At 41.8% G+C, this 144,179-nt stretch overlaps 1 protein-coding gene and 1 non-coding gene across 11 annotated transcripts; both read right to left on the reverse strand.

The window, feature by feature from the left end:
- Positions 1-28,109: 28,109 nt before the first annotated feature.
- On the reverse strand, positions 28,110-28,182 carry trnaa-ugc (transfer RNA alanine (anticodon UGC)). The gene has a single exon. It is a non-coding gene; the product is annotated as a tRNA-Ala (tRNA).
- A 2,299-nt stretch (positions 28,183-30,481) lies between these two features.
- On the reverse strand, positions 30,482-105,020 carry chl1b (cell adhesion molecule L1-like b). 10 transcript variants are annotated; one of them, XM_014166362.2, is made up of 31 exons: positions 104,676-105,020; positions 57,407-57,621; positions 56,820-56,837; positions 56,142-56,250; positions 55,659-55,849; positions 54,490-54,612; positions 54,168-54,338; positions 53,811-53,849; positions 53,514-53,625; positions 53,209-53,390; positions 52,687-52,818; positions 52,453-52,593; positions 51,387-51,498; positions 50,792-50,958; positions 49,844-50,009; positions 49,602-49,726; positions 48,756-48,857; positions 48,247-48,444; positions 47,996-48,066; positions 46,981-47,203; positions 46,086-46,201; positions 45,646-45,850; positions 45,376-45,498; positions 43,920-44,099; positions 41,009-41,038; positions 39,820-39,891; positions 37,564-37,677; positions 37,168-37,329; positions 36,601-36,732; positions 32,506-32,578; positions 30,482-31,431 (listed from the first exon to the last, which is right to left on the reverse strand). In XM_014166362.2, exons 2-31 carry the CDS (start codon positions 57,549-57,551, stop codon positions 31,224-31,226), a joined length of 3,942 nt encoding a protein of 1,313 aa, XP_014021837.1. In that variant the 5' UTR covers positions 57,552-57,621; positions 104,676-105,020; the 3' UTR covers positions 30,482-31,223. The 10 variants fall into 10 exon arrangements, with proteins under 10 accessions (XP_014021837.1, XP_014021838.1, XP_014021840.1 ...); XM_014166363.2 differs by lacking the exon at positions 104,676-105,020 and adding an exon at positions 63,724-64,007; XM_014166365.2 differs by lacking the exon at positions 53,811-53,849.
- Positions 105,021-144,179: the final 39,159 nt, after the last annotated feature.

The following is a 144,179-nucleotide window of genomic DNA, read 5'->3' on the forward strand; positions in this document are numbered from 1 at the left end:
AAATTGGTGAAGTGAAATTAAAAAACTAACTTGTCTAAAAAAAAACAAAAAAATAAAAAAACGGAAAAGTGTTGCGTGCATATGTATTCACCCCCTTTGCTATGAAGCCCCTAAATAAGATCTGGTGCAACCAATTACCTTCAGAAGTCACATAATTACTTAAATAAAGTCCATCTGTGTGCAATCTAAGTGTCACATGATCTGTCACATGATCTCAGTATATATACACCTGTTCTGAAAGGCCCCAGAATCTGCAACACCACTAAGCAAGGGGCACCACCAATCAAGCGACACCATGAAGACCAAAGAGTTCTCCAAACAGGTCAGGGACAAAGTTGTGGAGAAGTACAGATCAGGGTTCAGTTATTAAAACATATCAGAAACCTTAACATCCCACAGAGCACCATTAAATCCATTATTAAAAAATGGAAAGAATATGGCATCACAACAAGCCTGCCAAGAGTGGGCCACCCACCAAAATTCACGGACCAGGCAAGGAGGGCATTAATCAGCGAGGCAACAAAGAGACCAAAGATAACCCTGAAGGAGCTGCAAAGCTCTACAGCGGAGATTGGAGTATCTGTCCATAGGACCACTTTAAGCCGTAAACTCTACAGAGCTGGGCTTTATGGAAGAGTGGCAAGAAAAAAGCCATCGCTTCAAGAAAAAAATAAGCAAACACATTTGGTGTTCGCCAAAAGGCATGTTGAAGACTCCCCAAACATATGGAAGAAGGTATTCTGGTCAGATGAGACAAAAATGTTGCTTTTTGGCGTCAAGGAAAACGCTATGTTTGGCGCAAACCCAACACCTCTCATCACCCCGAGAATTTTTTTCCTCGGCAGGGACTGGGAAACTGGTCAGAATTGAACGAATGATGGATGGCACTAAATACAGGGAAATTCTTGAGGGAAACCTGTTTCAGTCTTCCAGAGATTTGAGACTGGGACTGAGGTTCACCTTCCAGCAGGACAATGACCCTAAGCATACTGCTAAAGCAGCTTTCGAGTGGTTTAAGGGAAAACATTTAAATGTCTTGTTATGGCCTAGTCAAAGCCCAGACCTCAATCCAATTGAGAATCTGTGCTATGACTTAAAGATTGCTGAACACCAGCGGAACCCATCCAACTTGAAAGAGCTTGAGCAGTTTTGCCTTGAAGAATGGGCAAAAATCCCAGTGGCTAGATGTGCCAAGCTTATAGAGACATACCCCAGCTGTAATTGCTGCAAAAGGTGGCTCAACAAAGTATTGACTTTGGGGGGATCAATAGTTATGCATGCTCACGTATTCAGTTTTCTTGTCTTATTTGTTTGTTTCACTCAAAAAATATTTTGCATCTTCAAGTGGTAGACATGTTGTGTAAATCAAATGATACAAACCCCCCCAAAAAATCTATTTTAATTCCAGTTTGTAAGGCAACAAATAGGAAAAATGCCAAGGGGGGTGAATACTTTCGCAAGCCACTGTACATATGAGACGAGTAATGCAAGTATGTAAACATTACTAAAGTTACATTATTAAAGTGGACAATGATTTCAAGTCTAAGCCATATATCAATGACTATTTTGGCCTATATCCCAGATCACTATATATTTTTTGTAAAATTATTTTGCATATAGTTTGTTTTTAAAGCAATTTTGAGATTGTACTTGTAATGAAAGTTCTATATAAAATGCATCTATTATTATTATTATATTGCATTTGCAAAGTCATCAACAGCTATTGTTTAAATTCAATCCAGGGTTCAGATAAAAATGAACAATATATATAGACCTAGGCTTTCAAGCTTTGGTTGATTTCCAATGTAATCTTCAAGTTAATAATTAATATGTAGGATTCACATCTCCATCTGAACAAAAAATGTAAGTGAAAGAATAGGACCAAATTGTCGTGGGTGTAGGTGGCAGGGAAGTCAGGCGCAGGAGAAACCAACTTGATGTAATTGGAGTAGTTTAATAAGATAAAAACAAACTCCAAAAATCGACGTACATAAAAATAACATGGGGAACATAACCCGTCGCACACCTATACAAAATACACGAAACACAATAACACCAAAGAATCTCCAACAAGAACATGAGGGGAAACAGAGGGTTAAATACACAGCATGTAATGGGATTGTAAAGGGATTGGAAACAGGTGTGTTGGAAGACCAGACAAAACCAATGGAAAATGGAAAAATAGATCAATGATGGCTAGAAGACCGGTGACGTCGACCGTCGAGCACCACCCGAACAAGGAGGGGCATCGACTTCGGCAGAAATCGTGACATGGAGACCTGAATCCAACATATAAATTATTCAAGTAACTGTCCAGTGCAAATCTAAAGTTAATATTCTGTTAACTCACATCGAAATTATGTTGTTGACTCGTCCTATACTTGTATTTGTGGCCAAAGCATAATTTGGAAGAAAAAAAAACACTTCAAAAACCCCAATTCAAACTTGCATCTCAAACAGACCATTTAAAAATGTCATGCCCTGATCTGTTTCACCTGTCCTTGTGATTGTCTCCACCCCCTCCAGGTGTTGCTTATTTTCCCCAGTGTATTTATCCCTGTGTTTCCTGTCTCTCTGTGCCAGTGGGAATGAAATGAAAAACGCCAAGGGGTCTGGCTTGTGCCCTCATAGAAAATGCTAGCTATTTCATCATAGAACATAATGTCATGTTGGCAGCAGTCTACAGCATTCTACTGGCATTAATATTTTTAATGACCGGTATATATGCCAATGCCATTCTGTTGTTGCGGTATGACCACACCACTCCAAAACAGAAAAGCATTTTTTTACATACTTTATTACAACTTTTGGGGGAAGGAAAGCTATTTCACTCATATAATTAATTATAGGTAGTATTTAATATACATCTGGAAACACTGGACAGTTACTTTCATTTGTAGACAAACTGGAATTAAGGCCAGAATAATTCAGACAAATTAAAGCCAGGCTAGTGATCTCCTTTAAATGTTGATATTTGATTGGATTGTAAACCAAACACAATTCAATATTACTTTTATAATACAATAAATAGCATAACGTTAAGGATATCTTACAAACTAATATAACAGTATTTATTCAACCTTAAAATGGCCACATTTTGAGGTTCCAGTATCTATAAATGTATTATGTAATCACAGAAAGCATGCATGTTCAAGATAGCGTGCAAAGGTCACAGGTTTGAAGATCTTCACAAATGCTGTAATAATCTGATACAAATCTCGAACAGCATTGATTACGTGTACTATGCACTTTTAATGTAATCTCAACTGCAATCCAGGACATTTGGTTGTGCTATTAGATGGAGCACAGCGATAACACATTATGTTGTTGTATAAATACAAAATATATAGCATTGTATTCCCATTTGAACTCTGTTGTGCTTTTGAATGGTTGAAAGCACAGTGATAGCACATTTAGACTAATAATCTGACTTTGTTTTTCCATTGACATTTGGTTGCGCTTCTAGATGGTTGAAAGCATAACAATAACACATTGGGATTTCCAAAAACTTCTGGCTGTCTTTTTGAGTGGGTGAATAACGGTTGAAATCAGTTGCTATCGGATTGTTTTTGGTGCAAATTCAAAAGTATTTTTTGTTGTTGTCAGAATTACCTGCCTATTTTTTCCCATTCCTTAAGAATCAACACAGATGCTATGGATTTATGAAATGACACTCCCACGTTATGAAAATGTTGGACAAAGATTGTTTGAAGGACAATTGACCATGAAAGTTAACATGTGAACCAAACCTAGGTCACCTTTTACCAAATATTGTTTATACAACTGTTACAAGAAAAAGTCTGGAAATGTGTGCTAGCAGTGACCTTTTTGTATGGAGTATAACACATGGATATGTTCTTTCCATTGCAGATGTAGTTTATCATTATATTTCAGTCTAAAGTAGGATTCTAATTAACCTCATTGCACACAACCTGCAGGCAATGATTATCTTGTGAAAACACTCTTCATTAACATGGCTTTATAAAAACAATGTTTTGTTTTAGTCCTTATCTTGAGGCAATGATGCAATTATCTTCACAATTACACGTTCTCCTTAGTGATAGTTTGTCTATTATTGTAGTTTGGCTCATTATTGTATTCAGTGTGCGTGAACACTCCACATAGCCTCCTTTGCTATAGCTCACCCCATCCAGGATGATAATTTCTGCTACACTATGGATAATTATACTAAACTATAATTTAAAGTTCATTAAGTATTATATTGTCCTTGCTTGGCATTGTGTTGTAGTGGTTGCAATGTCAGACTGGTGTAAACTGAATACTTACAAAAAAAAAAGTCTTGTTCTCTTTGTGACACATGAGGACCTAGCAGGCTGCAATGAGCTCCAGTAGGCCTACCTAACAGTACACCACCATGTCTTCCTTGCTGTATGCTTGCGACAGTTTCATCAGCTCATGAATAAGATGAATGATGTGGAAGTGAGTAGTACGTACATAGGAAGCCTTTCTGTTTGAGGCAGTGGCAGGCAGCGCCGGCGCTGTTGACTGTAATTTGCAAGCACTAGGCCCATAGCCATTTGTCACCGTTTCGATGCACCAACATCTACAAGCCAACCTGTCCTCTCATTCATCAAACCTAAAGCCGCTAACTTACTTTTTGCTAAAATTAGAAGAGAACAAGAATAGACATGTTGAGATGTCCCAATAACATAAATAGTGTTTCTTTGTCATTAAAATCATTAACAATGACCCACATTCCCACCATCTCTCCAAAGACAAAATGCATAATTTGCTTTCAGATGTATCGTTTATTAATATTGCCTCACTCAGCCTCAATTCTCAAATTTACCAAGCATATATTTGCAAAATCCCAAACAATTATACAAAAGAAATGCATGACACCAGTGATGACACATATTTTCTGTCTGGTTGGTGTGAGCTTCTGAACAATCAGCACAGCAATAGAGTATTCAATTGGCAGGTTGGAATAAGATGCCTGGCCTTGTTTGTAATTTGAGTAAATGTGACTGAATTCAGGAAGGTGAGCTTATGTAAAATTTTCAAGATTGGCTTTTTTTTCAGACTCAGAGCTTGGTATATGGCATATCAATGTGAAAGGGATGCTTCTTTGAAATTTGATAAACTTGTTATCGCACTTTGGAGACAAGTATGAGAAAAATGCACTTCAAAGATTTTCACACTTTCTAGACTAGAAAATTCTTCTTTGTTTATGGCCATTCAGCATCGTTCACACCCTCTGAAGCCTTAGCCCCACCCATCGCTTTAAGAACTGACATGTAAAGGCATGAGTCAACATGGCATTGTTCTCCAGAAAGTAGTCTCTACCTTCCAACTCCTCCATTAAATCAAATCAAATTTTATTGGTCACATACACATGGTTAGCAGATGTTAATGCGAGTGTAGTGATCATGAATCCTGCCTTGTTTCTGCCTTGTTTCTCCTTGGCTAAACTAGGCTCATAATTGAAATGTTTTATTCATATTTACGGATCCTATACAAGTTTGTAATTAAGGCATATGAAAGTTCACATGTTCCACAATACATTTCTGCACAAAATAGAAATAGAAAACTGCCATACTATGCATTACAAATTAGCGTCAAACAGCCATGATCCTGAATCGTTTCACAAATGCTGATAGTGTTGTGTTCCTGTCTCTTATTATGCAATGGGGTTCTTTGCAATCTGGCATCTTACATGAATGATTACTAATAGTGGGGCACTTTTTAAAGAGAAGCTTTCCATAAGTAAACACTTGAAGCCAATAAAAATAAATCGAGACAGGCCAGACAAAGGAGCAAATCCTACGATTGGTTGCCAGGTCAACATGATATCAGATATATTTTGTTGATGAAATAATGACCAGAAAGACCTATTGTGTAAACCCTGTTTTATTGTTGTTTTTGGTTTCCATCCATGCAGTAAAAAGCAGGTATTTGGGGTGTCTGGCTCTTAAAACCATACCCAAACAACGCCAGACATGACTCTGAGGAAAAGCAACCAACCACACCTATGGATTGTATCACGTTCTGTGGGCAGCAGAGACATTCACAATCATCAGATAATCTGAAAATAATTGTGCCAATCATCAACTAATTAATTAACTAATGCAAGTAATTTCATCATTCAAATTGTAATTTCTCACACCTGTAACTATCTTACAGAAAGTAAGAAGGCAGGAACCACCTGGAATGTGGTCAAGAAAACCACCCAGAACAGAGTTCGCTGTAGATGCACAGCTGAGGCCCTTTCCTCCACTAGGAGCTGAAAGGTATAAGTCAAGAAGACAGTCAAGTAGACCTAACTGTTTTAGGTAGAAAGTACTGTCTTAATCGGGGAAATTTTTTTATGAAATGTATGCATTCACTACTGTAAGTCGCTCTGGATAAGAGTGTCTGCTAAATGACTAAAAATGTATGTATAAAATGTAAATGTTAATCGTATTGAGCTTTATCAACTTAAGGGATGTTTTTAGGATGCCTAAAACACCCAATGCCTAAATATCCTTTTTATGTTTTGCATTTTTTGCCAGGGTAGATACCTGTCACTTCTGTTTAAACTTCACACTAATCACAGATTCAGGAAGTTAAAAACAGCACTAATCCAACATTAATCAATCACAACTCAGCAAACCATCAAAATAAAAACAAATATGCTCTCTTACATTAACCATTATGCTCATAAGTAGCTGCAGCAAATTGTTAATAAAATGAGATTATATTTTTTCCATGATGATCTGTGCCTTCAGAAGGTATTCACACTCTTTGAGCTTTCCCACATTTTATTGTGTTACAGCCTTGTTTGTAGATTTTTTTGTCACTGGCCTACACACAATACCGCACCATGTCAACGTGTATGTTTTATTATAATATATATTTTTTAACTAATTAATAAAACATAAAAACCTGAAATGTCTTGAGTCAATAAGTATTCAACCCCTTTGTTATGGAATGCCTAAATAAGTTCAGGAGTAAAAATGTGCTTAACAAGTCACATAATAACTTACATGGACTCACTCTGTGTGCAACAATAGTGATTAACATGATTTTTTTATGACTACCTCCTCTCTGTACCCCACACATACATTTACAGTGGCTTGCGAAAGTATTCACACCCCTTGGCATTTTCCTATTTTGTTGTCTTACAACCTGGAATTAAAATGGATTTTTTGGGGGGAGTTTGTATCGTTTGATTTACACAACATGCCTACCACTTGAAGATGCTAAATATTTTTTGGGGGGTGAAACAAACAAGAAGTAACACAAAAAAACTGAAAACTTGAGCGTGCATAGCTATTCACCCACCCAAAGTCAATACTTTGTAGAGCCACCTTTTGCAGCAATTACAGCTGTAAGTCTCTTGGGGTATGTCTCTATAAGCTTGGCACATCTAGCCACTGGGATTTTTGCCCATTCTTCAAGGCAAAACTGCTCCAGCTCCTTCAAGTTGGATGGGTTCCACTGGTGTGCAGCAATCTTTAAGTCATACCACAGATTCTCAATTGGATTGAGGTCTGGGCTTTGACTAGGCTATTACAAGACATTTAAATGTTTCCCCTTAAACCACTCAAGAGTTGCTTTAGCAGTATGCTTAGGGGCATTGTCCTGCTGGAAGGTGAACTTCCGTCCCAGTCTCAAATCTCTGGAAGACTGAAACAGGTTTCCCTCAAGAATTTCCCTGTATTTAGCGCCATCCATCATTCCTTCAATTCTGACCAGTTTCCCAGTCCCTGCTGAGGAAAAACATCCCCACAGCATGATGCTGCCACCACCATGCTTCACTGTGGGGATGCTATTCTCGGGGTGATGAGAGGTGTTAGGATTGCACCAGACGTAGTGTTTTCCTTGATGGCCAAAAAGCTAAATTTTAGTCTCATCTGACCAGAATACCTTCTTCCATATGTGTGGGGAGTCTCCCACATGCCTTTTGGCGAACACCAAATGTGTTCACTTATTTTTTCTGGCCACTCTCCCGTAAAGCCCAGCTCTGTGGAGTGTATGGCTTAAAGTGGTTAATGCCTTCCTTGCCTGGTCCGTGAGTTTTGGTGGGTGGCCCTCTCTTCACATGTTTGTTGTGGTGCCATAATCTTTCCATTTTTTAATAATGGATTTAATGGTGCATGGTGGGATATTCAATGTTTTGGATATTTTTTATAACCCAAACCCTGATCTGTACTTCTCCACAACTTTGTCCCTGACCTGTTTGGAGAACTCCTTGGTCTTCATGGTGCCGCTTGCTTGATTGGTGGTGCCCCTTGCTTAGTGGTGTTGCAGATTCTGGGGCCTTTCAGAACAGGTGTATATATACTGAGATCATGTGACAGATCATGTGACACTTAGATTGCACACAGATGGACTTTATTTAGGTAATTATGTAACTTCTGAAGGTAATCGGTTGCACCAGATCTTATTTAGGGGCTTCATAGCAAAGGGGGTGAATACATATGCACGCAACTCTTTTCCCGTTTTAATTTTTTTAAATTTTTTGAAATAAGTAATTTTTTTCATTTCACTTCACCGTTTTGGACTATTTTGTGTATGTCCATTACGTGATGTCCAAATAAAAATCAATTTATATTACAGGTTGAAATGCAACGAAATATGCAACGAAATATGAAAAACGCCAAGGGGGATGAATACTTTTGGAAGGCACTATAATTATCTGTAAGTTTGCCGGAGAGGAAAGATTCCACTCAGGGATTTCACTATGAGACTTTAAAACAGTTACAGAGTTTAACCTGTTGGGGCTCGGGGGCAGTATTGAGAAATTTAGAAAAAAATATGTGCCCATTTTTAACTGCCTCCTACACCAACTCAGAAGCTAGGATATGCATATTATTAACACATTCGGATAGAAAACACTCTGAATTTTCTAAAACAGTTTGAATGGTGTCTGTAAGTATAACAAAACTCATATTGCAGGCAAAAACCTGTGAAAAATAGATTAAAAAAAATGTGTCATTGTTTTATAGATACCATAGTGAGAAAGGATTCATTTCGCAACACCTACGGCTTCCACTAGATGTCAACGATCTTTATAAAGTTGTTTGAAGCGTCTATGATAAACAGAGAGCAAATTAGAATGCAAGGAAGTTGACATGTCATCACTTCATTTTTTTTGCGCCTGCGCATAAATCTGAGAAGCGTGAGTTTGTCATCATTGTTTATCTAGACATAGGATAGGTTGTGTGAAAATATTACTGATGTTTAACGTTAAAAATGGACCAAAAGATTAATGCTAAGCAACGTTTGACATGTTTGAACGAACGTAAATAGATTATTTACTAGTTTTTTTAGCTTTTCGGCGTGATTTTACACCCCCCCACCACGTTTTGTGGGAGCATAATGAACGCTAACTACTTGTTGTTATTTGGACATAAATTATGAACTTTGTCAAAAGAAACCACATTTGTTCCGGACCTGGGAAATCCTGGCAGTGCCTTCTGATGGAGATAATCAAAGGTAAGGGGATATTTACAATGTTATTATCGATATTAGATTATGCTAACTGTATAGCATAGCTTATTGTTCTTAGCATAGCACCCCGTTTATTGCAAAATGTGATTTCCCAGTAAAGTTATTTTGAGATCTGGCCATTCGGTAGCAATTACGAGATGATAATATATTATTCTTTGAATGACAATATTATAATTTACCAATGTTTTCGAATAGTAATTTTGTTATGTTCACCGGAAGCATTTCAGAGAAGAAAAAATCTGAATTTCACGCTACTGTAAAATGCTGTTTTTGGATATAAATATGAACTTGATGGAACAAAAAATGCATGTATTGTATAACATAATGTCCTAGGAGTGTCATCTGATGGAGATTGACAAAGGTTAGTGCATAATTCTAGCTGGTTTCTGCTTTTGGTGACGCCTGACCTTGAATTGAAAATGGATGTTTGTACTTTTGTGGCTATGTACTGTCCTAACATAATCTAACTTTATGCTTTTGCCGTAAAGCCTCTTTGAAAATCGAACAATGTGGTTAGATTAAGGAGATGTTTATCTTTTAAATTGTGTAAAATAGTTGATTGTTTGAGAAATTGAAATTATTAGATTTTTGATGTTTTGAATTTCCAGCCTTGTTAGCAATCCCGACTCGGGGTTCATTGCTAACCTGTAGCCCCAACAGGTTTTAATGGCTGTGATAGGAGAACACTGAGGATGGCTCAACAACATTGTACTTTAGTTACTCCACAATACTAACCTAAATGACAGAGTGAAAAGAAGGAAGCATGTACAGAATAAAAATATTCCAAAACATGCATCCTGTTTGCAACAAGGCACTAAAGTAATACTGCAAAACAATTGGCAAAGAAATACCACTCTCCATACCACTTTCCATAGTCAAATCAAATCAAATTGTATTTGTCACAAAATTTGAGTTGACAGACAGTGACACATGGACAGACAGTGACACATTCAGTATTGCCTTGCACACGCTTGCCTGCATCTAGCTGATCTAGGGAGTGCTCATTAGTTCAACGGTTGCAAACGAGAGCTTCTATTTGACAAATTCTGATATGTTTATACCTGTTTCATTCCATTTGCTTCCGTTTAAGAAATGTTTTTCAACAGAATTGGTGCAATGAATACACCCCTGATCACAGGTAAAAACAGTTAACTTTCATAGCAGCCACATTATATTCCTTCTCGCATCTACATGCTCTCCTCCTCTCACCTTTTCCCTTGGCTTTTGGACTTCAATGCACAGCACATCAGCTTTATGTGACCAGGTGAAAAAAACTTTCTAAGCCAAACTACATCATAACCTCTACACACAGCCTACATCGTTGTCACCATATTAGCTAAAGGAACGTCATAGTCAACATAGCTAATAGAACCAACATGTTAGTAAACCCGCTACAATCACGCAGTACAGTCAGTAAGCAGTTTAGCAGTTAAACCGGCAGGCCCCGTTGGCAAGAAATTTGTCAAACCAAAAGCTTACCTAGACTTGGAAAAGTTCCAGTGTTGTGTTGGATAGTCATAGCCAGCTAGCTAACATAGCATCCCTCTGTTTGAGCTTGGTGTTCGAATAGGCTAAACTAGCTAGCTGTATTTACCAGCTAAGTAAAGGAAAGTGAAGAAAAAAATTATGAAATATTTTTTGCTTCTACTTAATTATTTTATAAATGAATTTGTTCAAAACTGTTCACCTATTGTCTTTCTCTCTTTGAGTCAGCCACTCACCACACGTTATGCACTGCAGTGCTAGCTAGCTGTAGCTTACGCTTTCAGTATTAGATTCATTCTCAGATTTTTTGGGTGGACAACATGTCAGTTCATGCTGCAAGAGCTCTGATAGGTTGGAGGACGTCCTCCGGAAGTTGTCATAATTACTGTGGAAGTCTGTGGAAGGGGGTGAGAACCATGAGCTTCCTAGGTTTTGTATTGAAGTTTATGTACACATAGGAAGCTAGCTGTCCCCTGGCTACACCATGGTGCTACCCTACAGAGTGCTGTTGAGGCTACTGTAGACCATCATTGCAAAATTGTGTGTTTTAATAAATTATTTGGTGACGTGAATATATTTTGTATAGTTTTATCTAAAAAGGAAGACATTTTAAATGTTTCACTATTTTTATGAAATTCACTGAGGAGAATGGTTCCTCCCTTCCTCTTCTGAGGAGCCTCCACTGCCTCCATTGCTGTAAATTCACCATTTAGTCATAATGATTATTCAACTTGCCTATTATATGAATTACCTGCTAAAACAAAAAAACATCTGTGAGAAGGATCAAAGATGTGAAGTTGGAGCTACTGTAAAATATGAGAAGACAGAGAATCTCAAGACAAAATGATAATATTTGTTGGGGAAAGCAAATTGTCCAAAGGATATCAGTCAAAGAGATTGCCTCCAAGGTAACCAGACAGACAGCAGGCCTCTCAGTCAGAAGAGCACTCTTCCATGGTCATGTGTCTGGCTATACCTTAAATACTCAGGCACAACATAACCTGTCCTTTTCTATCTAAGGAAGAGAAAGGGTCTGTTTTAAAAAGAAAGACATTTCAAAGAATTGTATGACGGTTTGACTGTAAGAATGTAACAGACAGGACTACTCCAAATAGGCCTTGAAGCTAGCTCTACAATCTCAATGACTCAACGGGTGTTACAATCCCACTCACTTGCTAAAGGTCTTTTTATGGCACCAATATAATATAATGCTCAGTAGCCTTGGTTTCAGGTCTCAAGCCCTCTGTCACAATATTGGAACTGAAGTCCTCCATCGTCCAAAATGGTTTGAAAACCTCTCCAGTCATCAAATGCCTTTTTGGTACTAGATGCTGAAGGATCTCAACCTCATTCTCTGGTGACTGACTTTACTGCTGACTTTCGTATTGTGTTTCAAGACTTGGTGAAGTTCTAGCTCATTTTTATATTAAAATCATATGGAATTAAACGTGTTGTCATCAACTAAGCAATTTCAAATCCATGAACATTTCAATCTCTTTTGCTTCAACACATCTATTGTCTAGCTAATTCTGTGTGAATTACTGGCTGTTAGACATCAACTATAAAAAGGCAAAGGAACTTGGATTGGAGAAATGTTATATTAACTATTAATAATTTGTCTCAGATTTGTGACTTCTTAGTCACCTTTAACAAGAACGGCTGCAGTGAAGGAAGACAGAGAGAAACATCGTACGGTATGTTTAGAAGTGCGACATGTTTTTGATAACCACCTCGGAATTGTTTTCTCAATCTGCCTTATTGTCTGCACAAATACTACTCCTGTGCCTAATCTCCTGGAGCACTCAGTTGCTCAGTGGGTGTGAAGGGTGTGAGAATGGCAAGTTGCCACAACATGCTGCTTCTGGTTGTTTATAGACTTATTGGACCATTTCAGATGTTATAAGTCATGCAAATGTAAATGAATGTCAGGAAATTGTTGTGAGTTTCATTGCCGTTTTGAATCAAAAACATTTGTTAAAATAATACATGCTAAATATCATCAACAAAGAGAAATATACTGCAGTCTGCATATGCAAGCAAAACGTATACATATGCTAAGCTATTCACAAGCTGCCAATCAGTTTTCCTATTCTTGTCAATGTTTATATGTATGATTCATTGGAAACAATTACAATTTCAGAGTTATCATCTACAATCATCAAAATATGACTCAAATGAGCTGTGTAAAACAAAAACAAAAAAATACATTTTCATCATGGACATCAGATGTTAGATGTTTGAGAGGCATCACAATGAATAACACATGAGATGGCTTCTCACCTGTAGGCTGGATATCTGTATTCAGAAGACTGAGAGGCCATCTTGGGATTGAGTTCATGAGTTCCTACTCCAGTTTATACAGTATATCCCTGATATTCCATGTTGGGCATGTAGCAAGCAAATCAAAAAAGAGAAAGGAAGGCAATACTTTTCTGCTTACCATGGGCCAGGCTGGTCATTTAGTTTCAAGTTTCAAGTTTTATTGTCATGTGCACGAGTACAGTGAAATGCCTTTTTTGCAAGCACATTTCCCTACAATGCAGTGAATATGAATATCAATATGCGTAACACTTAATTTTAAGCGGTCCTTATCACAATGTAATTACCAAGGTGTAAAAATGAAGGCTTGTTACTATGCTTGAGACAAATGGGCAGGTTTCTACTAAATTAACCAACTCACTTCTTCTCAGCTGCATACAGTAACAACGGTCACACGGGTTGTGATCCCTTGTGGATGCGCTGGGTGTCTGAGAAATTATAGCCTACAGTATGCTCAATAGGCTCTAATTACTTACCCTTGAACGTGCACTGTTCAAACTATATCTCCATTCAGTGTTGTTGATACAGTAGCACTTCCCCCCAAAATAAGTGTACCACCCAAAATAAAGTGTACAGATCAGTACGTCAACTTCACTGACTGGGATCTAATATGGGTGGCATCCCAGATGAGGAAAAATACACTATTTCAGTACATGCAATGTTTGCCTAATTACAATGTAATTACTAGTTGTTACACAGGATTTTGCTCATTAAAATGAAGTGTATGTTGAGGGGTACTTATACAGTACATTACCCATATTGACAACCTGGCTCTGATTTTACAAGAAGGTACAGAAATGAAGTGAAACTTCCAGAAGCTTTAAAATGAGGGTGAGGTTGTCAGGATGGGTAATGTACTCTATAAGTACACATTAATTACAAGTAAGTACCCCTCAAGACACATTTCACTTTAACTAGCTGAATCCTGTCTAACAGATAGTAATTACATTGTACTTATTCAGAAATTACTTGTACTCTGTAGTGTACTAGCGTGTATATCTTCCCACTTGGATCCCACTTCCAGCAGCTTTAAAATGAGGGCCAGGTTGTCAGGATGGGTAGTGTACTGTATAAGTACACATTAATTACAAGTAAGTACCCCTCAAAACACACATAATTTAAATCCTGTGTAACACCTAGCAATTACATTTTGCTTAGGCAAACATAACATGTACAATGCTTTGAAATAATGTTTTTCCTCAGCTGGGATGACCAAATTAACCCAGATGGTACACTTTATTGCTGGCAATAACGTAGAGTTATTTTCAACAGCGCATATTCGTGGGTAAGTAATTAGAGCCTATTGGTATAATCTCTCGGACACCCAGCACTTCCACGAGGGGTCACAACCTTTGTGACAGTTGTTACTCAATTGGATGCAGCTGAGAAGAAACAAAACACAAAGTTTGTGAATTTAGTGGAAACTTACCCATTTGTAACAAGCATGGTAACACGCATGGTAACACCGCAATGTTGCTCTTACAGTGTAACTATTGGTTGTTACAGTTAACTACAATACTCGTTACAGTGTAATTACACATGTAATAAGAACCCCTTAAAATGCAGTGTCACTCAATATACTGTATAGTAGAAAGAAATTCAGTAAAGCAGAACAAAAACACATGAGAAATGGAAATAAGAATAACATGAGAAAGTAAGTAAGCGGTATAAAGTGTCAGTTCTAGGGTCAGTTCCAATACCATATTTACAATGTGCAGGGATACGGGAGTGATAAGGGTAGATATGTATAAGGGTAAGGTGACTATGCATCAGGAGTAGCAGCAGGTATTTGATGAAGATTGTAGGTGAATGTGTGTACGTGTGTTTAGAGTCAGTATGAATGTATGTGCGTCTATGTGTGTGTGTGCAAATTAAGTGTGTGAGTGTGTGTTGGAGTGTCAGTATGAGTTTGTGTGAGTGAGTGTGTAGAGTCCTGTGAGTGTGCATAGAGTCAGTGCAAAAAAATAAAATAAATAAAATAAAAGGGTCAATGCCTTATGACCGAGTAATGAAGAATAATGTTGTTGAGTATTGGCCAGACCAATAAAAAAGGGATTTTTCCTTTGAAAAATAGATTCAAATGGAGGACATTTGTACTGCAGGGTAGAAAAGCATTTCGCTATGGCAATCAAATGAGCCCTGCTGGCTCAGCAGACATGTGATGATAAAAAGATGCCTGATGCACATTTGATTGTGAAGTCCCGGCTATAAAGAGAGGATAAAGCGATTCTAAATCAACCATAAAATTGCAGATGGTGGTCCAGTATACGCCAGTAAATATGTTAAATGACTGTCATCATTACCTCCATTCCTTGCCTGACCTGTGGTATACATCATTACCTTATCAATGAGTTGTAACACCAACACTCTTGGATGAAAATATTTTATTTTCACAACAAAGGAGACCTTTAAAATCTTGTTTGATTTGCATTATTTTTCATTATGAACTATGGTTTAAGCACCAGATGGCTCTCTTTTCTTCACTAAGTTAAGTGATTTAGCGCACTTTGTTCAAGTGCCGCAGTGTGTGGAGAAAAAAATGACAATAACAAAACAAACAAATTCAGCTTTCATTTGATTTCTTTTTGAAACACTGACTATCCTGAGTGGATCTGTTTTTACTATTATATTTCTATGTCTGTGTCATACTGTATGAGTCATGGGCGATTTAGGCTATTGAATAGTGGTACATAATTATGCATAATGGTCGTCTACTTAAATCAGTTTTCAATGCCGTGTCAGAGAACAGAGAATGTTACACTCTGCCCAACCAAGCAAAATAGGTGTAACTGCACATTTGGTCAAAAATGGACAAATATCCTGCCTCCACTGTGTTGTGTTCTGGAGAAAATGGGGGGGGGGTCAAATTTGCAGTAACTGGAAATAGTTATGGTGAAAGCAAGGTAAAAAGCAGTAACTGCCATCATTCACATCAGTTACTGACTTTTTCCTTGGTTTCACCAATCTTTGGGCTGCAGTATCTACAGTTTACCTTAGCATTATTGATTGTTGCAGACTCGACAGCCTTGGTTTCTCAAATGATTGCCTCGCCTGGTTTACCAACTACTTCTCTGATAGAGTTCAGTGTGTCAAATCGGAGGGCCTGTTGTCCGGACCTCTGGCAGTCTCTATGGGTGTGCCACAGGGTTCAATTCTTGGGCCAACTCTCATCTCCGTATACATCAATGATGTTGCTCTTGCTGCTGGTGAATCTCTGATCCACCTCTACACAGACAACACCATTCTGTATACTTCTGGCCCCTCTTTGGACACTGTGTTAACTAACCTCCAGACGAGCTTCAATCCCAAACAACTCTCCTTCCGTGGCCTCCAACTGCTCTTAAACGCAGGTAAAACTAAATGCATGCTATTCAATCGATCACTGCCCGCACCTGCTCGCCCGTCCAGCATCACCACTCTGGACGGTTCTGACTTACGTGGACAACTACAAATACCTGGGTGTCTGGTTAGACTGTAAACTCTCCTTCCAGACTCACATTAAGCATCTCCGATCCAAAATTAAATCTAGAATCGGCTTCCTATATCGCAACAAAGCATCCTTCACTCATGCTGCCAAACACACCCTCGTAAAACTGACCATCCTACCGATCCTCGACTTCGGTGATGTCATCTATAAAAAAGCCTCCAACACTCTACTCAACAAACTGGATGCAGTCTATTACAGTGCCATCCGTTTTGTCACCAAAGCCCCATACACTACCCACCATTGCGACCTGTACGCTCTCGTTGGTTGGCCCTCGCTTCATACTCGTCGCCAAACCCACTGGCTACAGGTTATCTACAAGTCTCTGCTAGGTAAAGGCCCGCCTTATCTCAGCTCACTGGTCACCATAGCAGCACCCACTCGTAGCACGCGCTCCAGCAGGTATATCTCACTGGTCACCCCCCAAAGCCAATTCCTTCTTTGGTCGTCTTTCCTTCCAGTTCTCTGCTGCCAATGACTGGAATGAACTGCAAAAATCTCTGAAGCTGGAGACTCATATCTCCCTCAATAGCTTTAAGCACCAGCTGTCAGAGCAACTCACAGATCACTGCACCTGTACATAGCCCATCTGTAAACAGCCCATCTATCTACCTACCTCATCCCCATACTGTATTTATATATTTATCTAGCTCCTTTGCACCCCAGTATCTCTACTTGCACATTAATCTTCTGCACATCTACCATTGCAGTGTTTAATTGCTATATTGTAATTACTTCGCCACCATGGCCTATTTATTGCCTTAACTTACCTAATTTGCACCCACTGTATTTCGACTTTTTGTTTTCTTTTGTTCTACTGTATTTTTGACTGTATGTTTTGTTTATTCCATGTGTATCTCTGTGTTGTTGTATGTGTCGAATTGCTATGCTTTATCTTGGCCAGGTCGCAGTTGCAAATGAGAACTTGTTCTCAACTAGCCTACCTGGTTAAATAAAGGTGAAAAAAATGTTCTTTGCTGATACAAGTATCAAGCTACAGTTGAAGTCGGAAGTTTACATACACTTAGCTTGGAGACATTAAAACTCATTTTTCAACCACTTGGCAAGTCGGTTTGGACATCTACTTTGTGCATGACACAAGTAATTTTTCCAATAATTGTTTACATCATTTCACTGTATCACAATTACTTTTACCAAATATGGCTATAATCTGTATGCCACCCCTACCTTGTCACAACACAGCTGATTGACTCAAATGCATTAAGAAGGAAAGAAATTCCACAAAATATCTTTTAACAAGGCACACCTGTTTTTTAACAAGGCACACATGCATTCCAGGTGACTACCTCATAAAGCTGGTTGAGAGAATGCCAAGAATGTGCAAAGCTGTCATCAAGGCAAAGGGTGGCTACTTTGAAGAATCTAAAATATATTTAGATTTGTTTAACACTTTTTTGGTTACTACATGATTCCATATGTGTTATTTCATAGTTTTCATGTTTTCACTATTATTCTACAATGTAGAAAATAGTATAAAGAAAAACCCTTGAATGAGTAGGTGTGTCCAAACTTTTGACTCGTAGTGTACATGACTAAATATCATGTGGACTATTCCAAAATGCCTGAAGTCACTCCATGTAGTTGTAGGTAGTGAAAAGTGTTGGTATAACTAATACCCCACAGTGCAAAGTGTTGGTATAACTAATACCCCACAGTGCAAAGTGTTGGTATAACTAATACCCCACAGTGCAAAGTGTTGGTATAACTAATAGCCCACAGTCTAAAGTGTTGGTCTAACTAATACCCCACAGTGCAAAATGTTGGTATAACTAATACCCCACAGTGCAAAGTGTTGGTATAACTAATAGCCCACAGTCTAAAGTGTTGGTATAACTAATACCCCACAGTCTAAAGTGTTGGTATAACTAATACCCCACAGTCTAAAGTGTTGGTATAACTAATACCCCACAGTCTAAAGTCTTGGTATAACTAACAGCCCACAGTCTAAAGTGTCCGTATAACTAATAGCCCACAAGCCACTCAAAGTTATTCAAGTCTGACACAAAAAAAAGCAGGGGCGGATGTCAAGCAGAAAGATCCAAGACTCCAGCTCTGGGGTAGAATAACATAAACAGTAGGATCCAGGTCAATTATACAGACTAAACAACTGATAATCTGCTCTTAAAATCAGATAAGCCTCAGTAGCCAGCTCCCATGAAGAGAAGATCAATGTCATTGAGGGGGTGATTGTGGTAAATAACTTTTAACCAGTTAGGTGTATTTCAGTCTGGTTCTTCTGGTAGTTGAATGTACCAGGCCAGTGCAGAGCTGATCCCTACATCATGCTATAAAATCATGTTATATAGGCCTATCCGTTTTTCAGAGATTCGTGAAAGAATGGATCTGCAATAATCTTCACAGAAAAGCTGGTAATTTAAATGATTTAATGATACATTGTGCTAGATTCATGAAATGTTCATTTAATTGTCATGCACATGACCATGGTTATTGTCATAATTGTAATGAATACAACACTGCTTTGTTGACAAAAACTAATGGTTTTGACCGTCTCAAAAACAAATGACTTTGACCGTCTCAAAAACAAATGCTTTTGACCGTCTCAAAAACAAATGGTTTTGACCGTCTCAAAAACAAATGACTTTGACCGTCTCAAAAACAAATGGTTTTGACTGTCTCAAAAACAAATGACTTTGACCGTCTCAAAAACAAATGGTTTTGACCGTCTCAAAAACAAATGACTTTGACCGTCTCAAAAACAAGTGGCGTTGACCGTCTCAAAAACAAATGGTTTTGACCGTTTAGAACTTCAGGAAATGAATCTTTTCTTCTTGACTGTGCCATACTGCTCGTAAAATGATTGCTGCCCTTGTTGAGAAATTAAAAACCATATCCTCTTCTTGTAAAAATGAAAAACTGCTATCGGGTAAACTATCTTTACTTGAAAATTACATTAAAATCCCCCCTCCACCCTAAAATGTACGTACATTATTATGATTATGATCATTCTTTTTAATTCACGGTTAATGTCCATAATTGTTGATTACGCAATAATATGATTACTGTGCCAGCCCTCATTTTCATAGCAATTTACAGACTTTTTTTTTTTTTTTACCCCTGAAGGTCGAAGTGATTGAGCCGGAATGCCTTGATTGTAGTGCTCTGAAGCTGATCCTCTCTAGTGTGAGGGCTTTTTAAAGTAGCATAGTAGGACTTTGGCTCAGTTTATCATGGAGTAACTGGTATAAAAAAATGTGGTCAGAATGTGTAAGAGCCTCTGGCGTGGTTGACAACCCCTGGTGGGGAGCCCTGTGCAGGTGGCTGGCTGAACAGCCCAGCACACAGCAGATAATAGCCCCCTCACCTGATTGGATCACAGAGAACCACTCCTCTTGCGGTCTCCTCGCCAGCTGTGAGCCAGAAGCTAGAAGCCAGACGCTAGGACGAGCTGGAGGCGCTGTCCACTCAAGTCATTAAGTTGTTAGACATACTTTATATACTGTAGGTCTTCTGAAATGCCAGGGGCAGTGCTGCATCTCTCCTCATACAAGATATAGCAATACAAAACATCTTAGATTAGGCCCCTTCCAGAGAAAGAACTAGATAATACAATTGAGACATACAGTATATGATTTTTTCCACAAATCTAAAATTAGGTTATTTGTTTCTCAAGACATTATATTGGCAAGTGTTAACATCATTATACTTTGAAGTATTTGTACGACCAGTCAATGCTTTTCAATTAGATCAACATAATTGAAATCTCTTCAAAAAATATCATAAGCATTTGGGGTATTCCCTTTTAGGGATATGTTGCACTTGGTGCTCTGAGAGCAGACCAAATTGATTTATTGCTCAATAAAACAGGGACCTGTTTTGCCCAATTACTGTAGCTCTATTTATCTGAATAATAGTATTTTCACTTTATTTGGCCAGCCCACTTTGTTGTATCTTGGAGCTGTACTACATGTTTCATTGAAGCTTGACTTCTTATTCCAATCCATTCATGTTGTAAATCAAACAGATGAAAACAAATCCTGAACAACTGAATTATTAGACCATACATTATCACTATTACTTCTGACTGCAATGTAATGAAACAATTTTGGATTCATTTTTGATAACACATTTGTCAAACACATTCATTGGTGCTGCATTACACTGTGCAGTTGAAATGCACTGGCACTACTCAGCACAGCAACCACTTAACATTGTTATTGCTCATAAAACTAGGTGGACATGATATACTTGAAAGTACAGAAAATATTTCTGCATTTAAAAAACTTGTGGGAATTTCCCCATCTGTAAGGCACTCTGGCAAAATTAATAATCCTAATCCTGAAGACCAAGGGCAGGGATTTGCACAACACCATTAAGGCAATAACGAGAAGCTGTTTAATGCCCACAGCATATCAATAAATAATACATTGCATTTATTTTATTAGATTTAAGCTTTGGGCATTTCTTATATTACTCCGTTCCTGCATATCATTTCCACAAATAGTATGTTAATGTACAGGAGATGTATCTGTCATTCATATTCCTGATTGGGTGTATATCTGAACTTTTGACTTCTGCAAATCCATCATTATTCCAGGTGATAGTCTATATAAGCCTTGCACAGAGACATAAAGGCAGGAGTGTAAATGGGTTTGGAAAAACGTTTTTGATTGCATTGCGTATTAATGACAAAGGGAGTAAAATATGCAAACACACTTCGAAGCATGCGTCCACTTGTGCATTTGTGATAAGGGCAGGTCTCTGTAGAATGGTAATGCTCCAGTTTATTTATTTATTCCACACTTTTTATCATTCATGAAACCCATGGACTATACAAGCTAGGCTAGGGGGACCTGTTATCTAGTAGAGAAGGCCATACTGTAGCACTGCCTAGAGGACAGACACTGTGCTGCTCATGAGACCACACAGACAGACAGGCTGATCCACATACAGTGGAGGGTGATGTGTGGAGACTTGGCCGGAGATGAATGGAGATTCCAGGTCAAACAAGGAGTCTCCCCAGTCTGAACTGCAGGAACCTCTGCTACAGTATTGGGCCGTTTCCAGAGCAGGCCCAGAGCCATCTTAGTTGTGTGAAATACCCCCATCTGTCCACCTCACAAGGGGACCTGTTTACCTTTGCCCTGCCATGTGTTCATCCACAGCCAACATTCCTAAGTAAGTGCTAGCAGAGTCACAGTACAGAGTCTGTCTGTGCCAGATATGTCAATCTGGGGTTGGTCATTTCATGGCTTCTCCAGAAATGCTGTGAAGATGTCCTAGTCCTATCATTCAAAGCTTTGGGAAAATACTCTAACGTTACAAATGCAAATAACTGTTTTACTGAAAAAACCACTCCGTTCTGCAAAAGTTTGGATTGCACACCATAGTCCTGTGTAGCTCAGTTGGTAGAGAATGGTGTCTGCAATGCCAGGGTTGTGGGTTTGATTCCCACGGGGGACCAGTACGGAGAAAAAATGTATGCATTCACTACTGTAAGTCGCTCTGGATAAGAGCATCTGCTAAATGACTAAAATGTCAATCTAAAATGTAAAAAATATCAAGAGCCAGTACCAGACATTTGAGATGTCTCTGTAATCATCATTAACCTCAGAATTACTGTTAGACTGTAGGGCCACTAGAAAGTCAAGGCTGAAGCATCATGCCAAGTCTGTAGGTGAGAGTGCATGCATCCAGTCTGTGGATAATTGGACCTGAGTCATTACATCACGTGTCAAACTCATTCCATGGAGGGCCGAGCGACTGCGGGTTTTCATTCCTCCCTTGTACTTGATTGATGAATTAAGTTCACTGATTAGTAAGGAACTCCCCACACCTAGTTGTCTAGGTCTTAATTGAAAGGCAAAACCAAAAACCAGCAAACACAAGGCCCTCCACGGAATGAGTTTGACATCCCATGCGTTACATAGATAGTTTATTTCTTCTCATAATAAAGATTAAATCCAGTCTTAGGCCACAAAGGTTGATTTATGGTTTTGAGGTACATAAGTATGATTACAGCATAAATAAATAATTTAGCAGATGAGTTTATCCAAAGCCATTTATAGTAGTGTGTGTATACATTTTGGTATGGCTGGAATCAACCCCACAACCCTGACGTTGCAAGCACCACACTCTACCAATTGAGCCATGCTGGACCATATATAAGAATTATGCTTTATATAACCCTCAGAAGAGCAGAATAACAGAAATTACATTTTCAGAGGCCAGGCCAAATGCTTTTCAGATCATCTGGGACACTCAGCAAGCTCTAACTGCCTCCTGACCATCATTTGTTATCCTGAAATGTCCAGTAGTGCTGGCAGCAGGATTTATGCAGATAAGTTTTGCTCTATTTTTCTCCCCCAAAAGTTGCTGCTCACATGGAAAAATGTGTTGATGAATGAAGGCTTCATACAACGTGAGTTGCTGACAGCTCCAAGAGTCCTGGGGATCAATTCATTTGCAGCATAAGTACGATGTGTTGAGATCAATCCCTTAGATGTCCCAGCTGCATCAGAGCTTTGAGAGAGTCACAGGCCTGCACAGGCATTACCATTTTTGCCACTCTCTAAATGAATCACCCTTCGCATAGAGTTCAGTTCACTTGTAATGCAGGACCTCCTTACTTTAATATGAATGTGGGCTGTAACTAACTCTTGCTAAGACAATAAGAAGGGCAGAAAGAGTTTAATTTCATGCAAAAAACTCAGAAAGTATCCAAGCAAGGGACAAATTGGAAACTTACTTTGGAAATCAACCTGTTAGGCAAAGATGTTTCGGTCTTTAATTAAAAACAATACGTTATATTTAAGTCAACAAAATATGTGTAATTTCATTTAACAATGAATTTATTTCCTTTCAAGTCCCAAAGACAAATTAAAACATAACTGTGCAAACTTGACGAAAAAGATTACACCTTCCCAGACATTGACAGTTTCTACTGTTCTAAATTGTTCCAGTGTGCTTGAAGAGATATAATTCAAATGGAACACAGTATGAAAAGTTACATCATGTTCTTGATTATTTCACTAATGCCAGTACATCAGCAAAAACATGAATCAGGTCCAACATTAAGGACACCCGCATACCGATGCCACACACACACACACACACACACACACACACACACACACACACACACACACACACACACACACACACACACACACACACACACCATTCTGACTCATCATATGCTGCTGATACTCTTTACTCTTATTATTATCTATCCTGATTCCTTGTCACTTTGCCCTGCCTTTACGTACATATCTACTTCAAATATCTCATACCCCTGCACATTGATCTGGTACTGGTACTCCCTGTATATAGCTCCACATTGATCTGGTACTGGTACTCCCTGTATATAGCTCCACATTGATCTGGTACTGGTACTCCCTGTATATAACTCCATATTGATCTGGTATTGGTACTCCCTGTATATAGCTCCACATTGATCTGGTACTGGTACTCCCTGTATATAACTCCACATTGATCTGGTACTGGTACTCCCTGTATATATCTCCACATTGATCTGCTACTGGTACTCCCTGCATATAGCTCCACATTGATCTGGTACTGGTACTCCCTGTATATAGCTCCACATTGATCTGGTACCGGTACTCCCTGTATATAGCTCCACATTGATCTGGTACCGGTACTCCCTGTATATAGCTCCACATTGGTCTGGTACTGGTACTCCCTGTATATAACTCCACATTGATCTGGTACTGGTACTCCCTGTATACAGCTCCACATTGATCTGGTATTCGTACTCCCTGTATATAGCTCCACATTGATCTGGTACTGGTACTCCCTGTATATAGCTCCACATTGATCTGGTACTGGTACTCCCTGCATATAGCTCCACATTGATCTGGTACTGGTACTCCCTGTATATAGCTCCACATTGATCTGGTACTGGTACTCCCTGTATATAGCTCCACATTGATCTGGTACTGGTACTCCCTGTATATAGCTCCACATTGATCTGGTACTGGTACTCCCTGTATATAGCTCCACATTGATCTGGTACCGGTACTCCCTGTATATAGCTCCACATTGATCTGGTACTGGTACTCCCTGTAAATAGCTCCACATTGATCTGGTACTGGTACTCCCTATATATAGCTCCACATTGATCTGGTACTGCTCCTCCATGTATATAGCTCCACAGTAATATGGTATTCGTACTCCCTGTATATAGCTTCATTCTTGTGCATTTTATTCCTCTTGTGTTACTATTTTTATTTTTCGTATTATTATTTTTAACTCGGGAAGGGCTAATTAGTATGATGTGTTTGGTATGGTTACATAAGACAGATGGATACTTAAGGCAAAAACGAAAGTAGGGAGGTTGGAGGGACGTATAATGCAAACATCCAGCAACCCAAAGGTTACAAGTCTGAATCTCATCACGGACAATTTAAGCTACTTAGAAACTTTTACAACTTTTTAGCTACTTTTCAACTACTTAGCATGTTAGCAAACCCTTCGCCTAACCCTAACCATTTTAGCTAACCATTCCCTTAACTTAACCCTTTTAGCTAAGTCTAACCCTAACCTTAACCTTAACCACTACCCTAGCTAACGTTAGCCAGCTAGCTAACATTAGCCACCTAGCTAACATTAGCCACCTAGTTAGAATTCATAACATATCATACATTTTACAAATTCATAACTTATTGTACATTTTGCAAATGTGTAACGTACAGTTGAAGTCGGAAGTTTACATACACTTAGGTTGGAGTCATTAAAACTCATTTTTCAATCACTCCATGCATTTATTGTTAACAAACAATAGTTTTGGCAAGTCGGTTAGGACATCTACTTTGTGCATGACACAAGTCATTTTTCCAACAATTGTTTACAGACAGATTATTTCACTTATAATTCACTGTATCACAATTCCAGTGGGTCAGAAGTTTACATAAACTAAGTTGGCTGTGCCTTTAAACAGCTTGGAAAATTCCTGAAAAATGTCATGGCTTTAGAAGATTCTGACAGGCTAATTGACATAATTTGAGTCAATTGGAGGTTTATCTGTGGATGTATTTCAAGTCCTACCTTCAAACTCTGTGCCTCTTTGCTTGACATCATGGGAAAATCTAAATAAATCAGCCAAGATCTCAGAAAAAAATTGTAGACCTCCACAAGTCTGGTTCATCCTTGGGAGCAATTTCCAAACGCCTGAAGGTACCACATTCATCTGTACAAACAATTGTATGCAAGTATAAACACCATGGGACCACGCAGCCATCATACCGCTCAGGAAGGAGACGCGTTCTGTCTCCTAGAGATGAATGTACTTTGGTGTGAAAAGTGCAAATCAATCCCAGAACAACAGCAAAGGACCTTGTGAAGATGCTGGAGGAAACCGGTAAAAAAGTATCTATATCCACAGTAAAACGAGTCCTATATTGACATAACCTGAAAGGCCGCTCAGCAAGGAAGAAGCCACTGCTTCAAAACCGCCATAAAAAAGCCAGACTACGGTTTGCAACTGCACATGGGGACAAAGATCGTACTTTTTGGAGAAATGTCCTCAGGTCTGATGAAACAAATATAGAACTGTTTGGCCATAATGACCATCGTTATGTTAGGAAGAAAAAGGGGGAGGCTTGCTAGCCGGAGAACACCATCCCAACCGTGAAGCACGGGGGTGGCAGCATCATGTTGTGGGGGTGCTTTACTGAAGGAGGGACTGGTGCACTTCACAAAATAGATGGCATCATGAGGTAGGAAAATTATGTGGACATATTGAAGCAACGTCTCAAGACATTAGTCAGATAGTTAATGCTTGGTTGCAAATGGGTCTTCCAAATGGATAATAACCCCAAGCACACATCCACAGTTGTGGCAAAATGGCTTAACAAAGTCAAGGTATTGGAGTGGCCATCACAAAGCCATGACCTCAATCCCATAGACATTTGTGGGCAGAACTGAAAAAGTGTGCGCGAGCATGGAGTCCTACAAACCTGACTCAGTTACACCAGCTCTGTCAGGAGGAATGGGCCAAAATTCACCCAACTTATTGTGGGAAGCTTGTGGAAGGCTACCTGAAACGTTTGACCCAAGTTAAACAATTTAAAGGCAATGCTACCAAATACTAATTGAGTGAATGTAAACTTCTGACCCACTGGGAATGTGATGAAAGAAATAAAAGCTGAAATAAATCATTCTCTCTACTACTTTTCTAACATTTCAGATTCTTAAAATAAAGTGGTGATCCTAATTGACCTAAGACAGGGAATTTTTACTAGGATTAAATGTCAGGAATTGTGAATAACTGAGTTTAAATGTATTTGGCTAAGGTGTATGTAAACTTCCGACTTCAACTGTATCATACAAATTTTAATTCGTAACATATCATCTGAAATGGGTGATGGATATCCACAAATGGATACATACCATACAAAACGTAACATATTATACTAAATGGAGTGTAATGGATTTACGTACAGAATAATACGAAATGCTCTGAGACCAGGTTGGATATTTGGCTCCTCCAGTGGCTGCGACCTGGATATCTGAAATAAACTAGAACTGGTGACACAGGAAATAATATATAGTGTGGGAGAGCCCATTTTTCCTCTACTTAATCCAGCCATTTGTTCCTGCTCTGGGCCGTCTATGCAAATGCTGACGTTGACCCGAGTTGTACATTATTTATAACTTTCCTAGTGATTTAGATGAAACGCTGTGGAAGTGCTTTGTCTGAAAATTCTTTCTGGCGTCACTGGGGCTCTTATAGGTTCATATTGTGCTCTGAGTCATTGACCTCTCCTCTCCTGCATTCATTCCTCAGCAGCCTCAGTAACACGAGCACAGGGGCTCAGTCCTTGTCCCTGCAGTCAATTACACTACACTAGAGGTAAGGGAGAACAATGTAGTGGGTTATTGACAGCTAAAAACATTTTAACGTACACAGAACATCCAAGCAGCCATATAATGGATCAATATAGCTGTTCCTCATGTAAAAACGTATTCTAAAATGGATAAAAATATTTTTTTCCTCATCAATCTACACATAATACACTATAATGACAAAGTGAAAAAGGTTTTTCGAATTTTTTGGCCCAGCCAGAGCCCAAACTTGAACCCGACTGAACATCTCTAGAGAGACCTGAAAATAGCTGTGCAGCGACACTCCCTATTCAATCTGACAGAGCTTGAGAGGATCTGCAGAGAAGAATGGGAGAAACTCCTCAATTTCAGGTGTGCCAAGCTTGTAGCGTCATACCCCGGAGGACTCATTTTACATTTACATTTTAGTCATTTAGCAGACGCTCTTATCCAGAGCGACTTACAGTAGTGAATGCATACATTTCATTTTCATTTCATACAATTATTATTATTATTATTATTATTTTTTTTTTTTGTACTTGGCCCCCCGTGGGAATCGAACCCACAACCCTGGCGTTGCAAACACCATGCTCTACCAACTGAGCTACGGGGGCAGCTGTAATCGCTGCCGAAGGTGCTGCAAACAAGTATTGAGTAAAGGGTCTGAAAACGTATGTAAATGTGATTTCATTTTTTCATTTTTAATAAATGTGCAAAAATGTCTAAACCTGTTTTTGCTTTGTCATTATGGGGTATTGTGTGTAGATCGATGTGGGAAAAAAACTATATAATCAATTTTTGAAAAAGGCTGTAACCTTTCAAAATGTGGAAAAAGTCAAGGGGTCTGAATACTTTCCGAAGGCACTGTATATAGCAGTTTTCTTTTATATATTTATTTTGTCTGCTGAGTCCTAAAGAACAAATGTGGTCCCTCACACAGGAGGAAGTGTGACTTGTAAAGTTCAGTCAAATGGAACAGGGTAACCCATCATGACCTGAGCAGTGTGATACTCTACTCTCTGCTATCTGCTTTTCCATGTGATTATAGCCCTGCTCCTTTATCCACTGACTGAACCCACCCCTTTGATTTCCCATGTTAGTCTCCTGAGGCACAAGTTGTTTTAAACAACCCATTAACAACCTTGGAGACAGGCCTGACATTGAAGTGATTTATTTTCAGATAAACGTTTCCCCCCCACTGTTCTCAGACTTCTGATTTGAAGGCTGTTATGATTGGCGTGTGATCTGTTTCTGCATATGATATTGCTTCTCGCTAATTAACACCTGATGAAGTCAATACATATTCGAAACTCAAAGCTGAAGAAACATATGCATTCTAGAATCTATGAATTAGAGAAGCTCCTTTGGCACAATTTGAGGTAAACATGTAATTGAGTGATCACTGTAGATATGCAGTACATTTCAGTAACAGAACTAACCCCACACAAAGTATACACATTCATGTCCCAATAGTGTTATGCATTATTTACAACAGACAGAACACTTACCACAATTGTAACATAGTCATGTTCCGCATCCTAACCAGTAGATGTTATAATTGCAAAGCTTTCTGCAGAATGTTCAGTGTATCACAAACCCCAAAGCACAAATTGTTTATATTGAAGTGGAAGTATTCTTTATATGAACAGTTTAAAGACGGACAGTCAGTCCATGGCCAACGGTTATGAAAAGTGAAACAATTTAATAACATCAAAAACATCCACAAACGTTCTGAAACACATGCAATAGCTGTACATGTTATTTTTTGTTGTACAAAGACGCAATAGAAGGCGATCGTCGTGTTAACGTTTAGGTTGACTTTAAAACAGGCCTACTACTGTGATTCGTTTTTTTTGGAGTTGAACGGCAGTGTCTAAAATGGCATGCAAGTTGAAATGAGCAAGGCTGTTCTAAGAACATTGGGACAACATTAAGCCATGCTTTAATTTGTATTTTGATGAACTAGAATAGATCAAGCGGTAACTCGGTTGATAATTGTCTGCATGTTGTAGCAAGCTGTCACATAAAACCACTGAATCACAGCCTCGCCGTGGAAACCGGATCAGAAACGTCTACAACAACAGTATAAGTACTTTCCTGTTATCAAATGAGAGTTCTCAGAGCACCTGGGTCGTTCCATGAAATGAGTGCCTTTTGTGTCCCTTTGATATATTAAGTAGAAATTGTACACAAATGTTGAATTGCCTGTTATAGTAAATGAAGTAGCCTTCAATATAGACCACATGGAAAATTCAAGAAATCAGATTTTTTATATGAATAGACATAAAATTCATGTCGCTCTGTGCATCCTCTGTGATTTTAATCCACTTAACCCCAACATTCTCCAAGTTTTCACCATCATTGTAAAGCCCTAGTTATTTTGATGCTTTGACACTCATTTCTGATGATGATGATTTATTTTATGTGATTAGTAATTCATTTTAAGCTTAACAAAAAAAAACTGTCCGTCATTTTAATGTCAACCCTGTTACGTGAACTGAACTCTTGTTTTAATATAGTGAAACTATTCATTTTCAAATATTTTTTTCAAAAGAAACATTGAACGTCTAATAGTTATAATTACAGTATAAATGCAGGTGAGCTGTTTCTACTCTTTTCGGACATTTTCTGGTCTTTTGTGGAGGAATACTGAGCGAGTCGATCATAACACATTAACCCTGTAACCCATAGATCAACAGGCTAGACATTTTTTTATAATGCCATTTTCTTTGTGAAGCTTGCATTCAATTGCCCCTCCCTGTTGCACACAACAAGCTTATTTCCCCCCAGTCACAAGGGGATTCATGGCTGATTTAAGATGAAGTTTTAAGATGAACCCTGTTACGGTCAATCCTGTTACTTTATTTGCCACTTAATAGGCACTTACTATAGTTTTATTTAAAAAAACATTGAGACGGGAAAAAGTGTTTTTTATTAAGTTGAACATTTGGTCTTTATGACAGAATATTAAAATGAGGTAAAAAATATATATAATGTTTACCAAATTACACTACTCAAAAGGCACCTAATCAGTGGAACGACCCACCTGCCTTAGGTCTTTTGTGTATTTCATCATGTGATATAACTAAGGCATCCATTTTGTATTATTTTGTCATGTATAAAACCAGGAAATAAGTTAATAAACAACTTTTGTACACATATTAAAATCATATTTAATGAATGCATTTCAAATATAAAATGTCAATAATATTTGCTTCAGCTGAACAAGACAGACATCATACGCTCACATACGCTTGTTGTTTGCTAAAAGACCTGGCAGTATAACACAAGGAGAAATGTGGACTGGAGTTTTCTTAATTTCTTCCTTTTATATTTGACTGGATTACAAACAGTTGTTGCATTTGACAAAAAAATGCAAAAGCCTCAAAGGTTTTCACTGATTTGCGGTAATATAAAACACTCCACACATACAATAATATATACATTTCGAAATGATGCATTCTGTTACAGTTTGATAAAAGGACAAGCTTTATAAAATGAAGATGGCAGTGCAGCTGACAATGACAAATTACATTTCACATGAGATTCTGCTTGGTATGGATGATGTCATGTACTTCCTTTATTAAGTCCCCCCCTCCACCAGTCTGATGAAAGTGTTGTCCTAAGGATGGATGATGGCCCCTTTTCCTTTCTCTTACGCTTTGCTCTGATTGGTGGTTCCTTTGACTTCCACGGACACCCTTTTTTCCTTGCGTCCAGCGTACTCGCCGATAAAGGAGCCATCCTCGTTGAACTGGGCGTCCTCATCCCCATAGTCCACCAGGCTGTCCCCACTGTCCTCTGCTTTGATCTGTCCGCTCAGAGAGTGCTGGCTGCCCTTCAGTGGCTTCTCATCGTTGTCACTGTGTCAGAACACGATGGCACAAAGACAGGGGATTTAAAATCCACCTAATTTCACTCATGGCTTAACTCAATAGGCTTTACTGGTGAGGACAGGGACACAGGCGGGTTTGAACCCATAAAGCTTCAATGAAGAGCTTCGGTGATTTGGCAGCGATGTTTACCTCTGACTGATGGACAGAGGAAAAATGATCAAATATGTCAAGTGTACTTAAACTCTACATGTACAGTATATCCATGTACTATATGTGACAATGAATGGGATGATTTAAAGTAGACAGGGTATTGATGTGGATGTCGGGCTGTTGTAGTGTTCAATTATAGTGTGCTTCAGCGTTCTGAGCATTTTTAGATTTTGGAGCAAACATACAATAAATGTGCTTTCCTGTTGTCTGACGTTTTGACGCCATATATTTTAAGGACCACACACACCACTCTAGTTCTCAACTTTACTGTGACCATATGGCGAAAGATGTCTAGGCTACTTTTGCTTCAATTTAGGTTCTGAGTGTGAGACTCTACTGATTGGAGTGGTGTGCGGGTCTCTGAGTTGCATTCTTTGAGTGTGTTCTGAATCGGACCAGTGGAGGATTAATGAATTGAGCACAGATATTATTGCCCCCGGAGATGAGCTGCATTCAATTACACAGATTGGTTTTAGCCTCCTGCTAGGTTGTGTTGCGGCCAGGCAGCCATCCTTCATTGAGCTCCATTCAGAAACAATTAGTAACATCTGAACAATGAGGCTGTTACTGCTAATGAGCTGAGCTCTACCACCACACGTCTACCTAATCACAACGCACCGTATAGGGTGATACCACATCGACATCACGAATTCGTCAACAACAACAGGGGTGTTTGTTGCTGTTTACCACATACATGTTACGCCTACATGCTACTCAGCCCATCGCATGTCTCGAACAGGGATGTCTGTGAGGGTCCGTGTATAGCTCATGCATGTGGGGTTTTCTTTTAAATCAGGAGAAATGCACAGATAGAATTATATGATGTGATACAATTCAGAACATTGGGTACAATGGATTCTCGATGCAGTGGTGGTTGGAGGTGTGATTTACCTGTATTCACAGAAGGTGTCATCATGCATACCCTGGGATTCAAGGTCTGGGTGGAGGTCCTCTTTCTCCTTTACTGCTCAGAGAGAAAGATCATTATTTAGGAGACCATGATTACACTATAACACTCCATAACATTTTTTTTTACCTTCCCTTACAAAATAAACTGGTGAAATGGCTGCTTTCACATGTTGAGCTTAAATTTCACAATATATTTTGTCTCAATTGCCTCAAGGCTTAAAAATCCTTCTTTAATCTGTCTCCTCCCCTTCATCTACAGTCATCTACAGTGATTGAGTGACATCAATAAGGGATCATAGCTTTCACCAGTCTATGCCATAGAAAAAGCATGTTCATAATGTTTTGTACACAGGTTGGAATACTACTGTGAAATCGTGAAAATGGTGATGCCATTTTAGTGTAAGAGCTGTTTGAAAAGACAGTCTGAAATATCAGCCTGTTATGGTGGGATGGATTTTTTTGCCTGCCTGGTGACATCAAAAGGTGGTAAATTAGTTATTAGACCAATGAGAAAGAGTGTTCCAAACCTCTCTGCCAATAACTGTTAGTTTCTAGTTTTCCCCTTTCCACTCAGACCACTTCCAGACAGTCCTAGAAAAATTCTTGCTTGAGAAATTGCTCTTTGCTAATGTTTCTTTTTGACTATTTGTATTGAAAACAATCACAGTAAAGTATTTAATTGTTAACCATAAATCATTGCTATTGAGATAAAAACGGCTGCATTGGACCTTTAACGTGTGAAATTCACATTTGCAGTTTTACATGTAAGAAAACTCCATGTGTAAATCTCACTTTCACATGTGGAATTGCAAGTTCACGTGTTAAAAACAATCACGTGAAAATCACATTTGCAATTTCACATATAAGAAAACTCCACATGTGAAAATCTTACTTAGCTTATCTGAGTATAATAATTCAAGTAAAAAACTATTATTTCTGTTTTCTGAGCCATCCACTCCATTATTAGTCCTCCATGGTGTTGCATTGATATACATGTATACTTAGCGCTACCACTAGGGAGAGGCATTCAGAGTGTTACTGCTGTAAGCGTGTTGGTCCGTGACCATTGGAAGAAGCCCAGTGAAAAGAACAGAAAAGATAGCTCTCTGTGTCTCATAATTCATTATCCTGGTTATATTTTTTTTACCTTTATTTAACTAGACAAGTCAGTTAAGAACAAATTCTTATTTGCAATTACAGCCTAGGAACAGTGGGTTAACTGCCTTGTTCAGGGGCAGAAAGACATATTTTTACCTTGTCAGGTCAGGGATTCAATCTAGCAACCTTTCGGTTACTGGCCCAATGCTCTAACCACTAGGGTACCTGCCGCCCCACTTGTGTAGTTAGCATCATAAAAAGTAACCTAAAATACAAATAATTAGCGTGATTAATATGTACACATGTAAATACCCTCAATATGAGCACTTGTTTATAAATATAACAACAATATTCTCTGAAATGCCATGTTGTTCTCGTTGACTTGGACACAAAAGTGGTTACATTTTCAAAATCTATATAGAACATCTTTAAATAAACTGTGTTGATATTTTTGGTCATTTTAATTGTTTTGACTGAGTGAAAAACGAGTAAGATGTCCCCATTCACATGAGTGTAGCCAAGCTAAATAACTAGCTAGCTAGTTCACTTTTGTGTGCAAGTCAAAGAGAACAACATGGCATTTCAGAGGATATTGTTGTTATATTTATAAACAAGGGCTCATATTGAGTGTATTTACATGTCTACATATTAATCACTTTAATGATTTGTATTTTAGAAGGTTTTATGAAATTTGTATCCAATGGTGGCATGCTAACTACTAACCGCTAGCTAGCTTAGTGATAGTGATAGCTAACCTTCAATGTTGTCCTATTTACCTATTTTTCGCTTCTGTTATTGTTAACTGTTCATTGGTTTTGTTACATTTAATAAACAGGCCTAAAAGGGATTTTAATGTATTTGAAAATGTGTGAATTTGTTTGCTTTTGGAATTAATGTAAACAGATACTTTTCTATAAAGAGATGATTTAGAATTAGGGCTGTCAGAGTTAATCAGTTAACTCGAGTTAAACTCAAGTTAAAATCGTGATTAATCGCATTAATCAAAATACACTGAATCATCCAAAATACATAATCGATACAGCTAAAAACAACAATGCGAAGTCAAAACAAGTTGAGATTGAGGTTAACGAAAGTGTGTTTTATCAATTTAGCTGATTTTGCTAACTGTTACTTTGGACAAATTCAAGACGTCAATGCTTTTTATAAAAACATCTTAAATTACAGCTCAATTTTAGCAACTTGACAAAAATGTTAAATGTTTGACTGCCCTATTCGGAATTGAACAGTCAAAATTCAGAGATTGTGAGAAATGTATAATAAATATACACTGGATGAGAAAAAGTGTCGACCCGTTTGTTTTAATGGTCATGACGTTGGCTTCTCCCGTTGGAGACACGGGTTCTAGTGAAATGTATAATATCGTTTGGAAACGTGTCAAATGAGTCAGATGAAAAAAAAAAAACGTGAAAAATGTACTTGTCAAAAATCCATGTAGTGTCCGAAAACCACCTGTCTGACTCATGTGGTAAAAAAAAGCTGTAATTATTTTTTTCGCACAAGTGTTTTTTACATTTTTTAAAAATTGTAATGCTTGATGAAGACACAATAATGTTCTGTTAAAACGCCTTACAAGTTCTCTCACATTCTGAAGTAATAACATACCGTAAATTCCGGACTATAAGCCGCAACTTTTTTCCCAGTTTTGAACCTCGCGGCTTAAACAATGACGCGGCTAATATATGGATTTTTCCCGCTTTCAATTTCTTTTATCCAAAAAAACACATTCTGTGACGTGCTCAGTTTTTTGGCGGCATGAAGCTTTCATTAGACCAATGAAATTGCCGAATGGGTTAAGGTCAAACAACTTTTTTGTTTACTGTTTAGATTAAATCGAGCGCTCTCAAACTTCCCATCATTCTGATTACGGTAGTCATTTTGTCACCCTCATCATGGCAAAGACACGGAGAAATGCATATGATGCAGCTTTCAAGTTGAAGGCGATTGATCTGGCTGTTGGAAAAGGAAATAGAGCTGCTGCACGGGAGCTTGGTCTTAATGAGTCGATGATAAGACGTTGGAAACAGCAGCGTGAGGAATTGACTCAGTGCAAAAAGACAACTAAAGCTTACTGCTAATTTTTAATTTTTTGTTACAAAACGTGTTTCGTTAAAGCCTTTTTTTTTTTTACAAGCCGTGTTTCGTTAAAGCCTGTGTAAAGTTCATTTGTTTCAACGTACCGGTAGGCACCTGCGGCATATAGACATCTGCGGCTTATTTATGTTCAAAATAATAATTTCTTTAAAATTCAGTGGGTGCGGCTTATATTCAGGTGCGCTTAATAGTCCGGAAATTACGGTACTCAGTGCTTGATGTCAGCAACATTTACAATATGAGTAACAACTAAATCCTCATTTCAAAGTGGGAAGCTTACTATCAGTGAAAGTGCAGGAGGTAGTGTTTAATGAAGGCAACACAGAACAAAGCCATGTGATTTAGACTGTCTTTCTGACATGATAGGCGATTAGCTGAGCCCAATAAGTGTATAAAGATGAAAGGTACTGTAAAATACCCCCCATCCCCCACAGACAGGACTGGCATTAAGATACCCTGGCTGGTCCTTATGGCATCACCCCACCACTGGCATGTGACCATAACATTTGCATATCTTCTGTGTATTTTGTGCATTGTATGCTTTGTTATTCAAATTCAGCATATCCCAAATATGATATGCTGTATTTAAATGTTATGAATACAAATGCATATGCTCCCATTAATTCAAGTTCCCATTATACTCTAAATATATCAGCGTTGACATTTTGAGCAGTGGTGTGATGTATATTTCTACAAATAATAACACATCAGCTTAAGTATATCTATAATGGTGTCCAGAGTGATGTATCATTTCTCTTTTGTAACGAGGACTCTAAATGGAAATATAATGATGCCTAGTGTAATGATTAGTTAACATTCATAAGGTGCAGTGTGTGTGTGTGTGTGTGTGTGTGTGTGAGCACCTACCAGCATATTTCCCTCCTTTATTTCTGTTGACAAAGCAGGCGATTAACACAATGAGTGTGAGGACAGCCACGGCACACATCAGCCCGATGAACCAGCCCTGGGTGGAGATTCCTCCATGGATGCTTGCCAGACCTGAGGAGAACAACAACACAACTCTTTGACATTGACTTGACCCTGCCTTTCACGAGGACACTTAATTGAATGTTTACATCGACAAAGTCTATCTGATGCAGAGGCAGAGAGGCAGCAGGTTACGCTGAAATGGAAATGTATCCGTATTAATATTAAACAGCTAATCCCCTTGTCTAATTAATCAACTGAGGAGGCTGTTCAAACAGAAATTCATTCACCAAGTCACACAGAATGTTTTTTTTTTTGGGGGGGGATCCTATTGACACTGAGAAAACCATGCATGATACCTTGAGACACGTTCAAGGACATTGGTGCACCTGCATAGACCTAGTACTCAATAAGACATCAATTGGTTGTGGTGCTGATGTAGGTGGGGGGGGGTTGAATGAGGGGTGGGAGAGCGTTTGCTTCTTTTCCTGTGGCATCCCTGCTCACCTTTATCCCTGGTCCTGATTACATCTTCAAAAATACTAGAATTATCAACCCAGTTCTTAGTCATAAGGCGCACAGTGTACGCAGTTCCAGGCTCCAGCCCCTCAATGATGTGGAAAGTCTTAGAGGTGTTTACTGCCTCAGAGATCTTCCAGTTACCTTTACCTATAAGGTGCACAATCAGGGAGGGTTAGTACTCATGAGGGGTGAAGGTTCAAGGGTTAAAGGTTACTTACAGAGAGTTCGATGAAATAACACAGAACAACATTTCTAGCATGTAACGTTAACGGTAATACGGAATACAGATTTCTCAGATGTTACCAATACATTCAAAATCCCCTTAAACATGTATCACTATAAAATAGACTACAAATGGACAGAGAAGTAATATGCGCTTACGGTTGATCATATATGCAACATAAAACTCTGAATCGGTTTGTTCGCTTCCCGGAATCCAGCTGATATTTGCAAAGTTGTCACTAACTGAGGAACTAATGTTCAACAGGGCTGGGACTGACAGACAGATGAGGGGTGAAAAGGGGAGAAACGGCAGAACAGGGTTAGTAAAGGATAGTCACGAGAAGACAGATTACATCCACACAAAAAAAAAACATTGGATCGGAAGCTGGCCAGAGATGTTGATTAAGTCAATCCATTTGCTTACGTGTTTCATTCCTAATATTACTGTAGGACACAGAATTAAGGCTTATCAACAACTTTAACACATTTCATGAATCACTTGGAATGAAATTGCCAAAGGAAAACAACAATGATATGGAAATGTTTAGACAAGGAAAGTTCGCAGAGCTGAATGGAAATCTATAGATAGCATGCATCCAGTGAAACCTGCAGACGAAAGAACAAAGCAAAACCCTGCTTATTGACACCAAAAATGTATGCGTTTTCTTAAGCAATACCACTGACTGCTCTCACTTTTCAAATCACATAGATTTACCCTGCTGCAATACATATGTACTGTACACTGAGTGTATTAAATATTAAGAACACCTGCTCCTTCCATGACATAGACTGACCAGGTGCATCCAGGTGAAAGATATGATCCCTTATTGATGTCACTTGTTAAATCCACTTCGATCTGTGTAGATGAAGGGGAGGAGACAGGTTAAAGAAGGATGTTTAAGCCTCGAGACAATTGAGACATGGATTGTGTGTGTGCCATTCAGAGCAATATAATGATTGAAGTGCCTTTGAACGGGTATGGTAGTAGGTTTGAGTGTGTCAAGAACTGCAATGCTGCTGGGTTTCCCGTGTGTGTCAAGAATGGTCCACCTCCCAAAGGACAAATTGAGGGTATTCTCAGGGCACAAATACACAATATTATAATGTTTTGTACACTCAGTGTACAAACCCCTATGGAAAATATGCTTAAGATGTGGAGGGGTTCAAGTGGTTCATGTAGATGGGTCCAAGCACAAAATTGAGCTTTTCTTCTACAACAGTAAACACTTCAATGGGAATGTTAAATATCAGAGGTTAGTAAGTCCCTTTGCCTCACTACAGTTTAACTCAGGTGTGGTGAATACATTAGACAACAACAGACTAATAAAGACTCTGAAGACTCTGACACTCCAAGAATAAATCAAAGAACCACTGTACCAGGAGTGATGGTGAGAATCATGCATCACACCATATTGCTAAAGTTGGTAAAAGAAAGCTATGGTTTGACCCGGTCAACAGCAACCAATCCCCTTCATTTCCCTCGGGCATACATGCAAATCTGTGACTGCGTCTCCTGCTCAGGTGTCATTATTTTCTCAGGTGATAATTCAGTACACAAGGACACCTGTGTCTGTGCTGCCCATCCCTGTGAGCACAAATGACACACCGTGGGTAATGCTGATATATGACTTCGTAACTATGGTAATTCCCATCATTCGCTTAGTATGATGACTAAGTGACACGGGGCCTAACTAAAAATATCCCAGGGCTTGGCGTGTTTGTCACCGCGCTGCTCAGCCTGGTATTAAAGGCTGCAGAAAGCATCTGCTGTCACAGCAGGGAGCACAGCCCTGGCCCTGCCACAATGCCTGAAAGATGGCTCTTCAAAGTCAGGGAGTTCTATAAAAGGAGTGCCCCAGTACACAGAAATATTCTGATCTACAGCTTTCAACAGCTTTCAATTTGTCCACTTATCTCAGTCCCCTAAATATGACCGTCTCTTTAAGAGCTCGCACCTCCTCCTCACTCTGCCTGGCTAAGCCGACATTCTCCTCAGCTCAAATGGTGCTACGGACATTTGCTTGCCCCACAGCACTATTGTTGTTTACCCAGTTGAAGGTTACATGGAAATGTTCAGGTGACTGTTTGGTCAATATTCTGCTGTGTAAAAGAGGACCGGGCCCCCCCCCAAAAAAATCAATCCTTGACAATTAGACATATTTGTCCTGTTTGAACTACAACACACTACACTCCCACCTTCGGGTATGGAATAGATTCAATAACGTGACTGTCTGTTGATGAGCTTGTTGAGCCGTTTGCTGGAACTTTAACTCAACATCGATGCTGAGGCTAGTTTTTCATTGATCGAAGTTAAGCTCAAAATAGAGGATTTGTGTCATAGCGATCACTAGAGTTGACAGTTTTTCCACCTATGACTATCATTACCATACTGAGCACAATTGGTGACATGAATACCTATGTTGGAACGGGTGGCATTGGACACGTGGGAGACTGCAGTGCTTGGAGGTGAGGGGGAGGCAGACTGGTCTGAAAAGAAAGACAGATCTTGAGATTATTGGCTATTTTTTGGAGTGAAGGAGGGGGAGCTACTGTCTGCTGACTACTAGTAGAATTGTTAGTACACTACAACTATGGGTAAAGTGAACTGATGTTAGTTTCTAGTCTACAGATATGTCTACTATAATGACTAGTCAAGGTGGTTACTACTACAGAGCAATGCATACCATCAAAGAACTAGGAAACAAGGTGTAATTTCTGGTTAGATATGATCATTGGTAATAATTTGTCCTACAGGAAGTGACCATTCTACTGTTCAGTTTGAGGCAAAGACGCCATCATTTGAACGCTGAATGACACTACAATAGAGATGCCTGTCTGATAGCCTTCCTGTACGTTGCACTTAAAGTTGAATTTGATCCCGTTGCTTTTGTAATACAGGTGGCATTGATCCTGCCGTTGTTAGAACACAAGTCAATATTCATTTAGGGATTCACTAATGAGATCGGATTCATATGAATTTATAATCAGGATCCTCATTACCATTTGTTATTGCAGAGAAAACCACAAACTTTGTCTGGAAACAGGGGAGTCTGTATTGGTCTACTAACGAAAGGAGGCATCAGAGTGCTCAGCGCTGATGGCAAGGGCACGCAACAGACAAGGGCAATTATTCACAGATGAGAGGAGTATCTGCATCATTTTAGCTTCGTATTTGTGCGAAATATTAAAAGGTCTTAATTGTTGCCGACATCAGATTCAGTAACTTTCGCTAAATGCCCGCTTGACCCATTCAACCATGGAGGCAGGCAGGGCCTAGGAGCTGGCTGGAGCTGTCACCTCCCACCCGTTTATCAGCCCTTTATCCATATTCATGCTCTCACAGCGAGTCTATGTTAAAGGAACTATAGCTGACAGAAATCACGCGAGCAGGTATATGAAAAGAATAGCATGAGTCTTTCTCAGAAATGGAATGAGAGAGAGCTACAGTTCTACTCAACTATCCACCAAGGATGTGATACAACTAATGAACTGCAGACTCATACAGTAATACATCGACATAGTTAATATACCCGAGGGCGTGACTTGCAACAGCGTTAGACAACAGTAGTTGTTTTTTACTGCACATAAACAGAAATCTACATACTGAAGTTGACAGTGGATACCGCTGTTGAAGCTGGTGAAGAGAAGGAAAAGAAAAAAGGAAAGCATTGCCAAGCAGGTACATGTATTGAAAGTTGTTGATAGGCATACATTATTTTCAATAGCATAAGTTAAAAGCCTTAAATATACTGAACAAAAACACAAACGTAACATGCAACAATTTCTACGATTTTTCTGAGTAACAGTTCAAATAAAGAAATCAGTCAATTGAAATGAATTCATTAGGCCCTAATCTATGGATTTCACATAACTGGGAATACAGATATGCATCTGTTGGTCACAGATACCTTTTTAAAAAAGGTTTGGGTGTGGATTAGAAAACCAGTCAGTAGCTGGTGTGACTACCATTTGTCTCATGCAGCGCGACACATCTCCATCGCAGAGTTGATCAGGCTGTTGACTGTGGCCTGTGTAATGTTGTCCCACTCCTCTTCAATGGCTGTGCGAAGTTGCTGGATATTGGCGGGAAATGGAACACGCTGTCATACACATCGATCCAGAGCATCCCAAACTTGCTCAATGTTTGACATGTCTGGTGAGTATGCAGGCCATGGAAGAACTGGGACATTTTCATCTTTCAGGAATTGTGTACAGATACTTGCGACATAGGGCCGTGCTTATCATGCTGAAACATGAGGTGATGTCGGCGGATGAGTGGCACAACAATAGGCCTCAGGATCTTGTCACGGTATCTCTGTGCATTCAAATTGCCATCAATAAAATGCATTTGTTTCCCTTTGTTCACAACGTTGACATCAGCAAACCGCTCGCCCACACGACGGCATACACTTGGTCTGCGGTTGTGAGGCCAGTTGGACGTGGAGTCTTATGATAGAGAAATTAACATGACATTCTCTGGCAACAGCTCTGGTGGACATTCCTGCAGTCAGCATGCCAATTGCACGCTCCCTCAAAACTTGAGACATCTGTGGCATTGTGTTTTGTGACAAACCTGCACATTTTAGAGTGGCCTTTTATTGTCCCCAGCAAAAGGTGCACCTGTGTAATGAACATGCTGTTTAGTCAGCGTCTTGATATGCCACACCTGTCAGGTGGATGGATTATCTTGGCAAACGACAAATGCTCACTGACAGGGATGTAAGCGAATTTGTTTGAAAATTTGAGAGAAATAAGCTTTTTGTGAGTATGGAACATTTTTGCAATCTTCAATTTCAGCTCATGAAACATGGGACCAACACTATGCGTTAACATTTTTGTTCAGTGTACATTAGCATGGCATAGCGAAAGCATATGCAGACACCAACCGCAACATAAGCATGAAAAAGATGCAAAATGTTACCCTACATAAATGTGTGTAAATGAAGTAGATTACAGCTATCTGAATAAACAGTCAAAAAAGGTGCTATGTAGAACCTAAAAGTTTTTTTTAGCTGTCCCCATAGGATAAACCTTTGAAGAACCCTTATTGGTTCCAGGTAGAACCTTTTATATTCCAGGTAAAAACCCCTTTGGGTTCCATGTAGTACCCTTTCCACAGATGGTTCTACATGGAACCCAAAAGGGTTCTCTTATGGGGACAGACAAAGAAATATTTACAGGATATACATCCAAAGCAAAATATCATTACTCCCACACAAAAGCATGTTTTTTTTGGTTTTCACACTATAACAACGTTTTGTTAAGTTTTATTTGGGCTCCTGAGTGGCGCAGCGGTCTAAGGCACTGCATCTCAGTGCTAGAGGTGTCACTACAGTCCCTGGTTTGATTTCAGGCTGTATCACAACCGGCCGTGATTGGGAGTCCCATAACCATTTTGGGTTTGGCCGGTGTAGGCCGTCATTGTAAATAAGAATTTGCTCTTAACTGACTTGCCTAGTCAAATAAAGGTTAAATAAAATGAAGTAAACAAATCTAAACATTCCTTCTCGCAGCACACCAAATGTTATGTTTTTAAATTCAACCCAGAAGCCTGCTTACTGAGATTGAATAGGATGCTATGTTTTGTTATACTGTACATTTATATCAATGTGAAAGCCCTTACTTGCAGGTAGCCCATCAGTTATGAGCGTTGGGCCAGTAACGCAAAGGTCGCTGGTTTGCATCCCTGAGCGGACTTGGTGAAAAATCTGTTGATGTGACCTTGAGAAAGGCACTTAACCCTAAATGCTCCTGTAAGTTGCCCTGGATAAGAGTGTCTGCTAAATTACTAAAATGTGCTATTAGAGAGGACCCAAATCAATTATTACAATTGTTGGACAGAGGCTGTGTGTGTTGTGGCACCTTAGAGTACAGTACAGACTCTCCATTACAAATTCAAGTGCACTTGCTTATTTTCATTAGATTCTAATTATATTTGACTGGTGCCACCCCCTTATCTACACTCCCACAGACTCAGAAGAGTACATACTACTTGTGTGAAGTAGAAATGACATATACTGCGTTTTATAAAATGAAAATGATGTATCATGTGCATGAACCAAACATACTGCAATGGCTGGCAATTGACTTACCTTACCAATTCCTATATAATAATACAATATGATATAGAAAATATACAGTTTCACTTGCCGAAGGCAAATCTCTTTTCCATCTGGTTGTTTCATAGCTTGCTTTCCCCTTTAAATCAATAAACACTTGCTATTTTATGACAATGATGAATGAAACCCCTGCTCACACCCTTATGATATTGTTTAACCACAAAAATTACTTAGATAGAGATATGAAAAGCCTGGCAGTTGGCGCCAATATCATATTCCCTGAGCTAATACATTACTGACATGGCTTGGTCATCTGCTAGAGTACCTCATCCCAAAGTCCGGCTCTCACATCTCACTATTACCCCCAACCCTAAATCCATGCCCCCTTTCTGTCCCTATGGGACTTCCTCCAGCATCCCCCATCTGCCCTGCAACACCTTGGCCTGTGTGACTTACGCGCTACAGGTGTGGTGGTGCTCTCCTCGCTGACCTGGGGCCCACAGCCCACCCTGGTGCAGGAGCGCAGGTAGAACTTGTACCTGCTGACGGCCTCGAGGTTCCGCAGGACACACGAGGTGGTGTCCGGGCTGCTGATGTCCATCGACTGCAGGACACCCACCTCCTCTGTGTCGTTGACTAAACACACACATAGACTGGATTAAACGTGTGTTGCTACGTTAATGGACACAGAGGTGTCTCTCTGAAACACCAAGGAGACAAGAAGCCTATGATAGATCATTTGAAAAGGACACATGATATGTTGGGGGGTTTGATGAATACATGACCCCGCTATGTAAGAATGTACAACGTGATCTGCATTGTGAGTTGCTTCAGCCCTCCCTAGCGGTGGAACTGGCCCTCAATGTAAGTGTAGGTCCTGTGAAACCTGTGAAAAATGTAGTTAGCAAGGCCTTCTAAGAAGCTGGGCTCAGCCCTAGACAGCTGTGCAGCAGCCTTTAAATTCCTCTGGTGCGTCCTCCCGGTACCATGCTGACAGCTGTGTGCATTATCCTCAACATTTCACACACGAGTTCCTTCAAGGGGACTTCAAAAACCCCTCACTTCAAAAGAGTCCATCAGCTTTATCACGCTTGCACAATGTAAACGTCCCTTCTTCTGAAATACAGCATGACACTTTTGGCCCTCTTGTGCTGCGGCAAAATCCAAAACCTTTAGTGAGAGTTGCTGTGCAATGCTGTCTTTAAAACATTGTAATTAGCCTTCATCATCATTATTGTTTCAGGCCAGGGGTTGAAGAGTGGGACACACACACACGCACGTCATGTCCAGTGACTGTTTCCTTTGGGATTAATCTGGGTCGTTGGTTGTGATGAAGGCCCCAGTGGACGGTATCGGGTCACTAACAAAGACCTTAAAAGGCTGTGACACGCTGGCCTTGGTCAGCGCTGCTGGGGCCGGATCATGACACACCACACAGGCCAGTGTGTCACACCCCAACCCGACACTGACCCCTCTTTCCACCAAGGGGGTCAATCCCGGGTTATACTATCAATAAGTCCTACTGGATATCCACTTCCATGCTTTCTGATGCCATCCAATAAAAAAACCATTTAACATTTAGTTGTATTCAAGCCTCGTTACTTTAATCTGAGTTTCCCCACATTGGATCATATTCTCATGCAATCACTGTGAGACTTAAACCTGTGGATCACAGCTCTGCATGCATTTTCTCACATTTCTATAATAGGGCTAAAGTTGAACACCAGCTGTAGGAGCTAAACTCTAAACCCTCATTAACAACTCGTTCAACAATGTGCTGTAGCACCATTCACAAGCACAACATTATCTCCTAGTGGTAAGATCAAGGAATCGCTAGTCACTTTGAATGAAGGTAAGCTGGTGCATGTAAGAGACTGCACTTCAATGGGGATGAGGAAAGAGTTGTACACACTTAGCTGATACTCTAGCCGGTATCCTGTGACGACTCCATTGGCAACCAGAGGAGGTGCCCAGGTGAGAGCGACGGTGTGCTTCTGAACATCTGTGACCCTGAAAACAGGGTTTTCCTCTGGAACTGGGAAACAAAAGAATATACAGGTAGTAAGCAGTTTGATAGTGTAGCACAATAATCTCGTCTCCAGATAGTTATTTTCTTCTTCCATTGGACAGTACTGAATCACTATGTTCCATGGCACCCCAGACCTCTCCCCTCATGTCTTACCTCCCTCGGGAGTTTTGAAGTTGACGGCGTGGCTGCCTGGCCCGTTGCCTCGCCCGTTGAAGGTCATGACGATGAGGCTGTACTCAGAGAAGGGTGTGAGCCCTGGTACCATGGCATGGTTCCTGTCCCCCGGGAATGTCAGTGTGTGTTTGTTCCCGTGAGTCTTTTTTGAGTCCAGCAGACTACGCAGCCGCCACCAGTTTATCTGACACAGCCATGACAGAGGGGAGACAGTGTTATAGGTCTAACAGATCATAATTATGTGAGAAAAAGACAACAGCTCATAAATAGAAAAATGCCACGGTCTTGGTCATGGTATTTTTTCGCTAGTGTAAGGGAACAGTGAGCTGCCAGCAGTAGGGAGACAGAGTTGTGTGAAGGGGCCAGAAGATCCAGCGAGGTCAGGGTCTTAAAACTACTGGGCTGTTTTGAGGAATTACCCTGTAGCCTCCCAGATGTCCGTGCAGCTTGTCCTTGTGAACACGTGTCCAGCTGACCTTGACCAGCGAGTTGTTCATCACCTCCACCTCTACATCATCAGGGGCTGCGGAGGGGACTGCAGGGCCAAACACACTCACGTCACAGTCCATTCAGCCCGTATGTCACACTGAGTACTGTAAAGATCAGCCCAACATGTGAAGGATGAGCTCAGCTTTACAGTGAATGATCCACCAGATCATATGTGTAGCATTGGCAGGGTTGAGTATTTAGGTGCTTCAAAGCTTTACCTCTATCAAATAATAATCTATAGATCAGTGACTGCAATCTAAATAACGTGATATACCAAGGGTGGAACTAGTGTTAGGCTCACTGCTATTGCCTAAGCGATGATACCAGGCAGTATGACAACAAAGGAGTACAACGCTTCTAAAGGAGGACAACACATTGTTAACAAGGTTGAGATGGTACACGCGACCTGCGGTTATATCCTGAGGGCAAATCCAAAAGAACGCTAAAGATAAAGATAGAAATTAGTAAGTGCATGGAATGAAATGGTTCTAAAAGAGAGTTTTCACTTTGGCATGAGTGAAAGGGTACATAGGCCCTATAAAGTGATGCTCAACCAAGCTACTAGCCTATATCACAAAGCAAACATTGGATTTCATCAACTACTCTGGCTGGTGGGTTAGGATTCTGCTCACAAATCTATAGCACTTGTAAAGAAGAAAGAGTCCAGCTTTTAAGGACTGGAGCCAACCACACACAAAGCTGAATGGTACGTACGGTACTGGCCTTATACATCTGAATGATATTATTATTGTGTCATTCACATACATTCTTTGTATTTACAAGGCTGTGAGATTTTATTTTTTTAAAACAACAGTAGTCACTCACAGTCCTCTCCAGAGTAGCCAGTCATCACTTTGGGTTCAGGTCCCCATCCCTGGTAGTTCCTCGCCTGGATCCTGACCTCATATGGCACAAACGTGGGAGTGCCCTTCACCACAAACGAGTGTCTTTTCACAACATGCTCGTGCCAGTCCTCCTCCACATCCTGCCGTTTATAGCTCACCTTATATTCAAGGCCTGGCCCATTGTGTTCAATGGGGGACAATGGCTGCAAGGGCGAGGAATGTAAGAATAGCAGTAACACACAGATTATTACCATTTAATAGGAACTTGAACAATCAAGCAAGGAGCTCTTTATATTTCCTTCTACATCCCTGGCTATTTTGGGGTAATCATGTCAAGCCCATATTCATGGATCCTAATATTGGATCATATAAAATCAGTAAAACAATAAGACAATTGGCTGGGTGCTGGCTCCAGGGAGCTCTGAGGCACCCCTCTGATATAAAGAGCAGTCTAGGACTTCACAGACTGTAGAGATTATAGAGCGATCTTTTGCTTTCCTCACAATGGCCTGACCACGATGGGAAATAGAATAAGACACTATTATCCACAAAAGCAAATCATTAACAATGAGGGAGCTCATACATTCAGAAGTTCAGGTTGCATTACTCTGCTAGGACAGGAAGATGATTTGTGGGGGTAAGATTAATCTTTTTACAATAAAGCAGAATTTATTACTGTATTACTGTACTCCTCTCTGCTCCATTCCTTTTCACGTTCTAATAAAAGGTTCACAAAGAACTGCTTTGATAGCTATCCCATTCACTATGACCCATCAAAAATAGGTTTTCTAAAGTTATACATCACAATACGACACATCAAAAGCAGGGATATTTGATTTATTTCTGAGGGATAGCACTAAAGCTTATTTTCTCTATGAATAAAGACAGATTCTTTGATTTCCCCAAAATGTAACTGCTGTGAAATATTCAACACTCGGAGGGGTGCGTACGTACGCAGGGAAGGAATATTAAAGGAACCACATTCTGTTTCTTACCTCCCAGTTGATATCCATTTCATGTGCCAAATGACCTTCGATTTTTATATTTTCAGGGTTCTTATCAGGGGCTGGTGGCAGAGAAGAAATATGGATTTCGGCAGAATTGAAATTGTTAGTTAAATAAATCTCCTGTGAAATGTGCACGAGAGACCTAAGAGTGAAATCAATTATCTCAGATGTTTGAGTGTTTTAAAGTTCAACGAGCGGTGGAGGCAGGTCAGTGGATAAAACATAACTGGACTTCCTACCTGCAGGAGGGGTCTTGTATCTTTCTGTGGGCTCACTGGGACTCCCCCTACCCACCGCGTTGACTCCAGACACTCGGAAGCGATAGTCAACATGTCCATAAAGTTTGAGGACTGCCGAACCGTGATTTCCTGGAACTCTCTGAAGCTCGTTCCAGTTCCCTGGCTCCCACTGGCTCTCCTCATACTCAATAATGAAGTCTGTTCACAGGGTGAGACACACAGACCAGACCCCAATCTGCCCAAGCCCTTTGCCAAAGGGGCTGCTTATCTAACAGCCACCTGCGTAGCAAACTCTTCAGACCCTGCACTAAGCAGGAAACTTGCTCCCCCCAAAAAAATACGACACATTTGTGTTGGAATGTTGACAGGAGACTTACACAATAATAAAGTACTAATTCCATTTTCTTAGTAAATATGTGCCATGTTATTATCATTGTATATACTACAGGCCTGGTGTTCCCTAAATCATGCAAAGCAGCTGAACTTTGTTTGTAGAGCCAGACTATTACCAGTGGTTGAGCTGTTGTGGTCATCCCCAGGGATCCATTTGAGCTTCACGCTTCTGCCCTTGTGTTCAGACAGCACCAAGTTCTCTGGTGCATCAGGGACATCTGGAAAACACCACCACCACAACGACATTACTTTGATAACACACAAAGACATTGTATCCATCAGACTGTTAAACAGCCATCACTAGCACAGAGAGGCTGCTGCCTACATACAGACTTGAAATCATTGGACACCCTAACAAATGGATCCCTAGTCACTTTAATAATGATGTTTACATATCTTGCATTACTCATCCCATATGTACATACTGCTATACCACCTATTGCATCTTGCCTATGCAGCACGGCCATTGCTCATCCATATATTTATATGTACATATTCTTATACCATCCCTTTACTTAGATTTGTGTGTATTAGGTAGTTGCGGAATTGTTAGATTACTTGTTAGATATTGCTGCAGTGTCGGAAACAAGAAGCACAAGCATTTTGCTACACTCGCAATAACATCGGCTAACCATGTGTATGTGACCAATACAATTTGTTTTGATTTGATTTATCCTCTGGAAAAGCACCATGAAACAGTCAGAGACTGACCAATGGGAAAGAAAGCAAAATGTAAAACTGCGATGCAAATGATGTAAAGGCATTGTTCTGTAAATGCAGAGGCGAAGTCTGAAGACACACAGGTTAATCATGTTCTGCTCTGTGTACCACACCATGGAATGCTTGGCTTCGGCATACGGATCCATATTGTGACATGCTATGCATTTCTGTTGTGCTGGGGGTCATAGACCCATTGGGGTCAGACCAGGTTTTGATGTACAGTATTTGACATATTTGCTCACCCAGCACTATGAGTAGTGCAGAGGCAGTGTCCTGGTCCACTGGAGTTCTGGCCACACACTTGTACATGCCCTGGTCTCTGTGGCTGACGTTGACGATCTGCAGTATGCCATCCTCTAAGAAATATCTATCGGCAGAAAAAAAAGAGAGACAACCTATTGATCTGTGCAATCTAAAAAAAAACAAGTGAACTTTCCCGGGCTAGGCTTGGATCTGTGACACCATAAGAAAGGCGTCGTCTTACCCAGAATTCTCAGTGTGGTTTAGCGCTATCTCCATATCGTCTTTTTCCCACACGATCTCAAAGTCGCCACTGAAGGAGTTGTCGTACACCGCCAGGCAGGAGAGCTGGGCTGTGGTTCCTATTAGAACCTGCAAGTCCTCTGGGGCCTGGAATATCTTTGTGGGATCTTGGATAGATGAAACACACAACTGTACAGTTACATGTAAAGTTACATGTAAAGGGTTGTGTTTAGGACCCCTCTTTTTTTTTAACCATGTGACTTTAGCAGGAAACACTACATGAGGCAGTAACGCAGTTGTTCCTTGTCAGGTCACATACTGTATTTAGAAAAACACATGGCCCTAGCTGTGTGTTAAACTCATGGCCCTAGCTGTGGCCCTAGCTGTGTGTTAAACACATGGCCCTAGTTGTGTGTTAAACACATGGCCCTAGCTGTGTGTTAAACACATGGCCCTAGCTGTGTGTTAAACACATGGCCCTAGTTGTGTGTTAAACACATGGCCCTAGCTGTGTGTTAAACACATGGCCCTATCTGTGTGTTAAACACATGGCCCTAGCTGTGTGTTAAACACATGGCCCTATCTGTGTGTTAAACACATGGCCCTAGTTGTGTGTTAAACACATGGCCCTAGCTGTGTGTTAAACACATGGCCCTAGTTGTGTGTTAAACACATGGCCCTAGCTGTGTGTTAAACACATGGCCCTAGCTGTGTGTTAAACACATGGCCCTATCTGTGTGTTAAACACACGGCCCTAGTTGTGTGTTAAACACATGGCCCTAGCTGTGTGTTAAACACATGGCCCTAGCTGTGTGTTAAACACATGTCCCTAGCTGTGTGTTAAACACATGGCCCTAGCTGTGTGTTAAACACATGGCCCTAGCTGTGTGTTAAACACATGGCCCTAGTTGTGTGTTAAACACATGCCGTCTTGTATTTAGTTTCATACCTTTAACATCCAGTAAGGCAGTTATAGCAGACTTCCCTTCAGTATTCTTGGTGTAACATGTGTACTGGCCCATATCCTCTTTCTCCACATTATGGATCTCCAATGATCCATTTTGGTGAACTGTAAACCTTGGTCCCTCCACAGACCCTGTTGAGTCATCCTTGTTCCTGTACAACATTTAAAGCAATCAATTAAAGTCTCCACTTGCGATTTCATTCAATTACAGAGGAACCTTGCTGAGCACTTAAGAAGATACTGCAATAACGGCCCTTAAAGTATTTGTGTAGGCATAAGATGTTTTTTCTTTCTGCACATTTCCACAGCAAACAGTGGTGCACCAACAGAGAAACGGATCCTGTACACAGCTATTTTTATAACTACCTAATGACACTTTGACACATTGTTATCTACTAATGACACATTGATATCTACTGCTCTCTACTGGTCTCTGAGAGGACTGGTTGGAGGTGGAGAAGCCTAGTCCAGCATTTGTATGGGCTTGAGCCAATGATTGATGACATGACAAGAAGAGTAGGAGTTGGCTGAAGCACATTCTGGTCTGGGACCAGGCTATGGTTAGGGAGAGCCTACTCACCAGGTTACAATAGCGGGCGGAGAGCTGAACACCTTGCAGTGCATGACTACACTCTTTCCCTCCACAGCTGAATACTCCAGACCTTCCTCTGTCAGGATCATAGGAGGCAGATCTGTGGGGAGAGACATCCCAGTTAATGAATCGGGGTTTGGGACATGAACGAGAGAGAGAGATTTATTTTCTAACTTCCATACAGATATGGAGGGATTGAGGAATGGCCCTCCGACTGTACTGCAGTATTGGTTACAAAGATACACTGATAGCTAAGATTCAAACTACGGAGACCAAGTGACGTGGAAATGTTATTGTCTTCCATTTTTTGTTAATTACCATTTCTTTTGAAAGAATGGCTGGACTGACACGATGATTGTCATACAATTTGAAAATTAAAAAACAATGAATAAGAAATGAAATGTCTCATCATTTCTAACCAAAACATCCTGTCTGTCTCATTCCATTGTTAACCAAAATAAAAAGCTGTGACTTGGAATCCAGAAACAGTCTGCTTAATAACTTCCTAGTTTGTCACCAGTGACAAACTCCAGACATTTCTGAGAAGCCAAAGAGAGCACTTTTTTAAAAAATCTGCTCTTATAGAAGGAGCACATTTTAGTGTTGTGGCATTGCATTCTGAATGGAGTAGAGAAACGTGCTAGCATAGAAATAAATGCCTGGGAGCATGCGGGCTGATCAAGAGGGACATGGGACGTGGGTGGGTAGTCTGTATGGAGTACTGTGGCGCTCAGACAACACATCCTTCACCATGGCCCGAGGGGCGCTGGCGCCAGAGCCGGCTTTCAAACCAGACACACCGCCACTCACAGACAGTCTTCCACTGCCTCATGACAATGTCAAGCAACTGGTTGAATTCTTTAGTACACTTTCATCATCATACAATTCCATACTTAGTGGGTAACTAAATGGATGAGCACAACCGGTAAAACAATGATGAAGGCTGAGATGTAGGAACTATTTATTTGTGACCATTAAGACTTCAAGCCTCAGAGGAAAGTAGAGGCTACTTTCAGAGGTAGAGAGTAAAACCAACGAAGCCACATAAACTTACTCATGATCATGATATTGGCATTGGCCAGTAGTGTTCCATGTCTGTTGGAGGCCTCACATTGATAGACGGCACTGTCAATCGATTTGGCGTTGTGCAAGACAATGGCGTCATCCAACACTTTTCTGTTAGATGCTGGGACCTCTGCAATCAACAATGAAATCCATTAACTGTGCACCAATTTGCAGTACTAGAAATAGGACATTCATGTCTTGTTGAGGTAGACTGAGAACATACCCTTAAGAGGTTTTCCATTCACCCTCCATTGGATGGTGGGCTCAGGAGTGCCAGTGGCAGAGCACTTGATATGCACGTCTGAGCCAATCGTACTAAGCTGGCTCTCAGGCTCAGATACCCACTTAGGAGGCTCTGGAAAGCGCAACATCAAAGACAGACGTAACACCAGGAAGCAGTGAGCGAACCAGAGCACAGTTTACAACTCTCTCCGAGAATTTGCATTTAAAAAACATGGAAATCATGCAAGAGTTATGATGTTTGTGTTTTCTATCACCTGGAGCCAATTCTCAAATGGTGACTTTTTTGAATCCCTCTTGAACAGCAGTTCACTCAATGTACAGTAGATGGCACACTTTCTCATGAAAATGTGTTACTATTATGAAGTACTTATCATATCAGACTTTATCGAGTTTTCCTACAGTAAAACCTATAAATGTAGTTTAAGCAAAACAGCTGTTTTTCAGATACACATAATCACACTAAGATCCTATTATTTCAACCTTTGTACATTTTCCCACTTACCTTCCACTGATACATCAAAGGAGTGGTTGGCCTCTCCGAGGATGTTCCTAGCCTTACACATGTATTTCCCACTGTCGTCCTCATTGACCCGGTCAATGCTCAGGAGTTTCCCATGGTTCTCTATCGTCGCTCTGTCGGGCAGCCTGTGGCCCATCCTTACCCATTCAATCTTGGGTGTTGGACTGAAAGGGGGAGTAAAATGATTGACGTTTTGATGTAGTTGCTTCGAATACAATGAAGTGTCTAGAAGATATCATGCAGTAATTTGTAAAAAGGAAAAAAAGAAGAGACAAAGGTTTACTTACAAGCCCTCTGCAATGCACTCCAGTAGTAGCTCATCACCTTTCACCAGCTGTGTCTCCGACTTGACACCAGAGGGCATCAGAAAACGTGGTTTTCTCTCCAGAATTGAATTGGCTTTTGAGAATGGAATAGAAACATTGTTTTTAAGCTTCGTTTTTCAAACAATGCAATGCATGGGTCTAACTCTTGGACTGCTAACCTACAATGCAATGTTTGGATCCACATATCACACTCTGATATGAAAAACAAATCACACATGGAGTGTTCTAGACAATGATATGGTATGGCATGTAACTTACCACGACCAGGACTGCTACTTGAGTCACTGTTTGAATTTTCTGAAATTAAGGTGGGTAACATATGAAAATGTGCAAAGCATTCATAAAAAAACGAAAACAATCATGACAGACAATGGGGGTGGTGTAGATTCATGAAAACATCAGTGCCGTCAAGAGCAGGGAAAATACAACTTTGGAGAGGCTGCTGGACATTGGGAATGTTCTTAATCATGTACACGATCATAGCGACGTATGCATTGGGTCAGAGGTTGAAGTCATTATGGTGATCAAAACAAAGCCATTTGGTCAAGCTCTATGCTGTAGCAGAGTTAATAAACACACCTAATCACAAACATGCCTTCTTAGATTGACACCTACTGCTCTTGACTACGACAGACATGGCATTCTTCTGCACGATGGTGCGTATCCTGGGGAAGGCAGCGAAGCAGCAGTAGTCTCTGCGGCTGTCCTTCTCCAGAGCGTTAGAGAAGAACAGGTCGCCGTTCAGACCCATGGACACCCTCTCATCCTGCTCTATGTGCTGAAGGTCTGAAGAGAGGAAAAGAGGTGGACGTTCCATACACACGTTGGTCGCTTTCGTTTGATCATTCGTGCTTCAATAAAAACGGCAGGTGTCAACACAAAGCATGGGACATGACTCAGACACTGTGTTAGGTCTGGCAAGCCGTTAGTGACTCACCGATGGTCATCCAGTAGATCTGTAAAGGAGGGATTCCTTTAGGAGGGTTACACTCCAAAATGACAGGCTGACCCTCCTCCACCTTGATGGGATCAATCTTCTCCTTGGGAAACTTAGGAACGTCTGATAAAAAAACATAATAGACACCGAGTGTACAAAACATTAGGAACACTTGCTCTTTCCATGACATAGACTGACCAGGTGAATCCAGGTGAAAGCTATGATCCCTTATTGATGTCACTTGTTGAATTCACTTCAATCAGTGTAGATGAAGGGGAGGAGACAGGTTAAAGAAGGATTTTGAAGCCTTGAGGCAACTGAGACATGGATTGTGTATGTGTAGGTGCCAGGTGCACAGGTTTGTGTCAAAAACGGCAACGCTTCTGTGTTTTCACACTCAACAATTTCCTGTGTGTATCAACAAGGGTCCAACACCCAAAAGACATGCAGCCAACTTGACACTCTGTGGGAAGCATTGGAGTCAACATGGGCCAGCATCCCTGTGGAACACTTTCGACACCTTGTCAAGTCTATGCCCCAACGAATTGAGACTGTTCTGAGGGCAAAAGGGGGGTGCAACTCAATATTAGGAAGGTGTTCTTAATGTTTTGTACACAGTGTATGTCAATGATTTGTCTGTCATTTGATGTAGTTGCCTTTCTCTCCAGCAGGTGGCAGTCCTACGATACTAGTGTTTTGTGCTGGTCGTGTATGGAGGTGTTTGTTCCAGTGAATTGGATTTTACAGCACATTCTTCAGATTTTGACTTGCGGGAAGAAATAAACGTCATTAGTACTGTTGTGCTGCGTGTCAGTCGCACTGAAAGGTTGAAGCACGGCCAAATTTTGTCATAGTTCCCCTCGGTCTGGATTTCTTAGAAGATTTATGTACTATGCTTTGGAACAAAATGAAAAATGTACCAAGGGAAATGATGGAGGATAGATCAGTCTCCCTTCTGCCACACAGTCTATATAGGTATAGATGAGAGGCAACTGGGGGTGGAATGCTCTGGAGCTTCAATGACTTTCTGCCATGGCCAATACAACGAACAGCTCACGATGGAGCGACACAGTCGTTGAATTGAATTCCAGGCCCTGAATCACTTTCAAAGAGCTGTAATGGAGCGCCACAGAGATCAGAGATGTATGGATGTACAGTATGCTACTCACGGGGCACAACAAACTCAATCTCCTCCGTTATGGCCGTCCCTAGTTCGTTGTCAGCGTAACAGCGGTATGTTCCCTGGTACTCTGTGAGATTCCCAGTGTTGGGGATGACAAACGTCCCCGAGTTGTCCTCCTTGATCAGCCTCGGGTCCTGGTAAGGGTCAAACTCTTCCCCATTTTTTGTCCACCGGTATCTACAAAATCAACAGTTCAATCAGTCACTAATAAAATTCCACGTAAATCTTGAAAATGTCTCATGTGTTTCAGCCAAATGTACAGTGTGTTTAGTGTCCAAGGTTGGTGCTCACAGTCTGTCCAATACTTGAAAATCAAACCCTCAAACTCGCCAAATCGACTAGCCAAATGTGACACGCCAAATCGATGGCCGGTGATAGACTGTCTGTCGGGCTGCTAACGAGCTCTCCTGGGCTGTCCCTCTCCCATCTCCTGGGTATGGAATGGTAGAGTAGGACACTCAGAACTCACTCTGGCTTAGGGTTCCCTTTGGCTTCACACGTCATGGGGAAGCTCTCATCGAAGGGGAAGGCGATCAGAGAGCTGGGGGAGGCCTCTGTGATGGTGGGCAGCTGCTCAACTGGAAAACAGGCAACAAGGACAACACTTTATGAAGAGTCCCATAGACCCCCTGTAGGTTTCTGATAATATAATCTCTCACACTCTATAAGGTGTTATGGGATGGTTCATTTCGATTATGATGGTATTTCCCACTGGGCCATTTCAAATTACGTCTGTGCCCAGTGGGTTCCTTCTCTTACAGTTCTATTTCACAGTGACATACAGCACTGTTTGAACTTGCCCTGCTTTGTCAATGCGTTCTTGTTTAAGTGATATGACTTAGAAGTACATTACAAAACTACAGGGGTCAACAACAGTAAAACTAGCGGCATGAGGTCAGGCCAGTATGGCCAATGGTGCAGGTTAAAACTACATGCCACTAAATGGATGACAGTCGTCCAAGACAATACAATTTGAAGATGTTGATTTTGTAAATAAACGGAGGATGGCACATGAGATGCAGATCACACACAAGATGACCACATGGTACAGCTGCTGTGGTGCTGAACACTGAGCCAAGAGATTAAGTGAGGACAGACAGGCGGTCACTAATGCTGGATGGGACAGGTCACATCAGAGCAAACTTACTGTTTACATGACCTAAAACTAAAATATCCATGGCGGCAGGAAGACAACAAAAACACAGGCAGAAGTTTAAGCATAATACTGTTTTTTTGATTGGTTATAGGCCTTTATAAACATTAGTACCGTAGGTACAACAAAACAGAGGATTGTGAATTGCATTTAAGGAGATTGCGTGAAATGAATTACCCTGCATCAACAGCAAGTGTGCGTTGCATTTTCAAAACCTGTTTGAACTGCTCTTTGTAAGCGGGCCCTTAAGAGATGTTTCTGAATAATTTAGAAGAGAAAACTTGATACTTGTTTCCAAGGAAACTGTAAGATACACAGCCCCCAATACAAGAGAATGAAGAAACCTGATTTAAACAAGCTGAAACTAGAAACCAAATCCCAGTTAAGGATGTGTTTGACCCATGAATATAATTGAACTGATTTTGGCATGATATAGATTTACAGAATATGCTATATTTCAAAGAATACCTGTGGATTGCATTGACCATTACAGACATTGGAAAACAAAATCAATTTACTGTACTTTACAAAGGTTTATGATATTCTGCACCAAGCACTTTATGGGAAGAGTGAGCACTTACCCTCCAGTGGGATGTCTATGGCAGTGGTGAGGTGAAAGGCACAGACACTGACGACCACGCCCATCAGGAGAGCCAATCCTGGGCTCCACATCGATGACCTCATCCTCATCGCTCCACAGCAGACAACAATCTCGGAGTTCATCATGGAGGAAGTGACACAAGCTGCACTCTTCCCACTCTCAGTTCATAACTATATCCTGACGAAGACGAAGGACCTTCAAGAACAACACAGACAACAGAGAGAGAAAGAATAAGAGAGGCCTCCCACGAATCCAGATCCACCCACGCGTCAGGCACGGCAGACAGTCAGGCAATCCCACACAATGCAACACAACGTAGGGAGAGAACCCCCGGTGATTGAGAGAGATGCTTAGCCAGGCACAACACACGTTTCCGGCACAGCAGTCACTCGCATCAGCAGGGACCACATTCTGGGCTTAAACAAAAATCTGCATATTAAAGCTCTATATCACCCTGTTCCCTTGAGACATAAATTGTTTTCTTGTTTATTGTCTGTTGGAGTGTGTTGGCTTGGCAGTACAACAGGCAGGACAATTTCATGCGCAGTAGAACAAGAGTTGAAATATATAAATATATGTGGCTGCCTGTGGTTATATTAATACACGGCAGATGTTTCCACATTTCAAAGTGAAAATTAGGAATTCATTCCACAATGGAGCGAAAGATTTCCATGATTAAGATTATAACCCTGCTGCAGCGTTCTGCTGTTGCTGTTCTGTGTCTCCGGGCTCGTCCCTGAATATTCAAAAAGATAGAACGACACAACCCTGTCGATCTAGGAACGCTGCACACATGGTCCTCAGACATAGCAATAGTCCTCTTCCAAAGAACGGCACTAGTATTTTTCTACCCACATTTACCACTCTACACACTGCGTAACATGTTATCTGATAAGCAGTTGGTCACATGGTCAGAGGGCACAGGTCATCCTCCACCTAACAGTATGACTAGAGCAAAGGATTGTGGGGGAAGAGCTCTCTGCAGGAATGTCCACCTCGGGCGGCATTGTTGCCCACCAGCCTCTGTTCTGTAGTAGAATCTCTGGGGTGTCCGTTCATTAGCCTCCCTCATGTTGGCAGTGACCCAGCTCATTGGGTCATTCTAGTCAGGACTCCAATTAGTTCAATGCAAGGTAGCATAGACCAGACCAGACCACATGGAAAAATAAGCAATAATATCCCACTACTACGAAAATTGCCAAACTATAATGCTCATGGGTCTTCGGGGAGTCCCCACAATGACACTAGCTGAAGACTTCTCATCACAAGCATACAAATCCGGTAATTACAACTGGTTGGAACTGGTGTCTCTTCTCGTGTTGATGATGGAGCTTCCAGTTAACGCCCAAAAAATGATTTTGTATTGGGAGAGGAAATCTGTGTGTGTCAAGCTCTTTTCTTTGAGCAGGACGGAGAGAACCAGACCTAAGAGACAGCCACGCTCCAACAGGCCTGGCAGTTTTCACAAACAGCTGGCTTTTTACTGGTGTCTTTTCAATCATACTGACTGAAAAGACTGCTCTTCTTTTTTTCATCTTCTCCCTCAATTACCAAATTCAATTGGAAACACAGAGGTCAAATGGCAGTTCATGAGAAGAAATTGAATAATTGACCAAGGAGTGAAAGAGTCGATTTCATTAATTTCTTTGTGAGGCTCTGTTTTCAGATGGACACGAACCCTGACCTCTCTCCCCATGCCTCATGCTAATGGTATTAACTCTGTCTGGGGCCTCTGACTCCATCCTGGTTATTCTGACCCAGTGAAGTCACTGAAGTCACCGGCAGAGCCACAGACAACAGTGTTCAATACAGCCACCTCTCTTAATCACAATACTAGGCCATTGACTTTTCCTCCAACCTCAGATTGACATGGCTTTGTTATGATCCATGAGTCGGGACTGGAAAAATGCCTCAGGCTTGATTTGTTGCTCTCATTTTACTCTTTTCCCACACACTGATTTATGCTGCAAATTACAGATTAGAATCAGAAAGTAGGATGCTGTGCTGTGCTAATTGGCCAGCGCTTTCTCCGTAGGTTTGGTGAGTTTAAGGGGGAGCTTTTTACAATCCCTCCAAGACAATGTGTTCCTCTCAGGGCCTTTATCAACCTAACACAACTTAGATGGATTACGTTCCGTTAAAACTGTGCTTGATCACTTGCCATCTGATTTTGTTCTCCCCCTCGTTGAGCATTTAGCCCGATCCAACTTGTCCATCTGGTTGAGGGAGGTCCATAAAACATACAGGCTAAACTGGTGGGAGACTGAGATGTCTTGCTCTAACCCAGTATACAGTATAAGCTACAGGCTAGATGAATCCGTTGAGTGGGCCCGAGGCAAGCTTGCTCTAAGACCGCCGGCTGTTCTTAATCCTCTCCTCCGGCAGAAATAGATAGGAGTCTGAGAATGACGAAGCTGGCGGGTGGTTAAAAGCTACTCACAGTGGGAAGACCAAAATGAACTCTGACCTCTCTTAACCAAGGCTCAGAGGAAACAGAAGCTGGTCTAGGGTGGAGGGAGTGGGACAGGGGACACGGGCCCTGTGCAATCTAGAGCCGTGGCTTAAACTCAACTCGGATTGACTGATACTGTAGAGTGCTGCTCTCACACCGCTCTCCATCATTTACAGTGGGCTACCTGCCAAGACGTGCAAAAACCATTTCTCATTCAAAACGAGCACCAGGCACAAGACTGATAACAGAGGAAATGTAAGAGGCAGGCAGAGAGGGATGTCGCGTCTGCTCCATGCTCGCTCTACCTGCTGGTTCATTTGATTGAGAAGCCCCATCCTTATAATTCAGGCTCCAGGCTGAACCAAAGACACCCATGTCTCTCTTCATAAGGAGATGTTACTGGCACAGTGTTCTGGTTGGCATGCTTTCTATCCCTTCAGTCTCCTAGTTCCTCCATCTGGGCTGGCATGGAATACTAACCTTGACTTATACACCAAAGTCAAGGGTCTGTTGATATACTGTATAATTCACTACTTCCTCAGTGGCTTTATAACAATGATTTTCTAGATGAGGCATTATCAAGATAGATTATTATAGATATTATTATCAAGACATAGACAAAACATTTTGGCTGAAGGGAAATAGTGAAGCTCTGTTGAAGGACCGTGAGGTGTCCTTAACTGCTGCCATTCAAATATGCTATGCTGTTTAACCTCTTGCCGTTCTGTTGTCTGCGGTCTGCCTCCTTCACATGCAAAACTCTGCTGTACGACAGACAGGAGAGTGTTTACAGGCTCTGCAATACGACAGGCAGACAGGCAGGAGAGTGTCTGTGTCTACAGGCCTACTGTAATTTGATGTGCTGCAAGCCTATAATGGGATTAAGCAGATCCTCGTCTTGTCAAACTGGATTAAAATATTCTCCTCACTAAAGAGCTTCGATGCAGGAAGACAGTACCACCACACTCCACACACACTCCTGGTAATGCCTCAGCACTGAATCCCAGTTAATCACCGAAGTACAATTACAACATTGGGAGAATTGATTAACATTAAACAGCAATTAGCCTGCATTTCTGTTGCCGGTAATTATTTATTTTTCATTTTCTTTCCTTTCTGTTTTCGCAAAGTCAATTTCTTATTTAGTTTACAAATGACTTGAGACTGGTTCTAGACAAAAAACATAAGGATACAGTTATTTACTGATGATCTAGGGGTACATTGAACAATTATGTTATGTGTGAAGAATTGCCCTAGACACACCCACATCTTGTTAAAACTCTACAAAAACATCATAATAATTAACTGCTACAGTGGAAGTAGACCCACTGGAATTTCGGAAAAAGCACTTTTATTTGGATGCATTAACTTACTTACTGTAATGTAATCATATTTCCTGTTCATTTGCAATGGGTTCCATTCTGACCTCTGGCGAACAGAGGCAGAGACAAGATTCAGATTCCTCTCCATGCTTGTGGGTCAGAGGAGTTAATTCATTAATAAAACTTCAGCAGCAGGAGGAAAACATAAACAAGGTCCTTAATGAGATTAGGAAGTCAGACCAATATTAAATAATAACCTTGCCTAATTGAGATTTGGCTCAATTTCACTCTGCTTTACCATGCATGCAAGAAAGTGAACAGTTCAATTACCACACCATTAATATTGCAGGAGTCTGTCCACTCATGAAGCATAGAGGGTGAGGGAATGAGGCTATAGGGCTTTCGACCAATGTGGATATGGAGTGGTTTCTGAGATGTACTGCAGGGTCGCTGACCTCTGTCCCAAGTGGAGAAATGACAAATGACCTTACTGACTTCATATAAACTGTCGTGGCCAGGGACGGAGTGGGACACATCCCCGGGTGACACCATACGACCTATGACCTCCAGGGCACAGACATCGCTTTTTAACCAGCAATGAAAATCTTGGGAGTAAAATACTGGTGTACTGTACACGTTGTGTCTGTAGCATCTTCCATTGGCAAAATATCAGCTATTTGATCATACATATTAAGGAAAAGGATAGCCAAAACATCAGCTTTGTTTTATATCACTTCAAGGTTCCTTTTTTGTCTCTGCATTTCCTCACCTGTCTATTTAGTCTTTGCAGAGCGATTACAGTGTCTTTCATGAGTAAAAGAGAGGTGGAGGTTTTTCTCCTTCTCTAATGAGTTGTTCCATTGTGAAACTCCGCTCTGTTCGCTGCTGAAAGCTCTGTTTGCCTCAGTGAAATATGGAGGCCTGCTGAGCATATTAAGGCACAGCAGGGACAAAAACTGTTTCAGTGCAAATATTGCTGCAATCTCTCCCAATCATTTCACCATTATTCTTCATTTAAAGATATGGTGAGATTTTAACTACATATATGGGCTAGCCGCGTGTGTATAATTTCTTTGTTGAAAAACACATCACTGTAATTGGAAGCAAATGTGACTGGGAAGTGAGCAACGGGCCGTGTCACACAATGGCTTACTATAACTGGTTTATAAATGAAGTGTAAATCTGAGAGTTCAAGGGTTGAGAGAAATCATGGTGAAGCTGTCACAGCGTTGAGGCAGCAGAGTAATGCCAGACAGAATATCTCAGTGTGTCACGTTTCAAGTACAAGTGACACAAAAGGTACTGTAAATTGCTCCTGTGTCTAACTGTCTGCAGAATGGTGAGAAGCCAAGCGCTTCAACTTTTTTCCTCTCAGCTCTAGTCTCTTTGAAGTCCCGAGTCACAGATGGGCGCCCCATGCCCAGGACGATCATCACATTAGTCTGTGATCCTCACGGAGTCGCCAGGAGAGGAGCGTTATGGATTTACAGCCTGGACTGCTGGGACAGGGACATTATTTTGTGTGAACTAACGCAGCGAGGTCCTCGTCCCGTTCATTCACTCCATCTGACTGATGATGGCTATTTCCCAGGATGAAACTGTGGATGAAACTGTGCCACAGCCGGACATGATGGATGGGACTTATATCCCAAATCCCCTCTTCCATCAAACCCCAAAGCAATTTACTTCCGTCCAACACCAGGAAAGTCTGATTCCCCCAACGCAGATACAGAATAGAATATTGAATTGCCACAGGCTGGTTGCTACCCTTTTTCCTATCCCCTAGGTCCTTTTTCTACACATTGAAATTCCTGCCTCCAATCTACCAGTAAAATGCTGTATGCAATCTATTTTGTATTTCCTGCGCTCTACAGCAGGACATCTGGACTGGCGAACTGTTTGACACAGCAGTCGGAAATGAGTCATGAACGTCTCGATCAATTTGTGGTGTTGTGGTGTGTGTGTGTGGTGTGTGTGTGTGTGTGTGTGGTGTGTGGGTGTGTGTGTGTGTGTGTGTGTGGGGGTGGGGGTTCAGTGTCAGAGATGAAAGATTAAAAGACTTAGATAATGTTACGGATTCCCCCACTATATGGAGATATATTAAGGGCAGTATGATACTCCTGGCTAGACAAGTTCGTTCAAACTTGGTATAATGTTATCACCCAGCCTCATGTACTGACGTACACAGTTCACAATCCTATCAGGATGTCCTAAAATTGTATATATCCAGAGAATCAAAATGATGCCAAATTTAGATACTGTATTCTTTTGCCCAGATATTTCTTGTTTCTTTCAAAACAGAATAACCTCAATATTACCATAGTCATTGCATGACAACAAGAGATACCCACAAGAAACTATTGAGACAGCTCAGTTCAACACATTCAAGACATGAACATCGACAATGTTGCGCCTCTCCTCTCTTTGAGGGAGAGATCGTCCCAGTGCACCTCACCACACATGCAAAAACCAAAACATTTAACAGGCAGCTACAGAAACATCCCAAGACAACACATCACTTACAAGACTTAACTTCATTCTCTGCGCTGGTCCCTCGCGAGATACATTAGAACAACCGTTCCCTCTACAGGCAATCCAATCCAAAGGGGAAAAACAGAGCACAGAACAGTAAATGATCTGTGAAAATCCCGGGGACTGCTCTAGAGGCGTCCCACCCGCACCGGATCCTGTCACACAAGCTGGGGACGGAGTGAGAGAGGCGCTGTGGACGCATATGTTACCAAAGCCTCTAGCTTGGCAAAGAAGCTCATTAAGCCACTGACAATCATTCTCTAAAGGCCATTCACTGACTGTGTACAAAAGACGGAGGAAGAGAAGGGGAGGAAAGCATCTTCCATCCCCCCCCCTCAGTGTTCTGAACAGAAAAATATTTACTTCACCTGAAGCTTTGGTTAAAGTGTTGTTTTAAAAAGAGTTAAGCACACATGTCTTACAGAATGCATGCAAGAGCACAGGTGGGAGCAGCAGGGTAGAGATCAGCCTTTGAGTGTTACAGATCTCAGGGACCAATCCTCTTTGTAGGCAGGGACAATCTCCTTATTTCTTATAATGCTGGTGGCGATTGTCTCTCAGCATTACAGAAGACGAGGCTACAGTATCCCTACAGTACATCTGTGCCCAGGTCTGCTCTTACCCACACAGTCAAAGGAAGCATAATAAATAATCTGTTTGAAGATTATGTTTTGTTTGTTTGACCAGAAGAACCAATGAACCTGTGGAATGAAAACTGGGATTTTTTTGAGCGACTGGTTTAGAGACCTTGATTGACAGATTGGTGAGCACAGACATCATTCCAAGACTCCACAGATGGGGGCCTGTGTGACCAATGGGGAAGAAGTAGAGAGCAGAGCAGAGAGAGAGAGTGCTGAGACTGCCGATAAGAGCCCTCCATAGCCCAACAACAGCACAGCCTGTCTCCCATGACACGGGGGGAAGGGAGCGGCACAGTCTGGATGATGTATGGTGTGGACCCAGGTCTGAGACTTGGGCTTTAACAAGGAGAAAGGGAGAATATTAAAAGGGGGAGGGGCAGAGGGTCATGCTTGAATTAGCTGAAAACTGCAAAAAAAACGGGCCTTTTTAAGCGGAGCGCTATTTGTGCAGGCCCATGCAAGGTTATTATCACTCGTGCTTCATATGTGCTGACAGTTGGGAAATGGTGGAAATTAGATTGTATACCTTCTTTGAATGGAGACATTAGATACATGTACGCTTTGATATGGGATCAATGCACTATAAATACATTAAGCGATCAAATACAGTGCATTCGGAAAGTATTCAGACCCGTTTACTTTTTCCGCATTTTGTTATGTTACAGCCTTATTCTAAAATAGATTATTTAAAAAAAAATGTCCTCATCAATCTACACACAATACCCCATAACAACAAAGAAAAAACAGGTTTTAAGAAATGTTTGCTAATTTATTAAAAATAAAAAAGTTCAATATTACAAGTATTCAGACCCTTAGTACTTTGTTGAAGAACCTTTGGCAGCAATTACAGCCTCGAGTCTTCTTGGGTATGAAACTCTGTCAGGTAGGATGTTAGATTGGGTTCAAGTCCGGGCTCTGGCTCGGCCACTCAAGGACATTCAGAGATTTGTCCTGAAGCCACTCCTGCATTGTCTTGGCTGCGTGCTTAGGGTCGTTGTCCTGTTGGAAGGTGACCCTTCGCCCCAGTCTGAGGTCCTGAGTGCTCTAGAGCAGGTTTTCATCAAGGATCTCTCTGTACTTTGCTCCGTTCATCTTTCCCTTGATTCTGACTAGTCTCTGAGTCCCTGCCACTGGAAAACATTCCCACAGTATGCTGCCACCACCATGCTTCACCGTAGGGATGATGCCAGGTTTCCTCCAGATGTGACGCTTGGTATTCAGGCCAGAGAGTTCCATCTTGTTTTCATCAGACCAGAAAGTCTTGTTTCTCATGGTCTGAGAGTCCTTTAGGTACCTTCTAGAAAACTCCAAGCGGGCTGTCATGTGCCTTTGTCAGAGGAGTGTCTTCCGTCGGGTCACTCTACCATAAAGGCCTGATTGGTGGAGTGCTGCAGAGATGGTTGTCCTTCTGGAAGGTTCTCCCATCTCCACAGAAGAACTCTGGAGCTCTGTCAGAGGGGCCATCAGGTTCTTGGTCACCTCACTGACCAAGGCCCTTCTCCCCCGATTTCTCAGTTTGGCCAGCTCTAGGAAGAGTCTTGGTGGTTCCAAACTTCTTCCATTTAAGAATGATGGAGGCCACTGTGTTCTTGGAGACCTTCAGTGCTGTAGAAATTGTTTGGTACCCATCCCCAGAACTGTTCCTTGACACAATCCTGTCTCGGAGCTCTACGGACAATTCCTTCAACCTCATGGCATGGTTTTTGCTCTGACAAGCACTGTCAACTGTGGAACCTTATATCGACAGGTGTGTGCCTTTCCAAATCATGTCCAATCATTTGAATTTACCACAGGTGGACTCCAATCAAGTTGTAGAAACATCTCAAGGATGATCAATGGAAACAGGATGCACCTGAGCTCAATTTCGAGTCTCATAGCGAAGTGTCTGAATACTTACGTAAATGTATTCTTCTTGTTTTTTCATTTGTAAAAAATTCTAAAAACCTGTTTTCACTTTGTCATTATGGGGTATTGTGTGTAGATTGATGAGAAAAAAAAGATTTATTCAATTTTAGAATATGTCTGTAACGTAACAAAATGTGGAAAAAGCCAAGGGTCTGAATACTTTCTGATGGTACTGTATATGGAGGCGATATTATTTTCACTAGAAATTCAATTATGATTAATTCATATAAGTGCATTCCATTCTGAGGTAATATTCATTTCAACCTTTGTGATTTTAACTAATTACATTAACACTGTAATATGAAATGTTTTATGGAAATGTCATTCTTTTCACTTTGCATTACAATTTTTTTTAAATCTAATCACTTTTGAAAAAATACCAAATTTTCATACTTGAGTAAAAGTAAAGATACCTTAATAGAAATTGACTCAAGTAAAAGTGAGACACCCAGTAAAATACTACTTGAGTAAAGTCAAAAAGTATTTGGTTTTAAATATACTTAAGTATCAAAAGTAAATGTAATTGCAAATATGTACTTAAGTATATATATATATTTTTTTAAATAGTGCCAGGGCACACCACAACACGCAGATATAATTTACAAACAAAGAGTTTGTGTTTAGTGAGTCCACCAGATCAGAGGCAGTAGAGATGAGCAGATGTTTTCTTGAAAAGTGTGTGAACTGGACCATTTTCCTGTCCTGCTAAGCATAAAAAATGTAACAAGTTATTTTGGGAGTCAGGGAAAATGTATGGAGTAAAGAGTACATTATTTTCTTTAAGAATGTAGTGAAGAAAAAGAAAATGTTGTCAAAAATATACATTTACTGAACAAAAATGCACTGTTGGTCCCATGTTTCATGAGCTGAAACATATGATACCCAAAACGTTCCTTTCCCACAAAAAACATATTTCTCTAAAATGTTTTGCACAAATTTGTTTACAATCATGTTATTGAACATTTCTCCTTTGCCAAGACAATCCTTCCACCTGACAGGTGTGGCATATCAAGAAGCTGATTAAAAAGCATGATCATTACACAGGTGCACCTTGTGCTGGGGACAATAAAAGGCCACTCTAAAATTAGCAGTTTTGTCATACAACACAATGCCACAGATGTGTCAGGTTTTGAGGGAGTGTGCAATTGGAATGCTGACTGCAAGAATGTCCACCAGAGTTGTTGCCAGATAATTGAATGTTCATTTCTCTACCATAAGCCACCTCCAACGTAGTTTTAGAGAATTTGGCAGTACGTCGAACCGGCCACCCGGTTGTGCAACCGGCCTCCACATGCGGCTGAGACAAGCCAGCTGGACAGCTGATGAAACTGTGGGTTTGCACAACCAAAGAATTTCTGTACAAACTGTCAGAAACCGTCTCATGGAAGCTCATCTGCGTGCTCGTCGTCCTCACCAGGGTCTTGACATGACTGCAGTTTGGCGTCGTGACCGACTTCAGTGGGCAAATACTCACCGTCAGTGGCCACTGGCACGCTGGTGAAGTGTGCTCTTCACGGATGAATCTCGGTTTTAACTGTACTGGGCAGACAGCGTGTAGATTGCAGACAGCATGTATGGCGTCGTGTGGGCGAGCGGTTTGCTGATGTCAACGTTGTGAACAGAGTGCCCCATGGTGGCGGTGGGGTTATGGTATGGGCAGGCATATGCTACGGACAATGAACACAACTGCATTTTATCAATGGCAATTTTAATGCACAGAGATACCGTGACGAGATCCTGAGACCCATTGCCGTGCCATTCATCCACCGCCATCACCTCATGTTTCAGCATGATAATGCACGGCCCCATGTCACAAGGATCTATACACAATTCCTTGAATTGGGACATTTTCCCAGTTCTTCCATGGCCTGCATACTCACCAGACATGGGACACATTGAGCATATTTGAAATGCTCTGGATCGATGTGTATGACAGCATGATCCAATATCCAGCAACTTCGCATGGGCCAAGAGGAGTGGGACAACATTCCACAGGCCACAATCAACAGCCTGGTCAACTCTATGCGAAAGAGATGTGTCGTGCTGCATGAGGCAAATGGTGGCCACACCAGATACTGACTGGTTTTCTGATCCACACCCCTACCTTTTTTTAAGGTATCTGTGACCAACAGATGCATATCTGTATTACCAGTCATTTGCAATCCATACATTAGGGCATAATGAATTTATTTTAATTTTAAATGAACTGTAACTCAGTAAAATCTTTTAAATTGTTGCATGTTGCATTTACATTTTTGTTCAGTGTAGTAAAGTAAAGTACAGATACCTCCCAAAAATACTTAAGTAGTACTTTAAGGTATTTTACTTAAGTAATTTATACTACTGGTTTTAATGTGCACTTGTAACTTTATTCTCTAACAACATTGTTGAAATCAATAAATCTGTCGTACTGCCCCTGAACAAGGCAGTTAACCCACTGTTCCTAGACCGTTAATGAAAATAAGAATTTGTTCTTAACTGACTTGCCTAGTTAAATAAAATGAATGATTTTCATGATTTCCAGAAGAAACAAAGATGATGGATGCGACCTTAAAAAGTCACCATTTAAGCCTTGTTTATACTTGGCTCTAACATGCGACCTTTGTCCTGATCTTGTCCACATTATGATTGTGCCCACATTTCAGAAATATGTCTACACAGTGTATTAAAATGTGTGTCTTATCCGTCTACTGTGCCTGCATTGTGGCCACATTTCCTGGTCCCTCCCTGTATGCAAATTATTTGACAGCTATTATTTCAAAATAATATTTACATATTGATGCCATAAATCAATGGTGCCACTTGTCAATGATTTTAGAAGGCAGCATAATGATGGTTTCACTGTCCAGATCCATCTACACTTGTAAGATATCCAGACGCAATGCTTGCTTGACCACCTTCGAAGGTGGTCAGCAAGATCTGATCACAATTAGAGCACAATGTGTCTTTTAATCCTCTACACCTGTCTGAAAATGTGGGCACAATCAGAATGTGGACAGGATCAGGACAAAGGATGCATGTTAGCACCAGATATAAACAGGGATTTAGAGCTGAAGTACTGGACAGTCGGAGGACATTGGCCTCTTGATAATGTGAGCAGCAGATTGCCAGCTCCAGACACTGAGAACACTGACACGCCTCTCCTCTGCAGAGCCAGAGAGACCCAGTGCCAGCCAGGCCCTCCAAGGCACTCAGCCCTCTCTTTGAGCAGCAGCAGGATGAAGCCGCCATTATGGCCACACAAACAGAGGGAAGCCTTATGAACTTTGCACAAACGCTTACTGCTTGGAGCTAGACAGCTCTGGAAGCGAGGACGATGGGAGGGAAGGTCCCGGGGCAAGCTGCCAGTTCCGAAAAGCTTAGTGTTCACTCACTCAGGCCAGACAAACCTGACATTGTCCTGGGTACTGCCCCGGGGACTGCCTATTCCCCTCTTCTTCCTCTGCTCTCGACTGCTCCAACCCATTCACACCTCTGTCCCCACAGATTACATGAATGGGACATGACTTGTAGGGGCGCAAAACCAAACATTTATTCACACTTAAAGCCATTTGTTAAAATGCCATGGAGCAGGCTGTGGGAGACTCTCAGAGTACATGAAGATCGACTAAAGCTGGAGCTGGAGATACATAAAATGGAAGCTGTAATAAACTGAGATAGTGGCTGGCCGGTTCGTGTCATCCAACATATTTCATAATGTGACATTGTTGGGATATTTGCTTGAGGGTCTCTATGTGATACAGCTAATTCATAGTAGACACGCACACAACAAAGGAGAAATCGGAAAATAAAATGGAGATATCCTCCAATGATCTTTCTGTGAGAGAAGACGTTCACAATTCCATTTTATTTACAACACATCTCTTATCTCCTTCAGGCAGCGATCAACAAATACTATCAATCTGGCCAGTGTGAGATAGAGGTCTATCTATCCTATCATGTCATTGTAATGGAATTAGAAACTCGGTCCAGACCAGAGTTCCCTCAGGCGACTTGGAATGAAGCAAGAGAGGAGGACACAGGGAGGAGCACAGCCTGCATCGACAACATCAGCCGCACACATCACAGTGTCCATGTTGTTCTCACTCTGCCCTGAGAGCAGAGAAGAGACCAAGCGAGAGGAGAGCAGTCTGGTGTGTTCACCAGCTGTGTCTAGCCCTTGTTTAACCCCTATACTCCTAGACATTAGACAGTCGGCTCTTTATGCTCAGGTGGGTCTTGAGTAGCGCCGTCTGTCCCGTCAAGGAGATCTATGCTCAGGCATTAAGCATCGCTTCAAAGCCTTAGATTAAAAGTCAAGTACGCTGGGGTCAATGAAGGGCATCCCAACTGGGACAAGAGGGATCACTGATGAGGCGGCACAAAAGCTAATTTAGTTCAGAGGCTTGGCAGATATGCAGACTGTACACAGTATGAGGTTGTTTAATTGAACTATGGGCAGATAGCCTGATTTTGTTGTTTTCACCCTCAAACTCGTCTTCTAGTCAATGTGTCAGAAAACCTGATGTTAACACTAGAAGCTGACATCTGCAGAGCCGTGGCATATTTTTCATTACCGGTATGCTTGCTTCTGAAAGTGGCTAACAAAAAAAAACGGAACTGTGTATTTTTTCCGGTGTATTTTGTTACAGTGACATTACTACAGTTTACCATGCAGATGGCTTTGATAAATGCTCTCCACAGCTGATGCGTATGGAAAACTAGCTGTAGTACACAATCCTGTTGTTTTGAGGATGTTTGTGGATGTTTGTGTTCATGGTTTGAGTATCCCATCACAAACAACACCCACCTCTGTTAGAACCTAGAGAAATCCGTTAATTGCCGGATATCTGATGGGTACTGTACGTGACCTCCAACTGCTAATGAAAACCAGATGACATTCCACCTATTTAATTGCCCATGTTTATATGCAATTCACCATTATCCCTGACACTTTAATGGCCTCTACAATTGTTTCCAGGTCCAGGTTTATAGGTGATTTATCCAGCGCAACACTCCAAAGAGAGCGTCCGATCAGACCGCTAAGCTAACACCAGATAAATCAGGGAGCAACCAAGGAAGGATACCTTTTCAAAATGGTCCAGATTGTATAACACATGTGCCTATTATAAATCCCACATCTTTCTGAAATTTCCGTACACTTAAAATATATTGTCACAGCTTAAGCTGCTCTGAACATGTTAAGTGGTTCCAGCAGGTTGTAAGGTATACTGTACTGTGTGTGACTGTGAGTTCAGCAGTAGGTGAGTCTCTACAGCCATACGGCAGGGATGAGCCTTGACTGACTGACTGCAGTCTTGGAAAGACAGACAGGAGGACAGGAGGGAGTGGGCCAGGTGGGCCCGAGATGCATCCAGCTCTCTCAGTGAGACACCAGGCCCGGTGGAGAGCCCGGCGGAGCCGCACAGATGGTGCGCTCAGCGATCATGGCAGTCATCATGGGATAACTCCTCGTGATTAGCACACCTACTAAAAGCTGTGTGCATGCTAGCGTCTGGTGCACATTCATCACTGGTTGAGAGACAGCAATGGGGTAACTGGAAATTGTTTGTGAGCGTGTGCTTGGTATTTCTATTTCAACCTCATGTTTCTGGCTGTGGATTACTTCTACAGTCCTTTTCAAAATAGAAAACCATGAAAAACAAGTGAAGGAAAGTAAAAATGAAAGAGTGGACCACCAGGATGGAAAGAGAGAATGGCTCCCGCATTCCACATCTTATCTACCCTCGCAGTAGTCTTGTGGACAAGTTCAGATGAAGTGTCCACTTAGAACCCATTTTAATCATGTTACCCCAGGAATCAATAAGCTATTTCCCCAAAGGTCACTGTTAACAAACGAAAGGGTCCCCAGCGCTGAGATATTTTAAGTGTGTACACAGCAGATTGAGAATACGGTGCAAAGAGAAGTCTGAAAAGACAAATTCATTAAAATAACCGCGCTGTCTTCAGTCAAATGTGTAGGCATGGCAACCGTGCTTCCGAGCTTCCCTCAACCTGGAGAGAGAACACACACAGCCCCCAGAACACACAGCATTCAGCATTCCAAATGGTTGGAGGGCTCGGCAATACACTCAATCACACACTGCAGACTGCATAGAATCAGCCCTCCTACATTGACTCAGCCCTCCTCCAAATGGAGCAGTTCAATTGTAATTGAATGGTTAGATTCTGCAGGCAGGGAGCTGTGCAGATCAGATCCTCATCACTATCTACAGAGCAGCAGCAGCAGCAGCAGAATCATCAGCAGCCCACCTGTTGTCTGTAAGATAGACACATTTTCTCATAAACCACTCCAAGCAGAACCCTCCACTATGGTTCTCTTCTATCGGATTCAAAATCAAATCAAATCACACATTATTGGTCACAGATTTGCAGATGTTATCGCAGGTGCAGTAAAATGCTTATGTTCATAGCTTCAACAGCACAGTAATACCTAGCAATACAATAACAATGCACACATAAACCAAAAAGTAACAGAATATCAGAACGAGCAATGTCAGAGTCCGGAATATAGATCAAAATATATGTATATATACAGTACCAGTCAAAAGTTTGGACACACCTACTCATTTCAGGGTTTTTCTTTATTTTTACTATTTTCGACATAGTAGAAAAATAGTGGAGACATCAAAACTATGAAATAACACATGTGGAATCATGTAGTAACCAAAAAAGTGTTAAACAAATGAAAATATGTTATATTTGAGATTCTTCAAAGTAGCCACCCTTTGCACACTCTCGGCATTCTCTCAACCAGCATCACCTGGAACGAATTTCAATTAACAGCTGTGCCTTGTTAAAAGTTAATTTGTGGAATTTCTTTCCTTAAGACATGAAGGTCAGTCAATGCGGGAAATTTCAAGATCTTTGAAAGTTTCTTCAAGTGCAGTCCCAAAAATTATCAAGCGCTATGATGAAACTGGCTCTCATGAGGTCCACCACAGGAAAGGAAGACCCAGAGTTTTCTCTGCTACAGAGGATATGTTCATTAGAGTTACCAGCCTCAGAAATCGGCAATTAACTGCACCTCAGATTGCAGCCAAAATAAATGCTTCACAGAGTTCAAGTAACAGACACATCTCAACATTAACTGTTTAGAGGAGACTGCATGAATCAGGCCGTCATTGTTGAATTTCTACAAAGAAAATAAACCACTACTAAAGAGACTTGCTTGGGCAAAGAAACACGAGCAATGGACATTTGTCCTTTGGTCTGATAAGTCCAAATTTGAGATGTTTGGTTTCAACAGCGGTATCTTTGTGAGACACAGTGTACTGTAGGTGAGCGGATGATCTCCGTATGTGTGGTTTCCACCGTGAAGCATGAAGGAGGTGTGAGGGTGTGGGGGTGCTTTGCTGGTGACACTGTCAAATTCAAGGCACACTAAACCAGCATGGTTACCACAGCATTCTGCAGCAATACGTTGGTTTGCGCTTACTGGGACTATCATTTGTTTTTTTCAACAGGACAATGACCCAACACACCTCCAGGCTGTTTAAGGGCTTTTTGACCAAGAAGGAGAGTGATGGAGTGCTGCATCAGATGGCCTGGCCTCCACAATCATTCGACCTCAACCCAATTGAGATGGTTTGGGATGAGTTGGACCGCAGAGTAAAGGAAAAGCAGCCCACAAGTGCTCAGCATATGTGGAAACTCCTTCAAGACTGTTGGAAAAGCATTCCTCATGAAGCTGGTTGAGAGAATGCCAAGAGTGTGCAAAGCTGTCATCAAGGCAAAGGGTGGCTACTTTTAAGAATCTAAAATATATTTAGATTTGTTTAACACTTTTTTGGATACTACATAATTCCATATGTGTTATTTCATAGTTTTGATGTATTCACTATTATCCTATGATGTAGAAAATAGCAAAACAAATAAATAAAGAAAAACCCTTGAATGAGTAGGTGTGGCCAAACATTTGACTGGTACTGTATATATACTGTACATTGAGAGACACATTCCTGAAGATATCAAAGAATGACGGATGCTTACTTCATGATTTCCTGTTTAAAGCAATTATTGTTCCACCTCATTTAAATACAAAACTCTACATTTCTGAGGGACCTCAAAATATCACCAAGGGAAACTAACTGACGGTTGAAAGAAGAAGAGTGCATAACTCTCAAAGGAAAACGTACTTTTACTGTCAAACTTTCTCCCCTTGCAATCCCAACTTTAATATGAGCAAAGCAAAGCGATCTCTAAACCTCCCTTTAATAGAGTCTTTCTGGGAGGCGCAGGAAGAGGAACAAACGCACCCATTCAGCTGCTTCCAAAATGCTAATGCCTCTGGCTCTTAACACTTTTTATTGGTGTTCCCATGTCACGACATGGCACAGTTTGCCCTAATAGTGGTTACTGGTGGGGTCTCTGCTTCATGGAAAACATAGACATACTTTCAACAGAAGTGTTTGACAACAACAAAACTGGTTTCCTGTGGAATTGCGGGGGCCTTATTATCTCTATCTCTATTATCAAGCGTACGTAGTCACACAAGCTCACAAAGTGAGCCTCTATAGTGATTTTCTGAACCTTTATGGTATGTGGAAGAATATAAAGATTGCATTGGTCCTAGACATTTAAAATATCTTGTAGAAGTTAATGGCATTGTGGGCGACTTGTCGCTATAACAACGTCCACATATGTCCTGGTGCTGTGGGACCTTGTGTGCTGGTTAGAGGGATAACAAAGGCGTATCAGGGCCAACGGAACAGGTGCTGTTGTAGAGGATGAAATATAATTCCAGCAATTCTGTGTTCTCTTTGTCTTTAATGACTGCAGTAGCAGTTCTGACTTGAGGAGGAACACTGAGGAAGTTAATGAGTGAAGGAGATGCAGGGGACAGTCATTGCAGGGGAAGAAGGGAAAGTAATTATTTCCTTATCAATATGGGTGACGCAAGGCAGCAAGATTGGGCTGCTGTGCTTTGTTAGGCAGAAGCCAGCAGAGAGACACTCAACCTGTGTTCAAGATGTCCTTCACAACATGGCCTTCACACAAAGCTGCATGATCTGTCATCTTTCCTCTCCCTGAAGCTACACTCTTAGAAAAAAAGGTGCTATATGGAACCAAAAAGGGTTCTTTGGCTGACTCCATAGGATATTCCCTTTGAAGAACCCTTTTCAGTTCCAGGTAGAACCCTGTCCCCAGAGGGTTCTACCTGGAACCTAAAATTGTTCAGCCTGGAACCAAAAAGGGTTATTCAAAGGTTTATCATATGGAGGCAGCCAAAGAACCCTTTTAGGTTCCATATAGCACCTTTTATTCTAAGAGTTTTCTGTTGTTGTGCAAAGACATATCATCACTTTTATCCTGTATTTTGATACACTTGCATGGCAGTCCTTATTCGTATATTCGGTGCTGAACTGGCAGTTGATTGAGCTGATGGTGGAGTCAGAATAAGCCTACAGTTCCAGGGGGATCAAGCCCTGACAACAGTACTGACCCCCGGATTGATCCTCTGTATGCACACTCGACATGTGTGTACATGGAATGTTTTCTCTACAGCAACAGAGTGAAAACCTGACATCAATACCAGCTGAGAGGGAGAGGATTTCCCCTCATTTTCCCTGATCTCCCGAAAAAATTCCCCCAAATCCTGATCCTCAGCGATATTATGTTTTCATCTTAAGAAACAGATGGTTCAATTACATTGTCAATCCACCAGTGCTTTTATATAATAAAGTATATTATATAAAGCGTTCTCAGATTGTATCTGGAATTTTGTCATTCAATGAATAGAAAGGGTTCAAAGCCCTCACTATTAGCATATATGAATTTTTATGAATAGTGTCAGGGGACCTAACCTATTTTTATTTTTTTGCCTTAATATATATTTTACCAAGCAAGTTTCAAAAGCTCAACTGTGAGTAAAACTATTTTCAGTTCCCTGAATGATATTTAATATGTGATTCTGGGTTTCACTCAAAACCTGTGTTATTGGGAGTGTGTGCGCGATGCATTCATTCCCTCACACTGTCTAAAGGCTGCTGTTAAGATGCATCAGTAATCTCTAAAGGAGTGGCCCAGTCAAATATTTGATGGTGCCATTATGATCAAACACTCTGTGGATCACAGCAATGATTGTGGCTTCTGCCCAGACTCTATCTATTGTAGAGAAAACCTTCCTTTACATTTAACCTTCATTACCCTTTTTGCCATTATTGTTGCTGAATTCTGTTATTTCACTCCCTTACAACATACAATAATACATCATCTACCTTATTTGATTTAGACTTTAAAGTACGATACACTCTTAGAAAAAAGGCTTCCAAACGGGTTCTTCAGCTGTCCCCATGGGAGAACCCTTTTTGGTTCTAAGTAGAATCCTTTTGAGTTCCATGTAGAACCCTTTTTTGGTTCCAGGTAGAACCCTTAAGGTTCCAGGTATAATCCTTCTGGGTTCCAGGTATAATCCTTCTGGGTTCCATGTAGAACCCTCTGTGGAAAGGGTTCTACATGGATCCCAAAAGGGTTCTTCAAGGGGAATATCCTATGGAGTCAGCCAAAGAACCTTTTTGGTTCCATATAGCACCTTTTTTTCTAAGAGTGTACCGGCTTTGAAGTGCCCTGCCTGAAACCCGTTCTAAATCACTGTTTTTTTTGTTTGTTTTTTTGCTTTTAGATGACGTATTTTGGAGTTCACAATGCTTTCGGTTCAATAACTAGCTAACATGATTACCCAGCTGCTCCCAGTAAATACATTATTGCTACAGAGAGGTAACTGGATAGGCTGGCTTCAACTCTGGCCAACCTCAACTCTAGCCCACCCTCCGCTCTGTAGTATTTGACCTCAGGCAGTTACGATGCTGTACTTCACAACAAATCTTTCTTACTGCATTAACAATGTCTGTGTATCCTGCAACAACTATGACTTATTCCACTATCCACTTTTTTCATGACAGAACTATCTCTACAGGTGGCATATGATGACATCCACACCCACCCCTGGCCCACCATAACCTGTTCTGGTTTAGATTTTAGGATTAAGCAAATATTTCCAAAACAAGATTATATTCCACTAAACAGCTAAATGCTTTTGCACTGTCTGTCACGGTAACGTTTACACTGAGACCAAGGACATCAGTGTCCTTTTGCCCAACAACTCCAAACCTCTATAGACCTCAATTAACTCTCTCTTTGCTCATATGAACGGCAGACCCTTAACATTCCACTTAACTCTCTGTGTCCCCCTTAACCCTGGAAAGAGTAGCACATTCAACACAACCTGTATCATACACCACTTTTATGGAAATTAATATATTCAACATATCACTTGAATCCTGAAATTCTTTGTATGAATATTGAATGGAAATCTGGAACATAATACCCTGTGTTCTGGCCCAAAATGTTTAACCCAACCACAGCCATGATTGCTGGAGCAAGGATACCACTAGAAGGTTCCAAAAGTGGATATCATTATACAATTGTCCATGGGCAGCACTAATAAATGATGTCCTTTCCACTTTGTCTGCACAGCACCTGGCAAAAACAGATAGACCAGAATATATTATTTTGTGTTAGGAATCACTTTCTAAATGGCTAGTGCACTGGAACAAATGAAGTAATCACACTATCTGTTCTTCACGTACTCTTCGGTACTATTTCATATGACCGAGTTATAGACTCAAACAATTTTTTTTGTTAACATCTGAAATACTGTACATGAGGAGTAAATATTCGTACAAATTGTCGACATATCATCAATACACCACCGTGGGGAAAGTACTTCATTTTGCTCTGTGTGACTTTTACTGTAGCAAACAACAAACTTTCACTAACACGCGGACAGACAACACAGAGCAATTCTATTCTTCTTTCCAGGCGGGGCTTTTGATGTGAGCTTGACAAAGGCAGCACTCTAAAGGATCCCTTTTGACTCGATTCCTAAATGCTCCATCTGTCCTTTCAAGTTTCAGAAAGATAACTTTCCGGGTGTACGTAGAGTTTCAATGAAGCAGGTGTTTCATTTCATCTATGCGAGAAGGCTTTGAAGTGGCACAGGCTGTCAGAGACTTACGACACTGAAAGGTTTTTCAATCACTTGATATTCAGCGATACCCCACATGTTATACAGCGTAGCTGGTAGAAATCATATGTATGGGTTACAGATATTATGAATAAAAATGTTAATTGTTTGAAAAGAGAATTGGAACTTCTGTTTACTTTGCCCACAGACTAAGATGTGGATCTTCTAGTCAAACAGGATAATACGTGTAGTTCCATGTTCTTTGCTTCTCCTTACTACTATCCATTTGTGAGGTAAAACAGTACGGGAAAAGTAGGCCTTAAAAGTAATTTTCAGGAAATGTACACTACTATACCGTTCCACAGGGTTCAGAAACACCAGATGTGGCCTGCAGGTGTGGGTTTATACACCCCAATCAATTGCTACGGTGGTCTTTTGGTTTTTACTATTCTACATTGCGACAGCTTGGAACTATAAGGTTCTATCTGCATTTTCGTCAAAATGTTGTTGTTTACGTAGCCTTGTTTTGTTCAAGTAACCCAATTCATGTTGTTAACCAACGAGGGTTTGGAGCTTTTTAAAGCCAGTTATCTTAGAATCATGTTGTTGCGGGTAGAACCTTATCATCCCAAGCCCTCGATTTGTAGAGAAACGTCAAACCTGTGAATTCACAGCACTGTCAACCTGTTTTCTCGACAAAACCCTTTAGAACACAAATATCAAAAGCCTTACTGTTGTTGGTTTAAAGTTGATAAAGAATAAGGCTCTACTTTGAGAGTCTAAGTTAGCCATTATCGACATCATTTCCTCAAGAACGAGCTTGGATTGAAGAATAATAACAACGAGCCCTCTTACCCAAACAAGCAATTGATTAGTGCAGTCCGTCAGGTAAACATGGAGCCAGAAGGGACGTTGTTTGCATGGTAATACAGTTTCCTGGTGAACTTTTATAGAATTGTGCCTGTGGGCTCTACCTGACAGCAGCTAATTGGCTATGGGAAAGGTAGAATGGCCTAAAACTGAGAACAATAAAGCATGTCTTTCCCACCACTGTGGGGTTCCCACAGACTGACAGTTTCACGGTATGTTCTAAAAAATGTACGCTACACAATGAATTAGAAATGGCCTCCATTAATGTGTCCATACATTAATATAATATGTAGTTCTACAGATTTATGCAGGCAAAGAAGAAAAACATCCAGAATTACAAAGCATGTTTTTGCCAGTATACAATAAAACACGTGAAGGCTTTATAGATTATTTTTGCTCATCAAATTACAATAATGGTACAGCTTGAAGGGTTATGGAAGAGCGCAGCTTTTAGTGACCAGAATGTCAATGTACGGTAGATACAAACACACGCCTACTCTCTCTCTCTCACACACACACACACACACACACACACACACACACACACACACACACACACACACACACACACACACACACACACACACACACACACACACACACACACACACACACACTTAATTCCCCCCCCCCCCCCAAATATTGGACTGCCTCATCTCGAGCTGCTCGTTCATGTGAGACGGATCCCTGAGACATTTTCCACAGGAGGATTAGCAGTGTTCCACGACAGACAGGCTCGTCTGTCTCCGTGCACTGGCCCTCCATATTGTCTGTCTGTGTGGACAGACGGCAGGCAGGCAGGCCACTCCTTAAAAGGCCTGAGATGCTCAATATGCTTATCATTAGGGCTTTCGCTTTACTGAATTACCCACCATGCTTTCCCATAATAGGACTGGGGGGAAAAAAAGAGTATGTTTTGTGGAAATAATTCATCCAGTTTGTTGGCTAAATCCTGCTGCTCCATGTACCATAGATAGAGACATTGAACATTGGTCACTTTAATGTTTGCATACTGTTTTACCCACTTCATATGTATATACTGTATTCTACTGAAGGCTCATCCTATATAACTACTGCATTACATACATATTGCATGAATATACAGTCCATACTGTTTATTTACACCATATATGCAATACCAGTCAAAAGTTTAGACACACCTACTCAGGGTTTTTCTTAATTTTTTACTATTTTCTACATTGTAGAATAATAGTGAAGACAACAAAACTATGAAATAACAACATGGAATCACGTAGTGACCAAAAAAGTGTTAAACAAATCAAAATATATTATACATTTTAGATTCTTCAAAGTAGCCACCCTTTGCCTTGATGACAGCTTTGTACAGTCTTGGCATTCTGTCAACCAGCTTCATGAGGAATGCTTTTCCAGTAGTCTTGAAGGAGTTCCCACATACGCTGAGCACTTGTTGGCTGCTTTTCCTTCACTCTGCAGTCCAACGCATTCCAAGCACTCCATCACTCTCCTTCGTTACTTTCTCCACATTATGTTACGTTACAGCCTTATTAAAAATGTTATTAAATAATAAAAAATCCTCAGCAATCTACACATAATACCCCATAATAACAAAGCAAAAACAGGTTTTTAGACATTTTAAAAAATGTATAAAATAAAAAAACTGAAATACCTTATTTACATAAGTATTCAGACCCTTTGCTATGAGACTCAAAATTGAACTCAGGTGCATCCTTTTTCCATTGATCATCCTTGAGATGTTTCTACAACTTGATTGGACTCCACCTGTGGTAAATTCAATTGATTGGACACGATTTGGAAAGGCACACACCTGTCTATATAAGGTCCCACAGTTGACAGTCCTTGTCAGAGCAAAAACCAAACCATGAGGTCCAAGGATTTGTCCGTAAAGCTCAGAGACAGGATTGGATCGAGGCAAAGATCTGGGGAACGGTACCAAAAAATGTCTGCAGCATTGAGGATGCCCAAGAACACAGTGGCCTCCATCATTCTTAAATGGAAGAAGTTTGGAACCACCAAAATTCTGCCTAGAGCTGGCCATGATTTTTCAGGAGAGAAGGGCCTTGTTCAGGGAGGTGACCAATCACCCGATGGTCACTCTGACAGAGCTCTAAAGTTCCTTTGTGGAGTTGGGAGAACCTTCTTGAAGGACAACCATCACTGTAGCATGCCACCAATCAGGCCTTTATGGTAGAGTGACCAAATGGAAGCCACTCCTCAGTAAAAGGCACATGACAGCCCGCTTGGAGTTTGCCAAAGGCACCTAAAGACTCTCAGACCATGAGAAATTAGATTCTCTGGTCTGATGAAACCAAGATTGAATTCTTTGTCCTGAATGCCAAGTGTCACGTCTGGAGGAAACCTGGCACCATCCCTACGGTGAAGCATGGTGGTGGCAGAATCATGCTGTGGGGATGTTTTTCAGCGCCAGGGACGGGGAGATGAGTCAGCATTGAGGCAAAGATGAACGGAGCAGAGAAATCCTTGATGAAAACCTGCTCCAGAGCACTCAGGACCTCAGACCGGGGTGAAGGTTCATTTTCCAACAGGACAACAACCCGATCTAACAGCTCTAGAGAGACCTGAAAAAAACTGTGCAGCGAAGCTCCATATCCAACCTGACAGAGCTTGAGAGGATCTGCAGAGAAGAATGGGAGAAACTCCCCAAATACAGGTTTTCCAATCTATACCCAAGAAGACTCGAGGCTGTAATCACTGCCAAAAGTGCTTCAACAAAGTACTACTGAGTAAAGGGTCTGAATACTTATGGAAATGTGATATTTCAGTTATTATAATTTTTTTTAACTAGCAACAATTTCTAAAAACCTGTTTTGGTTTTGTCATTATGGGGTATTGTGGGTAGATTGATGAGTAAAATATTTTTTTCATCAATTTTTGAATAAGGCTGTCACAAAATGTGGAAAAGGTCAAGGGGTCTGAATACTTTCTGAAGGCACTGCGTATATATATATATAAAAAAAAATAGAAAAATATAAACGCAACATGTAAAGTGTTTTCCCCATGTTTCATGAGCTGAAATAAAAAATCCCAGAAAATTTCCAAACGCACAAAAAGGTTCTTTCTCTCAAATGTTGTGCACACATTTGTTTACATCCCTGTTAGTGAGCAGTTCATCTTTGCCAAGATAATCTATCAACCTGACATGTGAGGTGTATCAAGAAGCTAATTAAACAGCATGATAATTACACAGGTGCACCTTGTGCTGGCAACAATAAAAGGCCACTTTAAAATGTGTGTGTGTGGGGGAGGGGGGGGGAGGGGGGAGGGGGGGTGTTGTGGAGTATTTATGTCTGTAATAAAGCCATTTTGTGGGGAAAAACGAATTCTGACTGCACCCCTGCCCAGTCTTGTGAAATCCATAGATCAGGGCCAAATGTATTTATTTCAATTGACTGATTTCCTTATATGAACTGTAACTTAGGAAAATCTTAGAAATTGTTGCAAGTTGTTTTTATATTTTTGTTCAGTATACTGTATGTGCAATATAACTTTTTTAGATTCAAACAATGCATTTTCTAATATTGTCAAATACGTTACTGTTAATAGTCCATTGATCTTCAACAGACATAAGGTTATGTGGGGACCGAGAGGTCAAATAAATCAATAGAAAAAGTGGAGTAAGCTTCAAATGTGACCTTTTCTGGTGTGCCACAGAGAACAAAATAGACTATCTGCAAAGACATGCCAGACAGTAACTACATTTGCCTTCATGACATATATTTACTAATCTCGCTTTCACACACACCAAAGGATGTGAAATGTCACACAGCTGTATTTAATTGATATAATTCTTAATGCTTTTAAAGAGGTTGGTAATAGATGGAGCAGAATTCCACTCTGCTGTTTTCTGCACTAATGAAAGCTCCATTGATCTCTTGTTTGGGCTCGCGCTGTGGACCCAGCGGGACATCTGGTCAGTCCAGGGCCGTACCTTAGCTGGTTATCCTGCACTCTTTCATCCTGGTAACGCTGAAAGCGTCAACGGTGGAAAACTCTGATTTGGTATCATCATGCATAATGCATCCTTTAGATACTGTGTGTCTGGTTGTTAATAATGGCAGACACGGTGTGCCATAGCACTGTGCATATATGTCCAACTCACAGTGGGTGGGTTTCAGCCAGTATCAGCTCTAATGCCCTACAGTATGCAGACCAATCCATCCAGAAGGTAGGTTATTGAAAAACAGAAATGATCAAAACAGAAAGGGAACTATATTTCTTTCATGTGAGAGCCTGTACAAGCGGCTTGATCCATTTCGTTTTGGACGTGTTCCATTTTTGATGTTGGCAGGGGTTTCGCCGGCATGGTTATCTCCAGCTTTAAGCAGATTCAACTACGATACAGGGGAGGACCCCAATCAGTGGATTGCAGAAATTAGGGGAAAGCATCCCCATAACAATGTGCTATCCATTGACACAGTGCGGATTACAATAGCATCCCACTGGTCCTTTAATCCATTCTCATTAATAACTTCAAACCTCTTGGTGAATGTGTAATTGAATTACTGATGCACACCCACACAAAGATATTGAAATGAGTCCTTAATCTATACCTGAGGAGCTGCACTGTGCCTGATGTTCTGAATAATCAGAGTAAACAGAAGCAGAGAAAGCAGAGGTAGGGGATCCATCATTGGCAATGAGTAGAGGAGGTTGAGAGAGGCGGGGAGCTACAGTTGGACAGACAGACAATTGAAGGTTGCCTCCTGTCAGCGCACACAAGGGTTTTACCACAGAGGACAGACCAAACCCTTTTAATAAGATTAGGAATGAAATTAAAAACAAATACGCCAACGAGAGCCAGAGATCAGAACCCCTGTTCTGCATGACACTGGACATTGATCTGATGGAATATAAGTATTGATCAGCATCAGGTATGCCACAGTACAGCCACAGGCTAATCCTTATTAATGATGCCCCATGTGACAGATATGAATCACATCAAGACACATCCAGCGATGATTCATACACTGTCAGAGGGGAGTCACAAGTTGATTGAGAGCCAAATCAGGAAGAAGAACACCCCCATGTGTTTCTCTCATGGCTGCCTCCAAATGAAATTAATACGATATTCAAAATACATGAGAAAAACATGGCGCCGATTGAAAATGTGTTGCTTTCCGCGACTATGTCAAACAAGCCTGTTCAGTAGCAACAACAGCAGGCTGGACGACATTAAACCAAATTGACTCAACGAGTACCTCGGAGACGTTGGAGTGAATTAACCTCAACCTCTCTGGGGTTATTGATTTGCAAAGTGTACATTTGGAGAAAGGGATGACTGCAGGCTCTTAGCAAACAGTTCATTTGGCCGGCAAAAAAATCTATACCTACTCCACAAAGATGACAAAGGGGGGAGCATGTAATTGGAAAAAGACTACAAGCATTTAAAGCCTTTTAATATGATTAACAGTAAACACAGTTGATTAATGTGTCTTGTCATGGCGTTGTATTGATTTTAAAATATGGCACTTCACAGGACCATGATTAATGAAGACGATTCTATGGAAATATGGAAGTCGTTTAATAATCATCCTCTTAAAAAGTGAAATGCTTTCCGTGTTTTAAGATGTACGTCGTACGGGTATCTGAAATCTCTTCAATGTAATTAGGAGTCTAGGGATAGCACTTTCATTAGCTCACCAGCACCAACCAGCTCCCCTTCCCCCAAGCCAAACACTGCCTCCACTGTCTTCCCCTCCTCCTTCCCAGCCCGCTGCCTCACTCAATACTGAAACCAGTAAACAACGCCATCTTCTTTTCAGCCTTTATATGAAGATAAACGAGGACTTAAAGCCCAAATTAGCCGCCTTTGAGGATGTGGCCTTGGTGGAGAGAGGACGTTACCTCTGGTGGACTCCTCAAAGAGCTGCTCAATGCATCCTCTAAAAGGGTTGACAGCACGTAGGATTCATCCCACCACCATTAATTCATGGCTTCACACCGGCCGGTCTCCAATGAGCACTCAGAAAATGCCTAGGTGGCAGAACACAACAGAGCAGGGATGGCCATTACGTTCTGGAGAAGTAGAGCTCTAACGATGATGGCTGGTGGAGTTCTCGAATGCTGTGCTCTGCATTCTAGACATGCTGAGCCCAGAGACCTCAGGCTCTGTCCTAACAGTGGGATCTCCTGTGATGGGTCTATATCTCCTCATTCACCGGCCCAATAGGCAGGAACCGGACGGGCAACAATATTATCGCTCTGGCGAATAAAAGCGCTGGAGCTTAGTTGACAGTTATAACCAACAATTTTTTTGTCTGATCCAACCCATTTAATAGAGTGGATTTCTGCTATCGTAATATCCCACTGGGTGTAACAGTTTTGCTTATGTCCCTCTCCTCGCCCGTACCTGGGCTCGAACTAGGGACCCTCTGCACACATCAACAACTGACACCCTCAAAGCATTGTTACCTATCGCTCCACAAAAGCCATGGCTTTTGCAGAGCAAGGGGAACAACTACTTCAAGGCCTCAGAGTGAGTGACGTCACCGATTGAAACGCTATTAGCGCGCACCCAGCTAACTAGCTAGCCTTTTCACACAGGTTACATGGGAACAGACGTCAATTCAACGTAATTTCATTAAAATGACATGGAAACCACGTTGATTCAACCAGTGTGTGACCAGTGGGACGCAACATCGCAAAACACTGTTAGGTTGAGGAAAGCCTTTTAAGGGAAGGAAATTGACCACACCAATACATTTGCACTCATTCATGAAAATCTCAAACCAAGGTGAAATATGAAGGGGGGGAAATGCAGTCATGTGTCATTCGTAATCTCTAGCATAAGGATTCCACAAATAGAACAAATCAAAGCATCAAACTGAAGTTGCCAACCTCTCTCATCACCAAATCTACCGTGCATTGATAAAGAGAGAAGCACGGCTCCTTAAATCAGCCATTTTCTCTCTTTGCAGCAGCAGCAGGAAGCTGGAGAAACACAGGCCCATGTATCAGTAACTGTGGGGGGGAAACCATTTGATATTATTTGCAGCTCTTGTTGAGGAAAACAAATCCCCCTTGGTTCCTGTCTGAGCTGAACGCAGAGGTAGTGGAATTCCCCCTTAGCATGCAGCGCTAGTACTAGCACTCGCTGTGTTGGCTCACACTGTCCCAGCCCCACTTCACAGCCTCATAGCTCACAGACAGGTAGACGTGACTTCACTTACAACGCTGAGACAGTCACAGAACCGTCTCGGAACACTGTTTTGGCTCATCCTCTAGTATGAATACGTAGGCACACAGAGGTCAAATGTGACGACAGAGAGACTCTGTTTGTTGACGTTCTTGTTCACTGAGTTCATAGGGTGTTAACTGAATGAAAATCTGCCATAACTCATTTGACCCACTGAGTGCCTTGACTTTGATGCTCACTTGCCTGAATATGTAACGCAATATGTTAAGCAGGGACTCAAATGCCGGAAATGAGGTAAGGGTCTGTCTGAACAAACGCTGATGAAGGGGACATTTCCTTAAGTTGTTTCCTGAGGCTTATGTACAGTGCCTTCAGAAAGTATTCACACCCGTTGACTTTCAAAATTGATTACGTTTAGACTTTGTGTCACTGATCTACACACAATACCCCCCCATAATGTCAAAGTGGAATAACGTTTTTATGAATTAAAAAGTATTCAACCCCTTTGTTATGGCAAGCCTAAATACTTCAGGAGTAAAAATGTGCTTAACAAGTCAGATAATAAGTTGCATTTTTGAGTGACTACCCCGTCTCTCTACCCCATAAATACAATTATCTGTAAGGTCCCTCAGTCGAGCAGTGAATGTCAAACACAGATTTAACGACAAATACCTTCCAGAGGAAGAAAACCGGTCAGGGATTGCACCATGAGGCTAATGGTTATTTTAAACCAGTTACAGCATTAAATGGCTGTGATAGGAGAAAACTGAGGATGGATCAACAACATTTTAGTACTCCACAATACTAACGTAAATGATGGAGTAAAAAGAAGGAAGTACAGAATAAAAATATTCCAAAACATGAATCCCGTTTGCAATAAGGAACTAAAGTAATACTGAAAATAAATGTGGCAAAGAAATTCACTTTCTGTCCAGAATACAAAGCATTATATTTGGGGCAAATCCAACTCAACACATCACTAAATACCACTCTTCATATTTTCAAGCATGATGGTGGCTGCATCATATTTTGGGTATGCTTGTCATCGGCAAGGACTAGAGACTTTTTTAGGATAAAAATAAACGAAATATAGCTAGGCACAGGCAAAATCCTACAGGAAAACTGGGTTCAGTCTGCTTTCTAACAGACACTGGGAGACAAATCCACCTTTCAGCAGGACAATAACCTAAAATGCAAGGCCAAATATTCACTGGAGTTGCTTACCAAGACAACATTGAATGTTCATGAGTGGCCTAGTTACATTTTTGACTGAAATCGTCATGAAAATCGATGGCAAGACTTGAAATTGGCTGTCTTGTAATGATCAACAACCAACTTGACAGAGCTTGAAGAATAATACAAAATTATAATGGCAAATATTGTACAATCCAGGTTTGAAAAGCTCTTAGAGACTTACCCAGAAATACTCACAGCTGTAATCGCTGCCAAAGTTGATTCTAACATGTATTCTAACATGTATTAACTCCGGGGGATGAATACTTATCTAACCAATTTTCCATTCATTAGTATTTATTTAAATAGAATTCCCCTCCACTTTGACATTAGAGTATTTTGTGAAGATTGTTGACAAAAATGAAAATGAAATCCATTTTAATCCAATTTTGTAACACAACAAAATGTGGAGAAAGTCAAGGGGTGTGAATACTTTCTGAAAGCACTGTATATGGGGGAACAGTGGTGCTACTGTTCAGAAGCACAATTGGAATGAAAGCTTTTCAAGGGCCAGCACACCATGTCCATGTTCACTGGAAGGAATGCAGTCTATTCTCTAATGAATGGAGAAGAGCTTGCCTGAGTGCCCTTCATACACTGGCATAAAGAGATAGGATAATGCATGGGGTTAATGGGTGTGCTGGCACACTTAGAATCGGAAGACCTAGCTCTACTCACTCCACGGGTGGTAGGGGTGAGCAGGGTGGAGTGAGCAAGGATTGTTGTTTTACTCAAACAGAGGGAGGGTGCTGAGGGAGCCTCCGTGTCAGTAATGACATTAGATACAGACTAGCGGGGGGGGGGTCTGTCTGACCCCCAAACTCTCTCTGCCTCTACCACTGCTGGTGGTGACCCCAACAGTAAACAGGGGCATCCTGAACACAGGTCCCCTGCTGCTACAAGGGGACAACATGGAGTATTTAGACATGCTCCTAACATCTCAACTGCAGGTGAGTTAACCCAGGGGTGGTGACATGGGGGCCATAAAAGTGTGTGTTCAGCAAGAAGACTCAGGCCCCCTAGGGGCAAACACAGAAAAACACTTGTGGACAGGTTTGTTGTGTGAGAACATATTGCTGTGTGAGAACATGTGGGCCAGAGCCACAGGCGCCTCACACTCGATAGTTTCATCACGTGTCCCTAATGGCACAGGTTGCCAATGGAAACTGTCTCAGCTGCAGCCAATAGCAGTTAGAAGGAATTACTGAGGTGTAAAATACTTTAAAAACAGGAAGCCTGGAAGATTTATTTAGAAGAGAAGAGACTAGTGCCTGAGCGAATTGGTAAGTCCCCAAGGCTCAGGTTGTCAATCATTCCTGCTTTCTGGTGATAAACCAGAGATCATCCTCTGTAGACTCTGTCATCTTATTGTAAGAGCAACATGGTCTCCCAATTATCATGACCCCCAGTCTGGGATCTTTAACCCCTGCATTGTTTACTACATTGAGGAGATTCTGGAAAAGAGGAAATAATTGTCAACTGGTAACGAGAGCTGCAGGCAGATCCCTATAACACCTCTTGTCTCAGACATATTCTGTTCCTTCACACAAAAGCTTGTGTTCAATTCATTCATGAGAAAAGCCATTGTGCGTGACGCTGAATAGATATAAAGCTCCGTATTCAGACAATAATTGGGGAGACAGTATGATTGCCTGTGCCTGTAGAACAGAGTTTGATCTGAAAACAATAGACATCTGAAGATGACAGCATTGGATACAATGATAGCTCAATCCTAACCCTTTTGTTGATGACAATTACACATGTAGACGTGCTTGCACGGCAGTCCCACTCTTTCTCTCTCTCTGCCCATCTCTCTGCCTCTCTCTAGTTTCAAATAGTGTGCTTTCAACACATCTGAATAACATTAACGAATCCGAGCAGTGAAAAATCTGTTCCATGGAGTGTTGTCATTTGCGCAGAGACAACAAATGCCTACAAAACTGCGGCCGCATCCCAATTAGCTGTAGTCTTTGAGGTGAGTCATGCAACACAAGGCCTCCCTGCCGCTCACACCGGAAAAATGACGCACAGTCCCACTCTGAGAGACGCCACAGGAAACTGGCAGGGTCAATAGAACGACATAGAGTGCAGGCTGTCCATCCAATCAGGAGAGAGTCTCTGTCACCAAAGATTGATGGGAACATTTCCTGGCCTGTAGCCCCAGATATCAAAGCGGGATTTTTCTTAGATCACCTCTATTGATCTGTTTTTGTTTCAAAGCCATCGCCTGGAGCCTCACAGCCATTTCAAATCCTCTATGCACTGAGATTACACCAGCTTGTGGGAGGTCTATATATGTGCTGACTATTGAAAAATGTAAGTAAAGTCTGTTATTTTAATGAATTTGGAATTCAATTGGTTCTCTCAAGTCCCTATAGAGTAAACGAAACCAAGCACATATTTTCCATCTTTATATCTCTACTGATTCATCTATTTGAATGTGTTTCCATGGCATTACCATTCTATTGTTCTATGTTGTACCCCTCCCCTTCAGGAGATTTACTTCTTAGGTTTTGCATGCTGTTGGATCACTCCTCAAAACGACTAAAGCCTTAATCTTTTGAGCTTTTGCAAGCTGTCTTTAAGAAACTTTGTATGAAAAATATGTGCAACAACTCACTGGTATCTCTGAGGGAGATTGAAAGAGCCCCCACGCTCAATCACTCCCACATGAAGAAATACTATGGTAGAAATACTATGGTATAACATTTACGGTATAAATACTATGATATTCACTGTAGTGTTTTTGCAGACTTAAATTTTATTTATTTATTATTTTACCCCAATTTCGTGGTATCCAATTGGTAGTAGTTACAGTCTTGTCTCATCGCTGCAACTCCCGTACGGACTCAGGAGAGTCCGTACGGGACCCAACCAAGCCACACTGCACATCCAACCCAGAAGCCAGCCACACCAATGTGTCAGAGGAAACACCGTACACCTGGTCAGCGTGCACTGCACCCAGCCCACCACACGAGTCACTAGTGCACGATGAGACAAGGATATCCCTGCCGGCCAAACCCTCCCTAACCCAGACGACGCTGGGCCAATTGTGCACCGCCCAATGGTCCGCCCGGTCGCGGCCAGCTGCAACAGAGCCTGGACTTGAACCCAGAATCTCTGGTGGCAAAACTAGCACTGTGATGCAGTGCCTTAGACCACTGCGCCACCCGGGAGGCCGCAGACTTTAGTTTTTACAATAGTTAAAAATGTGTAGTGTTTTTGTGGACTGTAGTGTTTTTGCAAACATTACTGTAGTATTTACTACACATTTCTTTTGTATTCTACAGTATACTACAACATTATATAGTAAGTACCAGAGGTGTGGACTCGAGTCACATAACTTGGACTCGAGTGAGACTCAAGTCACAAATATGATGACTTGGACTCGACTTTGACTTTAACACCAATGACTCGTGACTTGACTTGGACTTGAGCCTTATGACTCGACCTGACTTGATATTCTCCCCAAGCCCAAATATAAAAAATTATGCTATTAAAAAAAGTGTGCAGCGCATAAACTCTTAATTTAACGGATTACAGTTTGAATCGGACAACAGCCAATCAAATTGTGCCAGCTGAGAAAAAGTTGTGCGTGGCAGTGCAGAGGAACGTCGGCGGGTAAATTCAGATGAAGCCCTTGGAAAGATGATACCCAGAATTATTATTTTCGGATATAAAGACAACGCTGTATCAACAAAAAACGGATTGCAACTTGCAAAACATGCGGGAAGAAAATTACAGACGGAGGCGCAACAATTTCCAACTTTGTTCGACATTTGAACCTGCACAAAGAACGGTAAGTCATGGCTAATATAGCCGACAGCAATATATTTTATTACTTTACTAGTGTATCATGTAGGCTAGCGTAAAGTTAAATTAATGAGCCTCTGCACAGTCAGTCAGTGTGGGAATGTGATCATTGCACCCAAGATTGAGCTACAACTGGCTAGGCAGTTGGTAGCCTAAATCCTGCCTGACGTTGCTAAAACAAGGTTAGGCAATTGTGTACAAGCCTACATCGCCCGATTGCGCCCCATAGCGATCCTCGATAGTCGATCACTATTGGGGGGGTGTGTCTTTCTCATGGCTACCCATGTATTTCCATGGAAATATAACGTTTATTTGGAAAGTAATAAATATATAGATATTTTTAAACGCATTCATGATTTGCGTAAATGTAATATACTAACTATTACTCTTGTTAAAAATATGAAATGGTATTACATTTGGTGAAGAGCACGCGTAGCACATTCATCTCCTGCACATCTATCACTCCAGTGTTTTATTGGTATATTGTAATTACTTCGCCACCATGGCCTATTTATTGCCTTACCTCCCTTATCTTACATCATTTGCACACACTGTATATAGACCTTTTCTACTGTATTATTGACTGAATGTTTGTTTATTCCATGTGTAACTCTGTGTTGTACATGTCGAACTGCTTAGCTTTATCTTGGCCAGGTCGCAGTTGTAAATGAGAACTTTTTCTCAACTAGTCTACCTGGTTAAATAAAGGTGAAAATGACTTGTTTAGGACTCGAAACTCAAAGTTAAAGACTTGAGACTTGACTTGATACTTGACGGTCTTGACTTGAGACTTGACTCGGACTTGCCTGTCTTGACTTGGGACTTGAGTGCTAAGACTTGAGACTTACTTGTGACTGGTAAAACAAAGACTTGGTCCCACATCTGGTAAGTTTCTACACATGATCGCGGGATACTACAGTTTGAAGTATAGTATTCTACAGTATACTACAGTTTACAATAGAATTCTATAGTATGTACTGTAGTGTTATATAGTATTATATATAGTATTATTATATTTCTGAGAGAGAAATATGGCACAGATGCTCTTTAGAGATGGTTTACTTTGAAAATAAGATAGGAAAGCCTAAGGGCACGTGTACGGGATTTCCTAAGTATAATGGCAACAAACAACATAAATAAAATAATTAGGGTCTGTTTACTCTTTCATCATCCTCCATAAAAGGAATAACACAATTTGTTTTCAGAGTACTTTTAAAGGCCCAATGCAGCTGTTTTTTTTTTTTACATCAAATATTTTCTGGGTAACAATTAAATACCTTACTATAATAGATTTCCATTAAAATGGGCAAAGTAGCTTTTTAGCGAAAAACTATTTCTCAAGCAATGACTTAGCTAGGACTGTCTGGAGTGGTCAAATTGGGGAGGGGGAAACGGAATACTAGCTGTTATTGGAACACTTTTTGTTATTGGTCTAATAAGCAATTGACCGCATGGTGATGTCACCATGGAAAGCCAAAACATGCCCATGCAAACCTGCAACTATCAGAAGTAACACCAATGAAATTGTTTCACACTTTCACAGTGTTAGTTTCATCAGCAGTACAATATAATATAAAACACAGGAAAAAAATATGTTTCCCCATATACCCAAGCTCTTTCCTCAAATAACAAGCATGACTCCAGTAGAGCCAATCTGTTGAATTGCACTGATTAGCTAATGCAGTTAAACACTACTTACCACAGAGATTGCCCTCCGTTATGATCAATTCTTTACCAAAATGGCATATTAGAACAGCAAATGTAAATTTGGACTAAAGCCTTTGTCTTTTTAAGTATTAATGAGATAAGTCCATAGCACAACATGATGAAGACATTTTAAGTTGTAAAGTGTTAAACAATAGCAACAGGTGGCATTTACTGTTCATACTATCCCAAAGCCTTGTTAGGCAGGTTTCCATTGACCCAGGTTTATTCCACAAAAGTAATGTTGCAACAAAAATAATGTTTCTTTGCAGGACAAGGATTGTCCCGACTTTAATGAATGCCTGAATTGCTTTGTCTTGTTTTTCTGGTTGGCTGGATGCAAATTTCACGTCTTGTTTTTCCTGGTTGGCTGGATGCAAATTTCACGATCCAATTATTTCAGATCTACAGGAGTACAGGAGTGCAAGTTTCTGTGCAAGACTGTGGCGATACGTTGGCACATGAGAATTATGCTTACTTGAGATATGAAACAGGCTGTTGCCAATTTATTAATACACCATTTATTGGGGGGGGTGACGTCATTACGTCCAGCTATTTTTAACGACACAAGACAGTTCAATGGAAATACACTGTAGCATGCAAAAAATAACTGGAGAAGTTAATGGAAACATAGTAAATGATGTGTGCAGAGAGAGGTTTCTACCTAAATTAGGGATATATGAGATACTGATTAGGAGGAAAGACACCATGTGGTTTTATCAAGACTGGGCCCCCTAACCCACTGACAGAAATAAAAACTCTGGCCTCACTCACTTACTTAGACACACCTGCAGTCAATTCACACAAAACCACTCCCCTGGCCCTAGCAAAACCTAGCAGTAAACACTGGAAAGTGATAGGTGGCAGGCTAACTTACAATCCAATCAAATGTAGCGCAATAAGAATAAATGGCTCCAGCCAGGAGTTTTGGTATTTACCCCAAGAATCTGGAGTTGGAAAAATAATGAGGTCAAAGGGTCTCCACTGCTCTGCAGGTGGTCTCACGGTTAGATCAGTAGAAATGGGCAGAAGAGTTACTCGCAAGCTGACAAATGATGCTGGGTCTTGACCAGTTTGGCAAGGCTTTTACTCAACATTTTCCATGTCTGGGGGAGAGAACATTAAGAAATAGACTATTGCTGTGTTCTGGCTGTCCACCAGTATGCCAAGGACTGACACAAAGATGTTCAGAAACCCATTAAATATTCTGGCAAATCTCCAAAATGGAAGTTCATGGCCAAGCAGTCAAGTTTAACATTGTAGACATGTAAAATGTATTTTATCATTTAAAAAACTGCACCAAAACATTCAGTTGATTGCTGATGAATCTTAGGGTGTCATATAATTGTGAATTGAGCTGGGGAAATCAACTACAATTCTGCTATGATAAATGAGAATCCCTGAAAGCACACATTCAATTGAAATGATAAAGTCTTCTGTTTCCAGCTGCTGTGCTTCAGTAACATTAACCAACTCTAACAAACATAAATTAATACAGGGGAGAACGACTTCCCCCTCTCATTGAAGCCCCGAAGTTCAAGGCCGACCGTGGTACTGCTGGCACTGTTTTCAGAAAACATGATCCCCCATTATAGTGAATGGGAAAATGACTATCTTCGTGGTCAATCTCTGAGTAAATAAAAAAAAACTATTTTGAAGACAGTCATGGCACCAATAATTGCATCTCTTACACCAGATGTATGTCCTTGAACCGATTATTTAAAAAGCTCACACAGAAGGAGTTATAAGGATCATTTAGTTGCTAATGGCAGCCTGCAGTACCTTGGTCAGCCTGCAAAGTTAATGTTAATTTAAAAAAATATATATTTTACCCCCTTTTTCTCCACAATTTCATGATTCCAATTGCAATCCAATCATAATCTTGTCTCATCGCTGCAACTCCCCAATGGGCTCGGGAGAGGAAAAGGTCGAGTCATGTGCCCCCCGAAATATGACCCGCCAAGCCGCGCTGCTTTTTAACACCTGCTCACTTAAACCGGAAGCCAGCTGCACCAACATGTCGGCAGAAACACCGATCAACTGACGACTGGCCAAACCCTCCCCTAACCCGGACGAAGCTGGGCCAATTGTGCGCCACCCTATGGGACTCCCGATCACGGCCAGTTGTGGCTAGAGGTTGACCGATTATGATTTTTTTTTCAACGCCGATACCGATACCGATTATTGGATGGCCAAAAACAGCCCATACCGATTAATCACCCGATATTTTTATTTATTTATTTGTAATAATGACAATTACAACAATACTGAATGAACACTTACTTTAACTTAATATAATACATCAATAAAATCTATTTAGCCTCAAATAAATAATGAAACATGTTCAATTTGGTTTAAATAATGCAAAAACAAAGTGTTGGAGAAGAAAGTAAAAGTGAAATATGTGCCATGTAAAAAAGCTAACGTTTAAGTTCCTTGCTCAGAACATGAGAACATATGAAAGCTGGTGGTTCCTTTTAACATGAGTCTTCAATATTCCCAGGTAAGAAGTTTTAGGTTGTAGTTATTATAGGAATTATAGGACTATTTCTCTCTATACGATTTGTATTTCATATACCTTTGACTATTGGATGTTCTTATAGGCACTTTAGTATTGCCAGTGTAACAGTATAGCTTCCGGCCTTCTCCTCGCTCCTACCTGGGCTCGAACCAGGAACACATCGACAACAGCCACCCTCGAAGCAGCTTTACCCATGTAGAGCAAGGGGAAAAACTACTCCAAGTCTCAGAGCGAGTGACGATTGAAACGCTATTAGCGCGCACCCGGCTAACTAGCTAGCCATTTCACATCGGTTACACCAGCCTAATCTTGGGAGTTGACAGGCTTGAAGTCATAAACAGCGCAGTGCATTGCGAATGGCTGCTGGCAAACGCACGAAAGTGCTGTTTGAATGAACGCTTACGAGCCTGCTGCTGCCTACAATGGCTCAGTCAGACTGCTCTATCAAATCATAGACTTAATTATAACATAATAACACACAGAAATACGAGCCTTAGGTCATTAATATGGTCGAATCCGGAAACGATCATCTCGAAAACAAAATGTTTTTCCTGTCAGTGAAATACGGAACTGTTCCATATTTTATCTAACGGGTGGCATCCCTAAGCCTAAATATTCCTGTTACATTGCACAACCTTCAATGTTATGTCATAATTATGTACAATTCTGGCAAATTTCTGATTGTTATGAAAACTTGAAAATCGGCCCTAATTAATCGGCCATTCCGATTAATCGGCCGACCTCTAGTTGTGACACAGCCGGGGATCGAACCCCAGGCTGTAGTGACACCGCAAAGCGGCGATGCAGTGCCTTAGACTGCTTCGCCACTCGGGAGGCCAGCCTTCAACTTGAGATACACAATGAGTGGGGGCAGCACTGAGCTAGACTGCAACGTCCTGGACTAGCTCAAACTGCGCATGTTATGTCTTCATGAGACGCCATCTTAGCAAGATAAAACCAACTTCCAATGCGCTATTGATTCTTCACCCCGGGAGGTTGGTGGCTCATGGTAATGGCTGGAGTGGAATAAGTGTAATGGTATCAAATACATCTAACACATGGTTTCCAAGCGTTTGATACCATTCCATTTACTTCCTTCCAGATATTATTATGAGCTGCCCTCCCCTCAGCAGCCTCCACTGGTCTTCACATAGGAATGAATGTTTTCACGTAATCGATATACAGTCATTGGGACAGTAGCACACAGCAATCACTGCACCTTCAAACTGAGAGAAGATGAAGATTTTACACATGGCAACCCATTCAACTATTAAGCATGCCCTCCTTGATTCATTATTCTAATTATGGTTGATACGTGCTCTGACTCTAGGCATGGCTGAGCCAGTAAACAGGCTCTTGCTATGCAGAGCAGTACACTTTCGGATGCTGGTGTATAGCTTATCACACCCAGTGATCCTACATCTAGCATGTATCTCCATCATAAGCTGAGAGTCCCAGGCAGCCAGGCGTCTGCTCTGCTTACAGCCCCCAGCAGAGCTCCACGCTGTGTAATGAGGTCCCAGAGGACCGCTGCCCTCACACCAGGCTCTGTCTTAGGGACAGACATTACAACGTCTCCCCCTACAGATGACGGCTGGGGCTTTTATTAGGGACATATCTCATTTCAAACAAAACAGGAGTTACATTTTAATATTATGGGAAGCTGCAAAATGGTGAGCACACGCGGGTTAGGCAATTATGGTGGAGCACCTGGTGCTTGTGTTTGTGTACACTTGGATGTATGGGGTCACTGTGCATACAGTTGATGTTTGTTGGCGTCTGTCTACCCACCAGATTCATTCAACAACAACGCCATATGGTTGTGTGTACAACATGCACCTATTTTCATTGCCCATACAATACAGTTGGTACGAGGAAAGTTATACTCTATTACATAGCAACGCATGTAGTAGATGTTAAACATGAGCCTCATGTATCCTTTGTGTAGTCAATATTCTCCTAAATTACACTCCCCATTATCCTTAGTGGTTTACATGACATTTACCCATCAACTGAGAGTGAAGGAAGGGGGAACTTTCTGCTACCTCATCGTATCATGCTACTTGAGACAATGGCTCTTAACCTTGTCCAGATCTGCCTGTCCCCAAGCCTGTCTGTCACATCTGTCCTGTCCTCCTCCGTCCTGTCTGCTCTTCTACACCTCATCCCTAGGGGTGCCTTGTAACCTTGCCCATGCAACCAACACAATACCCTCTGCGGGAACACAGCCGAGGAGACTGTGATCCCCCTCTATTCCATTCAGGACATTTGTCACTTTTATGTCTTTGCTCTTTGTTCAGTATTTTTCAATACTCATGAGTTATCTGGAATGAGACTACAATTAAACTGGGAATAATGGTGATATTCTGCTGGCTTTCATTCGGGTTCATACAGATGTAGGATCATAATTTGAGCCAGTTTGCTACAGCAGGAAAATAATCCTGCAGCAACAGGAAACGTGAATTATTATGTGGATTATAATTCATGGAGATTTATTGTAGTTCATCCAAACCAAGTCTGACATTTTAAAGTGGAAATTACACACTTTAAAAGCCATTTGAAACCTTGAATACACTACAAGTTTGCATTTCTCAGCAACAAAAGAGTGATCAAATGAAGATCCTACCTCTGTTACTACTTACTCTTTATGCTAAGGCTGTTGGGTTTTGCTGTACCTTTGAGGACCTTATGGATACTCTGGCCTTTTCATTGTGTGTTTTTTAACATATACTGTATTAGATTCACTTGTGAAAATTCAGACCACCACAAAACAAAAAGCACTATAAATCTGAATGATAATAGGCATGCAGGGCTAGAGTGGCTCAGGGCTAGATTGTAAATCCTGCTCTTTCAGAAAGGCAATGCACAGTTGGCTCAAACGGCATCCAATAAAACCTAATCCTATTGGTTGTGGTTCTCATTCCTATGAAAACATTGCAAGATGAAAAATGCAAACATGATTTTGTGGATTTGTTTTTCATAAAACTGTACAAAATTGTATTTGAAGCTGCCATTTTCACCATGTATTGAGGCAGAACAAGTAAGATGCTGCCTGTTTCATTGAGAAAAGGGGAAAGACGATTTATTTCTCATGGAAAAGCCTTTCACAAATAGCCTAAGGCACCATGAAGGGGAGACATGTCTAATATGGAGCTGTGAATGCCTCTGCCAGGACATAACAATAACCACAAACTGCCTCTCTCTGAAAGAACACATGACAACATCTGAGATATGACAAGCTTGTAAGCCTATAGCCACGAGCAAATGATAATCCGGACTGCAATAAACCAAGTGCACTGAATGGGACAGGGCTTCACTCTCTGCAATGGCATATCCTTTAGTCATGTCACATGGAGAATGATAGCCCCAGCCAATGCCTTAAGCATGGAAGTGTACAGGGGACCTTGCCAGTGAGAGAGACCAGCCTCCTATCTCCCTCTCACTGGGTTGTTCCGGGAAAGGAACCCCTGAACATGTGCGATAACATTGACCTCATTGCAGGTTTGTCCTTCAGTGTTAGGTTTGAAGATGAATTGTCCGTGCAGAGCAGACTGCCATTGATCATGTTCACCCAGTGTCCCCAACAATACAGCAGCCTGTTAAAGGTGATCGCCAACTCTTATCATTGCATCTTCATCATCCCCCACCTGTCACGGGTGTCATAGGGATTGGACCAAAACGCAGCGGGAACATGTAAACTCATCTTGTTATTTTATTAAAGAAGGAAAACAAAAGAAACACGTATACAAAAACAACAAACGACACTAAACAGTCCCGTCAGGTGCACGAACACAAAACAGGAAATAACTACCCACAAATCCCATAGAAAAAACACCCCTCTTAAATAGGACCTTCAAGTAGAAGCAAAGAGGAGCAGCTGCTTCCAACTGAAGGTCCACCCAATAAACACCACATAGAAATAGACATACTAGAACTAACATAGAAATAGACTAACATAGAACATAGCCCAACAAACCCCGAAATGCTCTAAACAAACACCTCATGCCACGCCCTGACCAAAATACAATAACAAACAACCTCTTTTACTGGTCAGGACGTGACAGTACCCCCCCCCAAAGGTGCAGACCCCGGAAGCTCCTCACACAAAAATTAAACACAAAAATTAAACCCCAAAACAAAAATAATCCTAACTAAAGGGAGGGAAGGGAGGGTGGCCACCGTCACCGACGGTTCTTGTGCTACATCCCCAACCTCCTACTACGGAGGTGGCTCAGGCTCCGGCCTTACTACCTAACCTGTCCACCCCTGCTAAATGCTTATTATATTTTACCCCTCCCGAAGTCTCTGGGCTATGGCGCATCGCTGAAGACCTCGGGCTGATGCGCGTCGCTGGAGACCTCGGACTGGAGGGTGACTCTGGGAGCTCCGGACTGGAGGGTGACTCTGGGAGCTCCGGACTGGAGGGCGACTCTGGGAGCTCCGGTTCCGGACTGTAGGGCGACTCTGGGAGCTCCGGTTCCGGACTGTAGGGCGACTCTGGGAGCTCCGGTTCCGGACTGTAGGGCGACTCTGGGAGCTCCGGTTCCGGACTGTAGGGCGACTCTGGGAGCTCCGGTTCCGGACTGTAGGGCGACTCTGGGAGCTCCGGTTCCGGACTGTAGGGCGACTCTGGGAGCTCCGGTTCCGGACTGTAGGGCGACTCTGGGAGCTCCGGTTCCGGACTGTAGGGCGACTCTGGGAGCTCCGGTTCCGGACTGTAGGGCGACTCTGGGAGCTCCGGTTCCGGACTGTAGGGCGACTCTGGGAGCTCCGGTTCCGGACTGTAGGGCGACTCTGGCTGCTCCGGTTCCGGACTTTGGGCCGTCTCTGCTGGCTCCGGACTGTGGGCCGTCGCTGTCGGCTCCGGACTGTGGGCCGTCACTGCTGGCTCCGGACTGTGGGCCGTCACTGCTGGCTCCGGACTGTGGGCCGTCTCTGCAGGCTCCGAACTGTGGGCCATCTCCAGATGGGGTACTGTCGCCGGAAGCTCTGGACGGGGCACTGTTGCCGGACACTCTGGACGGGGCACTGTTGCCGGACACTCTAAACAGGGCACTGTTGCCAGAAGCTCTGGACGGGGACTGCGCACTGAAGGCCTGATGCGTTGGGCTGGCTTAGGAGGCGCCAGACTAGGGACACGCACCACAGGGCTAGTGCGAGGAGCAGGAGCAGGACGAGCTGGACTGGGCTGACGCACTGGAGGCCTGGTGCGTGGGGCTGGTACTGGAGGTACCAAACTCGAGACACGCACCCCAAGGCTAGTGCGAGGAGCGGGAACTGGATACACCGGGCCATGAGTAGGCACTGGAGGTCTGGAGCGCACCTCCTGCACAACCCGTCCTGGCTGGATGGTAATAGTAGCCCTGCACGAGCGGAGTGCTGGCACAGGGCGAACTGAGCTGTGCAGAGGCCTGATGGCTGCCGTGCGTAAAGCAGGCGTAGGGTAGCCTGGACCTAGGAGGCGCACTGGTGGCCAGATGTGCTGCGCAGGCATCCTCCTTCCAGGCTGGATGCCCACTCTAGCACGGAACTTGCGAGGGGCTGGGATCGCTCGCACCGGACTGTGTGTGCGCATGGGCGAGATCGTGCGCACTTCCGCATACACCGGCGCTCTCCACTCCACACGCTCCCCATAATAAGCACGGGGAGTTGGCTTAGGGCTCACCCTTGGCCCAGCCAAACTACCCGTGTGCCCCCCCAAAAATAAATTATTGGGGGTGCCTCTCAGGCTTCCTTGCTAGCCGTGTCCCAGCATAGCATTCTCTGTTCTCTCCAGCCTTCCTCCATGGTCCTTCTCCCGCTAGTATCTGCTCCCATGTCCATGATTCCTTATAGCTCTGCTGCTGCTCCTTCCTCCGCTGCTTGGTCCGTTGGTGGTGGGTAGTTCTGTCACGGGTGTCGTAGGGATTGGACCAAGACGCAGCGGGAACGTGTAAACTCATCTTCTTATTTTATTAAAGAAGGAAAACAAAAGAAACACGTATACAAAAACAACAAACGACACTGAACAGTCCCGTCAGGTGCACGAACACAAAACAGGAAATAACTACCCACAAATCCCATAGAAAAAACACCCCTCTTAAATAGGACCTTCAATTAGAAGCAACGAGGAGCAGCTGCTTCCAACTGAAGGTCCACCCAATAAACACCACATAGAAATAGACATACTAGAACTAACATAGAAATAGACTAACATAGAACATAGCCCAACAAACTCTGAAACACTCTAAACAAACACCCCCTGTCACGCCCTGACCAAACTACAATAACAAACAACCCTCTTTTACTGGTCAGGATGTGACACCACCCAACCCCTCCAAGGCTGAATGGACAGAATCATTCCTTTGCCGCTATCTCTACCCAAGTCTATTTTAAAAGTATCATAACAAGAACGGATACTGTATCCACATTTCCAGAAAAGCAGGCAGGGATTATGGAGAACGATAAATGAATATTTCATGTAACCAAACATATTTCCAGAACATACAGGGCAGATTGCTTCTTCCTCCTGTCACCAGCAGTAAACATGAAAGAGGAGGGCTCAGGCAGAGCTGCAGCACTGTGAACACTGCCTGCACTAAAGGGAGCAGGAGTTGTCACTGTAATAGCTTGTACCGACGGAAGTTCAATTAAGCCTGGGTACTTGCTAGGCTCCACCACACCTTCCAACACACTGTCGATACGATACAGAGTCTGCTGTCTGGAGTACAGCTAGGCGTGTCACAATGTTTCATATAATCAGTGTTTATGATATCGGTATCTGTTCCTGGGTCAGTATAATTGCTCTCTCTGTCACAGTCCAGGGAGGGTCAAGAAAGGCTAATCTGTGTTATCTATCGCCAGTGTTTTAGAGATGAAGGGATAAAGGGGCATCATCAATGGGCAATTACATCTGTACAGCAATTCATCTCTGCTTCCTGTTGTCAAGCTCATCTCTAATCTCTAATAGTAGCCTGTGTGTGTAATACGGATTCCATCAGTCAGGAGGGTACCGGTAGAATAATGGAGTGTCTCTCTCTCTCTCTCTTTCCCTCTTCTTCCCCACCCTCTCTCTCCCTCCCTCTTCTTCCATCTCCCTGTCTCTCCCTGTCTCTCTCTCTTCCTCCCACTTCTCTCTCTCTCTTTCTCATTCTCTCTCTCTCACACACACACACACACACACACACACACACACACACACACACACACACACACACACACACACACACACACACACACACACACACACACACACACACACACAGTGTGTCTCTCACAGCTTCAAAAGTCATGCTGTCTCAGGAGGCATTGCTTATTTGTATTAGGGATTGCATGTAAATGAAAAGGCAATGCAGCAAACGTAGTTACAGGCACAGGTGTGTGTTTGTATGACTGACTGTATTCTGGTCTGTGTATGGAAGAGAGAGTAAGGGAATGAAATGGATGTTGTCTGAGTTTTTTAGAGTCTACTGTTCAGTCTTCAAACTACGTTGAATGTCTATGCTAGTAGCTTTACTACCCCGACACAATCTGGTATTTTTCATGCACTTTCTTTACCTAAAAACAAAATAGGCATGAAATCTGGTCCGGTCGGAGTCGCATGTTAAGTGGTGAGAGATGTTGCCGTGGCTGACCTGGACCTGAAGGGAGTTGGTGGTGGAGCCCTTCCTTGTCCAATTACACTGGACTTCATTCAAGTTGTTCGGTGAGAAGTATTCGACCTACATTTAGGCACAAAGCACAAGTGGCCTGAATACTGAGAGGCTTGGGACGACGCGCGATCCGCGATGCCATGAGAGGCTCCATCTTTAGCGTGGAATAATAACGAGCTACCTGGTTCAGCACGACATCCCTACAGGATATCACACTTCAGGTGGTATAAACTCTTTGTACATACATACTGCAGGATCTAGGTATAGGCCCATCAATCCACATTGGATGTGCCTGGCCACCTTTACCTGAGAAAGGGGTAAAAATAACTTGCCTTTTTTTCTTCTTCTTCTTGGGGAACAGGCTGATTTGTCCAGAAATGGAAGTGTGACCTTCGCAAGGTCCCTCTAATTGATGTGGCTTGGCAAGTGTTGCTGCACACAAGCACAAGATGAAGAAGAATGGAAGCATATCAAAACAGGTTTTCCTCTTAGGTTCTCCAAGCACGTAATCCCCAAGAGGCACTGTACTGTGTGTTGGGAAACAACCGACCAAAATGTTTACTACTTAGTTGTTTTAATGACTAAAAGCACATTCTGAGAGGAACCACTGAGGCAAAACAATGCGTGCTTCATTATGCTGTACATACTGGTATCTTTAGACTCGCACAAAAACGAATCATCACCACCGGGTTCTATCTTGCTCAAAATCAATTATGAAATGTAGAGGCTCCAATAAAAGCAATCTGCTGCTTCAAATGTGACTTACATTGGACGCGTTAAAGACAAATCACTCATCATATTGTGAGGCCATGTGCTCTCCACAAACAACACTTGCCTCATAATCCATAGCAATGCATATGACGGAGATGAATTTCCTTGATGGAGAAAAGTAGCTCACAGTGGCAGATGACATTAGGGGCAGCGGTCAGTTTCTCCCCATGCCCCCAATAACAAATTAGATATAAGGTGTCCATAGGGTTTCCCGAAATTGTCTGGGCTACCATTCCAAGTTGTGAAAAAAACGTTGAAATTCTGCACTATTGACTCAGCATCCCTGCCAACAATAGTATTGCTATGCAACATAAAACACTATGCATGCTGTGTGATCAATGGATATTGTTTTAAGAAATCCATGTAGATGTAAGTGAAATCAATAAGATGAACGCATGTAAACCAACATTGTTTATAATGGCATTACATTGGCAATAGAGACATCCATTCTAGGCTACAGCTAGTGGCATTAGCGTATGAGTGATTTGTATATTCACTCTGACGTGTTCTATTTTATTCTACAAGTCATTCTTCGATGATAGGCAATTCGCTATAGGCTATCTTAGTAGCCTACTTGATACACCGGCTATGATTATTTATGCTTGCCAACTTTGGAGCAAAGTATCACAAAATTACGAACTAATGAACAAGACCAGATCAGGGAGAAAAACATTTATGCATTTACCGTAAATATATACAAAGATAGATTTGCGAAAGTAAATACACTTACTTTTTTTAAGAGCAGTTCCTATCGTTCAAGCAGTTTGCAGAGGTTGAATTTCGTTCACAGCCGCCTGAGATACTTATCGCTACTGAATCTCAAAACGTGCGCAATTGGTCAGACGGAACTAGAATGACACGAGAACGCTTTCTTCACCGTAGATGCTATCGCTCCCCCTGAAAAAAAAGAAAAAAGGAGAAGTAATAGGTTTTCTTTTACAAAGACATTCAGAGAGAGGGACCCTATCGCTGTCAATAGCTTTTAGAAATCCATGGCAACCGAGAAAACCCTCCACAACTTCTCAACGGTGTGACCGGGTTAAAACAACCTCAATGACAGCAACGTTATTGCGCGAGCAAAATGGGCAGGCAGGTTTCTGTGTGTGTGTGTGTGTGGGGGGGGGGGGTTGACAGCCACCTCGAATGAAGACATACAGTATATTGAATGGGAGGAAAATTGAATTGAAATTGTGAGTGCAAATCAGAGGTAAAGGGAATTAGAATTGTGAATGTGATCAAACAACTTCACAGAATATGGCAGATAGATTATCCAAGGGCATGGGTGGTATAGGTTTGTATAGGAACCACATAATGCAGGTAGGCTATTAATGAGCCACACAATACAAATAATAAAAAAAAAAAATACATTCACATAATTTGTGTCGATATGTCAACAGCTAATTCCCAATGTATGAGAACCTAACGGTCATATTAGGGAGGGAGACGCCATACTACTCCCTGTGGGGAGGGATTGTTTCACAACCTCAGACAGCAGCAGCAACATCATTAAAGCACTTGCTCAATCTCTGTGCCACTGATCAGCTGTGTGGGGTGGGGGAGGTCAGGTAGCGATCAAATTAGCTTTTCAACCTCCGCCATATTACTGGGTGCTAATTTGGATTTTCAGGAGACACCTGCCATCTAAGCTCTGCTCAGTGATGAGTAACATGCTGTAACAAATTAGAAATGCATGCTGTCAACTAGGTTATAAGGGCAATAGTTGGATACAGTTATTCTGGGTAGCTGTTGTGGTCTGGACAGAGTCAATTATTGCAGGAAAAACTATGTTTATGGCTGAGAGTGATGTAATTGGATGACAACCCTGCCCCATGACCTAGGACCTGGGGTTTCTTGTAAAATGTTACAGGCTACTTCCAAAACAATTCTATACATCCCTTTCCACATTTAATAGATTTCACCATGTTCTCTCAAGTGCTTAACCTGATACGTCTGAGAGAGGGAATGAACAGACTGAATAGAATCCAACCTAATCTAATTCAGGCCATTTTAATCACATTGACTGGATTACACAATGAATTCAAGGAGCACTGTGTGTAATAGGATCTTTATATGAGGCACACTCCACATTACAAAGAGTGCTCCATCAAATACTGTACAATTTGATTTGTTGTCAGACTGAGAACACCTGTTTCAGTATTTGATGAGCAGAGAGTACTCGACAATGTCATGGGGCAGAGTATCTCTAACCACTGCAGTACAATTACTGTACCATCCCACCTAAGCATACAGAGTGTTATCAACTTTTCCAACTTTGAGGATAACACAGTGCCACCAACGCAGCCCGTTACCATGGACTGTGGGCTCTCCTTCTCCGTGACCGACGTGAGTAAGACATTTAATGTGTTAACCCTCGCAAGGCTGCCGGCCCCTGACGGCATCCCTAGCCGCGTCCTCAGAGCATGCACAGACCAGCTGGCTGGTGTGTTTACGGACATATTCAATCAATCCCTATCCCAGTCTGCTGTCCCCACATGCTTCAATGTTTCCACCATTGTTCCTGTACCCAAGAAGGCAAAGGTAACTGAACTGAATGACTATCGCCACGTAGCACTCACTTCTGTCATCATGAAGTGCTTTGAGAGACTAGTCAACGATCATATCACCTCCACCTTACCTATCACCCTAGACCCACTGCAATATGCATACCGCCCCAATAGGTCCAAGGACGATGCAATCGCCATCACACTGCACACTGCCCTATCCCATCTGGACAAGAGGAATACCTATGTAAGAATGCTGTTCATTGACTACAGCTCAGCATTCAACACCATAGTACCCTCCAAGCTCATCATTAAGCTTGAGGCCCTGGGTCTCAACCCAGCCCTGTGCGATTGGGTCCTGGACTTCCTGACGGGCCGCCCCCAGATGGTGAAGGTAGGAAACAACATCTCCACTTCACTGATCCCCACAAGGGTGCATGCTCAGCCCCTCTTGTACTCCCTGTTCACCCATGACTGTGTCCAACTCGATCATCAAGTTTGCAGACGAGACGACAGTAGTAGGCTTGATTACCAACAATGACGAGACGGCCTACAGGGAGGAGGTGAGGGCACTCGGAGTGTGGTGTCAAGAAAACAACCTCTCACTCAACGTCAACAAAACAAAGGAGATGATCATGGACTTCAGGAAACAGCAGAGGGAGCAGTGGAAAGTTATAAGTTCCTTGGTGTACACATCACGGACAAACTGAAATGGTCCACCCACACAGACAGTGTGGTGAAGAAGGCATAACAGCACCTCTTCAATCTCAGGAGGCTGAAGAAATTTGGCTTGTCATTTGAAACCCTCACAAACCTTTACAGATGCACAATTGAGAGCATCCTGTCGGGCTGCATCACCGCCTGGTACGGCAACTGCACCACGCACAACCACGGGGCTCTCCAAAGGATGGTGCGGTCTGCACAACGCTTCACCGGGGGCAAACTACCTGCCCTCCAGGACACTTACACCACCCGATGTCACAGGAAGGCCAAAAAGATCATCAAGGACAACAACCGCCCGAGCCACTGCCTGTTCACCCCGCTACCATCCAAAAGGAGAGGTCAGTACAGGTGCATCAAAGCTGGGACCGAGAGACTGAAAAATAGCTTCTATCTCAAGGCCATCAGACTGTAAAACAGCCATCACTAACACAGAGAGGCTGCTGCCTACATACAGACTTGAAATCATTGGCCACTCTAACAAATGGATCCCTAGTCACTTTAATAATGATGTTTACATATCTTGCATTACTCATCCAATATGTACCAGTTGAAGTCGGAAGTTTACGTACACCTTAGCCAAGTTTTTCACAATTTCTGAATTTAATCCCAGTAAAAATTACCTGTCAATTAGGATCACCACTTTATTTTAAGAATGTGAAATGTCAGAATAAAAGTAGAGAGAAGGATTTATTTCAGCTTTTATTTCTTTCATCACATTCCCAGTGGGTCAGAAGTTTACATACACTCAATTAGTATTTGGTAGAATTTCTTTGAAATTGTTAAACTTGGGTGAAACATTTCGGGTAGCCTTCCACAAGCTTCCCACAATAAGTCGGGTGAATTTTGGCCCATTCCTCCTGACAGAGCTGGTGCAACTGAGTCAGATTTGTAGGCCTCCTTGCTCGTACATGCTTTTTCAGTTCTGCCCACAATTTTTTTTATGGCGGTTTAGGAGCAGTGGCTTCTTCCTTGCTGAGCGGCCTTTCAGGTTATGTCGATATAGGACTCGTTTTACTGTGGATATAGATACTTTTTAACTGTTTCCTCCAGAATCTTCACAAGGTCCTTTGTTGTTGTTCTGGGATTGATTTGCCCTTTTCGCACCAAAGTACGTTCATCTCTCGGTGACAGAACACGTCTCCTTCCTGAGCGGTATGACGGCTGCGTGGTCCCATGGTGTTTATACTTGCGTACTATTGTTTGTACAGATGAATGTGGTACCTTCAGGCGTTTGGAAATTGGATGAACCAGCCTTGTGGAGGTCTACATTTTTTTTTCTAACATCTTGGCTGATTTATTTTGATTTCCCCATGATGTCAAGCAAAGAGGCACTGCGTTTGAAGGTAGGCCTTGAAATACATCCACAGGTACACCTCCAATTGACTCAAATGTTGTCAATTAGCCTATCAGAAGCTTCTAAAACCATGACATAATTTTCTGGAATTTTCCAAACTGTTTAAAGGCACAGTCAACTTAGTGCATGTAAACTTCTGACCCACTGGAATTGTGATACAGTGAACTATAGGTGAAATAATCTGTCTGTAAACAATTGTTGGAATAATGACTTGTGTCATGCATAAAGTAGACATCCTAACCGACTTGCCAAATCTATAGTTTGTTAATAAGAAATTTGTGGAGGGGTTGAAAAACGAGTTTTAATGACTCCAACCTAAGTGTATGTAAACTTCTGACTTCAACTGTATTTACTGTATTTTATACCACCTATTGCATCTTGCCTATGCCGGTCGGTCATTGTTCATCCATATATTTATATGTACATATTCTTATTCCATCCCTTTACTTAGATTTGTGTGTATTAGGTAGTTGTTATGGAATTGATAGATTACTTGTTAGATATTGCTGCACTGACAGACCTAGAAGCACAAGCATTTTGCTACACTCTCAATCACATCTGCTAACTATGTGTATGTGACCAATACAATTTGACTTGATTTGAATATGCGCAACTGGGCACGAGGTCCGTACAGGGCAGACCAACAGGCGCAACCAACCAACAGATGGGGTTGGGCGGCGGCTGGCTAACTTGATGACGTCTCAACGACTTGCGGGGCAGTGGGTTCGGAAACAACAACGACAAAAACTGGCGAGTGGGAGGGCAAAGGGGCAGGTGCTCGAGCACAGGTAGACAGGCATGTGCCTGTTTGTGAAGATTTACTGAAAATGTGGATTATGTCCTCAACTCATCCAATATTTCAGGATAGTTATTCCAGCATCACATCCGCCGCCACCAGACACAGCATATAGCCTTGTTATGAGTCAGAATGATAAACGTCCCATGGATACTGAGCGAGAGGAAATGAATGAGCTCATGTCATCAGAGTTGGGTTTGCTAACAAAGGGCACCTCTGTCAGAGGTGTCAAAGTTCACGGGCCTAGCATGAATGAATGAATGTGCCCTCCACCCCAAACCCCCCCTCCACCCCCCCATTCCCCCTTTTCCTCTCTGTGTCCCTGTGTCACTCTGACCCCTCGTTCTTTAGATACATCTATACACACCATCTCTCACACTCTCTGTCACTCACTCTCTCTCTCTCCTCCCCTTTCTGTTTTTTTCTACCATGGGTATCTCTGTGGGGCAGAAATCCCCTCATTGACTTCTGGAGGGCTACATAATGAGAATAAATGAGCTGGAAGTAAATATGCAGCCTGTTTTCTGCCTGCTGCTCCTTTACCAGTCAGCCCATAGGCTTTCATAAAAAAATGAAGACAGAGTGTGTTGCCAAAAGGCGAGCACAATGTTGCATGGTGTATTATTTACCCGGAACTGAAGTGCCCTTTTTGAGGGATACAGTACATTCGATATGTTTTGAAGTACCCGTAGATCTTTTGTCGTAGTTGAACAGGAATTGTACTCCTTTTGCAGTATAATCTACTCATGTACGTATTCTCAATACACATGAAATACAGTCATTTAATTGGATTTAATGGTGCAAAAGAAGCATATTAATCTGATTATTGGCATATACCTTTTAATTCAATAGGAATTATATTACCATCTGTCATTTGCCATTGACCAACTTTGATGGAAAGGGAAGGCAGTCTTGTGGAACAGTTGGCTACCGGTCTGGAAGACTAGCCCTTCTCAGGAGGCCCTAGTAATCTCTCACTTAGCAGACCACTCATCAGGCTCAGAATATATTCCCCCGGGGAGCACAAGCGAAAAACCCTGATAGGAAAGAAATACCAGAAAAACATGTTAATGCAACATATTGTCTAGTAATACATGCATTACTGTTGTGACATTTAGAAGGCAAGATCAAAGGTAAGCTGAGTGCTTATTCATTTCACTTGAAGATGAAACCATTCAGAGCTGATAGTAAACATAAACAGGGAGACTAAAAACTCATGAATGACAGATTTCTACGAACAATTGTTTTCTTCTTTTAACAAATAGCCAGTATGGATTAGGTCCTCGTCTGTCAAACTGAATCCTCTGGAGAAAGCAGACATCTCTTTTTAAATGAGAACGTTATGATACGTGAATGCCAAAAAAAAAGCAGAATTGCTTCCTCAAGGGTATTTACAAACCACAAAATAACAGCATAATATGACATTTGATTGTTGAATACAATGTGTAGGATTGCTATCTCCTAAAGGTAGCCCTACAATTTAAGCTTTGTAAAAAAAAAAAAAGATTTCTAAACATGTAATCTCGTAATGATTTGACGAACACTACTTCTTTGTGCCAAACACACCTTGGAGTACAGTACATATATTTGCCACCATCTTGCATCAGAATGTTCCTAAGCCATCTGTAGCTTCACTGTGTTCTAATGAACACCCCCACATCCCCAGCCCCAGAGACAGGGATGTGCTGCCTTGAGGCACTGCCATACCTTGTCCTGAGTTTGTATTAATATTAGCAGCAGGTAGGGAGAGGCAGAGAGAGGCATGCATCTTCCTGAAGCAGATTACAGCAGGCGTAGGCGAGGTCCCAAGGGAACAACCCAGTGCTGGCGTGGAGCTCCATCATACCGCCTTCATGGAATCATTTACTCTTAATGAGGGAAGTAAGGAGCGTTCTCTCACAAAATAAAAGCTGGGAGATACTGGCAGCGGTTAAATGGGGGGCAGGATGGGGGCAGGAAATGTGGGAGCTAATACTTGTTTCCATACTGTAGCAATTGAAATGTTAAGGAAATTCAATTTGAGGTGAGATAGCAAACAGATGGCAACAAACTGTCACCTACTCAACAATAAGCGCAATATGATATTTCCCTTTCATATTTGTAATATTACTGCTGTTACACTTGATATGTAAAAAATAATATTGTCTAGACTGTACTTCTGTACTGGGGCGGCAGGTAGCCTAGTGGTTAGAGCGTTGGACTAGTAACCGAAAGGTTGCAAGATTGAATCCCCGAGCTGACAAGGTAAAAATATGTCGTTCTGCCCCTGAACAAGGCAGTTAACCCACTGTCCCTAGGCTGTCATTGAAAATAAGAATTTGTTCTTAACTGACTTTCCTAGTTAAATAAAGGTAAAATAAATAAACTTCTATTAAAAAAATCTACTGCGGTATTGGGTCATATACTGTATGTAGGTGGGGAACAAGAGATCCAGTGATGGGTTTTATAGTTGCCATACAAGGATGTACATTTTACATGACATTATTGAAAGAGGTTTGAAGTTCATTACTAAACATAAGGTAAAGTTGGATTGAATGGTTTGTGCATCACTGTGTACACAGTGAGAAACCTGCAGTCTTCATCAATGTAGATGGAAGGCAGAGTCTTCAGTCCTGTCCTTCTACTCTGAAAGAATTTACCATACTATAATTACATTTCTCAATGGATGGATGCAACACAATGACTGTGTGATCATGCAAATAATTGCCTTTCCACTCAGCCAAATTGGTGGGCAGGTATGGCCATATCTGATCTGTGTGAATACAGCAAAGAATTCATGTTAAGAGAGGGCTATCACCCCGGGTGATGTTGTACATTGTAGCTCATTATTGTGTGAAAGGTTGCGCAAAAAAAATAAAAAAAATTATACATTTTGATATGAAAGGCTGATTCTTGTAGGAGGATGTCATTCACGAGCTTTATCACTGGAGGTTTCACACACATGATCAACACCCATCCAGGCATGAGGGGCTGAGCTGCTCTGTGCTGTAAATGTCCTGAATATTTCCCAAGATCAGGTTTAAAGATCAGAATAATGCTGGAGTGTCTGTTCTGCACACTTACCCAGAATGCACAGCGCTTCTTTACTCCCAAGGGAAGTTCATAACATGGTAACAGAATTGGGCCCGTGGGACAGAAGGGGTGTTATTTTGTCACTTTCGATCAAATAGTTTCTGGCCCCATTAGAAACAGACTACATGTTTGGTAACACTCCGAACACAGCCCACGAGGGAGGTAGCAGGGATCTGTAATAAGGAAGAGAGTGGATTTAGAGGAGTCTACCAAAAAATCAATAGTGTTAAAGCCAGAACCAAATCTAATCAAGACTTAAGCCCTTGGGCTAATTACAAATAAAAGAGGAAAATCAATACAAATAATCCCTCATATTTGCCATCTTCTTGCTTGCCCCCTGACATTTGAAGTGGGTTCAGAGGAAGGGGGGAACATCACCACCTGTTTCCTTATAGGGCTGTGGGGAACACATATAAGAGCCATGAGGAGTGCTCATTGGGGTCCTTTCATAGGCCAAATAAGAGGGAAATGTTTGTTTCTAAGGGTGCTATTCTGTCAGAGTTGTGTTCGCTACGTTCACTCTGGGACTGCGTTTTAACTATTTATATTCTTCCCTACAACAGTTTGTTCCAGCATATCTTTCTCACCTTCACTTCTCACCCCTTGTGTTTAAAACCTCACACACAGCTATGTGATGTCATTTACTGCAGTGAAGAGACAGCCATCACACAGCGCTCCACACTGTAGAGAATAACAGTGGTATGATGATGATGACATTTAGGTGACAAGTGACATTTTCCCCTGGTGTTGAAATGATCTCAGTAATTAGAAGACATTGCATGTGTGATCATATTTGCCATGATAATCCAGCATAAGTAACCGTGACATCATATTGGCTGAGGACACAATTAAACCGATGATTTTGTTCAAAGAAGAGCAGATTAAGCATGTTATGTAACAAAGAGATTAGCGAAACCCGGGAAACAAATCCAGAGTTTGTTTTCAAATGGTGGTCGTGTTCTTGCGCAACGACACCAGCTTGTTTCTTGTGCTTGTTCCAGCAGACAAGCTATCCTGTTACTCCACAGTTGTAGACACATGATCTGTTGGGGTCAGTGTGTTATTGAGTGAGAGGGATTCAGAGTGGCTCCCAAAGGAGTAGCAGGACGCCAGGCAGTGAGTCAGGTCTGGACTGGATGAGCTCACTGTGACAGAGGACAGAGAGGGCCATGTTAGTGTCAGTTCTGACATCCAGCCCCCACTATCTCTCCCTGGCTCTCGTACGCCTGCCCTCTCTGAAGCGCCCTATGTCTGCGCATCCGGGGCATCATCACACATTCTTTACGAGTTCCTAGAAGCCATAGACTGCTTTACATGATATCCGTGACAAAAAAAAGTCTATGGTAGATAATACAGTGGAAGTGAATTTAATAGAATTAAAAAACGAGAAAAAAAAGTGTTTGAATACTCAGGTGTTTCTTCGTCTAAAAAACAAGTGTTCATGTTTAATTCATAGACTGGCACGATGTGAGAGTGAATAAGAGTGTTTTGAACTATCTTTCTTTCGCAACAACCATGAAAAGAGCCAAGAGGTTGCCATGGAGATATAGGCTAGGTGGAATGCAGGAAGTCAATTGACAATCTAGCTGCTTATCATTATATATTGTCAAGCACGCGGTGGTAAGCAGCTGATTATGGGATTTATTTTCAGACATTTACATTGAAGCACTTTATGCTTCACTTCAATTCATGGATTTCTTATCCTATAATTTGCATCAATGGACAAAGACAATAAACAGTTAAAAATCAGCATCTGCAACCTGTCACCATTGTGAATACAGGGGATTCAGAGGTCCTTTCAAACGCTCTAATGCGACCATTGTACATCTCAAATGAGGTATAATCTCGATAGACCACATGTGTTTGTCTGCAGTCATCTGTAGAAGCCAAAGGTGCTGGAGGCAAGGGACACTCACAAAAGCCTGCTGATGAATCTGTCTCTTCAACAAAGTGCTGCCTTGGACTCAGACATTCAAAGGACACACACACACACACACACACACACACAAACATACTGGCAATAGTATATGTAACTTGCATTTGCTCCAAAAATCCTGGAAAGGAGCAACACACATTTCTGTCTGGCAGTGGCTTTTGTGTCTCTAAGAAATAAGGGTGGGGCATAGCCAAGAGAAGAGAAATAACAAAATGTAATAGGCCTAGTACTAGGACTAGTCCAACTGGGCACAGATGTCAATTCAACGTCTATTCCATGTTGGTTCAATGTCATTTCATTGAAATGACGTGGAAACAACGTTGATTTCAACCAGTGTGTGCCCAGTGGGGTAGCACTAGTAGAAGTAGTGGTAGCAGCCGTAGAAGTACACATTTTAGTAGAAGTCTTCGCTAACTCTGGTTGGAGTGGTGGTATCATAGTGATACCACCACTACAACCCCGTAACAGTAAGAGAAGCAGCGAAGATGCTAATGGCTGTTATTACTGGGCTTGACCAGTCACATTGTGAGACCTCATGCATTGAGCAGCAGACTTAATTCATCTGTGCCTGACGCCTGGCAGCAGTGAGACTTCCAGTCATGGTGGGTGACAGGCAGATGACATCAGCATGGCCCCAGGGGCTCTGGGGAAGCGGAATCGCTTCCTCATCAAGACAAATAAAGGAGGACTTTGATGGTATCATCAGGAGTCCCACCCTGCCTCCCACACTGTCACTGTCACTCTGACAGGAGAGTTACATTTCCCAGTAATCGAGTTTCTGTCTGCCCTCTGTGTTTAGATGAAACCCCCCTACACAGTCTCTCTCTCTCTCTGTCTCGCTGCCTCTCTTTCACTCTCTCTTTCTTCTCTTTCTCTATTACTCTCTCTGTCTGCTCATGTCTACGTTCAGTCTGAATAATAAGTAAATTTGCTGCAATAACACCTTATCATTGAGAGAGAGCCCTGAGCTGTAAGATTGCTGATAGTATCTTTTTTTAGCTGTATTTAAGCCTGTATTTGAAGTTATACATTCAATATCTGAAGTTTGAGTACTGGCAAAATATATGTCTGGTTCCTTAGCTGGTGCCATAATGGTAGGAGGATCCAGGATGGTGCATGTTTGTGGTCGATATGAGCTGGGCTATTGTCCATTGTGTGTTAAATGGTGGATGGGTTGGCCATCCTTCACAGGTGGTCTGTTTTGATGAGCAGATAGGCTGTACACTGGCTCCACAAACACTCGTACTGCTCTTTGTGTCTCAGTCAGACAGACACTAATGCTAACGTGAGACCATCTACAGTGGGGTCCGAAATTATTGACACGCTTGATAAAAATGAACAATAATGACTGTATAAAATTAATTATTCAAATGATGCGCCACAGTACCAGTCAAAAGTTAGGACACACCTATTCATTCAAGTTTTTTTTTTTTTTTTTGTACTATTTTCTACATTGTAGAAAAATAGTGAAGACATCAACACTATGAAATAACACATATGGAATCATGTACTAACCAAAAAAGTGTTAAGCAAATCAAACTATATGTTATATTTGAGATTCTTCAAAGTAGACACCCTTTCTTTACCTTGATGACAGCTTTGCACGCTCTTGGCATTCTCTTAACCATGAATCATGAGGTAGTCACCTAGAATGCACTTTAATTAACAGGTGTGCCTTTAAAAAGTACATTTTGTCACGACAGTGACGGATGGTGGCGCCCCTCCTCGGCGGTCGTCGTCGCCGGCCTACTAGCTACCATCGATCCCTTTTTGTTTCACTTTCTGTTGGTTAGGTCTAGGTAGGCACGCACCTGTTTTTGGTTAGTCATTAGTAAGGGGGGGTTATTTAGTTTAGCGTAGGATGTATGTGTTTTACGTGATTGTGTTGCTTGTCCGGGTTTTTGTGCTAGAGGAACGTGTACTGGGTTTTTCCCTCTGCCTGTGGTTTATTTTCATTGTGTACACCACCGCAGAATAATTTAAGGGCTGCGCCCTATACTTTTGGCGACCACATCCAGTTGCTTTTAATAAAGAAATGTGGTCAAGAACTCTCTGTCTCCTGCGCCTGACTCTACCTCTCCTGTTGTTTTTCGAGCCAGCCCGTGACACATTTGTGGAATTTCTTTCCTTCTTAATGCGTTTGACCCAATCAGTTATGTTGTGACATGGTAGGGGGGTATACAGAAGATAGGCCTATTTGGTAAAAGACCAAGTCCTTATTATGGCAACAACAGATCAAATAAGCAAAGAGAAACGACAGCCCATCATTACTTTAAGACATGAAGGTCAGTCAACGCGGAAAATGTCAAGAACTTTGAAATGTTCTTCAAGTGCAGTCGCAAAAACCATCAAGCGCTATGATGAAACTGGCTCTCATGGGGATGCCACAGGAAAGGAAGACCCAAAGTTACATCTGCTGCAGAGGACACGTTCATTAGAGTTCACTGCTCCTCAGATTGAAGCCTAAATAAATGCTTCAGAGAGTTCAAGTAAAAGACATATCTCAACATCAACTGTTCAGAGGAGACTGTGTGAATCAGGCCTTCATGGTCAAATTGCTGCAAAGAAACCACTACTAAAGGACACCAATAAGACAAAGAAACTTGCTTGGGCCAAGAAACACAAGCAATGGACATTAGAAATCTGTCCTTTGGTCTGATGAGTCCAAATGTAAAGATGTTTGGTTCCAACCGCTGTGTCTTTGTGAGATGCAGAGTAGGTGAACGGATGATATCCGCATGTGTGGTTCCCACCGTGAAGCATGGAGGAGGAGGTGTGATGGTGTGGGGGTGCTTTGCTGGTGACAATGTCAGTGATGTATTTAGAATTCAAGGCACACTTAACGTACATGGCTACCACAGCATTCTGCAGAGATACGCCATCCCATCTGGTTTGCGCTTACTGGGACTATCATTTGTTTTTCAACAGGACAATGACCCAACACACCTCCAGGCTGTGTAAGGGCTATCTGACCAAGAAGGAGAGTTATGGAGTGATATTGATATGGTTTGGGATGAGTTGGACCACGGAGTGAAAGAGAAGCAGCCAACAAGTGCTCAGAATATGTGGGAACTCCTTCAAGAATGTTGGAAAAGTTTTCCAGGTGAAGTTGGTTGAGAGAATGCCAAGAGTGTGCAAAGCTGTCATCAAGGCAAAGGGTGGCTACTTTGAAAAATCAAAAATCAAAAATATATTTTGATTTGTTTAACACTAGGTTTGATGTTTTCAATATTATTCTACAATGTAGAAAACAGTAAAAATAAACAAAATCTAATACCTGAGCAAGAGTAGTTGTATGAAATAAAAAAAAATGTTTTTAATGTAGCATACAATGTACAGTACACTACCAGTCAAAAGTTAGGACACCTACTCGTTCAAGAGTTTTTCTTCAACAAGTAATACTTTTTTTCTCACAAATGTAGGGGTCAAAATTATTGACACCTAGGGGCGGACTGTCCATCTGGTATTTTGGGCAAATGTGGGCTTCAAGAAATGTGGGCTTCAAGAAAAAAAATGGCTGGTGTGGGGGCCTTGAAGAAAGAAATGGACCAGTGTGTTAGAAATGCTAGTGACGATTTTTGTTCCCAGTCCGCCCCTGTTGACACCCCTAAAGGTTCTTACAAAGAAAGTAGTCAAAGGTTTAGCATTTTGTCCTATATTCCTAGCACTTAAGGACTACATCAAGCCTGTGACTTTACAAAGTTGTTGGATACATTTGCAGTTCATTTAGGTTATTTCAGATTATTTTGCGTCCAATAGAATTGAATGGTAAATAATGTATTGTAAGTAAGAATAGAATATGTTTCTAAACACTTCTTCATTAATGTGGATGCTGCCATGATCATAAATAATCCTGAATGAATCGTGAATAATAATAAGACCAAGACATGCTAAGACAAGACATGACAATAATAATCCCAAAACATGCTAACCTCTCACCATTACCAACAACAGGGGAGGTTAGCATGTCTTGGGGGTATGATCTTTGACACAATGTATTATTGTCAATCATTTCTGACCCCAGTATAGGTGTGTCTGTGTAATTTCAGTGGACTCCAACTTGAGTCATTTCAATACCTGCATCTGCACCCCATGTAAGGTCATGGAGTTATGGAATTTGATGAGGAAGTATTGGCTGATTGTTTAAAGTATCTTTGTAAAAAAAGAGAGGGAGAAAAATATTTAAAATGTGTAATAGGCAGCTGATGGAAAGGGATCAAATAGGGATGGGAAAGTCCTACAGCCCTATGTAACCTCCCTGTGCCTGCAATTTGTGTAGTCTTCTCCTAAACTTGGCTTGTACTACCCTCCCCTGGTAGAGATAGAAATGACAACTGACAAGAGCAGCACTCACGTTGCAGAGTAGCACAGTTTTCCTTAGTGATTTGGTCATAAATCATGACATTCAATAATAATCATCACTATCAGTAACACTTTCTCCACAAATACTTTATTAAAACTATTTAAAACATGTTTTTTTATATTCCACTTCCAATAATGTATCGCTCGTGACCTCTATGTTGAATGAAACCCATCCCTCACCTGATTCAGTTTTATCTTGTCTTCAGTGCCCCCATCTGGACAAAATGTTGCTTGCGCAATATAATGAGAAAAATCTTATATAGCAACCCATCACGTTATATTAATGACTTAATATTTAGTACATACGGCTAATTGGAAATGGCATGTGTAATTTATGATATACATAAAAATAAAAAATAAATACACACTCCACCACTAATTTGACCAAACATCCCCATTGAAAGATGCTTTTTTTTCTGCCCTGCAACGTAGCACTCTAACCAAGGCAGTCTACACTGCTAGCTCTTCTTGACCTTGAGCTCCCCTTGACCTTGAGCTCCCCTTGACCTTGGGGTCTTACCATTATTATGCCTACCAATTTCACTTGAATGTATAATCAAAGCATTGTTTCACTGTGTCAGCATGGGATACCACAGATGGCCAATGGCCTGGTGATTTAGCTCCAGTGAGATAGATTCCCAGGAGGTTCAGGATTTTGTGCCCTCTAGCAAGGTTCTTGTCCTTAATTGCCCCTGTAAAGATACAGTTGTTCAAATGGATTACAGTCTGTCTTAAATGTGCCATGCATCGTAAAGAGTTGTTGGACTGGGACTGTAATTAATGAGGTTCCCTAGTCTCATCCTGGTTTTATAGTAGCAATATCATTAGGACGGCCATTTTCTACTACAGTCCTATGCAAAGTAGGCTTGCTCAGTGATTCCTCTGTAATTCATATTTTGTATAATAAATATCCAGCACGCAACATAGTCCAGGGGGAGAAATGGAGCATATAAACCATACAGTATGCCGACTGTTTGGATTCTCGTTAGAGACAAAATGCTGCATTTAACATTCTTCCCTGAGGCTGGGGAACAGTGCAACTGGCCCTGTCTGGTAGCATACAGGGAACTGGCTCTGCAGACACATATAGGAGAGTACAGCCAGTATAAACACTAACGCTAATCCGCATACGGAGGAGTAACTGTATCCCACTCTCACCCACAGCGACTCACACCAGTGCAATCTCATGCCATGCACCAATGACAGTGTAATCTCCCCCCACACCATCTGCCATCGGCCAACAGCCCTCCTATTTGGCAACCTGCGCTCTGTGGGGAAGGACCCAGCATGCACTGCACTCCTTCATCCATATTGAGAACTTTTAGTGAAGTCACTGGTGCATGCAGGTTATCATCAACAGAAAGACCTGCAACTTTGCTGTTTTTCACTTTTTTGAACAATACATACAATTTACGGCCTAAAGCAACAGCCTTGATAGCATTCACTAAAGCCACTCCACAGAGGAAACTACACGGTAGCATTGCTCACATTATGACTCTCTGAAATCAGCTAGCACATAAAAAGACTGCTCTGCATGTGTGCATTAGGAATGAATTTAGAGACATAAAATCCTAAGCGAGCAAATATATTTATTTCAAGGTCAAGAATTTATTTTGACAGGGAACACATATTGAGACCTAGGTTTATTTTCCAAATGTGCCCTGTATAATACAATATAAAATACACATAAAACACAATATATATATATATATATGTATATATAAAGTACCAGTCAAAAGTTTTGACACGCCGACACATTCAAGGGTCTTTCTTTATTTTTACTATTTTGTAGAATAATAGTGAAGACATCAGAACTATGAAATGACACATGTGGAATCATGTGTCAAAAAAGTGTTAAACAAATCAAAATATATTTTATATTTGAGATTTTTCAAGGTAGCCACCCTTTGCCTTGATGACCGCTTTGCACACTCTTGGCATTCTCTCAACCAGCTTCATGAGGTAGTCACCTGGAATGCATTTCAATTAACAGGAGTGCCTTGTTAAAAGTTCATTTGTGGAATTTATTTCCTTCTTAATGCATTTGAGCCAAGTAGTTGTGTTGTGACAAGGTGTGCCTGGTATACAGAAGATAATACCATATTATGGCAAGAACAGCTCAAATAAGCAAAGAGAAATGACCGTCCATCATTACTTTATGACATGAAGGTCAGTCAATAAAGAACCATCAAGGTCTATGATGAAACCGGCTCTCATGAGGACCGCAACAGGAAAGGAAGACCCAGCGTTACCTCTGCTGCAGAGGACAAGTTCATTAGTTACCAGCCTCAGAAATTGCAGCTCAAATAAATGCTTCAGAGTTCAAGTATAAGACACATCTCAACACCAACTGTTCAGAGGATACTGCGTGAATCAGGCCTTCATGGTCGAATTGCTGCAAAGAAAACACTACTAAAGGACACCAATAAGACAAAGAGACTAGCTTAGGCCAAGAAACACGAGCAATGGACATTAGACAGGTGGAAATCTGTCCTTTGGTCTGATGAGTCCAAATGTCAGATTTTTTTGGTTCCAATCACAGTGTCTTTGTGAGACGCAGAGTAGGTGAATGGATGATCTCTGCATCTGTGGCTCCCACCGTGAAGCATGGAGGAGACGGTTTGATGGTGTGGGGTTGCTTTGCTGGTGACACTATCAGTGATTTATTTAGAATTCAAGGCACACTTAACCAGCATAGCTACCACAGCATTCTGCAGAAATACACCATTCCATCTGGTTTGCGCTTAGGGGGACTATAATTTGTTTTTCATCAGGACAATGACCCAAAACACACCTCCAGGCTGTGTAAGGGCTATTTGACCAAGAAGGAGAGTGATGGTGCTGCATCAGATGACCTGACCTCCACAATCCTCCGACCTCAACCCAATTGAGATGATTTGGGATGAAGAATTCCAGGTGAAGCTGGTTGAGAGAATGCCAAGAGTGTGCAAAGCTGTCATCAATCCTGAGGGTGGCTTCTTCGAAGAATCTATAATAAAAAATATATTTTGATACTTAATACTTTTTTGGTTACTACATGATTCCATATGTGTTATTTCATAGTTTTGATGTCTTCACTATTATTCTACAATGTAGAAAATAATAAAAAATTAAGAAAGACCCTTGAATGAGTCGGTGTGTCCAAACTTTTGACTGGTTCTGTATATACGGGAACACGTTTGATTGGAGAATCATCTAATGAGTGAACATGTAGTTCATCTGAAACATTCTTACAAGAGTTTAAAACCAACATGTATTTCCCCCCCCCATACTAAGCACAAATTGTAAATCAGCAAGGAATTCCTGCATAGTGTGACACCCTGACCATAGAGAGCCATTGTTTCTCTATGGTGTAGTAGGTCAGGGCGTGACTAGGGGGTGATCTAGTATATCTATGTCTATGTTGTGTTCTAGTTTCTTTTTCTATGTTGGGGTTTTTGTATGATTCCCAATTAGAGACAGCTGGTAATCGTTGTCTCTAATTGGGGATCATATTTAAGTAGTTATTTTTCCCACCTGTGGTTGTGGGATCTTGTTTCTGTGTAATTGCCCAGATCACGCTGCACGTTGGTCCAAGTATGCTTCCAGTTCGTACGATGAGCGTGACAGAAGATCCCACCACAACAGGACCAAGCAGCGTGCCCAGGAGGAGAAGGTATCCTGGACTTGGGAGGAGATTTTGGATGGGAAGGGATCCTGGACTTTGGAGGAAATCCTGGCCGGACAGGATCGCCTTCCGGGGCGGCAGACGCAAGGAGAGAAGGGAGGACAGCGACGACGCCGGGGTTCGCGGCCACAAGGAAAGTCCAAAAGACAGCCCAAATGAAGAAAAAAATGGGGGGGGGGCACACGGTGTGGTCAGCGGAGCCGGGGAGTGAGCCAGAGCCTGTGTGGGAGTCGATAGAGGAAGGTAATGAGATACCGGAGAGAGGTTTTGGCAAGGAGTATGCTGCAGCGCAGGCGCACTGAAGAGCGCCTTCTCAGCCCGACACTATCTGTGCCAGCTCTACGCACCAAGTCTCCAGTGCGCCTCCACAGCCCAGTACGTCCTGTGATAGCTCCCCGCACTCACCGTGCGGAGTGTGTCATCGTTCCGGTACAATTTGTGCCGGCACTACGCACCAGGTCTCCAGTGCGCCTCCACAGCCCAGTACGCCCTGTGCCAGCTCCCCGCACTCACCGTGCGGTGGTTGTCATCTGTTCGGTACCAGTTGTGCGGGCTCCATGCACCAGGTCTCCAGTACGTCTCCCCAGTCCGGTACATCCTGTGCCTGCTCCTCGCACTTGCCCTGGAGTGCGTGTCACCAGTCCGGTGCCACCTGTGCCGGCTCCACGCACCAGGCTTTCGGTGACAGTCCCCAGTCTGGAACCTCCTGCGACGGTCCCTGGCCCGGAACCTCCTGCCACGGTCCGGAACATCCAGCTCCAGGGCAGGAGCCTCCCTATGTGCCAGTGCCCAGTCCAGGCACGACGTCCAGTCCAACTCCAGTGCCAGAGTCTTCCTCTGTGCCAGTGCCCAGTCCAGGCACGACGTCCAGTCCAACTCCAGTGCCAGAGTCTTCCTCTGTGCCAGTGCCCAGCCCAGGCACGGCGTCCAGTCCCGCTCCATGGCGGGAGTCTTCCTCTGCGCTGGTGCCCAGCCCAGGCACGGCGGCCAGTCCCGCTCCATGGCGGGACCCTTCTTCTGCACCAATGGCCAGGGCTGGTGTCCAGTCCCGCTCCATGGCAGGAGCCTTCCTTGACACTGAGGTCCAGGCACAGTCCAGGCACATCCGCGAGCTGAGTGGATACTTCGCCCCGCACCGGAGCCGCCACTGACAATAATCACCCCCCCTACCCTCCCCATTTGGTTTCAGGTTTTGCGGCCGGAGTCCGCACCTTTGGGGGGGTACTGTCACGCCCTGACCATAGAGAGCCATTGTTTCTCTATGGTGTAGCAGGTCAGGGCATGACTAGGGGGTGATCTAGTATATCTATGTCGTGTTCTAGTTTCTTTTTCTATGTTGGGTTTTTTGTATGATTCCCAATTAGAGGTAATCGTTGTCTCTAATTGGGGATCATATTTAAGTAGTTATTTTTCCCACCTGTGGTTGTGGGATCTTGTTTCTGTATAGTTGCCTATGAGCACTGCTTGAGCTTCACGTATCGTCTATTCTTTGTTTTGTGCGTTTCACTTTAATAAATATGTGGAACCCAGATCACGCTGCACATTGGTCCGAGTATGCTTCCAGTTCGTACGACGAGCGTGACACATAGCTATAAAACCTCACTTTAGTTTTGACACAGCCAGATCAACAGTCGGGGCAATGGCACACAATAGTATCATCCGCATATAGATGAAGTTGACCATTTTTAACAGATTGACCAATGGTGATTATATAAATAGTGAAGAGAACAGGTCCCAAAATCGACCACTTCCATCCCGATGGCCTGAGTTCTGCAATAGTTTGTGCCGGGGGCTAGGATCAGTCTGTTATATCTGGAGTATTTCTCCTGTCTTATCCGGTGTCCTGTGTGAATTTAAGTATGCTCTCTCTAATTCGCTCTCTCTTTTTCTCTATTTCTTTCTCTCTCTCAGAGGACCTGAGCCCTAGGACCATGCCTCAGGACTACCTGGCCTGATGACTCCTTGCTGTCCCCAGTCCACGTGGTCGTGCTGCTACTCCAGTTTCAACTGTTCTGCCTGCGACTATGGAACCCTAACGTGTTCACCGGACGTGCTACCTGTCCCAGACCTGCTGTTTTCAACTCTCTAGAGACAGCAGGAGTGGTAGAGATATTCTGAATGATCGGCTATGAAAAGCCAACTGACATTTACTCCTGAGGTGCTGATCTGTTGCACCCTCTACAACCACTGTCATTATGATTATTTGACACTGCTGGTCATCTATGAACATTTGAACATCTTGGCCATGTTCTGTTATAATCTCTAGCCGGCACAGCCAGAAGAAGACTGGACACCCCTCATAGCCTGGTTCCTCTCTAGGTTTCTTCCTAGGTTCTGGCCTTTCTAGGGATGCCCACCATGCTCACTTTGTGACATCAGCTGATTTAAGAAGGGCTTTATAAATAGATTTGATTGATTGATTGAGTTCTGTCATTAAGATAATCATGAAACGAAGAACAGGTGTCAAAGCTCAGGCCTATCGAGGACAACATATTCAATAAAATATTATGATCAACAGTATCAAAAGCTTTTGACAGGTCCACAAACAACTCAGCACATGTCATTTTCGTGTCTAAAGCAATGACAAGATCATTAACAACTAAAGGGGTTGCTGTAATACTGCTATGCCCTGGCCTAAACCCTGATTGGTTTACATTCAAAATACATTTCTCAGAAAAAAAGAGAACTTGTACATTTAGCAAGGATATGAGAATCTTAGCTAGACAAAAAGCCTTGAAATTGGGCCATAATTATTAAGAAAGTTTACACTTGACAAGTTACTCTTTGTATTGACACGAGGATTTGATTTTTGTGTTCTCACATCTCTAAAACAAACAACTGGGCAATGTTCACTAATGCATTGGGCGAAGACACCAGTAGAAACACATTTCTCTGGTGTATTCGTTAAAATAAGATCAATCAGAGCTGACTTTGAAGGATCTCTAGGGTTGTGCCATGTAGGCTTAGTCACCGACTGGGTTAGGTTTAGATCATTACACATGTTTTTTATATTGTCAGAAGCTTACATTTCCCAATCATAATTTAGGTCACCCAGGATAACAACTTCTGATTTAGTAAAAGAAGTCAACAAACTAGTTAACTCCTTGAGTACACAAAGGTTAGCAAAGGGAGGACGGTCGACCACTATAACAGTTAGGAATACCTTTTTCCCTAGACAAAGGCTTAAAGATAGTTGCTAAAAACAATTGGCAAGGGAAATGGATTTCAGTAGAGACAGGAAAATATTTTTATAAAAATGGCCACTCTGTCACGCCCTGACCTTAGAGTTCCTTTTTATGTCTCTATTTTGGTTTGGTCAGGGTGTGAATTGGGGTGGGCATTCTATGTTCTATTTTCTATGTTTTGTGTTTCTTTGTTTTGGCCTGGTATGGCTCTCAATCAGGGACAGCTGTACTTCGTTGTTGCTGATTGGGAGCCATACTTAGGTAGCCCTTTTTCCCACCTGTCCTTGTGGGTAGTTAACTTTGTTTGTGGCACTTTGCCATGTAAGCGTCACGGTCGTTTGGTATTGTTTATTGTTTTTGCTGGCGACATTCAATAAAGAGGAAAATGTACGCTCACCACGCTGCACCTTGGTCTACTTCATCCGACGGTCGTGACACACTCCACCACCTCTACCCTGTCTGTCAGCTCTGAACATATGATAACCCTCAATATTAATATCAGAGTCCAGAATGTCCCCAGACATCCAGGTTTCAGTCAGTACCAGAATGTTTGGATTCGCCTGCATAGCCTAGATCTTTATGTAATCCAGATAAGGAAGTAAGCTCCTAATGTTCCGATACATTAACCCAAGTCCTTTACGATTTTTTAAGTCACATGGGAGCTCCAACTCAAACAAGCTATGCTCAATAGGTGGTCACAGGCCCTGTCTGATGGTTGATATTTATATAATTGGTATGGCTATCAGATTGCATAGAACTGCAACATTTTGTCTATCCCTGTTAAAAATAGAGGAAGGAGAAGAAATTATAATTATTTTTCCAAGGTTAAAACTATAGGTCCTGAGGCCGCAGCCAAAGTCAATATGAGGAACTCTCAGAGTAACCAATGATGGAATATTAAACTGACTTACATGGCTTTGGTTGCTATCGTGCAACAGACTAAGCTCTCTACGGGATTTGAAAACCGAGGGGGTATTCAGGTTTATGGAACTGAAATTTGAACTAAAAGCACTGGGTGAGCAGACCACAGTGGGCTCCTCATTTGAGCTAACAATAGCAGAACTAAGAGTGGAGTTAAAACAAATGGGTAGAAGATTACAACTGCCAACACCCCTGGAAGTATAGACAACAGTACAACGATAACGCTTAGAGAGGATGGGAGGTATTACCTGAGCGGTGCTTGGTCTGTCTGAGTCAATATCAACGCGGTCTTTAAATGTGAAGAGAGGGTCCAGGCTCCTTGATGATTTGAGTGGAGTCCATCATCCCTGTAGAGCATATTTAGTTGTTTTTCAAAAACAACATGCAGTACATACAGTACATAGAGCGTGATGTGAATGAGGGCAGTAATTATACCATGTTGCACCTCAGTGCCATTGTTGCAGCCTTTTCAAAGACATCAATGCACAACATACAACAGTCACCAGGACCTTGATGTGCTGACAAAACATGACCAGTGTCTCAGATGCCCACAAACACATCTTTCAAGGCAACATCTGAGCGCTTGCCGTGGCGTCCCACTTTAGCCCAGCTAACAGGGCCAAACAGGATTATAGAGACCGTCAGCACGACTTGCCAGGGCTCCGGTCTTTAAAAAGGCACAAGCGATCCGGAAAAGAGCTTGTTTTTATTCATCTGCCCAGTCAGTCAGTGAGAGGCGGGAGGGAGGCTGACAGGCCCAGAGGGAGCAGGGGCTGTGAGTAGGGAGCGAGGGGGAGCTAGGGAGGGCCTGGCTGGGGACTGCAGGCTGCGGACAGTCCTCCACCTCATTAGAGGGGCAGTCAAAGGCTTTGCAGTGCATTCTGGTGGAATGTGTCTCCACTGAAGCACTTGAAGGCCTGTAAAGCCTGCTGGTGCATTGCGGCCATATCAGCCTAGGAGGAGACCCAGAGCCTATTTGTACCAGTGCACTGTTTTGACATTAATTATCTCTCCACAGCCTCAGTCCAACATCCTATAGTAAATGTCTACACTAACTTCTTTATTTATTGTTTTTTGTACTTTTCCGTCCTAGTTTTTGGTGTGTTATCTGAGATGAAGCACTTGTTTGTTGAAACTTTTGACTATTATAAACAGATTTCAATCCTCTCCTGTGCTTTTACAATATGTTTCCTCTTCACCTGTCAAAAAGTGACACATCGTTATTCAAGGGAGGTGAGCTGAGAGCTTACAGTATGTGTCCTGTAATGAGCTTGATGGTGTTAGTGTTGGTTGGGAAAGGCAGTGTAGACAACACATGGAGCTGGGTCCCAATGATTATGAATACAGTCTGAACATAACAGATAACAACAGCTAACACTGTCAGGCTTCTCTGCCACTCCAGAGCTGGGCAGGAGAGGGGGTGCACTGGTGACACCCCTGAGCAAAGCAAAAATGAGAGCAAATTGTAACAGAGCAATAACATTTCTGGCTCATGAGTCATGGCCAGGAGGAAATTGGGAAAGTGGGAGCTTGCTGTGTACTTGTTGTTTATTGGAGGCTTCAATAAAATAGGCCAACTGTGAGCCAACCTCTCTACAAATATGCGCTGTCCAACAGTACCCCACAACCTTAGTGTTCGGTGCTTCAAAACAAATGAATACACCTCCACATGAGAAAACACACATCACCACTGAATAACCTGTCGCCAGATTAAACGGACTGTTAAACGAAGAGAGTACCGGACAGGCGTACATTTTTTCTAGTAAGCAATGGTGTTGTGATGCCCCCAGATTGCGAGTGTGAATACAACAATGCTTCACTGGTTCCCTGTGGAGAAACATTCGACTATTTACAGCTCTCCTCTGTCCCAAGAAGCACCCTGATGAAAGTGCCGCGTCTCTCTCCAATGGGATCCAGGTGCAATGTGAGTGTAACGCAAAAGGCAATTATCAGCCGCTAGCGTGGAGAGGGGTTGTAGTAGCTTCTGTACACAGCTCCTCTCTGCCCTTCTCTATCCTCCGCCTGCACATCACAACAAATTCACATCTGTCAAGTCCCCATCTTTTCATCTCTGGAGGACTCTTGATCTCACAATACAGATGCCCCATTCTGAATCACAGCTATACATTTAAATTGAATTTATCCCCAGAAATGTGTATGTTTTTTTATTCAATAAGGTGTGCATTCACTCTAGTGTGCATTCACTACTACTGTGTTATGCCAATACCTGGCATCCACTGTCCAACAGTAAAAAATACCTGATACACCAGAAATATAGAATATACTTCCATGTTCTTTGAAAACAATCAAATGAAAGACTCGAAGGGTGCTCTCATACATGTGGTTATTGCTTGTATTAGTAGGACATGCTAATGTTGATGATGATGGCTCTTTTTTCACGGGGACTTGCTGAAAATGGGATGTATTCTTTTAGGTATGACATGCTAGTGCATGTTTTTCTTGGAAGAGGCACAAGAGGCACTTACTGTATCACACGTGTTTGTGGTGCAATGGGCAGGGTTTGTCTGCTCATCCTAGATGGATGATTATTCTAGATTTCACAGCCCTTCCTAGTCCAGGAGTTCCAAGCTCCCTGTTCCCGATTCGTCAGCTCTAGAAACACAAACAGAATAGACAAGTGGGGGATCCTGGAGATACAGCGCTTCCCATTGATGCTTGAAGTATTTGAAGCCTTTTCAGGTCCAGTTGTCAAAGTCAAGGTGTTGAGGGTAAAACTGCACCTACAGGACTCCACTGTACTGTAGCGCAGTGGAAAGAAAAAAAATAGAGGTCTGCTATCTGAAAAAAGCACTGAAAAAGTGAATTCCACTCAATCAGATGCCTCACATAGGCCTACAACTACACTCATTCTCCATTTATTTTGTTCTGTAAAAAGTTACATTGTTGCTATTATTAAAGACTCACAAGAATGCTCTTGTTCAAAACAGCACAAACATTTTCATACCCATTATTCAACATTAAAAAATACTACCATTTACTATAGAATACATTTACATTTTAGTCATTTAGCAGACGCTCTTATCCAGAGCGACTTACAGTAGTGAACGCATACATTTCATACATTTTTTTTCTGTGCTGGCCCCCCGTGGGAATTGAACCCACAACCCTGGCATTGCAAACACCATGCTCTACCAACTGAGCTACAGTACTTACTATAGACTTATATAGTAAACTAGTATGCTGTAGAATATTGTACTACACACTGTAGTATCCCTCGATCATGTGTAGTACTTAATATAGAATGTTGTAGTATACTGTAGAATACTATAGTAGATACTACAGTAATGTCCACAAAAACACTACAGACCACAAAAACATAAACCTTTTTTGACTTTAGTAAATACCACAGTATGTAATTTGCATACACCCTATCCATTCCCCTCCCCCATATCGTAATGTCTGCCACCCATAAGTGTGAAACATAGATGCCGAGTATAGACCATACATTGTGTTTCCTAGAGGTTACAGAAAAGAGTGGAAGCTCTGAGCTATTTGTTCAGACCACAAGCCTACCTACCTACAGGTTATGGGAAATGTACACTTTAAGTATTTCTTCAGTAGGTTTCCTCAAGGAGAATGCCTCCACTTCCATGTCAAAGATAATAAAACAAAAATACTATAGTAAATACTACAGTAATGTCCACAAAAACACTACAGTAAATACTACAGTATACTACAGTCCTCAAAACCACTACAGTGAATACTACAGTACTGTCCACAAAACACTATAGTAAATACTACATAATACTACAATCCACAAAAACACAAAATTAATTACTTTAGTATATACCACAGTTCTTTTACTTCAGTATTTATACTATAGTTAACTGCAAATACTGGAGTATACTACAGTACATGCTACAGTAAAGTGCAAAAACACTACAGTGAATACTATAGAATTTATCCCATAGTATAGGCTACTATAGTATTTTTTAATGTGGGTTAGTTCACAATTGACTACCTTCACACTGTGTGTTTATTACTTATCATAGTAGAAAGTGAACAACTGTGGTCTTTCAGAACAGATTTCAGCAGACTGCTTGTATGTCTGTTCAGTAAGTGATCTTCATGTGTAAACATATCAAAGTGTCAAGCCCTTTGTCCTTGAGCTGTGCTCCCTGGAACTAATTTGCAGCCGACTAGCAGCGAGCCATGTGGGCAGAAAGCACACTAATTAAGCTGACATTCTGCATTCTGTTCACTTGTCTTTCAAAAGCAGTCTATTATATGGAATGACAACAGCTGAAAAGCCCGATGAGGATAAATTGCAGATTGAAATCCCAGTGATCCCAGTGAGAATAAAGGTAATAATTACGGGCCAGGAGATTGTGATTAATTGTGGCAGTCGATTCCCCTTGCATGTTATAAAATACTAGGCAGACCAGGCAAGATGGAGCATAAAGAAACCCTCTTGATTTCTAATACACTTTGCACCATGTTCTTTATTACATGTAGTATTACATCTGACTACATGAGCTTATATTTAAATACAGTTTATTGTATCGTATTTCCACAAAGGTGGGTTAGAGTGATGGAGACAGTCGTTTTATGTCACATCTTGTATATGTGACTTGACAATCACATTTCATGATTATACCAATCACTGTATGAGGTGTATACAATACTCAATACCCACATAGTGAGGCAGATTACTACCATGCTACCATATTTTGTAAAATACAGTAGAGGACAGAGAGGGAAGAGACAAACTGATACCAATCTTCAATCTCGCTGATTAAGATCTTTCTTGGCTAAAGGGTTTGGCTGGCCCACTCACAAGCTTTAAATATCAGGAAATCAATGAGATGTTGAAATAATGAAGTAAAGGGGCATGGAATATGGAACACTAAGGAATAGGAAGTACTGTAGCAATGTCATTTTGAAAATATGATATGGATTGAGTGATGAAGCCTGACAAATTTGAGATCAAACCAGAAATCCTTTTAAAGTAAATCAATCCAGGTCCTTAAGGTAAGCTCAATCTTCGCATGTGATTTTATACTTAAACATAACTCAGTTTGGGGTATAATCATATTTCTTGGTTGTTCATATTTAGACTTGAAATGGGATAAACAAGGCATACAGTACCTTCGGTTTGCTGCCTCAGTAATAAGCTCAAAGTAGCTGTCACTCATTGACTCAAATACCTCTCTCTGTATATGAACTACTGTACTTGGAGTGACTTGTTCTTTTTAAGGTCAGGAAAGGTCAATGATGATCTGGTGCAGTGTTCGGCACAGAGTGCTATGTCTTTTAATCCCTATGAGCCCAATGGTCGGTTGGTGAGGGCCACAGCACAGGGGAAGAAACTGTTCAGGTGTTGGGTGGTTTTGGTCATGATTGACCTGAACCGTTTGCCAGAGGGGAGTTTTTGGAAGGTGGGGTGTCCAGGGTGGACGGGGTCGGAGATGATCTTTCCTACACTCTTCCTTGTCCTGGAGTCGTGCAAGTCCTCGATGGAGGGCAAGTGAGAGCCGATGATCCTCTCTGCAGACCGGATAAAGCACTGCAGTTTTCCCTTGGAGTGGGCAGTTGCAGACCCAAATCAGATGGTGGTGGAAGAGGTGAGGATGGACTCAATGATGGCAGCGTAAAATTGGATCAGAATTGTCTCGGAGAGTTTGATTTTCTTCAGCTGGCGTATGTACTACATCCTCTGGTAAGCCTTCTTGGTGACTGCTGTTATGTTGTCGTCCCACTTGATGTTATTGGAGCTGATGGTCCCGAGGAATTTGAATGATTCAGCTGTGCTAGCAGCTGAGCCATTGATTTCGAGAGGGAGAGTCTATTACCATCTTCATGGTTTTGACTGTGTTGAGTTCCAGGTTGTTGCGACTGCATCAAGCCACCAGTCGGTCAACCTCTCCTCGGTACAAGGACTCATCGCTGTCGGAGACCAGGGTTGTGTCATCAGCAGTTGTTTGAGCAGTTTGATGGATGCGTCGTTGGAGGTGCAGTCATTTGTGTAGAGTGAGAAGAGTAAAGTCAAAGTAATGTTTGATTGTGTTTGATTGTATTTGATTGTATTGTGCTGCTGCCTGTGTTGTAGATAGACCTCATGCGAGTTCTGAGATACAGTAAATTAAATATATCTTGCTTTTCAAAAGGGTGAGGAAGTGGCTATTTTCCTATTCATCTATTTCCCCTGTTTCCTGTTAGAGATTAAACATTATATTTCTGAAAGCTGTTTAATATCCTACCATCTTACTATAACTCAGCTCGCCTGCACCCCAGAAGAACAACAAGTTTTGATAATTTTGGTGAAACCCTCATAGATTTATGAGGATGAGAGATGGACAGGCTGATATGAAAAATTGCTAACCATTGCTAGCCATGGACATTTCTCAGGAGCATTGCGGTCAATCAAAAGCCAATTCAAAGTGGGGAAGACCATTACCTTTCTTTGCATAACAGCCAGTGATATGCTGTAAGCCAATCACTGTGATGCCGTGGTCGCAGTGTAAAGCAGTAACTGATTAAATGCATGCCAAAAGCATCCATGATGGAACCTTAGGTGAGATATTTGATCATTTCCACAGACCACCCAGAGGAGGACTGATCTGATGGGGGTACACAAAGACGACACAGCAGAGGCTTTTGAATAATGAATGCATTGAAGTTGTGAATGGTCCCCTCGGTCAGTCTGAAATAGTTACAGAAGTTGAGAGAAGCGCCTAGGCAGCACAGGCAGCAGCACCCGGCTGGTATTCTCCATGATGAATTGGTGGGTTATTTTCAGCCCGGCTCCCAGCAGAGCTCACTGGCACAGCTCCAGAGAGGGGTCAGGTTAGAACTTCGGACGGGCCCAGGGAGGAAGAATCAGCCGGACTGGGACTAGGTACAGTGGGCACCCGCCAGTCCTGTGAAGTGGATCCTGCAGGACAGCAGATGGAGGACCGCAGTTATAGAGACACCCTCCCGGGGCTCACTCAATCGCTCCAGTGGAGTCAGCCGGCTGGGCTTTGAATCACTCTCATCTGGCTCCCCATCTCTACGGGTCTCGGAAGTGAAATCAAAACTTGGTCTTCCAGATGGAGGGACATACAATCTACAATATGTCCTGCTGCACTCCATGCAACAGATTTATGACAGCCATAAAATGAAACAGCAAAAATGTAAGGGGCTTGTAAATAGTCAAACTTGATAGTTCTTTGGAGGAATGAAGTTAAACATTTTTGCCTTATATATTTATTTTGCTCACATGTCCTAAATTGTATTCACTGCAAAGTAGTAAATAGTGATGGTGGCATTCCACTAATCTGTATCCTAAAAACTACTATGACCAGATACTTTAGGATTGAATTGATAACATGTGCCACATATAATTAGCAAGGTTGGTAAAGGATTTTTACAAACAATTATAATCAATGTTGGACAATGGATGAAGATACTCTAAACTTCCATCTAAAATCCATCAGATAATCACTGAATTATAGCACATTAAATATTTTACTGGCACGGACAAATAATTAATGGAGTTTGGGTATTTTGGTGGGAATTCAGGTATTTAATTTGTCAAATTTTGCATTTTTTCTTGGAATGCACTTATATATATATTTTCTAATGGTATCAGGTATTTTTGGTTGAAATAAAGAAAATAATATGCAAGTAATGTGCATAATTACACTGGGTGTATTTGCATATATTAATACATTAACATAAAGGGATGGCATAGGCCTGCACCCACCAAAAACTGTCTAGGCCAATGACTGTGGTCTAGGCCTACCTGCACTCACCCGCGCTGTCTAGACTGCCTCATTAATTACTGTTGTGGTCATGTTCTGTTGCATAACTCAACAAGTGTGTCAATAGCATGATATCCTCGGATTAAAAATCAACAGGCTTGGCTCTAGACTACACCTATCTAAACATACTTTACATTGTTTGTGAGATCAGGCATAATATCACTATAATCCGAGTGTTCATTTTCAGAAGTTGCTTTGATTTCAGAGCATCCAATTTGTAAACATTTCAACTGTACTAAATTATTAAAAAAATATTTCACAAAACAATGAACAATAAAGTTATATTTCTTCTCTTTCTTGTGATGTGAGTGTCGAGACGATGCGTTCAGTTCCTGACAAAGCTTTAGCGTTCTTGTAGATGCAACAGAAAAACTGTGCATTACACTGAGCCCATTTCAGCCATTGCTGAGGGGTGTTTGACAGGTCATTACAACCATTTCAGCGGTCGTATCGTTAACGGGGAAAAACGACAGGCACAGGCAAGAGTATGAAAGAGTCGCAGGAGTAAAATGAAAGCAATCAATCCAGCAAGATTTATTAAGTGACACGTGGATTTTGCACCCCTCAAACACAGGAAATATATGGCTGAAAAAGACAGATCCTCAGGTGGCTGGGGCAGGTGGGTGGGGTTGCTAACATAATATAGGTCAACATACAATACATTTAATGGTGATATCTTCCAAGCAAAAAAAAAAAATTGCAACATAAAATGTAACAGCAATAATTAATTGTTGCTGCCTGAAAATGCTGCTTCACTCTCAAAGAATATGAGAACAGTGACACTTTACATTATGAATTCCAGTGAGCCCTCTCGCTGCCAGTTTCTATCACTAGCTGTTCAAGGGCACCACACACGTATTCCAAACCTAGCCCGATTGGCTGGAGGTCTGTTCAGACATAGTGTGTGTGTGTGTGTGTGTGTGTGTGTGTGTGTGTGTGTGTGTGTGTGTGTGTGTGTGTGTGTGTGTGTGTGTGTGTGTGTGTGTGTGTGTGTGTGTGTGTGTGTGTGTGTGTGTGTGTGTGCGTATGGGAGGTTCTCCTGACAACGGGCCCACTTTCAATGAGGCACACCTGGCCCTCATTCATAATGGAAGGCAGATTTCATATAAATTTGGTGGCAATCTCTCTGTCCAGAGTAATGTTTAACAGCTGTAGAAACCCAGTAACGGCTGCATAATGTATAGATACGTCACATTTGTTTGAACCAGAAAATAAGGTCTTCATTGTTGAACCCCTCTCTCTCCGCATCCAGAATTGGCACTGCAACAGTACCAGAGGTAAACAACAACGGAGCAGCCACCCTGACACAATTAGATCATATCTGACACAAAGTTTTATTTGACAGTAGTTGCAGAAGCTGCAGCCAAGACAGCATGTACTGTACATACTGCAGGCTGCTACTTCCTTCATTAAGGTTTGTTGAGCAAAGATCGAATTCCAAGGCTTCCATCAATAACAGGAGCAAAACTTGAATGTCATTATTGAAATCATTGTGCAATGCAGAAGGTTGTTAATCAGTGAATAAGTCTATTCTTCCCAGGGCTGCTTTTCTAGTTATTGTTAGAACACTGTGGCACTTTTGTTTCATGGATTATATGGGAACAGGCTTGATTATTCAGGTTGGATGACGCATGCACATTGTGTAAGTGGATGTACAGTTTAGGCAGTGAACAAAATGTACATCCTTGATGTGGTTATTTGTTATTGTAGTTTGGTCAGGGCGTGGCAGGGGATGTTTGTTTTGTGTGTTTCGGGGTTTTTGATTTATGTTCTATATTTTCTATTTCTATGTTTATTCTATTTTTCTATTTCTATGTTGTGTTTTTCAATGACCTCCAATTGGAGGCAGCTGGTTGTCGTTGTCTCTAATTGGAGGCCATATTTAAGTGTGTTCATTTTTTCACTTGTGTTTGTGGGTGGTTGTTCCTAGTATAGTCTGTGCACCTTACTGGACTGTTTTCGTTGTTTGTTTTGTTTAAGTGGTTTTTCCTTCAATAAAAAAGAAGATGATCCACTCCTTACGACGACCGTTACAGCTATTCCATTTTTGTATGGTATGTATATTTTTGGATGTCCATCACCCATTTCATATGATATATTACAATTTGTTTTATATTTTACGAATTTGCAAAATGTATGATATGTTGTGAATTCTAGCAAGGTGACTAGGTGTCTAACGTTAGCTAGCTAGCTAGCTAGGATGGGGGTTAGTGTTAAGGTTAGGGTTAGGGTTAGGGTTAGGTTAAGGTTAGGGTTATCTAAAGGGGTTAAGGTTAGGGTTAGGGGAAGGGTTACCTAACATGCCAAGTAGTTGCAAAGTAGCTAAAATGTAGTAAGTAGTTGAAAAGCTTCTAATTAGCTAAAATGATAAAGTTGCCAGTGATGAGATTCAAACTCACAACCTTTGGATTGCTAGATGTTAGTGTTATACGCCTGACCAACCACCCTCATTTAGTTTTTTTTGCGTTAAGTAACCATCTGTCTTATGTAACCATACCAAACGTTACAGTTCATATAAGGAAATCAGTCAATTGAAATAAATTCATTAGGCCCTAATCTATGGATTTTACATGACTGCGCAAGGCGCAGGCCCCACACACTGGGGAGCCAGGCCCAGCCAATTAGAATGAGATTTTCCCCCACAAAAGGGCTTTATTATAGACAGAAATACTGCTCAGTTTTCATCAGCTGTCCGGGTGGCTGGTCTCAGATAATCCCGCAGGTGAAGAAGCTGGATGTGGAGGTCCTAGGCTGGCGTGGTTACATGTGGTCTGCGGTTGTGAGGCCGGTTGGATGTACTGCAAACTTCTCTAAAACGATGTTGGAGGCGACTTATGGTAGAGATGTAACATTCAATTCTCTGGCAACAGATCTGGTGGACATTCCTGCTGTCAGCATGCCAATTACATGCTCCCTCAAAACTGGAGACATCTGTGGCATTGTGTTGTGTGACAAAACTGCACATTTTAGAGTGGCCTTTTATTGTCCCCAGCAAAAGGTGCACCTGTGTAATGATCATGCTGTTTAATCAGCTTCTTGATATGCCACACGTGAGGTGGATGTATTATCTCGGCAAAGGATAAATAAATGCTCACTATCATGGATGTAAACACATTTTTGCACTAACTTTGAGAGAATTTTTTCTGTCAGCTCATGGGACCAACACTTTACATGTTGTGTTTATATTTTTGTTCAGTATAAATGGAGTGTCGCGGATTTACGTACATCATAATACGAAATGCTCTGCGAACAGGTTGTATAGTTAGGCCTGATTCAGCCTGATTGATGATCGCCCTCTCTCAACAGATCAAGAAAAAGGAAACCCTTTGGACAGGAGCTATCACAGAGGGTAAGTGAAAAATAGACTGGGACAGCTTGACAGCATGAGATAAAGTAAAAGGGACGAAGAGATAATTTATCAAAATGATCTGTGTCACCTGGGTCCAATGCAGCCATTTTTATTCAAACATCAAATCATTTCTGAGTAACAATTAAGTACCTTACTGTGATTGTTTTCAATTAAAATGGCCTAAAAGAAACAAAAACAGCTTTTTCTCAAGCATGAATTTTGCTATCACTGTCTGGGAGTGGTTTGAGTGGAGAGGGGAAAACAGAAAATGTGATGTTATTGGTAGAGAGATTTGGAAATCTCTCTTGTTGGTCTATTAACTAATATACTGCATGGTGAATTCTGAGACATTCGCATGGTCCTAAAGCACCCCGTTGCCTCATTTTGAATCACATTCCAATAATAAAACTGGGGGGGAACAAAAAGCAGAGACTTGTAGATAACCTGTAGCCAGTGGGTTTGGCGACGAGTATGAAGCGAGGGCCAACCAACGAGAGAGTACAGGCCGCAATGGTGGGTAGTGTATGGGGCTTTGGGGACAAAACGGATGGCACTGTGATAGACTGCATCCAGTTTGTTGAGTAGAGTGTTGGAGGCTATTTTATAGATGACCTCACCGAAGTCGAGGATCGGGTGGATGGTCAGTTTTACAAGGGTATGTTTGGCAGCATGAGTGAAGGATGCTTTGTTGCGATATAGGAAGCCGATTCTAGATTTAATTTTGGCTTGGAGATGCTTAATGTGAGTCTGGAAGGAGAGCATCACTACTCTGGATGGCTCTGACTTAGAATACGTGGACAACTACAAATACCTGGGTGTCTGGTTAGACTGTAAACTCTCCTTCCAGACTCACATTAAGCATCTCCAGGTGCGGGCAGGTGCGGGCAGTGATCGATTGAATAGCATGCATTTAGTTTTACTTGCGTTTAAGAGCAGTTGGAGGCCACAGAAGGAGAGTTGTATGGCATTGAAGCTCGTCTGGAGGTTAGTTAACACAGTGTCCAAAGAGGGGCCAGAAATATACAGAATGGTGTCGTCTGCGTTAGAGGTGGATCAGAGAATCACCAGCAGCAAGAACAACATCATTGATGTATACAGAGAAGTCGGACAAGAATTGAACCCTGTGGCACACCCATAGAGACTGCCAGAGGTCTGGACAACAGGCCCTCCGATTTGCCAGACTGAACTCTATCAGAGAAGTAGTTGGTAAACCAGGCGAGGCAATCATTTGAGAAACCAAGGCTGTCGAGTCTGCCAATAAGAATGTGGTGATTGACAGAGTCGAAAGCCTTGGCCAGGTCGATGAATGTGGCTGCACAGTAATGTCTCTTATTGATGGCGGTTATGATGTCATTTAGGACCCTGAGCGTGGCTGAGGTGCACCCATGACCAACTCTGAAACCAGATTGCATAGCGGAGAAGGTATGGTGGGATTCGAAATGGTCGGTAATCTGTTTGTAAACTTGGCTTTCGAAGACCTTAGAAAGACAGGGTAGGATAGATATAGGTCTGTAGCAGTTTGGGTCTAGAGTGTCACCCCCTTTGAAGAGGGGGATGACCGCGGCAGCTTTCCAATCTTTGGGAATCTCAGACGATACGAGAGGTTGAACAGGCTAGTAATAAGGGTTGCAACTATTTCGGCAGATCATTTTAGAAAGAGAGGGTCCAGATTGTCTAGCTCGGCTGATTTGTATGGGTCCGTATTTGCAGCACTTTCAGAACATCAGCTATCTGGACTTGGGTGAAGGAGAAATGCTGGAGGCATTGACGGGTTGCTGTGGAGGGTGCCGGGCAGTTGACCAGGGTAAGGGTAGCCAGGTGGAAAACATAGCCAGCCGTAGAGAAATGCTTATTGAAATTCTCAATTATAGTGGATTTATCGGTGGTAACAGTGTTTCCTAGTCTCAGAGCAGTGGGAAGCTGGGAGGAGGTGCTCTTATTCTCCATGGACTTTACAGTGTCCCAGAACTTTTGAGTTAGTACTACAGGATGCACATTTCTGTTTGAAAAAGCTAGCCTTAGCTTTTCTAAGTGCCTGTGTATATTTGTTCCTAACTTCCCTGAAAAGCTGCATATCACGGGGGCTATTCGATGCTAATGCAGAACGCCACAGGATGTTTTTGTGCTGGTCAAGGGCAGACAGGTCTGGAGTTAACCAAGGGCTATACCTATTCCTAGTTCAACATTTTTTGTGGGGCATGCTTATTTAAGATTGTGAGGAAGGCACTTTTAAAGAATAGCCAGGCATCATCTACTGACAGGATGAGGTCAATGTCATTCCAGGATACCCCGGCCAGGTCGATTAGAAAGGCCTGCTCGCAGAAGTGTTTTAGGGAGTGTTTGACAGTGATGAGGGTTGGTCGTTTGGTCGCAGACCCATTACGGATGTAGGTAATGAAGCAGTGATCGCTGAGATCTTGATTGAAAACAGCAGAGGTGTATTTGGAGGGCGACATTTATGAGGGTGCCCGTGTTTACAGATTTGGGGTTGTACCTGTTAGGTTCATTGATAATTTGTGTGAGATTGAGGGTGTAACGAGCATCGTAAGGAGTAGACCAAGGTGCAGCGGGAACGTGTATACTCATCTTCTTTATTTTTATTAAAAGAAGGAAAAAACAAAACACATATACAAACGACACTAAACAGTCCTGTCAGGTGCACAGACACAAAACAGGAGACACTTACCCACAAATCCCATAGAAAAACCACCCCTCTTAAATAAGAACTTAAATTAGAAACAACGAGGAGCAGCTGCTTCCAATTGAAGGTCAACCCCATTAACTAAACAGAAATAGAAAGACTACAACTAACAGCCCAACAAACCCCGAACCACATAAAACAAACACCCCCTGCCACGTCCTGACCAAACTGCAATAACAAATAACCCCTTATACTGGTCAGGACGTGACAGAGGGCATCAAGCTTAGATTGTAGGATGGCCGGGGTGTTAAGCATGTCCCAGTTTAGGTCACCTAGTAGCACGAGCTCAGAAGATAGATGGGGGGCAATGAATTCACATATGGTATCGAGGGCACAGCTGGGGGCAGAGGGAGTTCTATAGCAAGTGGCAACAGTGAGAGACTTGTTTCTGGAAAGATGAATTTTTAGAAGTAGAAGCTCGAATTGTTTGAGTACAGACTTGGATAGCCTGCAGAGTTCTGTATTACTATCTTTGCAGTAGATTGCAACACCGCCCCCTTTGGCAGTTCTATCTTGGTGGAAAATGTTATAGTTAGCGATGGAGATTTCAGGGTTTTTGGTGGTTTTCCTAAACCAGGATTCAGACACGGCTAAGACATCCGGGTTGGCAGAGTGTGCTAAAGCAGTGAGTAAAACAAACTTAGGGAGTAGGCTTCTAATGTTAACATGCATGAAACCAAGGCTTTTACGGTTACAGAAGTCAACAAATGAGAGCACCTGGGGAGTGGAGCTAGGCACTGCAGGACCTGGATTAACCTCCACATCACCAGAGGAACAGAGGAGAAGTAGGATAAGGGTACGACTAAAGGCTATACGAACTGGCCGTCTAGCACGTTCGGAACAGAGTAAAAGGAGCAGGTTTCTGGGCACGATAGCATAGATTCAAGGCATAGTGCACAGACAAAGGTAAGATGGGATGTGAGTACATTGGAGGTAAACCAAGGCATTGAGTAATGATGAGAGAGATATAGTCTCTAGAGATTTTTAAACCAGGTGATGTCATCGCATATGTAGTAGGTGGAACAACATGGTTGGCTAAGGCATATTGAGCAGGGCTAGAGACTCTACAGTGAAATAAGACAATAATCACTAACCAGGACAGTAATGGATGAGACATATTGATATTAGAGAGAGGCATGCGTAGCCAAGTGAACATATGGGTCCAGTGAGTGGTTGGGCTGACTGCAGACACGGCGATTCAGACAGTTAGCAGGCCGACGCTAACAGTTAGTAGGCCGGGGCTAAACAAGCTAGCAGTTAGCAGACCTGGTTAGTAAGCAAGCAGTTGGCAGACCGGGGCTAGCAGTTAGCAGACCGGTGCAGGCAAGCTAGCAGTTAGCAGACCGGGGCAAGCAAGCTAGCCTTTGGGAGACGTCGCGATGGGGGTAAGTTTGTTTTTGCCTCTTCGTGCGGTGACGTTGATAGACCAGTCGTGGAATTAGTAGGGTTCCAAGTAGCTCTAGGTAGCTAGTAGGCCGCGATTAGCAGAATGGGCCTTCAGCGGACGTCGCGCCTGAGTGGCCTGTTGGAATCCTCGGGCAGATTATGTCGGTATTCCAGTCGTAGAGGATCGGCGGGGTTCCGTGCCCCGTACCGGCAGTAGAAGGGGTCCGGATATTGTAGCCCAGGAGTGGGCTTCGGTGGTAGCACAGGAGCCCTGGCCGGGCTAGCTTCAGGCTAATTGGTGCTTGCTCCGGGATGGAAATGCTAGCCAGGTGTAGTCACCCGGGATTGGGGTTAGCTAGTTGCGAAGATCCAGATGAAAATGTTCAGAGTTTGTGGTAGGAATCCGGGGATATGGGGGGAAAAAATTATAATAATAGGTCCGTTATGCTCTGGTTTGAGTCACGTTGTTCGAACTGGCAAGAGCTTTCCCAGCTAAAGGTTAGCTGATGACCGCTAGCAATGGTTTGCTGACTGATAGCTGGTAGGTAGTTAGCTGGCTAGCTTCAGTTGAGGGTTTCCAGATCCGAAGTAAATAGAAATACTTTAGAAAAAAAAAACAGATCCACGCCACATTGGGTGAGGCGGGTTGCAGGAGAGTATTTAGAAGTTGAGGTTTAGGAAAATATTTTTAAAAGATATGCGAAGAAAAATATGTAAAAAGATATATACAAGGGACACGACAGGACAAAGACAAAGACGTCTGACTGCTACGCCATCTTGGATTAACATCTTGGTAACATCTTGCTAAATACATATAACTGACATACTTGGGCCATAATGTTGTGTTGTCCTCATTGTAAACACACATTTAAAGCCATTATTTGTCTTATTACATCAATCATTTATTCAGTTATGGCCATGCAAAATCAATGCAGTTCCTCCCAATGAAATGAATGGCAGCCATCTTAAAAATAGGCTGCTGGAACTGATTATAGACAAAATCTATGATGACTCTATGTAGCTAAATCTATGGTACCATGTGATAATAGAGTGCATCCCAATACTGTCCATTCTGTCTTGATGTACCCCAAAATGCATACATGTAGGACCTTTGACCCCCTAAGGTGGGCTCATAGAGATATCATTACCAATCCAATTTTTTCATACCTTAATTTGTAATGTTTTATGAAGTTAATAATATATAAATTGCCTTAGTATGAGAAGATTGTTCTCTGACAATACAACACTACATTTCATACCCTCAATCCTGTTGGCCTAACTATCCCCATAGGGGTTATAACATACTATATAATGCAGTGATAACCACATTTAGTTACCTCCGATAAGTGGTTATCGTACCAAAACATAACCCACAGACATGGATCTTAATGAAAATCGTCATTAGACTTTGCCACCCCAAATTGGACAAATATGTTAAAACTGGCGCTCTTGCCCATGGATTAATTGTACTGTGAGATTAAGAGACATCAAAGCCAGCACATATTTTGTTATGTCTTACCATGTTGAATGGAGATAACTAAGCAGCTTGAAGCAGTAAATCAATGATCCTTTAACTGTTAATCAATGAAATCTCATACCTCCACTCTCAAAAGACCACTAGCCTCATTGACATCAAACAATTAACACACAGCCTACAGAATGAGAGTTTATTCATGTCATGTGATGGTTAATGTTGACATAAAGAACATGGCAGAGCATAGGAAAGTCCAACTTGACTATGCATGTGTAAAAGTGTTGTTTTGAAGTCATTGTACATCTCAGGGGTATAAACACCAGGATAGTGCTGGGTTAGTCTATTTGAGCTTGCAGAGCTTGTTACAGTCGTCACAAATCACTGAGCCTAGTAATTACTATTGTATTCTCAAACCTGCTGTTAAATATATTGTTTTTGAGCAACATGGGAAGCCTCAGACTTTTGCTTTTGATTTGCAGTAATCAATTGGTTATACTCCCACATCTAACACCACAAACTAGGTCCCATTGTGAGTCCATTAAGGAAACGTGACTAGAGATACAAACAGGTTTCCATCTTTGTTACTCTCTATTCCCTTGAGGCGCTCACTATGAGTAATCCTTGTATCACACTGTCTCTTTTTCTCGCCGAGTCCCTAATATTATTTCCTGGTCTCCTTGTCACAAGCTATCTGTCTGTTCTACTATTTATTTATTTGATTATTCATTTTCTGTTCTATTCTCCTCCTCAAATGGTTCTGTCTCAAAACCCCTTTTTCTCCTGTTCAGATGTCTTTGTTTGCCCGTCTCAAAACACACAGCTCTGTTATTTAGGAGATTATTTAATTCAATATTTCCCATCGGCAGCCAGCCGGCACCATCAGCAGGCTTGAAATGTTCTACTTGGTAGGCCTATGCAAGCGTACTTTAGTCTTCTTTTCTTTCGTTTTTTTTGTCCCTCACATTTGAAACCGAAAACAATTCAGCAATGTAATACGATATTTTATCATTTCACTGTGATAACATTTTGGTTCAAAGTAAA

This window comes from Salmo salar, chromosome ssa22 (assembly GCF_905237065.1).
Source record: "Salmo salar chromosome ssa22, Ssal_v3.1, whole genome shotgun sequence".
Classification (NCBI taxonomy): Eukaryota; Metazoa; Chordata; class Actinopteri; order Salmoniformes; family Salmonidae; genus Salmo; species Salmo salar.

What these genes read in the sequence shown, in the direction of transcription:
- chl1b (XM_014166362.2), bottom strand. Translation starts at nt 57,551, where the DNA reads ATGATGAACTCCGAGATTGTTGTCTGCTGTGGAGCGATGAGGATGAGG. An exon ending in TGCCTTACTGGATGTTAAAG is followed by an intron (nt 50,010 to 50,791) that starts GTATGAAACTAA and finishes CATCTATCCAAG; the next exon opens with ATCCCACAAAGATATTCCAG. An exon ending in CTTCAAAACTCCCGAGGGAG is followed by an intron (nt 45,499 to 45,645) that starts GTAAGACATGAG and finishes TTTGTTTCCCAG; the next exon opens with TTCCAGAGGAAAACCCTGTT.